Source organism: Arvicanthis niloticus, chromosome 11 (genome assembly GCF_011762505.2).
Source record: "Arvicanthis niloticus isolate mArvNil1 chromosome 11, mArvNil1.pat.X, whole genome shotgun sequence".
NCBI lineage: Eukaryota > Metazoa > Chordata > Mammalia > Rodentia > Muridae > Arvicanthis > Arvicanthis niloticus.
Window position 1 is genome coordinate 33,464,554 of NC_047668.1, and position 124,162 is coordinate 33,588,715.

Below are 124,162 nucleotides of genomic sequence, written 5' to 3' on the forward strand. Positions count from 1 at the left end.
GCCACACTGACATCTTTGCTCTTCCTGATTTTAGGGTGTGTCAGTTGAGTTAAGCTGAATTACACCTCCCAGAATTCCTGCTGGCTCTCGATCTTGGTTATCTTTAGGGAACAGGGTAGGGAGAGTTGGAATGCAGCAATGAAACAGTTGTTAGGGGGCTGTGCAAGTCGCTGTAGGAAGCCAGGCTCTGCAGCAGCTCACATGGGTTGCTGCTGATCTGCCAGTTTCTCTGTTGCTGTGGACAGCTGCTGCCAGATTGCCTTTACCCTCCCTGCATCCTGAATCCAGGATGTGGAGCTCTGCAAAGAAGGGAAGCTGCAGTCCTCCAGTGTGATTGAGGGGAAGCACAGAGACTGAGCCAGTTCTAAGGTGTCCATCTAGGTTCTCACGGGCTCCAATTTGACTTCACAGAGTCCCCCCCCCCTTTTTTTTTTCTCTAGTTTTTAGTTCCCCTGCTGCAGATTCGGCTTTGCTTCCAGACTGCTGGGCCTGCTGGTCTACCAGGACTTTGGATCTGTTGTTCAAAGCAGAGGCACTCTTCCGTTGGTTTCCCACTGTCTTAGTTTGGGTTTCATTGCTGTGAAGAGACACCATGACTAAGGCAGCTCTTATAAAAGCAAACATTTAATTGGGGCTGCCTTACAGTTTCAGAGGTCCAGTCCACTATCGTCATGGTGGGCAGCATGACAGCTTGCAGGCAGATATGGTACTGGAAAAGGAACTGGGTGTTTTATATGTTGATCCAAAGGCAACTAGGAAACTGTCTTACGCAGGCATCCAGGAGGATGGTGTGGATCAGACTGGTCAGACTTGAGCATATATATGAGACCTCAAACTCTTGCAAACTCCACAGTGACACACTTTCTCAAACAAGCCTACACCTCCAATAAGGCCATCCCTCCTAATAGTGTCACACTTCCCACGGGGCAAGCATATTCAAGCCATTACACCCACCATGGCTTCAGATCTAATCTTCTAAATAAATGCCATTTTCCATAACACTCACATGTCGCTTCCCCTGGAATGATCTCTGATGCACATGTTCTCACCTCTGCGCCTTTGCCTCTCCTTCCCCTCTGACGAGATGCTTCCCCTTTATAAATGCCTGACCAAACACCCCGGTTTTGTCTTCAAGTGTTCACCTTTTCAAAGACCCCCTAACCAAAATATATAAACTCCAAACCACGTGGTCCCAGACATTTTGGATAAGGGATGCTCAGCCTCCTCTGTGGGTCCTGTGCAGGCATCTGTGCACGGCATACACAGCAGCGATGAGTTCATGATGGTAGTGGCTCTGTCATGTTCAGAAGATACTGTTTCTCTCTGGTCCTCCCTGACTTCTGCCTCTTAAAATCTTTCCGCCCTTCTCCAGAGATGGTCCCTGAGCTGTGGGAGAGGGGATGCAGACGTCCCATCTGTGGCTGAGCACTGTGCTGACATCTATTCTCTGTGCTTTGATCAGTTACGAGTTTCTGCATTATCCATTGTCCACTACACAAAGAAACTTCTGTGATGAGGCCTGAGCAGTGAACTAATCCATGAGAAGAGAGATACAAATTTAGAGCGAAGTATTGATATTATATTTAGTAAAAGTAAGAGTAGTAGGTTCATCCCGGGGTCTTTGGACTCCCCAGCCCTGCACCTCTGAAGGCACGAGTTTCCTCCTGTGGACTGGTGCATAAATCCAACCAGAAAACAGTTGCTTAGCATGCTGTCGTCATGCCTGTCGTTGTAGTTCACAGGGCTCACAGCTGGGTGAGACTGTGGGTGGCATTTTCTCTCACGGCAGCTTACATAATGTTGTCTGGTACTATAAAATTTTGGTAGCAGGGAGGACGCTTCCAGATCAGCACCAACTTTGATTTTTCCATATTCTATAGCCAAAGTATGTGGTGTCTTCAGCAACAGGGGTTTACCATCATCTTCTGGAGAGCAATCAAGAGCATTGGAAATAGTCTGCATTGTTTTGGGGTCTCCAGGATACCCCTGACCAACAAGTCAAGGAGAGGTGTCCCATGCCTAGCACTAGGCTTTTTAATTGGCAATCTAGGGCTTCATGAAGGAGCATTAATTCCTGTGTGGGAGAACTTCAGTTTAACCCTTTATCTGAACAACCCTTTCCCCCCCCCCATCTTTTTGCCCACGGCATCCATGTTGATTTCCATAGTACCTGCAGCTGTGAACGGTCCCATCAGAAGTATACAGGGGTCCTTCTCTCTACTTCCGCACCGACATCTGCTGCCATTGGCTGTCTTAACCACATCGGTTCTGACTAGAGTGAGATGTAAGGTCAAAGCAGTTTTAGACTTGCATTTCAACAGTGGCTAAAGGTGCCAGATATTCTTCCAAATATTTATTTGGCCATTTGTATTTCTTCCTTTGAGATCTGTTTGTTCAGTTTGTTAGCTCATCCAGTTTGGATGATTTGCCTTGTGGGGCAATATTTATTATTATTAACTTTTTTGAGTTTTATAAGATGTAGAAATTAATCTCACCAGATATTCGGTTGGTACAGATTTCTTCCTCTCTGTAAATGGTCTCATTGCTCTTGTGATTGTTTTCGGTGCCGTGCAGAAGGTCTTAACTTCATACAGTCTTGTTTGTTAGGTCTGGGGATTATTTCATAGGTTGCTGCTACCGGGTAAAACGTCCTTCCCTCTGCATAGATCCTGGATTGCTTTACCTGTGTAATTTCAGCATTTCTAGTCTTATAATAAGGTCTATGATCCATTTTAAACTGATTTTGGTGCAAGGTAGAAGATGTGGATTTAATTCCATCCAATTTTCCCAATACGATGTTAGAGGCTTTTCTCCAAATTATGTTTTTACAAGTTTTACATGTTTGTACAATATTAGTGGTTGTTGCTGTGTGGGTTTATGTCTAGGGCCTCCATTTGATTGCATTGGTGTACATGTTTGTTTTTATGCCACTGCCATACTGGTTTGTTACTATGACTCTGCAGTATAATTTAAGATCAGGTATTGTGATGATTACAGGATTTGTCTATTGAGAATCTTTTGCGTTTCCATACAAAGGGTGGGGTTCCCCTCATTTTTGTGAAGTGCTTCATTCATTGGAATTCATTGGAATTTTTAGGGGAATTGCATTAAATCTGCAGATTGCATTAGATAATATAGCCATTTTCACAGGATTAATTCTGCCTGGCCATGAACATGGAAGGTCATTTCATCTTCCACTGTTTCAAGATTCTTCAGTGTCTTAACATTCTCATTGTAGAGGTGTTTTACTTCCTTGGTTAGACTTATTGTTAGATTTTTTTTTTTTTTAAAGAAGCTAGTATGAATGGTTTTTTTCTTGATCTATTTCCAGCAAGTTCATTGTTGGCATATAGGAAAGCTACTGGTTCTTGTACATTGATGTTTATGTCTTGCTACTTCCTTGAAGGTGTTTAACATTTCTAAGAGTTTTCTTATGGAGCGTTTAAGAGCTTTAAAGTATAGGATCATGTTGTCTGCAAATAGAGATGACTTGATTTCTTCATTGTTTATATTCCTTTTATTTCTTTCTTGAGATAACACTTCAAATACTACACTGAATAAGTGTGCCTCGCTCCTGCACAGAGGAAATACTTTCGGTTTCCTCCCATTTAGCATAATGTCAGCTCTAGCTTTGTCTATACATGCTTATAATTTTGAGATATAATCTTTCTATCCCTTCCTGGTTTGTCCAGGCTTTTCTTAAATGTAAGATCTTTCCTGAAACCACTGAGATGATCGTGTGATTTCTGTCCTGTCTATTTCTGTGCTGTACTACACTTATCAATTTACATATTCTGAACCATCTGTGCCTCTCTGGAATGAAAACTACTTGGCTGTGGCGTGGTTTTCTTAATGCCTTCTTGAATTCAGTTTTTAAGAGCCTTATCAAGAATTTTTATATCTGTGTTTATCAAGGAAATTGATCAATAGTTTTATCTGTTGTGTCCTTTCTCAGGTTTTGGTATCAAGGGACTACTGGCTGTGTAGAGTGAGTGGCCATGTCCTTCCCTTTCTACTTTGACCGTCTGTGGAGCTTATTTTAAAGGTTGAATAGCATTTGACAAGTGATCTGCCGAGTCCTGGGTTATTCTTTGTTGAGTTTTTGTTCCTGTTTCAATCTTGTTGCCGAAGCTGTAAATGTCCTGATTTAATTTTGGTAGGTTATATGTATCTAGACATTTATCCATTTCTTCTAAATTTTCTATGTTTTTGAAATATGTTTTCAAAACTACTCCCTAGTGATCCTCTGGATTTTATTGGAATTTTCTGAAATCTATCTCTCTTTTTTTTCTTATGCAATTTTATTAGTGTGGACTTCTATTTCTTTTCATTAGGGGTTTATTGGTCTTATTTCTTTTTTTTAAATGACTTTTTGGTTGATTTTATGTGTTATTTTCTTAGTGTTCATTTAATACATTTCTGTCCCATTTTAAATTTTGTAAAATGTTTTATTATTTTATGTGTATAGATATTTTTGCCTAAATCTGTATCTGTGCACCAAGTGTGTGCCTGATGCCCACAGAGACTAGAAGAGGACATTAGATCCCTTGGGCCAGAGTTAGACTACCGTATGGCTGCTACGACTTACACTTGGGTCCCCAGGAAGAGCAACGAGCACTCAACCTCTGGGCCATCTGTCCAGGCTCTCTGCTCTGGACGCTGCTGCTTGTTTTTGTTTGAGACCTTGAGGTATATCATTAGGGTACTCAAACCATCTGTTACCACTGTATCAGGACCTGCGTGATCTTTTATGCAGTTAATGTTTGTTTTATGAAATCAGGAGCGCCAATATTTAGTGCATATATTGCATCACTAGTGTATATAGTAGTATCACTATTGTTACATTTTCCTGACAGATTGCTATAACACATCTGCTACGTGTCTTTCCTGGGGTTGAGACTATCTGGCATAGGTGCTCAATGTCTGACAGAACTGTCAGTAGTAGCTGCTTCTTCTTGTGTATCAGAGTACCTTCTGGCCACACCTAGCTTTGTGGTCTGTGGGTTAAGCAGGTTATCCTACAGTGGTGGTTTGAATAGGAATGACCCCCATAGCCTCACATTTTTGAATGTTAGTCATCAAGGAGTGACAAGGATTAGGAGGTGTGGCCTTGTTGAAGTAGGTTTACCTGATTGGATGAAGTATGTCATTCAGGGTGAGCTTTGAGGTTTCTTAAGCCCAAGCCAGGCCCAGTGGCTCTCTCTTCCTGCTGCCTGTGGGTCAGGGTGTAGTTCTCAGCTACTTCTCCAGCACCATGTCGCCTGCGTGCCACCATGCTCCCTGCTATGGCAATGATAGGCCAAACCTCTGAAACTGTAAGCAAGCTGCCAATTAAATGCTTTCTTTTATCAGAGTTGCCAAGGTCGTAGTGTCTCTTCACAGCAATTGAACAGTGATTAAGACACTCACTCACCCTCCTGAGACTCCCCAGGACCATACATTTGTGGTTAATGTGACATATAGAGGTTAGTGTCTTCCTAATGCACTGTACAGGGGGAAGCAGCTGCAGCACTAGAATTTATGTAGGTGGAAGCCCTGTCTCTGTGATTCCCAAAGCCTCCTGAGTGTTGAACCCCTGCTATAAGAGATGCAGTTCTGGCTGTGGGTGCCTCATTCCATTGCAATCTCAGAGCTTAGACTTCATAGCAGTGAATTGATAGTCCGTTTATTCCACCCACTGACCTCAGGCTTGGGACTGTCAGACTCCGGTTATTCCCTGCTGAGGAGTCTGCTGCCTTTCTTTCCCTGTGCACGTCACTGCCTAGACAGAGCTTCCCACTGCCTACATTTTCCCGCATCTCAGCACCTGTGACCCCCACCCCGGCCCACTCTGCATAGCTGTCCCATGCCTCTCAGCCAAGGGCTCTGGTATACTGAGTTCAGCTTCCCTGACGTGCGGTTGTTCCAAAGGTCTGATCTCCAGGGGGAGTTCACTTTTACACATTTCTCTTTTAAAATGGTGCCTGGCCACTGTTCTCCGAGTCATGTGGAAGGGTTAATGGGATCCCTCCTCACTCATGGCTGAGGGAATTACAATCTCACCAAACCCTGCAACTTCTGGAGGCTTTGCTTCCTCTCCCCCTGCCAGGGAGCTGGACGGTTGGGCTGGGTTAGCTTGGCTTACTTTATTCATGTCTAGTCTAGTTTTCCACCTCAGCTCTTGTATTAGTGACTTTCAATTTCTAAAGCTCGTCCTTTCTTTCTCCCTTGGGGTACTCGATTTTTTCCCCCTCATTCTGACTTCTTTGCTGGCTAATACTTGGCAGCTTCTGGTCCACAGCCTTAATTGGGAGTCTTGGAATCTCTTATAATTGTGTAGTTTTGGTGTATTTCTCTTCCATCCCACTATCTCTCTAAGCTACCTCTGATGGTTGAAGCTCATCTTGGGTCTCTTGGACCTGGGCACTTATTATCTACTAACAGTATTAGCTTAGTTTCTTTTTCTTTTTTTTTTTTTTCTTTCTTTCTTTCTTTTTGGATAGTTTTTTTTCCCCCTTGTCCTGTTGCATTGGCTACAATCCCTAGTACAATCAAAACATTTTCAGCACCATGGATCTAAGCAAGCTCCAGCCCCAGTCATTAGTTGTTTTGAGATGGGCTCTCTCTCTCTCTCTCTCTCTCTCTCTCTCTCTCTCTCTCTCTCTCTCTCTCTCCTACTAGCTTTGGACTTGAGATGGATGGTCTCACCTCCTCTTCCCACACGTTGGGATTACAAGTGTTCACCATGCCTAGCAATGCCTTTTAATGTAAATATCCTGATTTTCTTGCCCTCTTGCTCCCGAGACTGTATATTGCCTTTCTCAGGTGATGGTTTTGCTTATTTTCAGAACATAGACATAAGTAAAGAGAATGTTCTTTGTCCACTAAATCTAAGCAAGTTCTTGAAAAAGTCTGTTTTAGGCAGGGCTGGGAGATGGCTTACCGGGCATGAGGATCTTGGTTCAATCCCCAATATGCATGTGAAAACTAGGCACAGTAGAATACGGTTGCCATGCCAGCAGAGGGAAGCAGAGCTGGGTCTTTGGGGCTGTCTGCCTAAACAATCAGTGAACTTCAGATTCAGTGTGGTGACTGAGGAAGACACAGGAGGCATCAACCATCTGGCCTCTAAAGACATTCACACACATGCACTTGCTCACACACACCAGCACACACATGTGCACAGACACACAGTTCTCTCCTAATGCAATCGACTGTGTGTGCTTTCACCAAGACAGCCTTTCCCTCAGGTACTGAATCCCTGCCTTTCCTCCTGTCTCTGGCCCTGCAATCATCTGTCCTTTCTTCTTCGTATCAGCAAGCTTTTTCAGTTCTAAAGGGAATCAATGTTTTTTTTTGTTTTTTTGTTTTTTGTTTTTTTTTCAGCTTAAAAAAATAAAACCCTCTATTCTATTCCATTTCCCTTCACAGCAAGGGATTTCAAAAGAATTTGTTCCCTTTCATCCTCTCACCTGGTATGCTGTTGTATGACACTAATTAGGCCAGTCCTAAAATTCCATTGAAATTGCCCTTGCCAAGGATAATAACCAACACATTGTCAAACAAATGCAAAGGTTCTCACCCCTAACCCTATTAATACTGTCTCAGCAGGAGAGGACAGAGTTGCCCTTTGGTCCCATGTGTAGAGGGTGTAAATGTCTGGGTAGACTTCTTCATTTATGTATTTCAAAACAGTAAGGCATTTGGCTAATATGATACAAGAAAGTGCTAAGTCACCTGAGGATCTTTCTGTTAAAAAAAAGGCACTTCTTTTTTTTTCTGGCCAAAAAAAAAAAGTGCCTCCCTTGCTAATGTAAAACTTTAGTGTGTTAGAAGGTATATGGTGTGGGGACTGGGAGTGTTATATATAACAGTGGAAGAAGCAGCTGTTGGTTTGCAAAGGAGGCCAATGCAGTTCCCTTCGTTAGTATAAAGAGTTCAAGGCCTAGAGGTGGGAGGGAGAGCAAAATAACAGGGAGATCAAAACTCAGTGTGGCCTTAAAGGTGCGGAGAGATGATTCATTCGGAGGATGAGAGACAAAGAGCTTAAGAGGATGGGATAGGAGTGGGGCGGGGCAAGGAGCCTCTTCAAAGCCCCTCCCCCTGCACCCCCAGTAAGGAATCTCTGACCAACACCCCAAAGGAAAATTTTGACTTTTGGGGCAGCAGGAAGTTTCACATCCAGTATGGTTAGTTCAGCGTCGGTCGTCGGGTGTTTGACAGAGAGGATGGAGGAGCCAGGTGGTCCTGCCAGCCTTCAGCTCAGTGCAGTCAGCTTCTCGACTCTGTGCAAAGAGCCCTGCAGACTTATTGTCCTGGTCAGGATGTGGTGCCTGGCCTACGTGTGCAGGCTAAATGGGGCAGGACTGGGAGTCCAGGTGTACTTCTGCTTTGGAAATGACATGGGTGCTGCCCCCTCTCAAACTTACTGTAGATCCTGTTTACAGTGAGGGCATGGAAACCCGCTGCACTCGAATTTCTATTGCTATGTTAAAACTCCATGGCCAAAAACAATCCGGAGAGGAGAGGGTTTATAGATACATCAAAAGTAAATCCATAAGGGAAAATACAATTAAATTTAAAAAAAAATCCCTAGCACAAAACAATTAAATCTGTGCTTTGGAAGACAAAATGAAGAAAAACACAACAGGTTTATTTTTAGAATCAGAACCACAATGGCACGACTACACAGCCCAAAACAATTCCAAATTCTGACCATGCTGCCTATAAAGATGTAAAGAAACTGGAGTCTCATATACTGACGGTACATAACCACTACGGCAGCTTCTCAAGTTAAAATAGCACGACCACACGGTCCCGCTGCTCTACTAGTTTTCCTTTAAAATATTTTTTTTTTTTTTGAAAACCATCATAGGTATGTGACCACATGTATATGCAGTGTCCATGGAAGACAGCATAGGACATTGGATGCCCTGAAACAGGAGCTAGATGGCTGACACAGACACCCAAGACTAAAGTGTTCTTAAGTGCTGAGCTACCTCTCCAGCCCTACTTTTATATGATGGGGAGGCTGGCCTTTAACCCCAGATCCTCTTGCCTCTACCTCCCAATTGATGGACTGGCAGGAATGTGCCATGCCCAGTACTTTACTATGACAGTATGCCTCGGTTTTTGTTTGTTTGTTTTTGTTTTTGAAACAGGGTCACACTGTGTCCTAGTTAGGGTTTCTATTGCTGTGTTAAAATGTCATGACCACAAACAACTTGGAGAGGAGAGGATTTTTGGCTTATGCTTCCACATCACTGATCATCACTGAAGGAAATCAAGACAGTAACTCAAGTAGGGAAGGAGCCTAGAGGCAAGAGTTGATGCAGAGGTCATGAAGAATGCTGCTTACCGGCTTGTTCAACCTGCTTTCTTATAGAACCCAGGAACACCAGCCATGGGGTGGCACCACCCACAGTGGGCTGGGTCCTCTCCCATTATTAATTAAGAAAATGCCCTACAGGCCTGCCTTTAGCCCCATAGTAACTAAGCATTTTCTTAAAAATGACTCCCTCCTCTCTGATGACTCTAGCTTGTGTCAGGCTGACATAAAAGTAGCCAGCACATTATGTAACTAGCCCTGGCTGATCTTGAAGTCACTGTGTAGACCAGGCTGGACTTGGATTCAGCAAGATCTGCTTACTTCTGCCTCCTGAGTGTGGAGTCTAAAGTTATGTTCCAGGATTAACCCTTTGTCATACTGCAGGTTTTATTTCCCCTTTTGAAATAGGCTTTCATCATATAGTCTGGACTTTCTTCAAACTCACAATCCTTTGCCTCAGCCTCTCAAGTACTGAGATTCTAAGTATGCACCTAGCATTAGAACTTGTAAACGTTCATAAACTGTCATTAGCCCAAAGGTCCAAGCAGCCTATTGACCAACAAAGGAATACACATGCAAGTTGTGGGGACTCACACACACATCACTCAGAAAATTATAGTATAACATGAACTCAGGTGAGTTCCTATTGACATCTGAGAGAATACTCAGTGACAGCAGTTGTAGATGGTAATCAGAGTGGTAGGGGACACTCTGAGCAGTAACTGATACTGGTTCACTTTCTAGATGTGGTGAGCTTCATCAGATGCATGTCAATATTAAAACTGAATACCTAAGACATGTGTCATGTGCCAACTATGCCTAAACAAAACCAGCTTAAAGAATCCAGCCATATTCTTTGTAATTTAACAAGCTATCGAGGCTTTGGTTCTAAATGCCGTATTTTTCCTTTTTTTTTTTTTTTTTTTTTTTTTTTTGTTTTGTTTTGTTTTGTTTTTTTGGTTTTTGGTTTTTGGTTTTGTTTTTCAAGACAGGGTTTCTCTGTGTAGCCCTGGCTATCCTAGAACTCACTCTGTAGACCAGGCCCAGAGATCCGCCTGCCTCTGGCTCCTAAGCACTGGGATTAAAGGTGTGCGCCACCACTGCCTGGCTTTAAATACCATTCTTATCCAAGCGAAGTCAAACAAACTGCAACCCAAGAGATTCATATGACCATTTTTACTGTGATTGGTTTGATTCAACTACTATTTCCCACGGAGGAATCAACTCTACAAAGAAACAATTGATCTGACCAGTTTATGTTACTATTAACTACCAATATGCAACAGTGTAAATCTGTGGTTACAAGCGATGTACCAAAGCAGTTACCAGTCAGTAAGTCAGGTAAATAGATATTTTCTACTTTTTAAAAATAGATTTTCTTGATGATCACTTTATAATTAGAGAATAATTGCAAAGTTTAGTGTAATTTCCAAACATAATGATAAAACTATCAACATCTGTAGATGATACACACATTAAATACTAGGATAATTTATATATTAAAAATTCAAGATCTGAAAAACTGCCAACTTCTATAATTATCAGTAGGTAAAAATCCATGTGTTGTTTATATATAACAGCAATAAACAATTACAACACAATTCAAAATATAATCTACTGTAACTGTGTAAATATCAAGAAAACTCTTAAGGCTAAGTGTAATCTTAAATCTTTATGTAGACAATTACAAAACTTCATTGGAAACCATAAAATATAAATGCAGAAATATACCATGTTTTTAAATACAAAACTGTGGCATTATAAATTTGACAATTCTTCACAAATTAATTGATGTATAAATTCAATGCAATTCTTCACAAATGAAACCTCACAAAGGGTCTTTAGGAACTTGACAAGAGGATTCCAAAATGTATACAAGAATAGTGATTTCACCATCACAGAAAACTAAAACCCATGAGGAAGATAAGTTACATACCATTGACATGAACAAGTTCATATGACAAAATCCAGTGAAAATACAAGTCATAGACGGGAGAACACTGCAGCCATGTAAATGCCAACGGGTTACTGCCAAGGTGATGCAGGGAACTGTTTTCGTCCACATGAAAGTCTCACAGAAGAAAGCTCAGCTAAGGGTTTGAGAAGGGAATGCAGAAGCAGAGGAGCTAGTAACTACAGGAAAGGGAGGCCAGCCTCAACAGTGATCACAATCAGCTTTTAAAACAAAGATGACACTTCAAACTGAGCAGTGACGAACGCCCGGCAGCATCGAGTACTCATGAGAATATTCACTTCTGTACCAACCGTAGGGAAAGTTGTTCTAGCAAGATTTTATTTCTTTTAAAAATCTGGTTTATATAAAGCTCTTCTGTATGGTTTTATACATTCATCTATTTCTGGAAATAGTACATAAAAACTTATAATTACATCCCAAACATAAACTATCATGTAACGCCACCCTTACCTTTTAGATTGAAAATCTTTATCCATGTGAACTTTATTTTTTTAAAAAATTAGTAATGAGTCTGTTTCTAAATAGCTCTCTGCAGCCTATCTTCTGGGAAGTTAAAGCTCTTATGGCTTTTGTCTTAGAAATTGTCTCTGTAATGTTCCCTAAAAAGCAGGCTAACAGAAGCCCTTTCTGAGTTTACTCTCATTTCAGTGGACTACCTTTTCATTTCATTAGCCTTACCAACATCTGCACCAACAGAAAAACAAACACACCCAAACACTTAGGATTGGTTAAGGAAAACCCAATTGTAAATACTACAAAGGAAGAAACTTAGATGCTGGAAGCTCTTCCGGCTTCTCGGCCTGTGTCCTCTAGTCCCTTGGACTCCAGGCTAACAGTCTTAGACACAGCTAACATTTATGGAGAAACTATGTGCTGAAGAAGGCATTTCACAACCTCTATACCCATTTTGCTTTTCATATATTTTTTAAGTCAATTTAAGAAAAAAGATTTATGTGTTTTGCCTGCATACATACTGTCTGTGAATGTTTTTAGTACCTGTAGAAGCCAGAAGAGGAATATTAGATCCCCTTTGGAGTTATTAAGTGGTTATTAGTTGTCATGTGGGTTCTCTGGAGGAGCAGCCAGTGCTCCTAACCCCCAAGCCATCTCTCCAGCCCAAGGTCAGTATTCTTATTTCCATGTTTTCAGATACAAATGTAGGCTTTGCCTTTTTAGCCAGCTTGTGAACTGGCCAAGGACAGGTTCAAATCCTAGCACTTTAGCTCTAGGATGGGGAGGTGAGGAGGAACAAGGAAGAGGAGTAAGGAGGGAGGAAAAGATGGGGAAAGGAAAGAGAGAGAAGTAGCAGGAAAAGAGTACACCTGACTTGATATATACCAGGCTAGCCTCAAACTCCCCAAGTAGGCAGGGATGACCTTAAAAGTGGAGTGCTGAGATTGGAGGCTGGAGCTGGCTTATTTATGCAGTAGTGTAGAGGAATGAAACCAGGGCCTTGTGCATGCTAGACAAACAGTCTAACAACTGAAATACAGAAACAGGCCTGGAAGTTTTATCTTCTTGGTCAGTAATCTTTCCTGTTTGAGTGACCAATGAGAAAATATTTACGAGGAAAAGAATCTAAGAGTTATAAATATTTTTCAAACAAGAATGAAATGTCTGAAGCATTTTAGTCTGTTCTATTGGCACTTAAAAATACTACTGTAATTCTATCTCCTGCTTTGAAAAGAGGTTCCACTGTGCAATGATTATACCTTTAGGATGAAGAGTTCATTGTAATATAACAACAGGGCATTCTTTATTTTAACTTCTTTATTGTTTGCTTATTAAACACACATTCTCAAACTGACACTTTGCCATGAATAAAGCAACAAAAATAAGGCAATATTGTAAGATGTGCTTTACATACAAACATCATCTTGTAAGAATAGGAAGTCTGAATCCCTGTACAACAAAAAAAGCCAGGAACAAAAGGCACTGTATTCTGAGCATACACAAATGTGTGTGTAAAGACAACACACACACAATACAGCTTACTCAGGTTCCTTTATGAGCATAATTCCTTATCACCCCTTTGTGAAGAATGAATCTTAAGAAATAAGAAATCTGAACTGCATTTATTTTCACAATATCAATGTTAAACTCAGGAGAAGCAACTTCATTGGCTAAATGTTAAATGTTTCAAAAGTAAAAGGCAACCTTAATTTTTAATAACCCTCTAAACAGGGTCTAGAAAAAAAAAGTCGTTTTTTTTCCTCTCTTGGTATGAACAAAGACTAGTAAACAAGCATCATTGAGAATGCCTACATGTAAAAAACCATCTGGGGAACCATGTTCTTTGCAAGCCTGAGAAACCACCAAAAATAATGAATATATCCATGTAACACAAGTGCAGAATGAACTCTACACACTGGTTACAGTTTTCAAACTCTTGCTTCTAAGACAATTTTAGTAACCTAATAAGTACAGGTCATTTAGAAAAACAGAAACAAAATATATACCCAGTCTTTGCAATTCAAAAAAAATTTTTAACATGAACAATATTCAAATATAAAATTGCACTAATTTTTTTCTAAATATGATTTATGCAATCAAGATTTTTTTAAACAAGCCAAGCCTTAAGAATATGATGTGTACAAACTAACAGTAGTGTATATTCCAAAAACATTCTTCCTATATTATGATATGACATAACTGTTTTCTGAATGAAGGTTTATGTTAAAGTTTAAGGTGTAAACACTTTAGAAGCAACTTAGTTAAATTATTGTTCAGTTAAAAGTAACATCATCTCATAACAGGGTCCTGAATTTTCAAACTTACATGTAAAAATACATTTACATCTTAAATTTCTAGAAAAGGCACGTTTTATGTAGAAAAGCAGCAAATTTTTAAACCCACCAATTTACTGAAAAAGCCATTACTTTTTATTAGAAACAATAATGCTTCTCAAGATGTTGGCAACAAGGCATAGTATAGCACGCATTTCATACAGTTTATTTCTCCCTTTAATTACATTCCAGAAGTGGGTGGGACACCTCCTTGGCTGTGGGAAGCTGATGTATTTGATGGACTATGTAAGCTGGTCTCCTTGTATACAAACCAAGCATTTCCTCCCCAAAGTATCATATTCAGAAAGCCGAAGATCTATGAAAGAGGAAAACATATATAAAAATCTAATGTTTGCTTTAAAACACATACAAAATAGAATAAAAAATGAAGACTACATACAGTCCACTGTACAAATTACAGATGTATAATGACTTAAACCTCTGTATCTAACATAAAACAAGAAAAACAAAAACCTTTTATTTCTGCATGCAGAGCTTCTGATTATAACTGAGAAAAGTGACATCTTCCTTTATTACTCTGAATTTAGACTTTGGTGTCCAGGGTGAAGAGGGTCAACGGGAAGCTAAGTTTGCATCTTTTTTGTTTTCACTTTTCTTCCATTTGAAATACTTTGAATCTCTTATTTTCTCCCCTCTTCTGACTGCTTGCTGCTATCCCAACAGCCTGAGCCAGAATTTTACTTTACATCCTGCACTGATCAACACACAAGAATTTTCTTTCCACATACTCATAGGACTAGATGAAATTTCAGAGGGGAACAAACTGAACCTACCTATGTTATTTAACAAAGTCCTTCCATCAATCCGTGGTGTGACTTATGAAGTAAGAAGCTTGTGGTACTATGTAACTAAAGAGCGAATGCTTTACATGTCTTTGTGTAAGTGCACACAAAATTCTTCTGAACTTGTTCTACTCGAAGCACTCTGTTAACACAAGTGGCAAGTACTGACTTTTCATTACAAAGTTATAAACACAAATGTGGGTAAACTGCTTTATAAGGCAGTACTGGTTTCAACTTATATAAAAGTATTTTCTTGAAAAAGCCTTCCAAAATAGAATATGCTCAACATTATTGATAATAAACTTCAGTTTGATGAAATAGAAAAATATTCAATGAATTACATATATTAAATTTTACAGATTTAACAAACTCTAAAACTATTAGAGTTTTATGTATTCCTTCTTAGTAAACCAGACTCAGGAGAACAGGGTCAAAGTCAGATCTGGTTCAAAAGTTGTGTCTCCTAAGAGGAATATAATGCATGAGCTACATACATTTTCTCAGCTGTACAATGAAGCTAACAATACTGCCTTTCATATTCTTCTCAGAATGGCTGAATAACTTAAGATACTATACCACAATGGGTGGCATGCCATTATTAGTATCTTCTAGTCTTTATATCTTGGATACAGGTTATACTTTCCATAAGTGTGTGTGTGTGTGTGTGTGTGTGTGTGTATCCTAATTAAAACCCAAATAGCTGAATAAAATAAGAATCAACTTATTTAGATTATTGAAAGTTACTGCTTTCTTAAATGTTCTAATAAATGTAGTAAATGAAACAAACTGTGCAAGTTTAAGACACTTACCACAGACACATTCAGGGATCCCATACTAGTCACAGAGACAAAGTGACATGACACTTCTGACTTACAAGGATCAAGTTCCTCAACAATTCTGGATCCAGTAGCTATTTTAATATCTGTCAGAGCTTTAGCCCAGGCCGAGGAACTCACCAACCACAGAAAAGTAGCCACAAGAGTAACAATAAAGTCCTAGAGAAAAATAACCAGTTAGTGCACAATCAACTTAACAGTAGCATATTTCATATCAGCAATAAAGAAATCAGGATTCTGTTTAATTCCATGATACCACGAAATGGTTGGTCTTCATGACTACTCTCTACAAAAGGTCACATTCAGTCTAATCACCATTGGGATTTGCTGTTTCTACCACTAAGCCAGAGAAACAATAAGACTTGATCATTTTCTTAGAAGTCTGTAACTTAAATTTTTATTTATATTTGAGGCAGGGTTTTGTTAGCTCTGAATTCAGAGCAATCTTCTCGCCTCCTTGCAAGAACGGCTGGGTATTCCTTTTTCTTTACTTTTTCTTTTCTATTTTTATTTTTAATTTTGGTGAGTGTGCACTCCTACATGTGTACACATGGAGAACAGAGGAGTAAGTCAGTGTCTTCTGCTGTTGTTCTCAACCTTATCTGTTTGAGATGGGGTCTCTTACTGAACCTGACAGTCCTTATTTTGAATTAGGTTCTCTAGCCAGCAAGACCTCAGGATCCACCTATCTCTGCACTCCACATTGAAACAGGGGCCCACATGGCATGTGTGCTGGAGATTTAAACTCAGAAATGCTCTTCATCCACTGAACCATCTCTTTAGCCATTAAGTCCATTTTTTTATGGAAACTTAGAAATAAGTTGTCACTAGAATCTTGGCCATCTACTCCTAGAGTCACACTTTATTTAACTGTTAACAATTAAGTGCATTTCTCTGTATCTTTTTTGTTTTGCTTTTTTGAGATACAGTTTTACAATGTAGCATTGGCTGGCCTGGAACTGAATATATAGACTAGGCTGACCACCAGCTCACAGAAATTCGCCTGCCTCTGCTTCCAAGGAATTAAAGGCATGCACCACCAGACTATGTGTTTTTTCATTCCATAATCTTTGTTGATCGTCATTATTGCAAGTTGCTGACACTGCTAAGACCTATAAACCGACACTACTATTTTTTTCTTTTTAAACTGTCACTCAACTTTACTTGCATCATTACTTCCTTTAATTATATTATAACCCTTTGCATATACAAATAAACTCCCTCATCCTCCTATATTTTATTCAGATAAAATTCTCAGTCTTGTCAAAAATAATTCTCCAAGAAATCAATTAATGGAGTAGTTAAAAAAAAATACAACCAAGTTTTTTAAGTTTCATGACTATGAGTTTTAAAAATGTTTATTGTATTAGGAGCTAGGAGCTAGAAAAATGTCTCAATGGTTAAAAGCAATGCCTATACTTCCAGAGGACCCAACTTCAATTCCCAGCACTCATAGGTATTTTGCCCACATGTATGTCTGTACACCGTCTTCTGATCTTTGTGGACCCAGCAAGGCATGTGGTGCACAGACATACATGTGGGCAAAATACCTATACATATAACATTTTCAAAAATTATGGGGTTTTAATTAGGGAGGAAGAGGAAGCTAAATATAGAAGCAGGATAAAAATGATAGGATGTCTGAAGTCATAAGAAATCATATTATTATCTAATTGCCTAAAGTTACATAAGTCTGTGTACACATATGGTTTAAATGAAAATTTCTACATTTAGACCAGCAATGGTCCCCTTAAGAGCCAGGAGCTGTAATAGACTTGCTAACAGAAACTCCAACACCAGGCATAAGATTTGTGACCAGGGTTGTCCAAGAGACTTCCCGAACGTTACATTGCTGTTGCCTTTGGTTGTCCCCCAGAGACACAAGGTAAATTTCTATTGCTGAAGACACTATGCATTTCTGATACAGAACCCAGAGGACCTGAGCTGGATCTGATCTGAAAACCTACTTGGACTAGTTTTTATGGTACCAGAAGGCACCATGTGAAACTCTACAGGAGGGAGGCAACCAATAGTCCTATTCAGCTATAATACCTATGAATCACAGTGGCTAACATGGCATGTATACCTTGGTCAAAACCAACAGTTATTTAATTGAATGCAAGGTCTCCTCAAATAAGGAGGAAATCAAGCCTGACTGGAAACCTAGCCAACTACCCAGCTAGAGAAACCATGAATCTGGGAGGAAAACCTTTAACTGCCACTTTACTAAATAAACCAGCATAAGCCTAACTACATTCTAAATATCTACCTCTATATCCACAGAGAAGTGTAGTTCTTGCTTCTCATCAAAGAAACCTTCTTTGAAATAGGCAGAGACCATCACAGAAAACTATGACCAGTCAAATGTAGGGAATAAGAGGAGGCAGAAAGACTGTAAGGGACAGAGAGACAGGAGGTTTGCTGTAGGATTGTGTCTTCTAGAACTGTCCGAGAAACTACACCTACAAAGTCTATCAACATGCCTGCCTAGAGATCTGAACAAGGATGACACTAATACACATGCTAGTATGGAAGGAGGGAAAGCTCGGGTGGTTTCAACTCTAGACAAAGAACTAGAGGCAACCAAGGAATGGCCAGAGTAGGAGAAATAGTTTTCTCTAGTGAAGAGGCCCCTGATTGGTTATCTAATACCAATCGGCCAGTTGAAATCATCTACATACAACCAACAATATATGAACTGAGCAGGTTCTACTTATATATTTAGGAAAAAATATACAGCAACAATGAAAGAAAAGAATGCCATGAATTTGAGAGAAAAGGGGGGAATATATGGGAAAGGCTGGTGGAGGCAGAAAAGGGGAAATAATGTAATTATAATTTCAAAAAATAAAAAAATCACTATAAAAAGTTAAGAATGTTCACTATAGTAACAAAAAGATGAAATAGTTTCTTTTGAATTTCAATTGATTTCTGAATCCTGTTATTTATTACATTCCCAAAAATATAAAAACATTAATATTTAATACTAGATTAGTTTTTATAGAATAACAAGATAAAGAAAAAAAAATCAACAAAACATCCAACTTTTCTTTATCCAATCTTTTTTGCTGGGGAACTGAAATACTGTTCACTAGACTGGTTGCAAAGACCTACAGTACTTGGAGTAAAACTCTGTGCCATGACGTTGAAGCCCACCTTGTTTGGATGTCCTGTGAAATAACAGAAATGATACAAAGTTTATAGCTTTGATTATTCCTCTAAGCATATGGGGCACATCCAAGTATGAGCTCCTGTTTGTTAACAGCCAAGTTAACTCAAAACCAGTTAGTTCAAACCCAGAAATGAGTTCTAGGGATTATCACCAAAGACTTCTTTAAAAAAAAAAAAAACAGTGGAATGAAATTTTAATTATCTTGGACCAGGGAGATACCTAAACAGATAAAGGCACTTGTCACCAGGGCTGACAACCTGAGTTAGATCCCTGAAACCCACAAGGTGGAAGGAGAGAAGTTGTTCTCTGACCTCCACATGTACATGATTGCATGTGCATGCACGCACATGTGCACACACACTGAAATAAATGTTAAAAAAAATTAAAAGGATTTGAACTATCTTATCAGCCACCTTTTAGTTGCACAGTGAATAAAATACTCGAGCTTAGAGGACAAAACCTAATTAGACAAACATCTGCATTAATCTTTCCTAATTCTAATCTGCATTAAGCTTTCCTAATTCTATTTAATTTTATTTAAAATGCATAGCTCACAGAAAGCAAGTATCATAGCCGGCATGGCATTCTCCCCACTGCACTCCTGCAGTTTGTTCCCTTTCATTCCAAACAGACATTTTCCAAGTACTTTTTTTCTTTTGGAAACCCAATAAAATATAGTAGACAAATTTCCTCAATGCTAAAATAAGTCAAATTCCTTAATTTTTAGGTATTTACTTCTTTTTGAATTCTTGGCTAAAACATGTTTTTTTCTGTTTATGCTTATTTTTGTGTATGTGTATATAAACCTTGTGTATAACCTTGTGTGTGGAGGTCGGAATTGAATGTCAGGTGTCTTCCCCAGCTGTTCTCTATTTGTAGAAACAGGGTTTCTCACTGAGGCTGGAGCTCATGGATTTGGCTAACCTGGCTGTTAGTGAGCGCCATCGAGCCACCTGTCTGTACATCCTCTGCAGTGCTGGGGTGATAATGTGTACTTCCCTGTGAACTCAGATCCCCAGCGCTTGCAGAGCAAGAGCTCTGCCCACTGCAGCGTCTTCCCAGCCTGCCAGGTCCCCTCTTTAGCTCTACTTTGCTGGTAACTACACTAAGGCATCCACATATTTCGAAAGTAGGAACTTTTCTAGGCACAGTGCACAAAATAAACCTCTGATGGATAAAAAGTGAGAGATTACTAAAAATTATGTCCTCCTAGACTCTAGTCACACAGCAGCAGTCGACTGAATGGTTCTACCTAGAGCCCTGAGATGCAGCTACCTAGAGTTTCTGGGCTCCAACCAACAAGCTAAAACATGATTTGTAAAAGATTTTAGAACTTGAAAATCCCTTTTACTTAATACAAAGAAGTCCTATATTAAAAAAGAAAACCTAGACTAAAAACTAAAAAAATCTGAAACTAAAATACTTAAAATACCTTAGTACAGAATTGAGAATGCTAAAAACCAACAATTTACACTTATTAATCAATAGTACCTAAAAGTCAATATTACATTTAAAATACATAATTCCTTTTTATAATTATGATTAAATTTAAATAATTCAAATTTTCATTTAACTTTAAAAATTTACTTTAATATTATAAATTTTGTGTGCATGTGTGTGTCTAGGGAGTAGAGGGGAACCCATTAAAGGGTACAGGATCCCCTTGGAGCTGGGGTTACAGACAGTTGTGAGCCTCCTAACATGGGTGTAGGAATTGAAGTCAGTCCTCTAGAAGGACAATGTGTGCTCTCAGCTGCTGCACCATCTCACCAGCTCCTGGACGTTACTTTTATAAATAAGAAGTACCCATTTTGCTGGGCATGGTAGTGTGCACCTGCATTCCTAGCACTTAAGAGCAGAAGCAGAAAGATCAGGAGGTTCAAGGTCATCCTTTACTTAGCAGGTCAGCTTGTAGTATATGAGGCCCTGTATCACGAAAACAAAAAAAAATAAATACTTCTCCTATATTATATTAGCAAAAACCATTGATGAGACCAACTTTGGAATATCTATATGATCAATAACATCACTCTAATATAGAAACTTATTTCTGACTCCTTCAATGACATACAACTAGTTGTTTTGATCGTATAGAAAACTTTCTACAAACTACTTCTTAATATTGACTTAAGTATGATGGTTTTTAAATTATTAAATAAAATGTGAGAGGTTGTTGGGAGCCGACTTTAGCAGAAAGCGGCTAGATCAACTTTGCAGCCATCTGGAACCATATACCCTGATTAGAGACTTGTTTTTCAAAAGCCTACAACAGCTGAAGCACACTCTGATAAATATATTGTTTATCCCACATAGCTTGTTTTGCTGTTTAGTAACCCCAGCTGCATGGTGCACGTGGTAAAATGTTTTCACCTGTGTTCCCCTGCTTGTGCTTATAAATACCCCAGATTTCCTTTCAATAAACGAGACGGGACGAGACTTAAGACCTGACCACACACCCATCTTGTCTCCATTCTTCGAGTCTCTTGCTCTTCTGGCCCCACTCTCTCTCTTGACCAGAGCACTTAGCCCCAAAGCATTGAGGCAGAGTGTGGTCCTCAACAAGAGGTTTAATTTCTTATTTAGTAAAAAAGAAATTTTTTGGTCCAATGACGACAAAACACAAAAAATCTTTTATTAGTATAGAATTAAAAAAAATCTGCGCTCAATCTAGTCATTTTTAAGGCAAGGCCTAAAATGTTCAAAGCTACAGATTCCTAGTTTGTAATGAATAAATATTTTAAAAGGGTAATTAATAGCCAAGAAGTATTTTATGAAACCATCTGGTTTTCTTATACTTATCCAAACATAAATAGAAAATCTGCATGATTAAAAATGTTTTTTTCTTTACTTACCATTTACCTTCTTATGATCCAAGCAGCAAAAATTAAAAATAAGTTGGTAAATATAACTTAATAATTCCTTCATATTAAAACAGCCTTCTATTTAAGGTCAATTCACAACTTCTTTAAAGACTTCGGTGTTTTTTTCCATAGATACAAATGCCTAGTATCGCCAAACCCTCCACACCACCACTGACCTTAGAGCCATTCCCTTATAGTGGAGGTCTAAATAAAAACCATGGTTCATCACTAGACTTGTCATCGATAATCTAGGACAGTCTAGTCCCTTAATCTCAAAGATTAGTTTTATTTCTAGTTCAGTAGACTCTGAAGCCCTCAGAAAGGTATCAAAATCCAAAGGACTTAAAACCCAAATCCTTTGCTAACATTCAAACGTAACTTACTGATACCAGTGATAATGAATATCAGAATAATCTGCCAGTATTTAGCATAAAAGTAGCCATACATAATGTAAACATAAAGGGGCAGGTAGAGCCACATTCTAATAAACATTCTATCCTAAAAGGTCATGTTTGACCTTTGGGCCCCAGTTCACTGATAAAGATCATGAAGCTCCCTGAGAAATGGAAGTGGCATACAGGGACTTTGGAGCAAAGGACAAAAGGGTGGGAAGTAGAAATGGGACTCATGTGTCCTGCAAATCTTCAAATTAAAGACACTAAGTTCTTAAATGTTTGCTACTTAAAACTTAGTAAGTTATCAAATATTTGAGGGTTTTCTAGGCTTAAAAAAAAAAAATCCCTGAAGTATAAACTGACTGACTAAAGTTTTCCTTATGTCAAACACTTATGTTAATTTGTATTTCTAGTAGGAAAAACATCTGTAGTTACCTTGAACTGTAATTTACTTATATGTGCACATACTATTTTTATATAGAGACAAAAAATGGCAACTTACAATCATGGGCAGTTTGCGACTATCCCGGTAGAGGTTTGTGTAGCCAACATAGAGCAGAAGGGCAGCAATGCAGTACAGGAACACAAAGACTGCAAAAGTAACGTAGAACTGTGCAGAAGAGGAGTAATCACCTATGAGGACATGCTTTTCCCAGTTCACCTCACACACATTGACTTTTGGAGGTGTATGAAATGATGCCTGATTCAACCTATTAAAAAAAGACTCAAATAAATACATGAATGACTGGACTTTCCTAACACAGAAATACTTGAGAATATTGACATTTCAAAATATAATCCTCAAATACACTAAAAACATTTTCTTTTTGAAAAATCAAGATTTAAATATTTAACTAAACCAAAAATCTCATACTACATATACCCAAAAGTTTATTCAGTCATAGGTTTATGACAGATGGAATATAAATGGAATTAGACATTTAGATACTATCTTCCTGTAATAAAAATTTATCATATTAGAAAGAATTAAAAAATACTTTATAACTCACATTTCTATTCTAAGAGGCAGAGGTCTGTGTCACTAATTCTAGGAGACCAATTGTGATGGTCGTCTTCTTTTTGTTTTTTAAAAGGTATTTTCAACCAACCCGGAGACTCAATTTTAATTTTTACTGAATGTGTGTGGATATATGTATGTCTTTATGTGTGCCTGCATGTATGTCTGTATACCACCTGTGTGCCCATGATGGCAGAGGCCAGAGGAGTGCATCAGATTCACTGGAACTAGAATTCACATAATTGTGAGCCATATGTGGGTGCTGAGAATTGAACCTAGGTCCTCTGAGAGAGTGACCTTAACTGCTGAGCCATCTCTTCAGCCCCATGGTTCATATTTTAACCCTTGATTAACTAACTGAATGAAAATCCACACTGCCTTCTAGTTTTTCCATTTATATATTATAAAGCCAACGTCATTAAAGATGGTTAATATAACAAAATGAATGGATAAGAGATGGGAAATCTTTGATGATTAGTAAGCTCTCAGGATACACAGATCTCTAATGCAGTATTTTATTTGCAGAGAGTGCAGGAGTACAGGCCTTTAGTATAACACTCAAGAAGCAGAGGACGGCAGATCTCTATGAATTCCTGGGTCAGCTGATCTACAGAGCAAGTTCTTGACCAACTAGGGCTACACAGTGAAATCCTGAAACTATATTTAATTCTCTAAACATTCTTAAAAATTATATTTCCAATTTATTGGACAGAAACTTGAGTCTTTGAGAGGTCAAGTAAAGCAAGCTAAGCAAAAGATTCATATCCTAGACTCAATATTTACAATGAACTTTTCAGTAAAATACTGAAGTCATGGAGATACTTGTTACTGTTTTCCTTTTAAAGTAAAATAAACATGGTTTTATTCTTGAGAAACTTATGTATTCTTTATGTATGTCTTGAAATAACATAATAATGACTATTAGTTCGGTAACTGCACAAATATGAGAAATGTGTATCTTCATAAACTATGTTTGCGTCTTGGTAACAGACAGGCTCACTAATTGTTTTTGGAGACAGGGTCTCTCTATGTAGCCCTCAGTATCCTGGAACTTCTTATGTAGAACCAGGCAGTCCTCAAACTCATTGACATCCCCCTGCTTCTGCCTCCTGAGTGCTGGGATTAAAGATATGACATGATGGCTGGCCTATATGAAATTTCTCCATAGGTTCATATAAAGAATGTCTGGTTCTCTAGTGACATTATGGTAGGTTCTGGAACTTCAGCAAGGGGCTTTCCTAGAGAAAGCAGGATGTTTATGGGCATTCTTGCTTTACCGTTGAGATGAAGAGCCACCTTCGCTACACATACTCACTACTATGATTTTCTGCCCAAGTGCATGAAGCCAACTTAGTATGGTACAGCCTCTGAAACTGTGGGCCAAAAAAATTCTTTCTTCTTCCTTTTGTCAGATATATGGTCTCAGCAACTAGAAAGAAATGAGTATACTCCCCTTTGTACAGTTCCTTCTGGAGACTAGGAAAAATCTGCAGACAGGCAGATTATGCAGTCTGTACCACTGTCTGCATAAAGACCACAAATAAACATGCACATCTGAAACAGTCTAGCACCTTCAGGAAATACAAGTTGGAAAACATTCCTAAGTCCATGCATCTGAGGCAGGGTCTTGCCATACCAGATCGTCTTGAAACTCTCCTACCTTAGCTTCCCAAGAGCGGGGACTGATGAGATTACAGGCCTCTGCCTGCATCCAGAATTGTTAAAGATCCTAATGACTGAGTATGAAGTCAGAACAGCTCTTAAACAAGTAAAAGATAACTCACCTGAATGGATAACCAAAAGTAGCTGTAACCGTCTTATTGTCACCAGTTTTATTAGGACAGTTCACTTGAAATTCTGTTTTGCCCTTAAACCCACCACAGGTGGCAAACGCAAAGATGGAAGCAAACTACATAAAATGAGACCAAAAAATAGGAAAAAACAAAACATTACTATAACCAAAAGAAAGGTCATTAAAACATATGTATATGATCATTAAAAACAAGTTCATAAAGTATTCTAGAAATTACTAACCATACACTACAAACTTTATAAAAATGTGCAAATGTCAACAAATGAGATTCTATTTTCCCAAGTATAATATACAAGCCCATACAAAATGAAATTCAGAGAAGACTTGTTGGGCATGGTGGCAGAGGCAGGTGGATTACTTTGAGTTCAAAGCCAGCTTGGTGTACATATAGTCAGAGTTCCAAGTCAGCAAGAAATACGAGAGGCCCTGTCTCAAAACAAGCAAACAAAAAACAAAACAAAACAAAAAGAAATTAAAATAAGACCCATTTTCCCTATCAAAATTTTAAATGCAAATAAACTGAAGTAAATGTCAACGGTTCTTGTTTTCAAAATACACATGGAATCTACTTATCACTACTTCCTAATCTAAATGACCATCATATCAACCTCTTGGCTGGATTCTGCACTAATAGCCTCAATAGTAGTGTTCCTGGTTCCCCCTTTGCCACAATTTCAGTACACTACTAATAAAACAGCCTCTGCAGTTTAAACACACATATAAGGCAGAAAGAATAGGTACTCTCTTCTAAAAGCCCTCAAACAGCTCCTGAGTTCTTAAATGTCTTTTAGTTCCCTAATATCTTTAAGTCAAATACTATGTTCACCTTTTCCTTTACATTGTAATTCCATACATTACATGTCTGCTGGCTGGTCAGTAAGTAAACAACTCCTTCACGGTCTCCACTGGCTATTCCTCTGCCGTAATACATGCTCACATTCTCACTTTCTCAGCTTACTGTGCCGATGTATCTCAGCAGAGAGGGTTTTCCCTTACTAACCTTCTCTAATATTCTATGTACACTGTTTTATTTCTTCTTCATCACCTTTAAGATTGCCTACCTAACTATACTTACTGTTTGTCCTTCCCAGAATAGAAAACTAAAGAGATTTGGGGTCTCTTTGCTAAAAGTTATACAAACGATTGCCTACCTAACATACTTACTGTTTGTCCTTCCCAGAATAGAAAACTAAAGAGATTTGGGGTCTCTTTGCTAAAAGTTATACAAACGAACAGTAGAAACATTTTTATGTATAGTTCCTATTAAAGCCTATAGTGTTAAATATGTGATACTATAGTTTGGATGAGCATTCCCTAGATGCCAGTACATACTGCAAACCTTTAGGAAGTGGAGCCTTACTAAAAGAAAGGTCATTATTTTCAAAGAAATATTGGAAACCTGACCGTATCTGTCTCTTTCTGCTTCTGGGTTGTCTTGAAGCTGAGCTGCTAAAGCAAGCACTACTCACCACAGGCCCAACAGTGACTGAGCCTGCCAACGATGGACCAAAACCACTCAAACTGAGAATCTAAAACCTGTTCTCGTTTTAGGTAGACTACCCTCAATTATTTGGTAATAATGGAAAAATACCCTCAAAATTAATGGAAATCTAGATATGGTTTCTTGTGAATCATTCCAGGCTATTAAATCTTACCAGGGTATTAAATTTAATTCCAGGGTATTAAATATTATACTCAGTATTGAAATAATAATCAGAGGTTCTTCCAAAGAAGAAATACACAAAAAAGAATTTGGTAACACATCTAAAGAGCCTGAGGTAATGTCTATGCACAGTTTGAGATATTCTGCTAAGATTTCATATGTACTGATAGATATGGATATTCTCTCAAAATAAATACACATTAATATATAGAGTAGGGGAAAAACAAGAACTCAGTATTAGGAATAAACCACATTTAAGGTTATTAAAAATAAAAATAATATAAACAAATGGAACCAATAGATCAAATTAAAGAGGCCAGAAGCAGATTGGAATCTTGGACATTTTTTACCTGAGAGAGTTTGCCTCTGCACATGCACAAGGGCTGTGCTGACTATAAGGTATGTCTTCATACTTTGCCATAATTCCATCAACAGGAAAAGCTTAATTTCCCTTAAGTTTTACCTACACAGGGTACCAAATAGAGCAGAAGGAACAAGTCTAATATTACATTATAATAAGACTGCTCTTTCTGGCCTTCGAATATAGCTCAATTGATAGCTTGTTTGCCTACCATGCAAGAAATCCTGGGACTGATCCCAAGACTGAATAAAACAAGCATATCTGTGATCCCTGTAGTTAGGAGGTGGAGGCAAAGAGGACCATCAATTCAAGGGCACCTTTGGCTACACAGTGAGTTCTTCACAAGCTGAGATATACATGACTGCCTAAAACAAGCAAACCACCTTCCTGCTGCCAATTTATGTCTCTTGTCTTCTCTTGAACTTTCTCATTATTTCACAAATCTCACTGCCATGTTGGGAGGAGATTCAGACTATTCAGATGTTTGTGATTTTTGTTTTTGAGAAAGGGTCTCACTACTCTAGCCCAAGTTAGCCTGGAGCTCATAGTGATCTCCTTATGTGTTAGGCGCACAGGTAGGAACCACTATATCCAGCATGTAGGTCTCTCCTGTGCTCCATGCCACATGCTAGGGACTAAACCTAAGGACTGGCGTAAGCATGCTACGCCAAGTGCGCTACCCCTACACCCTCAACCCCCTCAGGCAAATTTTAGAGGCTTAAAGAGCATGCGACTGCCTATAACTAACTATATGACTGAGTTTGAGGCTAGGAGAGTAGTACAACCCTGACCAATAGCTGATAATAACCTCAAGAGAAGCCCAAACCCAAACTCCCAGACCCCTTCCACATAGAACTATGAGACAATAAATATCTGTTGTTTTACGTTGTTAAGCTGGGACAATTTATTATACAGTAATAGATAATTAGTAAGGGGCTATTCAATAAATGGCTCAAGTGAGTTGCAAACTTAAATGAGAAAGCTTTAAAAACAGAAAATCTCCAACTATATAGGGGAATTAAGATTCTTTTTAAAAGTACTACCATAAAAGATAGTTAATTCCAACTACAGATAAAAGAATTAAAATCAAAAGTCAACTTTTGAATATAAAGCAAGTTACAAAGTAGGTGAAATACTTGTAAGAAAAATGTCACAAAGGACTCACTAGTCCAAAGGTCTAAGGAGACCCTTTCTCATTCACTGAGACTTACATATGAATGTTCACAGCAACACTGTTTATATCAAAGGAGGAGGAAGGGAAAAGCAATAAGAAAACTGATGGTGGTGGTATATTCTTACAACTCAAAGTTATATATTAAAAAAGATACAGGTGTAGTCTAGTTACTACTTTGGCTCCCTGTCTTCTTGCACTATACTCAAACCATATTCTAAAAAAGATGTATGTGCATTAGTCAAAGTTTTCCTTGCATGTGCCTGAACCACCTGAATGCCTGGTGTCCTTAGAGGGCAGAAGAGGGCAACGGAGCACCAGGAACTGGAATTATGGATGGTTGTGAGCTGCCACATGGGTGTTGGGAATAAAACCCAGGTCCTTTGCAAGAACAAGTGCTCTTAATATCTAAGTTATCTCTCTAGCCCTTCACTCTTAGAAGAGGAGGAAGAGGAGGAGGAAGAAGAGGAGGAGGAGAAAGAGAAGGAAGAAGGAAAAAGGTACAGGAACTATAGCTTGTCACATTAATATAGATGAATTGTAGAAACCTGATGCTGAGTTAAAAAAAAATCATGTTGCATAAGATTATACAGAATATGAAAACATTTAAACAGGCTTTTGTTTTAAAGATTAAGCCTTACTTTGTAGATAAGGCTGGCCTTCAACTCAGATAACTGTGTACCTTGCTGTCTCCACTTCTGTGTTTTGGCTTGCACCAGCATCCCCAGTCTAGAACTATTGTTTAAAACCGGCTCGTATCACATGCACAACTCTTTGTTTGGGCATAACCAGTTTTCACTGTGACAAACTTTTCCTGTTTCTAATCTCATTCCAATCATCTCGCATCTTGTATTGTGTAGGCTCTAAAGAATCAAATCCAATAAAATAGCCATCAGCTACTGCTGGCTGCTGAACAGTGAGTGTTGCCTTAAACTGTGACACGCTGTTAGTGTAAAGTATGCCATGGATTGAAAAGATTTAAAATAAAAACACACAATCTGGGGCTGGGCGTGTAGTCAGTTGTTAAGGGAGTTGCCCAGCATGTACTAAGTTCTGTGTTTATTCCCGGGTACTGCATAAACTGGAAGTAATGGCACATGTTGGTAATTCTAGCATTCTGGAGGCAAAGGGGATCAAAAGGTCAAGGTCAGCCTTAGCTACACAGAAACCTTTGTTAACACAACATTAAATTACTCTGTGACTTGTATATTTTTGTTTGCTTTTATTTTTTGAACAAAGTTATTTTAGAATGATGTCACACTAACCTGGAATAGCAATCTGATCATGTAACCCTAGTTTAAAGAGACTCTGCCAATACTTTTCAGGTCTACGTTTAAGAAACAAAACAAATATTTTCCAAATATAGCATCAATGGCAGCTGCAACTTTTTCTTTCTAGATATGGCTGAACTATGTTCTCTGCCAGGTACTATAATTATGCACATTGTACTTCTACTGTTTCTGAAACATACCAGTATTTATGTCTTAGTTGTATACATATTCCTCTGAGAATGGCCCCATTCCTGAATTTTTTTTAAAGCTTCTACCTAATTCACAGTGGTAAAACTGACAGTTCTCCTGGACTGCTACAAACATTAACCCATTCTGTATTATCTCTACCAGCAGTATTTTTCTTGTGTTCTTGTCATACAAAAAAGCAAAAACAAAAAGCTACCTTAGCTTCTTAATGTAGGAATCAGAGAGTATTGTACTGTCCTGTCAAGTGTTACATTCACACTAGCAATTCTTGTATTCACCTTACCCAGAAAAAAGGCACAAGACACACATTTATAATACCAAAACACCCAAGATAATTTTAGAGGAACTATACAACCATCTCTCTAATTTTTTTATTCTACAAAATGTCTGATTAAGATTAGAAGTTATATACTAGCTGGAAGTGTTGGCATATACCTTTAATTCTAGCACTTGGGATGCAAAGGCAGGCAGATTTCTGAGTCTGAGACCACTCTGATCTGTATATCAAGTTCCTAACCAACTGGGGCTATGTAATAAGACTCTGCTTCAAGTAACCACAAACAAAACAAAAACCCCTACCCAAACCAGTAACTTTTATACTGCATGCTCATCAGTAAAACCTAACCTATATCTAAGATTTGTCTAATTCTTTCAGTATTTACTTTTAAAATGTTAAATCCCAGAGCACTACACATAAAAGCTGGGTTTCCTGATAATGCAACATCAGAATCACATTCTCATAGAAAAGCAATCAGATGGAACAGAAGTGACATTAAAAACAGGGCAGAAACTTTCCAGATTGGTTCCCTCTCTATTGCAGGATGCATTTTAAAGCTGGGAATCACGTTATTTTTTTCTCTCAGTTTGCTCCATTCACTCACTTTACCTGAGTAGCTCTATGAACCTGTTAATCATACTATTAACACTACATTAATAAATAACTGACACTAGTTAGTTCCTTGCCCGTTCTATAATTCATTTTTCCCAGCCCCAGCTACCCAAGAATAGTGACACCACACACATGAAATTCAATCTTCAGTGAGCATCAGCTTAAACATTTAAACTTCTATTTATATAGTTTTAGACAAATTCAAACCTTACTGCAGGCCTGGATCATTAAGAAGGTCATATGTGAATGTAGTAAACTAGCTATTCTGAATCCCATACTTGGAAAACCAGAATAACTTCAGTTACTTTCTCACGTTTTGTGTTCATATATTCTAATGTGAGAGTCACTGTCTAGACAAGTTTATGGAATAAAATAGCTGTAAGCAAACTAATCTTTATATAATGTGGTTTGAAAATGTCAGCTAAATGTATAGAGAGATAATACATTCATGTCAAAAGAGAACTGGAGGCCACATTGTAAGATAGAAACAGATTCTACTTAATTAAATTAGAAGTTGGGGGAAAGACATTTATTGCAATACCATTCAAATGCAGACTGAAAAATATAAGCTGGGTGTGTGGCACGTATGTATAATTCCAGTACTCAGGAGTTAGAAGCAAGAAGATCAGGAATTTAAGGCCAGCTTCAGCTATAAAGTAAGCTTGAGGCCAGCCTGGGCTATATGAGACCTTATCTCAAAAATCAAACTAAAGAAAAGAAAATATATAAATGTAAATTTGTTCTAAATGTTCATTATGTCTTAAGGTACTAATATCAAAATGTACACCCAAATTATAGATGCACAGAGGAGCTTTGTGCAAAAAATTTACACTGGTGAAAGTCATGCAGAAAAAAATTAAGGACACCTGGTGTTTTCAGTAAATTATTCTATAGCCAGAGTCACAGTACTATTTCCTCTTTATAGACCTTACTTCTCAAAATCCTACTGGAAAATACTGAAATTCACCTAATTTATAAGTGCTGAGACAAAGCACTTCTAATTGTAGGATCTTCACTAGTTTTAAGATCAGTGTCACTATTAAACCAAAGTTATCTATATAAATTTCTTTATGTTTAATATTTCATTTTGAAAGTAAGCAATTAAAATATTTAGAAATAGACCTGAAAATATACTGCATGTGAATGTTCCTATAAAAATACATTTATTGTTTTTACTAAATTAAACACTGAGAACACTGACACTTCAAGTTACTCTCATGCAATGAGCAATGAAATCGGAATCAAAATGCTTATTTAAACTCTGCACGCCTACAGTACAACCACACGAACTTTTGCTGACAGGCCCTTGCCCCTCAGGATCTAGACTCCTGAGACATAGCTGAAAGAGCTAGAAGTCTTTTCTGATTAAGATTAATGAAGAAATCATTATGCTGAAAGCGTCTATGTCATCTTTACTCTTAAAACATGTCTGGTTGAATACAGAGCTATATATTCCAAGGAATATAAATATATTTACTTTAAATCATTTTCCGGGCCAGTGGCTCAGCTGCTGGCCACTAAGCCTCGTGACCCAAATTGGATCACTAGGTTTCACATGGCAGAAGGAGAACCAACTCCAGCAAGTTATCCTCTGACCACATGTGATAAATAATAATGAAAAAAACTCACAGACTTTTCAATTATGTTCATGATCTCTCGAGTAAATTAGCACCATTGTTGCTGATTTGGCTGGCGTGACATAAATAAGTTGTAATATGGAATACTAGTAAAATTGTTGCCATTGATAAAATTTGTGTTTTTAAATTTAAAAAAAAAAATGGGTTTTCTCCATGTGTTTCAGGGTATTTGATGAAAGTTTGTTTCTTCCCCAGAAGGGAGACTGGTCCAGGTCTTCCTTGTTAGGTGGCTCTACCTTAAGTGTGAGTGCACATATACACATAAGATTTCGCTAATCTGTGCACACCCATAATGGAGCCAGAGGCCAATCCAATGTGAGATGTCTTCCTGTACTGCTCTCTGTCTTATTTTCTGAGGCAGGGTTTCTGACTGAACCTGAAGCTTATTATTTCTGCTTGACTGGCAGGCCAGGAGCCCCAGGGACCCACCTATCTCTATCTGACAGCACTGAGGTTACAGATGTGTACCTCTGGGGATCCAAACTCAGGTCCTCAGGTTTCTGCAGCAAGCACTTTGCCCACTGAGCCATTTCCCCAGTCTCTCTTTTTACCTTTTGAAGTACTCATATCTAACTAACGCATGTACCCAGAGGTTTTGTTGAAGCTTCTACTCTATTCTGTTTTTCATTGCCAACAATGTTTTTCTTATAGTAAAACATTAATCTCAGCCTGAAGACCCCTGAGAGTTCCCAAAACCTTCCCAGACACCTACAAAGGTAAAAAACAAAACAAAACAAAAAAAACTTTTTGTAAAAACACGAAGACATTATTTATTTGAGTATATTGACACTTGCACTGATTAAGCAAATGGATTAAAGCCTAAAACTGCTGGGCTTTGGTAAAACTCTGCAGTATTACCAAAGTATATTCATTACCGCACACACAGCAGCTTGGAAATTAAAAGATTCACTTAAGAATATGTTTGACAGCTGGGCAATGGTGGTGCACACCTTTGATCCCAGCACTTGGGAGACAAGGGCAGGTGAGTCTCTTAAGTTGGCGGCCAGCCTAATTCACAGAGTGAGCTCCAGGATAGCCAGTACTACACAGAGAAACCCTGTCTCAAAACACACAATTAAAAAAAAGAGTGTTTGATGAAGCAGTAAAAATTAGTTTAACAGAAGTGGGAAACATAAAGGGTTTTGTTGCATATCAAATTATAATGGCTGGCTCTAGACAAAGTATTTAAACAAATGAGCTGTAAACTGAAACTAGTTTTCATTTTTCTTTGTAATACCACCAGCTTTCTCTGATGGTCAACCTTCACTGAATGTGTTACATTACTGGACATCTACCCACTAAGCCTACATTAATAAGGTTTCTGATTTTACCGAGACTGTTTTTGCTAATGTCATCAACAGTCTCCTGAATACTAAAAACAAGAGGCATGCTTTGGCTCTTAGTTTTAAGTAAGTTCTCCATGGCACCTGGAATTATTGACCATTCTTCACTTGAAATTCTAACACTGATGTCAAGATGTTTCTATCTTCCTAACTTTTCTTTTTTTCTTTGCTGGCAGGACAAATCTCTAGTCTGTACTAGTATTTTTAAAGTGTTAGGTTCATATATACCAGGGCCTACAGGAGACTGACAGACACACTATGTGAAGGAATCATCAACGACATTTCTTTAACAACAATTTAAATACTTTTCTATTCTTCTTAATGATTTCTACCACAGACTCATCACCAACCCAAGTCAGAAATATGATTGTCATCATAAAAGTGCTACTTCTATACATAGTTTAATTTCTCGTCATCTCCGTCCTCACTACAATTAATTTTAGGTACAAATAGCTTCTAAAGCAGCAGGTATCTCTCCAGGTTTGGCCATTTTTATACTGTTAACTAAAATTTTCTAAAAGGCAAATTCACTTGGAATCTGAGCTTAACTGGACACTACTCAAATACGACCTAATATTCTATAACTTGTACACAAAGGACCAGTTTTTCAAGATTAACCTCAGAAGGAACAAGGGCTTCACACTTGTTATAATCATTTAGAGCCATACTTTTGCCCAATATGTTCATCCAACCAAATACCTACTTACATAGCCAATGCTGCCTTGATTTTTCCTCCCACTAACAGGATTCTTTTTGCCTAGAAAGCCAATCCCTACCTACCACCCAAGTGAGCTAGTATTCATTCTTCAAGTGTTCTTCTATCTATAAAGTCTTCCCCAATGATGCCTTCCTGTTTACTACACTTTACAAATTATCTTTAATACAGAATTCACCATATGGCATTTTTATAGTCTCCATTACATCCTTGAATGGTCATGAGAAAAAGATGGTTTTATTCACATCTGTAAGCTGGCGTTTAGCACAGTGCTGGTATATGATACCTACTCAAATATTTGTTGGGTAAATATTCACTACACCATTAACACTCTATAGTCTTACTACAAAATTACTGCCTGTGTAATAAAAAGTTTTCAAACTGAAAGAACTATTTTCTTAAGAAACAAAAATAATTTCAACATACAACAAATTACTACTACTTTAAAATATTCAAGAAAAGATATAAACTGCCTTTTATTTAAGTGAAAACCTAAATTATTAAACTGAATTGTAACAATGAGACTAAAATGTAAGGTTCTTTTTTTTGACCTTTACATTTCTTTGATTTCTCCCCTATGACTTTTGGAATTAAAATATCAACCTTCTTCTAAACTTAGGTTTGCACAGAAAGTCACGTGTCTTTTGCCAGTTGCAAGACACCTGCAGCATTTCAGTTTTCATAAAATTGGAGGCGTACAGTGTAAATACAAAAATCAGAACAGTCATTGGAGAACTTGAAGTTCTATGTTAAAACACATGCACTAAACTGGGGAGTTCTTGTTTCCACCATCAAAATGAATTGTGAAGGAATTAAACGTTATCGGCTACGAAAACACAACCTGACTGCACACTGGGCAAATAAACGCCAAGTGCTTACATTAAGTCTTAAAAACAGCACCGAACTATACTGAGCCTCTAAGTTTGAAGGAAAATCGCAGTGCTTGATAAACTAGCCGCATGTGACAAGGTCTAACTAGTAAGTCTTTTTTTGATGTTAATGATTGTTTGACAGGAAAGGGCTGAAAGCTGACTTTTCAAGCAGGATGTTGCTAAAAACTAACTATAAACAATCTCGACGTCCACTCCAGGTCAGGTATTAAATGCGCCGAGCATTTAATGCGTCGGGGCAGGGGTTTTGCCTCCGCTTCCTTGACACACACTATTTTTAACACGAGCCAGTACCAGCCGCCAGCGAAGGACACAACCCAGGTCTAGCCTCGCCTGCAGAAGGCGCGGGCCTCCGGGCGGTCGGTATCGGTTGGACCGCAGCAGGAAGTCCTGTCTTCCTTTGCGGATGGCGGTGGAGCTTGAAAAAAAAAAAAAAACCACAGCGAGCTTCCACGCCTCCGCGACTAAGGGCGGCTGGGTGAAGCCGCCGCGTACCGGCGACTCGACGCCGGCCGCCATCTCCGCCCCGCGGCCTTCGAGCGCGGGGGCTCCCTCACTACCAGGTCCCCGCCTCCCCGCAAGGCGTCCCGCGCTGGATCGGGCGAGGTCGGCGTCGCAGGCTGCACTCACCCACTCGAGGATCTTGATGAAGCCGAGCGGCTCCTTGAGCGGGTTGAGGTTGATCTGGAAGGTGGACATCCTCTGAGGGAAAGGAGGGAAAAAGAATCAGGACGCGGGGCGGAGGAGGGGAGCGGCGATACCGGAGCAACTCGAAGGCGGCGAGAGCGGGAAGGCGGGGCCGGCGGGCCTAGGGGCGGGGCTGAGGGCGGGGCCGGCGGGGTGGGGATGAAGGGCCTCTGGGGCGGGGCGGCCTGGCCTTGTGGGCAGGGCCGGGCGGCGGTTGAGTCCGCGCTGAGGAGATGGAGAAGGAGCGCTGAGCCCTGGCTGAGACGGGGCTGGGAAGAGCTGGCTCCTCCCCCGGCCGCACCTGACTCAGCCGGCTGAACCGCTGGCGAACCGAGTAGACTTTGGAAGCCATGTGTGTGCCGCGCCCCCTTCCCCAAAGCCTATCGCTTTCTCTACAGCGCACGCGCGCTCCCTAGGTTCCAGACTCGCTTCCGGCCTTCGCGAGCGCGCGGGGGGTGGGGTGGGGTCCAGGGACACGTGCGCCTGCGCAGCGGGGACCTCCACCTTGGAGGCGTTCTGGTTGCTATGCCCTTTTGTGGCTCTTACAACCCGCCCCCACAACGCCCTTCGGTCTCCTTTTTCTTCACAGTGCTCTGAACTTTTGGATGAATTTATGAAGTATGAACACAGTCAAAGCCCCACTTCAAAGCTCGTGTTAAGGGCCCTTAAAGTAATAGTTATTGCAAAACGACAGCCGACTGGCGAACCTGCCTTATGTAAGGGTACTTGAAAGTATGATTCACCAAACGTTTCCGCGGACATTTCAAAGTTGTCGGAGTCAGAGTAGGAGAAAGACCACCCGTTTTCATGGCTTGACAGGTCTCACAGGGCAACTCATCTCTCCAACTCTGTCGTCGTCTGGCGAGTTCTGTGTTTCAGGCAGTTTTGGGGGGGGGGGGTTGTTCAAGTTAACTCATCTTTTACTATTTGTCTTAGGAAACACTCTCTCCTTCCACCAGAATGAGGGGCTAATCTAGACATATCTTCTCTGGCTTCCTTGTTATCTTGCATTTTTTGGAGGGCTGGGATAGTGGCCTATCTTCATGCGTGGTGCGATGATCAACACCAACAGCGAAGGAAGGAGAATCTTTGCCGCAGAGGATCACAGTTCCAGCTTCCAGGTATTTATTTGTATTTACTAAATGTCACTGGATTATTCCATCAGAACTGGCAACTACCAGTGGGCATTTGCTACCAAGCTAACACTTCCTCCTCCTTCACTCTTATTTCCGTGTATTCCACTCAGCATTTCTCTTTAAGATTTTTTTTTTAAGTTCTTTTCTGCTGAGGCTTGTTGGATAAGAACCCACAAATAGATTACTTAGCTTTTGCTTCAAGTAAAAAATATTCAAAGTAAAATAGTCAAAATATTCAAATATATATAATATATATTCAAAGTAATTTCAGAATGAGTTAGATGCTAACAGAATGGGATAATGTTCATCTTGCAACTTTATAGAGCTGAGAGGTCCGAAATAATTTGTACCCCCGTGGTTCATTCCTTTAGTCCTGACACCAGTAAGCTGGCTGAGGTTTGCTTGACTATATATGCAATTGGATAAGAATTGTGGGTAGGCAGGGTAAGCAGGTAAGGAGCTGGTTTCTTGCAGCCTTCATTTCTGTTAGGCAGCAGTGAGTGGTGGCTGAATCCAGACAGAAGCAGCAGCAAGTGGCACCCTCTAGTGTTGCAACCCCCATACCTTAACCCTACAAGTGTTCCGGTTTGTAAATCTAGAACCCTGGAGTTCCTAGACCCTTGGCAGCTCTTGGCCCGGGATGAGACCTTTGACCCTGAAGGCTAACCAGCTCTCTGGAACTCTTGTGGTGACAGGGCCTGCCCTTGTTCTTTTCTGGCTGATTATAAGGTTTTATCCATTAGACTTGACTCTACACCTGGACTGCTAGGACTGCTCACCTTTGCCTCCTTAGACACAGGGTACCTGCTACTGCTGTGGGGGCCATTTTGTCACCACTGCTTTCCTGCCTCTGTGGCTTTCCTTTCTGTGTCACCATCTTATCCTGCACTAGTAAAAGTAGGCAAGACCTCTTAAGAGCAGTTGTGTGGGAGCCGAAGGCTGCAATACCAGAGGAGTTAACAACACCAGAGCATCTCTGACTCAGCACACTGAGTATACCTGGACATCCTCTTATATAGCCTGAGGACTATGTCCACCAACACTGAACAAGCACAACTGTTGGTTTTAAATAAATCATACCCAACACTTTGAGCCAATCACAGATTTGTTTCTTAACACCCACCACCCGTCAAGTAGCCTCTTCAGTAAACTCCCAAGGGAGGGGTTACCTATCTGGTCACTGTTGAAATGACTCCAGGACTATCTAGAGTGGGGCTTAAAGTAGCAAAAAATCTTATATAAACTTTTTCAAACAGCACTGTGCCTTCAAGAAGCAGAGCAATCAGCTACAACCTTTGCATAATTGTCTTAAGGTGTCCATGGGATGTTGAAGATGGCCAGTGCGGCCATGAGACTGGTCCTGTTCATCATTGAATACATAGTTATTTTGCTCAAGGTAGCCAAATTGCTCCATTCTCAATGTCCATGCCAATTTGTAGGAAATTCATTTCACATCAGAAGGAACATTTAAAATATAAGCTTAATAATACACTTATTAGTACAGGCAGTGCCCCAGGGACAGGCAGGTTCCTAGATCTGCCTCAGTCACAGCTATTCAGGATGCTGAGGCAGAAGGCTCTTTTGAGTCCAGGAACTGAAATGCCTTCAGCCTGGGTGATATAATCTGAACCTATTTCTTAATGTTTTTTTTCTTTTGAGACTCTGTAGCCTTGGTTGGCCTTGAATTCACAGATGTCCACCTGCCTCTGCCTCCTGAGTGCTGGACTAAAGCTGTGTACTGTCCTCAGGATGATTGTGGTGGTGGTGGTTGTTTTCTCTGTCTCTTATTTTAGTCTCAGGAATTAAGATAGGCTGGACTCTTAACCTATAAGTTGCATGTTATATTATCTCTCTCCTACTTTTTATCTCTTTTCTCTCGTGCTTGTTCAAACCCACCAGTGGAACTTCCCAGGAAATCTGCTAGACTATAATCCTTGAACTTTAAGAGGGTCCCTTCATTGGCCCTGAGCCATTGGTTTTTAAATATAGAGACCACTTAGGGTGGTCTGAGCCACATAGGGTCACTTGTCAGGATGTGAACAGAACCACAGGAAGCACGAGCCTTCAGTCACATATGGCATGGCACTGCTGCCTTTTACGGTCACTATGCCCCAGAAAGAGTAGCTGCATCAATCTTTAAATTAGATAGCCAAAAAGAAACAAAGACTTAGTGTTAGAACAACAACAACAAAAAACTATTTAAGGAGATCACACTTTGTTGGACAGAGAGAGTTGTAAGGAAGACTCTTCTAGTGATAAAGAAATATAAAACTTGAGACTGGGATTTTAGAAAGCAAAGAAAATAATTTTTTTATAATGGAACATCACACAGAGCAAAATTATTCTAATCTTTTCTGTATGGATCTAGTTTTATTTAACCTGTTTGTATTGAAATTGAGCATAGTTCTTAGCACCTTTCAAGCCTGAATTATATTGAAGCAATAAGTAAATAGGAGAAATGTTCTAATTTGAGATGTTTGTCAGGAGCCTTCTAGGATAACCAGGTGGCCTTCCTGGAGGCGGCCCGCCATTTTTGCATGGTCTGTGATGGGTGAGCTCTATAAGGTAACATCCCAGAGAGACTTCATTTCAGGATTGCATCTTGCAGCTGATATGCCTTTTCTGTCATTATTAAATTAATATAATAATCCCTGGGCATTAGCCCACCCTATTGAGCAGATTTCCTGAAGATCAACATAAAGATGAACTTTCATGAATTAATGCTGTTTAGATCAATTAATGATTTTACAGAATCCCTGATTTAATTCAAATAATCCTAGGAAGAAAATTTTAAGAGATGGTTTTAGTAGTTTTCTAGAAAGATGTAACAAACTTAGAACCAAGAATAGAATGTGCCCACTCCTCATAATAGTAAATAAAGGCTACATAATAAGAAATGCAATGAGCTTTCATATTTACACTAAAAAGAGAAATAGGCTTGGGACAAATTTGTGTTCAAGGAAACAATTCTGGTCCAAGGATGAAGCCACAGGATGTACTATGATAAGACAAGGCCATGAGAAACTGTTGCTTTGAACTTAGAACAAGTTTATATAACGAAACACTGCTTTGAACTTGTTATTGATAGCTTTCTGTTACTCCCCTTTTATGTAACATTTTATCTATGAGGTGATTCATTCTTACATAGAGAACTGTTTGTATTGAGGATATAAAAGGCAATAAAGAAAGGTGGTGTGGCCATTTTCCTCTTCGCCTGGTGTGTATGTGTCTGTGTGAATAACATCTTTCCTTTCCTTTTTCTCTGTGGTTCAAAAAGAGTTAATGAGCTCCATGGCCAGTGAGAAGCTTCTGGCTGACAGGCCAGAAAAAAAGGAGCACTAGCAATAGATCCTCTACTGAATTTTCTGCTGCTACACAGCATATGCTGATTGCCAGGGAATTCTGTAGCAAGTTTATAAAGTAAATAAGAGTTAAGTTTTTCGACAGGCAGTGGTGGCGCACGCCTTTGATCCCAGCACTTGGGAGGCAGAAGCAGGCGGATTTCTGAGTTCGAGGCCAGCCTGATCTACAGAGTGAGTTCCAGGACAGCCAGGGCTACACAGAGAAACCCTGTCTTGAAAACAAAACAAAACAAACAAACAAACAAAAAGAGTTAAGTTTTTCAGCACTTAATGAAGCACAGAACAGAGAATTAAAAGGCCAGAGGTCATCGATCTTCTGACCCACATGTACAGGTTGTGCCCCACTTCATCCCTTTCCAGCCGGGCAGGCTCTCAGCAGATATTATTATTACCATCAAAATACTAAAGTTTCTAAAGAGAAAGAGTTTATTATATAAATAACTTTTGCAATGATATAAGTTGGCTTTTGTTGGTATTTTATACTTTTTGGAGAACTTCAGTCATATTTCAGGTGACCTTTGAGTTTAGAAAAAGATAAGAATTATGATCCATATCTTTAATGATCTGGAAATCAGGTCTTAAAGGAAGAAAGCATTTCAGAAAGGGATTCACAGAGGAAGTGATGTAGCACTATGTCGCAGCCCGTACTGCCCGTTCCGGTCCGAGGGTCAGGGTCTAGCGAGAGAGAGAGAGTGGGGATAAAGGGGAAGAGACGCGAAGAATGGAGACAAGACAGAGATTCTGATCAAGTCTCGTTTATTGAAGGGAATTCTGAGCTATTTATAGGCTTTTGCCACGTGCCTTGTAGGTGCGTGGATACCACGTGCCTTGCAGGTGTTGATATGACGTAAGCCTTACAGGCGTCTATAGCGTGGACAGCACGTGCACCGCAATGCCTTGCAGGCTTGGATAGCACGTGCGCCTTATAAGCATGTATGGTGTAGATAGCACGTGGATAGCACGTGAACTGCAATGCCTTGCAGGCGTGACTACCACGTGCACCTTGCAGCTGGGGCCAGTAAACAGCAACACAAAATATGTGGGATATCAGAGTGTGCTTCAGCTGTTGTAGGCTATTGAAAACCAACTCTTTCGTCAGGGTATATGGTTCCAGATGGCTGCAAAGTTGATCTAGCCGCTTTCTGCTAAAGTCGGCTCCCAACAGCACTAAAGTTTGAACAGAGGTGTGTCCGGCTTCCTTAGGTAGGCGGCTAGGACAGAGCACAGTGGTTGAATGTCCTATTGGACATTCTATGGTCAGCTCTTCCATGTGTGGCAGGTAGGGGAGGGAGCATTTGTAGAGAACTAGCCATACCTACCTCCCTTCAAGTGTGGACTGTAGGCTTGACAGAAGGTTAGTTTCTGGCAAAACTGAGTGACATGGGGAGAGGAGATCTTAGTTTGAAAGAGACACTGTGGCAGGAGTATAGAATACGAACAGGGAAGATCCCTAGCTGGTATTGCACAATAGCTGGTGTGTTCTAACCCGTTGGTAAGGAGCTCTCAGGCCCCAGTGTGGTAACAGTGACTGAGGACAGGCAGCCAAGGTAGCAACACTAGCACAGCATTGCATGCAACAGAAACATGAGGTTGGAAAGCAGGAAAGCACTGGGTCCTGACTGGATCTGTCATGTGTGCACGCTTTCCCAGAACATTACTAGTTCACTTTTTGTTTACTCTGCGTCAATTTTGCATATGTCAATTAACAGTGACTGATTATTTGTGGTACTAAACCAGGATTTGAGAATGAAGACAAATCATCCCCAGGGGTGGTGAGTTTAGCAGGCTACCTTCCCTGGTAAGCAGCGTCAGTATGAACATTGTACAAACCAGTTTTGAACAATCTGTCTCAGAAGTCATTATTCAGAGGACTTCCATGTTTTATTTCCTCTAGAAAGCAGAGCCCCTGGAGGCCTCTACAGGGTTTTCAACTTTAATATTGTATTATATAGAAGGCTTTCTCTTGATATTAGGTGAGAAAAGCAGCATGAACCAGTTCTATAAGAATAATTTGCATCTCCTGTTTACTATCTCACAGAGAACTGGGTTCCTGCCAAGAAGAACATGGAGTGTGATAGATTTTCCAGGACAGTGACCAGGGTGGTCAAAGTGCTTTGTTTTAAGCCTACCAGACAGGAAGGCCTGAGGATCTGAACTTCCTAGGTCTACAGAGAGGAGACTGTGGAAATCCTGATTAGTTCTCCCTCCTGATCCTGGGTTTCTAGAATCATCATGATCTTCTGAGTGGTTCACAGCATTTACTAGGAACAGACCACCAAAAGTGATCACTTTCCATGAGGGCCTCTTTAGAGACAGAAATCTATAATCTCAGCAGCAGCAACAACAACAGACTCATCTTGGGATGTGTGAAGAGGGAAATACAGAAATGACATAGTGGAAATAAGCTGGAAAATACAAATACCAACAACACAGAATACACTGGAAGTTTGTATATAATTGCTTTAGGCTAAAGAAAGTACTTCACATAGCAGCTGGGTTTCTAGAAAGTTAATTGTAAATGCAATTTAGTCTAATTACTAATGTGCTTTAGGAGATGGTCATTTAAAGGATCCCTCAGGGTAACCTGCTCTGATCGTTTGTTTTATTTCATAGCTTTTTGTGTCTTTTACACTTTGACTTTTTGCTTTGTTTTGTGGTGTTAAATGAATAGCCCAGGGCTGCCTCCATGGTAGGCAAGTGCTCTATACCTGCAGATCACAGTTTTGAGACAGGGTCTCTGCATAGCCCTGGCTGTCCTAGAGCTCTCTCTATAGACCAGGCTGTCCTCAAACTCAGAGCCTTCCAAGTGCACCACCATCACCTGGCCTTTGCAACATTTATTAATCAAGCATTCCTATACACCAGGAACCTTGATAAGCCCTGATTATAGAAGAAGAAGCACAGAATTGTACTTGTTCTACAAGAGTTTACATCCTCTAGGATGTAGGAGTAGGCCAATGATAACAATAAAACAGTGAGAATCATTGTCAAGTAGTGGTAGACGTAAGGGAGAACAGAGAACACACTATTTTCTGCTTTCTGATCTATAATTTAGTTGCCCTTAAAAATCTGTGGTGAAACAGATGAATTAACAAGGGCTGCAGTCTTCACAACATACACGATCTAATTCCATTGACTGGGGAGATTCTCGGAATAACCCTGTGACTCTCTTAGGCCTTTGAAATTCTACAGATTCTGTATCCTCCACCCGGAACCGCTGCCTGTGGAGTTTGACCTTGAGACCTAGCTTCTGTCTGCCATTCTCACCCCAACACCATGCCTGTGCTTCTGCTACACTTCCCCACATTTCAGTATCAAGAACTCTGGGTCAGAGGAAGAAAAGAAAGAGAAAAGGAGTTGGTTTAGGAGTAGCTAGTGACTAAGAAAGAGAAGAAGAAGGGATATGACCAGACCTTGGCAAAAAATTAACCAGAAAACTGTTCACAAAGCTTCAGCAGCTGGTGTTCAATAACTCAAAGGAGAATAGTCTAGAATGTCTCCTGAACTAAGAGTGAAGAGTTGTTATCTGAGATTTTAGGGTCAACACCTATGCTATGGAGACTCAGTCACCACTTGTCTTCAATATGCTAATTAAAAAGACAAGTCATTTGGAAGAGCGTAGAAAGGAGGTTATTTGGTGTGGCCACACTGAAAATGAGGTCCACTGACACACATTCCTCACACACTTGATCTTCAGTGTCTTGATCTAAGGTTTACATTTAAATAAGGGCAAGAGCTATGCTAATGAAGTGGTCCCAGTCACACTGTGGCTCCTCCCACTACCCATTCCCCTTTGATTGCTTTTGTCCTGGTGGCATCTGATATGTTACCAGAACTATCTAAATCTTTTGTGGAGAGACAAGTTTGTCCTCTGGTACAAGGGCTTCAGTCTACTATAAGTTTCCCGGGAAATTTTCTAATTCTTTGAAATCTTGATAGCATCATTCTCTCTTGCCAGGATAGGTACATTGTGGGAACTGTGAGGACAAAACTGCAACCTGTGTCCTGAAGGTGTGATTCTACTTGGTGTTAAGGACCAGTGAAATGTCTATGATAGGCTAAAAACACAGTCCCAGACATTTCTTTATGAAAGCATATAATTAACTAAACCTTACAAGAAAATGTCAGGTAGATAACTTGCCATCTCTTTGCTTATTTTACTGGATTTTGGGTCCAATTATCAGGTATTTATCTCCCTATACAACCCAGGATGATGGCCTTGAACTCAGAATCTTGTCTTTGATTCCTTGTATTAGAAATACAGGCAAATAACACCACACTTGGTTTGACTTTTTTTTTTTTAATATTACAAGAATAATTATAGCATTTAATAGAATACTGAGGATCAATACAAAATAGGTTTTGGATTATTCTCACCTACCTACTAGTGAAAATAGGACATAAAAGAAGATACAACTGTATTCTCCTGTCTTTTAGTAGCTCGGTTTTTATGTCTGTCCAGCATCTCTTTGAGGGCAACATATTCCCTTCTCCACACATCCCAAAGTATTCCTATTCATGTGATCTGGCTTAGGCCTGAGTATGTGTCTAGGCTCAGGTAATCTGACAATTTTATCCCACTTAGCAGCAGTGACTGGTTTATGGAAAACATGGAATGAGAGTTGAACCAGCCGAAATATTTGGGTATTTTATCAGCTGTTCAGAAACGTACCCTTTTCTGTGGGTTCATAGTCTAAATTTCTAGAGGTCTGAAGCAGTTAGAAACCATCTTGCTGCTTGTAAGAGAGAGCCAGCCATCTTAGTGGGAAATACTGAGCCTGAAGAGGCTACCTCCTGTAGCCAGGCAGAACTTCCAGTGGAGGGAAAGAGATACCAACCCACCCACAAAACCTTCAACCCCAAATTTGTCCTGCCTTCAAAAAATTCAGGAATAAAGATGGAACAGAGACTGAGGGGATGGCCAGCCAATAACTGGCCCAACTTGAGACCCATCCCATACTAGAGAGCCAACCCCTGACACTATTAATGGTACTCTGCTATGCTTGCAGACAGAAGTCTAGTATAGTTGTCTTCTGAGAGGCTTCATGTAGCAGCTGATGGAAACAGATGTGGAAACCCACAGCCAAACAGTGGTAGAGCTCGGGGAGTCTTGTGGAGGAACGGGAGGAAGAAATGAGGGAGCCAGAGGCATCAAGCCACCACAACAAGACCTACAGAGTCAACTAACTTATGTCCATGGGGGCTCTCAAAGACTCAGCCACCAACCAAAGAGCATGCATGGGCTGTACCTAGACCCCTTACACATATGTAGAAGATGGGCACCTTGTTCTTCATGTGGGGCTCCTAACAATTGGAGGGAGAGCTGTCTCCCACTTTGTTGTGGGCCTTTGAATCTCTTTCCCATGACTGGGCTGCCTTGTCTGGTCTTAGTAGTAGAGGGTGTATTTAGTCCTGTTGCAACTTGATGTACTAGGATGGGTGGTGGGTACCCATTGGTGGCCTCCCCTAAGGAGGAGAGGAGAGGGAAGTGGGGGGACAGGGTGTAAGGGTGGGACTGGGAGCAGAGGAGGAAGGGGGACCTTGATCAGGATGTAAAGTGAATAAATAAATTAATGGAGAAAAAAAAAAAAAAGAGATACCCAACTGGGAGATGAAGCCAAGTCGAGGCAAGCAATACTGGAAAGGATGGGGTAAGTAAGGAAAGGCTCCCTACAGACACTTCTACCCATTGTAAGAGGGCTCTGTGTGGATGAAACCAGGTAGAAGGACAGGGTACCAGCCTTTGAAGGAGTGACTATGCCTGTTCCTCACCAAAGAATGAGTTGCCCTATCAGGAGAGGCTGAGCTTTCTCAGGATATTTGCAGTGATGGGGTGATGCTAGCAAAGACTGCCCTGGGACCCGAAGTTCAGTTCCCTGAATAAGCTCAGGATTGGTGTATGCCTGTCCATCTCTCTGCTTGTGTTGTCTGATGTTAGCTAGCCCGAGTTGACTAGTTCACCTGGAGGAAGATACATATTTTTAAAAATTAGGAATCAGGACCGGAGAGATGGCTCAGTGGTTGAGTCTTTCTTGTTCTTGCAGAGGATCTGGGTTCAATTCCCAGCATCCACATGGTGACTCAACCATCTCTAACCCCATGTATGTGGTACATATACATGATATGCAGGTAAAACACTGACACAGGTCTCCAGGCCTCAGCACAGCTAACACATTAGAGGCACCATTCTGACCTTAAAGACCAGGCCCCAACACCTGTAAAAACAGGATCAGAGACCTAATCCATCAAAGATCTAGTCTCCTAAAGCTGAGCATTCATTTACATGTAACCCAAGGGTGGGAGAGGTGGTCGTCCTAAGGGAAAGTTACAGGTGTGAAAATGGAGAGGGGTAAAATAATGGCTACAGCTATACCAAGCATGACACAAAAGCCCAAAGACAGAGAATGCCTGTGAATGGGAGAAAGGATACATTGTGACACATTTTTACACCTGGCAGTAAAAATAAATGACTTGCACTAATTCACAAGAGTGTGGCTGAGCGCAATTAAGCAATAAACAGTAAATGGAAAAATAAATATCCTAAATTTATACATAGATTTTATAGATTTAAGACAATGAATATAAAATACATTATAGAAATTCATATGAATACAATACTATAGATTTTTTTAAAGTAAAGGAATTCTGAATGGTTTTCTTGGGTGGAGAATAAGATGTAGGGTCAGATGGCTAAATGGAGGGTATGTCAAGAATATAGCTTTTGTTCTTGGGGTTTGCACTCAGAAAATATTAAGAATAATTATGTAAAATCCTAGATCCAAGCATAAACAGCCTGGATTCTGGGGGGAAACTGAGGCCGGTGCCTCATTGGGACTGAAAACACAGAGCAGAGACAGTGAAGGACAAGGAGGGTGAGGTGGGAGGCAGAAAGCCGTGTCCAGGGCTACTTACCTCGCAGAGATCGCGGAAGAGATAGGGCTGCTAAGTGGGCAGTGTCAGCCTGGCCAGGTGACACTTTTCAGGCCACTTGAGACAGCCCTGGAGGGTCCTTGGGTGAGGAGGGAAATTGTCAGGCTGTATCTCTAACAAGAAGGTGAAGTGTAGCCATAGGAGCCACTTCTGGGTGGTTGTCGGCTTGCTCTGAGTGGCAGTCGAGGAACTAAGGCTTGCATTGTGTTTCTACTGAGTCTGGACCTGGTGGAAGACGTTAGGACTGCGTACCCTGCGTCTTGCCCGATTACCCAGCTATAGCAGGGGAAAGTCCTAGCTTTCTCAGCAAGACTTTGGGGATTCCAGGTGGGCTCAGTTCATACTGTGGTGGCAACTGAGCCAGCACTGAGGAGAACATCCAGGCCAGAAAAGCATCAGGGACAAGACACACCATTTATGAGCAGGAGCCTGGGCAGCAGAGCCAGGTTTAAATTCCTGTGTGAACTCAGAAAATTTCCTTAATTTCTCTCAAGATTCATATAGTTTGTGGAACTAGCAATAACTCCATTGAAAAGGTTGTTTGGGGAACTAGGAGAGAATCACATAACATAACCAGCAAATCTTTGGTACCTGCTAAGTGCTGGAAGAAAACCCTTTACTCCCCTCCGTCTTCCTCCCTGCCATGGTGAACACTTTGAGACACAGTTGGAGAGTGGGGTGAGCAAGGCCTCACCCCACCCTTTTTCCATCTCTTCACCCTCTTTTCCTCATCCAGTGTCCCCCAGGAAACTGACCTCATACTACAGGACAAAGGAGAGAAAGATACATTTTCTCCCTTCTTAACAGCAGGCTATTGTCTCTGCTGTTGGCATGAATGGCATTCCAAATGAAGCCAGGTACTTCAAGCCAGCAGGTGATTTAGCTCTACAAATACCTATCAAATATTTATTCTGCTAGGGCAGAGCTCACCCAGCAGGATAAAGGTACCTTTGCCCTTATGTTAAACGTAAGGCTGTGATGGCAGGCATCCAATTGGTTTCAAAGATGTGTTTGCTCCCTTAAGGCTTGCTATCAGGGCCACCAGTTCGAATGGCCATTCCTTTATGTGTCTAGAGAGCTACAGAGGTAGCCCAGGTCAGCCAGACACCTTGGTAGCCTTGTGGATTTCCTTTAATTTAGAATAGCTTTTCTTTGTTGGTTGGTTAGGAATATCCATTTCAAGGACTAATGAATGGCCCCTTAGGTAAAAGATTTGAGAAAAAAGCCAGGCAAGATGATGTGCGTCTGTAACTCCAGCACTGCTGGGCACGGGTGAAGGATTCAGGAAGCATACCAGATGGCCAGGCTAGCTGACATGGTAAGTCTTGAGCCTCTGTCTCAAAAAGTCAGGTGGGGACTGATACAGAAAAGGTAACCTGATGTCAAACTCTGGCCTCTACATGTGTGCCCATGATGAGTTCTGGGGTTAGTCCCTCCATCCTAGAACCATTGCTTGTGTCCATTTCCTGGATTGCCTGTCTTATCTGGCTGTGTGCCATATCTTTACAATGTCAGCATTGGGTCTTAAGCTTGGATACTTACTGGGGATGAAATATTCTCACACTGCTATGGTGCTGAGACGTGTGGTAGAGTGTACTAGAGTCTCACATTTTATAGACTTTGATGAGTATTTGCAATTTTCTTTTTTTGTTCTTACTTTGGCTTTTTAATGTAGGGGTCAAGTGAAGTTAGGTGCTGGCCACTGCCAGAGCCAAGCCCTTAGAAGGGGCTCTTATGTTAAATGCCTTTTTAGACTCACATGGAGGTTGGAGCAGCCCCAATGCTAGCTTACCTCTCCTCCTTTGAGCTAATCTCATGACCTTAAGATGCAGAAAATTCTGGAAGGGTGGCACAATCCTTACATTCTGTTCTCCTGCTCCTGGCTTACTTTCCATGTCCAAAGATACTAGAAGCCTTGATTATTTTCCAGGTGAGCAGAAGTCAAAAGAGCAAGAAGTGATTTAAAGATTTTTGTACCACTGTGAAAGATTAATGCTCTTAAAATTACCTTTGCCTGTTTCCCCCAAACACATGTGTGCACGCATGTGCGTGCACACACACACACATGCATGCACACATGCATACCAACATACATGCATGCACACATGCACACTAACACACATGCAAGAACACACACACATTCTTGCTCCTGTCCTCTCTCCCTTTCCCCATCTCCCTCCCTCCTCTCCCTCACTCACTTTTTGTTAGGCAGATCACTCTGTGTACCCCAAGCCTCAGACTTTAGAGTACTAGCTCTAAATTATAGGCGTGTGTCACCATGCAAGATACCTCTTGAATAAAGTCTGGAATTCTGCTAACAGAATTTCTATTATTTAGCTAAATTCGAGTTGTTTTTCAAAGATCAATACACTGGAGAGCCATTGTGGGTTTATATATCTGTGGATGTGAGTGTATGCATGTACATGCATGTGTGTGCATGTGGAGGCCAGAGGGCAATGTCTGTTTTGTTTGCCTCTACCACTCTCTACCTGGTCTTTTAAGATGGTGTCTCACTGAATCAGGGACTCACCAGATTTGTTGGACTGAATGGTTGGCAGGCTCCAGGGGTCTGCCCTGGACGGCTGCAATAGGGTTACAGACAAGCATGAGTAAACTGCCTGGCTTCATTTCATGAGTGCTTGGGGTCCAAACTCAGGTCCTTATGTTTGAACACTTAACAGCCTGAGCCATCTCCCAGACCTGAGGGACAATGACCAGTGCTTTAAACTGTCCTAAGTCATGCAGGATTTCTGTCTTGGTTAGAGTTTATTAGTTATTTAAATTTCTTAGGATATGAGTGTTTTCCTCCATGTGTCCCTAGAAGCAAAGGAAGGTGTTGAATCTTCTGGAATGGGAGTTACAGATGGTTGTGTACCTCCATGTGGGTGCTGGGAACTGAACCTGGGTCCTTTGCTAGGGCACCAGGTGCTCTTCCCCACTAAGCCATCTCTCCAGCCCCATCGTGGATGTTTTAAATATAATTGTTCAGCAGCTTGAAACAGCAGTGTTAGTGAAGACAACTGAGAGACTGTGGTCTCTGGCCCAGGACCCAGAGAGAGTGCTCACTAGGTAGGAGTTATCCTGGGCCTGCCACAAGTGATTAGTGACACTTTTGGTATTGAATCCCACACTACTTTCTTGTAGAAGTAGTTGCTGATTTCCATTCAAATTAGCAACGTCCGTTTGTGTAGGATAGCGAATAAGCAGAGGTCGGAGGCCAGCAAAAAAGAAAATACCGGAAAAGTATCCCACAAAAGGTGATATTTCAGTTAAGTACTAAAATCCTGAGAGCCCAGAATCAGGGCTCCCCGAGAGAAGAAATCCCTACGAAGTGTTCTGCTCTTCTTCCTCCTCCTTTTCTTCCCTTTGGCGCTGGTCTACCTCCACGAAGGTCATCATTTATGAAAGTCAGTACCTTTCAAGTTAAGATGTACAGCTGCTCCAGATGTAGACCTCGGCTCCTTCTCCAGCACCTCGTCTGCCTGCACAGCCTGATGCTTCCCACAGTGACGACAATGGACCTAAGCCTCTGAAACTGTAAGCCAGCCCCAAGGAAATGCTTTCCTTTATGAGCCTTGCCATGATCACCGTGTCTCTTCACAGCAGAGACAAAGTACTAACTAAGACAAAGTACAGACATGCACATTGTGTACGTGTACATAGTCCTGCTTAGGGTTTTGCCTCCATAAAAAGCAGTAAAAATAAGCCGGGCAGTGGTGGCGCACGCCTTTAATCCCAGCACGTGGGAGGCAGAGGCAGATGTATCTCTGAGTTTGAGGCCAGCCTGGTCTACAGAGTGAGTTCCAGAACAGCCAGAGCTACACAGAGAAACCCTGTCTCGAAAAACAAACAAAAACCAAAAAAAAAAAAAAAAAAAAAAACAAAAAAAAGCAATTAAAAAAAAAAGTCTTTGAAACATAATTATAACTACAAGTCCTAGCAGGCACTGCTCTGCCAGGCTGTCTTCTTCTCTGCCCCTCCCCCTCTCAGCGCCTCCCCCCCACTCCCCCAAGTCTTAACGCCTAACTGAGCAGCTAGCAGTAGGTAACACTAGTCAAAGGCATCTGCTGAAAGAGTAGGAGAAGATGGCAGCTCTGAACCGTACCAACTATAATACAGAGCCGTCAGCAGCCCCAGAGGCGGCAAAGACCTTTGCGGTCTGTGGAGCTCCCAGACAGCACCCAGGCCTCACGACTTTGGTGGCTCCTTGTTTCCGCCAAACAAGGATTGGTTACCTCACCCGATGGTGGCTTGGTTTATAACAATAGAGGTTTTCAGGCCCAGAGGCCAGGAGGTCTGTCTGTGGAGATGATGCTGGCCCTTAGGCAGCCATCGAAGCACAAGTGGCCCTGCTGGCCCTGCTTGGAGCTGAGCCTGCTTAGAAGCAGCAACGACATGAAGGGCCGAGCTGGAGAGGAGGAGATGTTTGCTAAAGGCCAGCCCCTGTCACTCCACAACATGCACTCAGTTCCTCATAAATGACTGGGAGCTGGAAGAGCCTGACTTGTTTGTGCTCCATGGACTCTCTCACCCAGTGGAGAGATGGAGCAGGGGACGGACGGTGATGGGTAGGGGAGTCTCAGTAAAGGGACTTCTCTGTAGCATATGAGCGATTACCATATTGAGAGTCTTCAAGGCCACAGTAAGCAGGGGCTGGTGCACTGTCACAGGACACTGCATCAGGCTACCCTGTCAACTGATGGAGGAGCAGGCTGCTGAGGCGGAGAGGCTCCAGACTGGAAACCAGTGGCTACTGCAAGGAAACTCGGCGTCAAACCAAGAGAGCAGCTGTGACCAGAAAAGGCCACAGAAGGGACCCCAGGCCCAGGCCCAGGCCCAGGCTTTTTTTTTTTTTTTTTTTTTTTTTAGAAAATATATACGTTAATTTAAAAAAAAATTTTTTTTTTTACCTTTTTTTAAAAAAAAAAAAAAAACAGTAGTTTTCATTAGTTGCAGCTAAGGCCTATGAAAACATCACAGGTATTTTGGAAGCTTCTGGGCAAACAACAGAATTTGGAATGACTTGAGTTATTTCTCTAGAAACTCATGACACTGATTAACGCAGCCTGGCTAAGGTGGACAAAGTCTGCAAAGTTAATGTAACTTTTGTTTTTTTAAAAATAATTATTGCCCACATCCCACAATCTATGACGCCACCTCCAGCACCTGTGTTTGTCTCCAGTCTTGAAAGGAACATAAGGCGGCTGGTAAGTACTTTAAAGCTGCCCTTGCTCCCCAACCTGCAGGTCAAGGTCCACCTGCAGGCCTTTGAGAACTAGCTAAGAGGCACAGCGTTATTTCCTTCAACACACACAGTGAGCTTTCATGGAGAAGGGTATAAGTTGTGGTTAGGCTACTTCTGGATGCCAAACCCTTTGTATTTCTAGAGTAGCTGGAGGTCTGTAGATTATCTTCGAAAGATAACATTTTTTTTTTTTTTAAATTTAACCTGAAACCATATTGTTTTATTTTTAACAAGAGGACTTGATTTTCACATTAAGACCTTAGGTAAATGTGCTTCAAATTACTTCCAGTGCTTATCCCTACAGCACATTTAATTGTTTGTCCAGTCGGCTGTGCCGGCACATGCCCATGCCCCCAGCACGGTGACATGGTACTGTTCTCCTTCAAATGTGCCGAAGTTTGTGGCCTCAGTTCCTCAAATACTGACAGAGGCTGCAGGCTGGTGGCATGGGCCAAGCCTACAGCTGTAACTAGGAAGGTTTGTGCTATTTCTAACCCCATTAGGTTCCAGCCAAGGATATCCTGAACCACCGGAAATGGTATAAAATGGAAATTAAGGTCTTATGTTTTTTTTGTTGTAGAAAAGAAATGTCCATAGGAAACAAAAACAAGACAAATAGTTCTCAAGCTTACTTCGTGAAGCTTCACATTGGCACATTGGGCTGATCCAGCAGCAGCCGATAATGAAGACAAGCTGGGGTCTGAGAAGCAATCAACAGTCCTGAAACAGTTTGTTTCTGAAACAGACGATGTCTCCTGGTCTAGTGCTCTGAGAAGAATGAGGCCATTTAGCAGCCCAGGGCTGCTCCTGTGGCCCACGAGGGCCACTGTCGGGTAGGTGGCAAAGTGAGTTTTCATTTCATCCTGTTCAGCCACGTGGACAGCCACCTCTGTGAATTGGTAGGTGAATTCTGAACCAAGGACTCTGCTGAGGATGCCACCAAGGTCTGCAGAGATCTACCAGATGGGAGCAGGGAGAGGGCCCTTCTCCGTAGTGGCCCTCTGCAAAGGAGCCCCAGTGCTGGGGAGAAAGCCGGCTGCTGCCTTTCCTGCACAGGCCCACACAGCCGCCTTTAGTCTGAAACTTAGCACTTAGAACCACAGCTCTCATTTGTGTCCCAAGGCTTCTACCCAGCCCAGGCCACCAGGGAGCTCAAAGTCACAGTCACACCAGTGTGAGCTTCCTAGGTACAGTATTTCCCTACTTGTCATGAATTATTTATGGCCTCTTTGGCTTATGTCTGTAAGTTAAGGCTTTGGGTGTGGTTTGTTTGTCCTAAAAAGGAATAATGAAACTTTTTTTTTCTCTGCTCTGTGTGTGAGACAAAGGGAGAGACAGACAGACAGGCAGACACAAAAGGGAATCCTCTAAAGATAGGTATGTTGATACATTGAGGCCACGGATCATGAACTTCAAACCTGGGAGGCAGAGGCAAAAGTCGAAAGTTCAAGGCCAGTCTGTGCTACAGTCAAAGATCTAGTTCCAAACTACAACAGAACAGAAGGAACCCCTTGTCCATGTCTTATCATCGCCACCTGACAAAGCAGTGGTGGATTTTCTCCCTTTCATGGCTCATAATTTCTAATCCCAGGACACATTAGGATCAGGTGTGAGGGCCTTTCACATCTACCCACTGTGGGCCATGCCCTAGATTCAGTACAGGTGCTGCTTGGGCCTTTTTTTTTTTTTTTTTTTTTTAAACCTTATTTTATGTGTATGGTTGTTTTGTCTGTGCATGTGTGTGCAGTGCTCATGGCGGCCAGAAGAGGGCATTGTATTCTCTGGGAATGGAGTTGCAAACAGTTATTGAGCTGCCTTTGAGTTCTGGGAATCAAATCAGGTCCTGTGGAAGAGCAGCCGGTGTTTTTAAATGCTGAGCCATCGCTTCAGCCCTGGCAGTGCAACTTTTTAAAACATAGGCAGGTGGCTGTCAAACATGGAGAAGATTACTACTGTAGAGTTTCGGAATCAGAAGCAAATAACTGACAGGAGAATCCAGCAAGTGTTCGAACGACTCCGTTTGGATGAGATGGAGATGGCACTGTCAATGGAAACAGAGATGAGTCACACAGAAGCGAAGCAATCTGCTAGTCAGGTGTTGGTGAATGACACCATGGGAGAGGAAGCAACTTCCTTTTCTCGTTAGTTTCCTGTGTTCTTGTGGAAGCATATTTACAATATTGTCTTGGCAGCTTAGATTTTTATATACCCAGACAGCAAATATCTATTTCTTTACTGGCACAAAATAGATTATACTACCTGTCAAAATTATTTTCTAGTATGGAAACGCAAAATATTTCTTTTTTGATTCTTAGCACTTTGCAAGTCTGTGCAGTGGGTCATCGTGACTCCCTACAGCTTAGAAGCAGCTGAGAACTGCATTTTCTGTCTCGCATACTGAACATAACAGGTGCATGCCCAGTGAAAACACAGGAGTGTGGACTCCCGTGCAGTCAGCCTCGGCTTCCCATCAGCTGTATGTCCAGCTTGTTTGACGTGGGAGCCAAGGCAGTCTAGACTGGTCTAACACAAAGCTAACTCCCCAAGGGGCCTGGACTAGAGAGGCTACCGGAACTGTGGCCTGCTTAAAGGTGTGTTCATGTTTCCTGACTTAACTGGGTCAGTTTGGTTTATTTTTGCCATTTGGTCTCAGGGCAGGGCCTGCTTCAGTGTGCTGTTCGTGTGCTGGCAGTCCCCAGCGACTGGAGGATTTGAGCAACAGGGGCAGGTGTCCACGAACCCCCAGGGACTTATTATTTAATTTTGTTCCTCCCCCCAGCCTCATGGTTTATAGATGCACAGTGCTGCGCCCGTGTTCTATTTTTAACCAAACATGCTCTGTTCTGCTGGAATCATGTTCTTTAGACACTGCATTATGCAAACTGGCTCCAAAGTCTGCCAGGAGTGCTAACCTAAACTGTGACAATTCCCAGCCATCGTCATTGAAACCCCCCAAAGTGAAGCCAATAGCATGCTTGCTTACTGCAAGATAGTTCCGGCTGTGTTAACCATGCTGCCTGGTGGTGTGTTAGCCAACTGTGCTGCCTGGCGAGAAAGCATGGCTGGCCATTTCAGAGGCGCCTTAACACTCCACTCCTGACTAACCCCAGAATAAATCCTCTGGGCTATGGAAAGACATTTAAAAGGCTCCAGTGAAGGCTATTAAACACAAAACAAGCCACAGTGAGGTACAAATGATGCACTGTTCAGACTGGGGGTACCCCGTGGAGCAACGTTTCTGAATTGTAGAGCCATTCACCAACTAAAAAAAAGTACTTTGCACAGGCCCTCATGGGGGTCCCAGGGTTTTCCCTTGGTGTGGTCATGGAGCAGTGACTGTCAAGAATTCCCAGAGATATGATTTTCCTCCTGTGCCTCCTGGAGATTAGCATCTGGGTTGTTTAAAAAAAAAAAATCCATGGGAGGGCTGCAGGGAGAGCAAGTATCTGGCTGGTTCTCTGGTGGTAAAGAGAAAGGAGCTTTAGGTCAGAGTTACGGTTTGAAGCTGGATATGGTGGCATGTGCCTGTAATCTCAGCTCTCAGGAAGTTGAAGGTTGGGGATTTGAGGCTAGCCCAGGCTACATAGTAAATCTGAAACTAGCCTGAGCTATATATTATAAAGCCTTATCTGAAGAAAAAAAAGTTAATCTACTTGAGTGGGAATGACATTTTAAGAGGTTAAGTTCCCTGTGAGTCAGGACTACTTCCTTTACTTTGTTTCCTGCTGTTTCTCCAAACAGAGCAGTACCACAGTGATAGGAGGCACCCGAGAGTCTTAACCCATTCAGGTGCTGCAAGAAAGTCCTCTTCACTTGGCAATTTATAAACAAATGTACTCCTCAGAGTTTCAGAGGAAGGAGGTCTAAGATGTAGGTGTCAGCAGATCAGTATCCTAGAAGAGCCTCTTCTCACAGTGCCTTTAGTGTGTCCTCACATGACAGAATGGGTAAACAGGTCCTCTGGTGCCTTTTCTAAAGGTATCAGCCCCAACACATCCTAGCTTGCGGATCAAGTTCCTGTGGAGGAAGCTCACACAGCGGTAAGAAAATGTGGACTGACAGAGGATACAGGGCCATTCAAGAAGCTGTTAGAAGCTGAGAATCACCTCAGAACAGGCCGAGAAGAAGAGAGCTAAGGAGACAAGATGAGGTCTGGGTTGTGTGAGGTTGGTCAAAACCACGATGGCATGGTTTACAGTCTCTGATAAATTATTTTTTGTTTGGGACAGGAGCATTCTCTCTTTTCTATTTCAGCTGCAATTAAATGGATTAAGAGGACCCACATCATAGAGGGAAGTTTGTTTCACTGATTCAGATTTTTTAAATAAAAAAAAAATCATCTTTAATTTACTTGTATGTGTGTATGGGTATGTACACCAGAATGTGGGTGCCTAACAGTCTAGAGTTAACTGATTCCCTAGAACTGGATTTACAAGTGATTGTGAGCTACCTGGTGTGGGTGCTGGGGATCAAACTGGGGGCCTCTGGAGGAGCAGTACAAGCTCTTACAGTTTTTAAAAAATTATTTTGTATGTGTTTGTGTGTGCATGTATGTGTTGTGCAGGTATGTGTGTGTATCACAAGCCCCGCAGAGGTCACAAAAGGGTGTTGGGCCCCTATAAATGGAGTGGTGGATGGTTGTAGCCATCATGTGGATACCAGGAACTGAACCCAGGTCCTCTGCAAGAGCAAAAAAGGTTAAGAATGTCCATAACCATTGAGCCATCTCTCCAGGCCCTGATTAAAATGTAAGTGACATCCAAAAACAACCTAGAAAAACACCTCATCTCTGGGGTCAAGTTGACATAGGCAGTTAATCATCCTTGGAAGAGAGAGGGAGAGTGTGTGTCTCTGAGTCACGAGTCACATGTCCACCTCTTTGCTCGGTGGAGGGTGGGGTGCCTTGCCTAGAAGTTCCCTAGATGGCACAGGTGATTGGGGAAGTTATTACCTAAAGAAGAGGGAGCTCCTCCCAGAGGAGGAGCCTTTGTTCCTGTGAATGTCAAGACACAGCTCTCTGCCTTGCCTTACCACCCAAGCCTCATTTCCTCTCCAGGAAAGGCAGTAGGCCGGAGTGAAAAGATACTTTCTGTTATTTCTTCTGTTCATCTCAGTTCCTGAGGTCACACTGCCAACTCCAAGCCCTTTCTCTGAGAGGCCTATGATAATCATTCAGCGTGATTCATTTATGGTGGCTCTGAAAAATTCCCCCCAAACCCCCTTCCCTCCCATCTCCTGTCCCACCACCTCTGCAAAGTACACCGCCCTCACAAGACATGCCTGCCCCAGAAGAGTTTGCATTGGTTATACTACTATCCTCTGCATCCCTTTGTGGAAATAAAAGGCACTCCTTCAAGACACTGAACCTATCAGTCATATTCTTGTTTGTACAAGATGCTGCCATATATATATATATATATATATATATATATATATATATATATACCATAAAACTGTCATAGTCAGCCACGCTGACAATTTGAGTGTTGCTTGTCCACTGACACTGCAGGCTTGAACTGAGAAGCAGGTAAAAGGAACACAGCCTGTGCAGTATACGTGTGAGTGTGTGTGTGTGTGTGTGTGTGTGTGTGTGTGTGTGTGTGTACATGTACATGTTCATCCTTTCTTGGCTGGTTTCTGACCAGTAGCTAAAACTATTGGTCATACTCAAAACAGAATGATGAGTCCAGGACTCCTCTAGAGACAAGCCTATAAGATACCTTTAAGGAGGTGGGGCCCCTGCTTTGCTTCTGGGAGAATTCCTGGTAGACATGCACAGCTCAGACCAACCTGGGGTGGCAGTGGGCATATACTGCAACACCAAGAACACAAGTGCTATCAAGTCCTCTTCAGAAGTTTAGAAGACTGATTTCTGAGTAGCATGTGTCTTCCTTAGGATTTTATTGCTGCGAAGAAATACCATGATCGAGGTAACTCTTACAAAGGCAAACATTAATTGGTGCTGGCTTACAGTTTCAGATATTCAGTCCACTATCATCATGGTGGGAAGCGTGACAGCATGCACTGGTGTTGGAGGAGCCAAGAGTCATGAGTCTACATCTTGCATCTTGATCCAAAGGTATCCAGAAGGAGACTGTCTTCTGCAGGTAGCTAGCAGGAGGCTGTGTTTCACACTGGGTAGAGCTTGAGTACTAGGAGACTCAAAGCCTGCCTACATGGCAAACCTTTTCCTCCAACAAAGCCACACCTACTCCAAGAAGGCCACGCCTCCTCATAGTGCTACTTCCTGTGGGCCAAGCATGTTCAAACCACGACAGCATGTTAGAGATAATTCATTTCAAATTCCCAAGATCACAAGTTTATAGACAAGATCAACCATCTAGAATGAAAATAGATGAGACATACATAGCAATTCTATCCCCACTCATACCTCATTGACTTACATGTGTGCACCCTGGAGTAGACATGAGTCACACCATAGACCACTGGCTGATCCAGAGCCTGCTGCTCGGCTTACAATATATATCTAGACCAGATGCATCGATTAGCACACTTCCTCTACCCTGGAGGCATCCTCACTCGATTACAACATCTGCCACTCTGAATGTTGGCAAATGATGGCCTCCATGGGGGGCTGTCTGCTTTGGTAAATAGATTTTATTGGGAGCCAGCCACACTCACTTGGTAGTACACTGTGCCTGCTTCCCCAATACACTAGCAGAGCTGAGCAACTGCCAGAGACCCTCTAATCCATAAAACCTAAATGCCTCTTATCTGGCCCCTTTGCTGCAGCGGTATTCACGGCTGTGACAGAATGAATGGTATACGAAACTTAAAAGAAGAGTCGCTTGTGTTGGCTCACAGTTTTGGAAACCTCAGCCCACAGGCTTTGGCTCTGATGCCTCTGGGCTCATGGAGAAGCATAATGCCATGGCGTTGGGAGTTGGGAGCACTTGAAATAGGCTAGCTGTTCTCCCATGGCAGTCAGGAGGCTGAGGAGGGGAATACAGTTAGAGGACAGGGCAATATGAAACCCAAGGGCATGCTATCAGTGACCTGTTTCCTTTAATTTACTCAGATCCACTTCTAAAGTTTCTAAACTAGCACCACACCAGCTGGGATCTAAGTCTTTCATACACGTGCTTGGAAGGAACCAACTCTCCATTTGTTTCTAGATGCAGTCTTGCTATGTAGCCCTGGCTGGCCCCAGACTCCCAGAAGATGGGCCTGCCTTAGCTCAGGTGGCACTACAGCCACAGGCTCGCTATTGCAGGGCTGCAGAGACACTGCATACCACTAAGGCTTTATTTTTCCTATTGCTGGGATAAGATACAACCAATTTAAGAGAGAAATGGTTTATTTTAATTCCCAGTTTTGGATACAGTCCCTTATGACAGGAAGTCAAAGTATCAGGAGCTTGAAGCAGTTGGTCACAGTACATCCACAGTCAGGAAGCAGGGGAATGGTGCCACCCAGAGTGGACAGTCCTGATCCTCCCTAATCAGGACATCCCCCCCCCACACACACACACATTTGCAAGCATGTAGAGGCCCATCTGCCAGGTGACTTTGGATTCTGTTAAGTGTCCAAACCTGACAGCACTAACCACCTAAGGGTTAGCCTGGTGTGCACTTAAAAGTGTATTTCTCAAAAAGACTTTTTAAAAGTCAAGATTTGAAGTATATCTTAGTTGATTTTCTTTTGCTATAAAAATTATGTCTGAGCTAAAGAAATGGCTCAGTAGTTAAGAGCACTGGCTGCTTTCCCAGTGGACAGAAGTTCAATTCCCAGCACCCACATGGTGGCCCTCAAATAAATTTCAACCTTTGCAGCAGTTTTTCTATAGTCTGATAGTCAAGTGGCAACCACATTTAGAATACTTACTCTCGTGGCCTGGTTACGGCATTAGAAGCAGGCGTGCACAACTGTATTCTTCTTTAAAGTGCATTTCCTATTCTCAACCACTCTTCCTTTATACTGCCTTTAGATCCGAGAAGTCATTATATTCATCTCAGTGTTCATCCTTATCTGTGCCCGTCATCTGTGGCACCCTACCAACAGGTGCTCCAACAGGGCCTGTGAGTACACAGGCCCGGCTGCCTTTGGTCAGCGGAAGACTTTCCCACAGAGTTGAATCCGGGTCTAGAACTAATGGAACTGATTCAGCTGCTCCAAGCAGAAGCCGAGCTTCTTCACACAAGGCAGAGTAAAGGCTGGACTCTCCTCTCCCATTTTAACCTCAACACGCAGACTCTGCCACTCAAGGTCCATATACATCTGCCAGTCCTCCTTACATGTGCAAAATGTTCCAGTCATCTGGAAGCACCCACACTCAGTGCACACACACACACACACACACACACTCACAATGCACACACACACACAGTGCATATGCACCCACACTCAGTGCACATGCACCCACACTCAGTGCACACGCATGTACACTTATAGTGCTCATGCACACACACTCAGTACACATACGCCCACACAGTGCACACTCACACACACAGTGTACATGCACCCACACTAAATGCACATGCACACATACTGACAGTGCACACACACCCACACTCACAGTGTACACACACTCACAAACCCACAATGCACATGCACCCACACTCAGTGCACATGCACACACACAATGCAGGCATACCCATACTCACAGTACATGTGCACACACCGACAGTGCAATGCACCCACACTCACGGTGCACACACACCCATACACAGTGCACATGCACAAACAGCGCATATATACTCACACAGTGCACATGTACTCACATTCACAGTGCACAGGCACCCACACTCAGTGCATACATACCCACACTCACAGTGCACGTGCACGTGCACATGCACACACAGTGCACATGCATGCACACATGGTACACATGCACCCACACTCAGTGCACACCCACACTCACAGCACATACACACAGTGCACATGTACCCACAAATCCAGTGCACAGGTACCCACACTCACAAAGCACATGAACTCACACTCAGTGCACACACAAACACAGTGCACACGCACACACAGTACACACGAACACACTCACTGTGCACACGTACCCACACTCACAGGTGGCAGACTTTCAGCAGCTCCTTTCTTTTACTTCCCTTTCCCTCCTTTTCCTCTTTTCTTCTCTTCCCTTATGCCTTCCCCTGCCTTCTCTCCCTCTCCTTTCTCTTCCCCCTTCCTTGTCCACTACTAAATTGGAAGAAGACTGGACATTGGGCAGGTGACAAGTGCTATCACATGAGCTAGGTGCTCCACCTTTTACACAAACTTTCCTAATTTTTAAGTGCTACAGAGCTTTCCAAATCAAGATGGACTTTTGGAAACTCAAGAGACCAAAGGCACCAGAGAGTCCCAGGGGAGCAGTTTATTTAGGAGGTTGGCTGCTTTGCTAGTCAAAGGGCCAGGATAGGTTTTTGTGGTCACCCTAGGGCCTACATAGGATGATCTGCCTCCAGGCTTGTACTTATCCCCATGTGCATGGTTGTCTCGGTACAAATGATCCATGGTAATCTCCAACAAAAGTGTCCAGCTCTTGTTTGGCATGTTCTGTATTTCCTCCTCTGACCACATGGTTGGCCTCCTGGCATTCTTTGGACAATCACTAAGGCCACAGACTGACTTCAAGATGAATTTTTAGCACCTCCAGTGGTGGTGGGGAGAATGTGGAGCAGGGACACCTAGAGACCCCAAAGGCCAGATGGAGGCCTCTTGTAAGACGTTCTTCATGCTTAGAGCACCAATGTGGCAAGGTTTCTGTTTTAAACAGGTACTCTGAAGTCTGACATCCATTCCTCTGGTTCTGGGCTCCAAGGGTCGGATCCGAAGCCTGGCCTCTTTCAAAAGCAAGTGAGGTGCTTTCCCCACAAAGGACTTACTGGTTGGACTGAGGTGAGGCAAGCGCTCCCAAGTAGGAACAATCAACTAGTGCCTTCCTACTGAACAGAAGGGATGACGCCCTGAAGATGAATTCTGGGAAGTCGGTATTTGGAAGAAAGGTCACTTTCCAGAAGGAAGTTCTGAGTCAGGAGAAACATTGCTTCATATCACACAAAAAAACCACCCCCACTACCCCCCACTACCACCCTCCACATGAGTGAGCTTGGAACACGTGCAGGCCCTGTTGGAGCATGCTCATTCTGAGATCCACGGCCTCATGAGAGGTTGCTCAGTCTCTAATTCTGGAAATTCTACATTTTGAAATTGGAGACTTCCTGCTTTTCTAGCTCCAGACTCAATTCTTAAGTCAGCAGAGCAAATGCCTCAGGAGGGTTGCTGCCCTGCCTCTTGGCTCTCTACTGCCCTCTGCTGGAACATTGCTGCCAGCCCAACCAATGTTAATCCTCAATTCTTGGGCCAGTTCTTCAAGGCAACTATCTATGTTTCTGTCTGTAGCAGACAGAAGCTGCCAGACCAGTTACAGACTTCGAGACTTAGAACTGAATACTAAGTAAAATCATTTTTCTTTGTATTAACAGAATGAGCAACAATGTTGTTAAAAGCAGCCATTGATGATGGTGGCCTTTTAACTTAATTATCAGCTGAGAAAGAAAAGACAGCAAGTACTTTACACTGCAAAACAAGAGCTTGTTGATAACTATTTTGTGCAATGCGTTGTGCCACCTGCATCCAGTTAGACATGCTCAGTTCTCACTGACCCAGAAAGAGGGAACATGATTATAAAATCAAACAACCCAAATATCTTGGGATAGGTAGAGCTCGGGGGAGGAAGGTAGAGCTCGGTGGCAAGGAAGGTCACTTATGCCAAGATGAAGTGTAAATATTGTATCCAGGGGACAGCAGGGGTGAGGTGGGCACAGGTGAGAATGGCGTGTATTCACCGCTCCACACATACCTACTTCCATCCTCGCCTGTATGTTGGCATAAATGTTATCAGGTTTTCTCGAATTTCTTAGAGTCTAATTTTAAAGCCTCTACTGACACCTTCATGTTGGGCAGGATAAGAAAGAGTGGGCAGTGAGACAGTATTTTGAGAACAAGCCTTTCCGCACCCCTTTGGGAGTTTAAGAAGCACCTTTGGCTGTGAAAGAAAGCCAAAGACAGAAAACCACAGAGAAGCATAGCTTAATGAAGGATGCAGGATCACAGCGGCCCCCTTCCCACTTCAGGAACTACTACTGTGGCAGAAAAGCAGTTGCCTCCTTGCATTCCCTCTAGGTTGCCATCTAAATGTGTGGCCCTCGACACTGCAGGCTAACATTGTCCCTTCTCTTAGGAATTGTTTGATATCCTATCAAGTAATTTTTAATATCGATTCCTGCCCCTTGCCTTATTTGTCGGCTGAGTCCCTTGACCTGTAGTCTGGATCTTGGTACTTTGAGTGCTTGGCTTCACTGTGCTCCTCTGCCCTCTGTGCCCACTGCTAATTGGCAATTGAACCCATGGGTTGCTTCACACCCAGGATCACGTCCTTTGGCAGACACTGAAGGGTAATGCTTCTTTCTTCTCATAATATCTGTCCACTAAAGGGAGAGAGAGAGAGAGAGAGAGAGAGAGAGAGAGAGAGAGAGAGAGAGAGAAAATATATGTGTGTGCTTGGGCACATATGTGTCACAGCAGGCATGAGAGGTCAGAGGACAACTTGCAGGGCCAGTAGGACTGCTCTTCCAGTTGTAAGAACAAAATTTAAAATGTTGGGCAAACTACAAGCTTTTTTAAAAGGTGTATCAATAAGACCCCCCCCAAAAGTGTATCTACAGGGGTCAAGAAATGAGAGGGGAGTGCCCAGTGAACTCTAAGGTCGGAGAGAAGGCTGTGCACTTTGAAGGTGTCATCGTTGGTAGTAGGGAGCATGGTGTCCTAGAACAAGGGCCAGCTAGGTCTTCCCAGAGGTGAGGAGAGTGTATGCTTAGGTATGAGGGTGAGAATCCAGCAGGCCACAATTTGAGGGTAGGCGTGGGCACAGATAAACCTAGCATACTGAAGGATGGAAAGGAGACTCTCTCCTCTTGTTCTTCTCTTCCCTCTCTGTCCCTTCTCTCCCCGTTCCCCTCCCTTCTCTCTTTCCATGTGTTCATGGCTGGCCGCTACTCCTCTACAACCCCCCTCTGCCTTTCTCTGTCTCTACTACCCCTTCAACTCTCCTCCTCATGCCCTAAATAAACTCTATTCTATATTATATCGTTGGGTGGCTGGTCCCTCAGGGGAAAGGGATGCTTCAGCATGGGCTGGCAGAGGTACCCCTTTCCCCCACAAAAGGAAGGAAGGAAGGAAGGAAGGAAGGAAGGAAGGAAGAAAGAAAGGCTCCCTATTTCTACCTTAACACTAGATAGAAAACTGTTCAAAATATCCTATCAATTTATAATGAAAAAACTGTCTTTCTTAGAATTCAGGTCTAAGTTTATAGACCTTGTGTGATTGAAACGACAACAACCCTGAAACATTGTTAAATTTAGACCTGCTCCGGGCTGATCGGGTCCCAAGGGAACAGCAGCACACCTGAAAGTTTCCAGGAGGAGGAGACTCAAGAGCAGCTTAAGTGATTTCCTCTTGGGAACTCCTCACTGCTAGGCAAGTGAGCAGAGCAAGGTCGGAATCAAGAGGGAAAGGAAGGGAGCCGGAAAGAGGCTTGCACCTGGAGACCTCCTGGAAAAACAGGAAATAGGAAGCCAGGCATGTTGAGACACACTGTCAAAGGGTGGTTGTGGTGGTGCATGTGTTTTATCCCAGAATGTGGGCGAAAGAGACAGGAGGACCTGTGGGTTTGAGTCCAGCCTCAGTTCCAGGACAGGCAGAGCTATACAGAGAAAACAAAAAGGTGGAGGCAGGAAGAGGAAGATTGCATCCATGTCCAGGCCAGCCTGGTTTACATAGTGAGTTTCAGGCCAGTTAGGGATACGTAGTGTTCCTGTTTTAATAACAAACACATAACAAAATATCAGGAAAAGTAAGGAAAAAGTCAGGAGTAGACGTAAAGACTTTATATCATCAGTTGCAAATTATAAAACAGCCATGTTTAATGTGCTCAGACAATTACAAAAATGTTAAAGTGTGAATGGAAAAGAGACTCTAGGGAGCCACCGAGCAAATCTTAGAAAGACTTAGAATCTCCAGTAGTACAAAAGTTAGAACTGACAATAACCATTCCAGCGACAGAGCAAACACATTCTAGATCGTGCTAAAGAAGAACCGGAGAGCTCGAACGTTAATGGAAGAAGTTATCCACTCTGCAGATCAGAAGGATATGGGTCCAAAGATTAGAGAGAAATGACATTTGGAGGGTGAGAAAAGAATCTGACAGCTCCAGGAGAAGCCAGCCAAAATGAGGAGCTTGTGAAGAGATGAAGGCTGAGAATGGTCTTGAACTGTCAAAAGCAGCCCATCCCAGGATTTAGGAAGACCACATTTATGTTACAAGAAACTCAACCAGGACACGTTATAAGCAAAGTATAGGCAATGGGACAAAAAGGGTGCCTTTAAGACAGGCATACTAGCAGGGAGTAGCAATCAGGGCAGACTGATTCTTACAGCCAAAGAAAAGCCAGAAAACAGTGGAAAAATGACATTAAGAAAACATTTTTTTCTCAAAAGAAAATTACACTTATAGACTATTTCTCAAGCATAAGGAAGCAAGTTCTTTTCAGAAAAATCAAATTTGAATATACTAAGAAATCATCAGCAGAAAAATATCAAAGTTGAGGAGAGAGAGGATACGGAGGCTGATGTTCGCTTGTCTGTAGCAGTCAAAGTTGCTATATCTAGGTTGGGTATTGGGTTACATCTCTGATTGTAAGTGTATCTTGTTATTGATCATTACTAAGTATATAAGCCTTTGAATAATCTAAGCACTAGCGTCTCATCTGTACTGAGCATGCATGGTTGGTGGGATGGTCTGAGCAATGCCCAGCCTTGCAGAGACAGCATGGAAGATTAGCAGAGCCATCTTCCACACTGGCGTCTTGTGGGTGGCAGGGCTGGTGTTTCTGGCTGGCCTTTTCACTGCGGTGCCCATGTGGCCTCCAGCCACTGAACGTGGCATTTGATCTAGCCAGAGCCGCCGCAGTTTAGATAGTCAGCTTGACCAGCAGCCGCTTTTTAAAAATAATTAATACAACAAAGTGGGGTACCAACTTCTGGCACGAATTCACTAGAAATTTAAGTCTATTCACCTGAGAGTAAAAGTTGTATTTTTTTTTTTTTAAAGAAAGTGAGTGAGTGATTGGTGCTGATAGGAGTCACGTGACTCCAGCGCAGGCACCATGAACAAAGAAGACAAGGCAGAGAGGTCCTCTGCTGAGAGAAATTCTAGGCTGCTGCAGCCAGAGCTAAATAAATAAGCCTCCGTTGTGGAGCAGTTACCGATTTAAGTATAAAGTTAAAATATAAGGATTATTTGCTTTTAGGAAAGATTTATAAACAAATTTGTCCGAATCACGTGGGGATTATCGCCCGCGGCTTGGAACTTAGATAGGGAAAATTGTGTACAAGTGTACAAGTGGAAGCTGCTCTGGAGTACAGAGCCAAACACATAGATGGTATAAATAAAAAACTGTTCTAGGCAGGGGCTGAACATAAGGAGAGTGTAAATCTGATGTGTTTAAATGATATAAAGTTATACTGCCTCACAGAGACTCGGGTTCGGTCTAACGTGGGCCCCACAGGAATTCTGAGTTCATTTCCTGCTTGGCAAAACAGGGAAGGAAGATGGGTGTGATTTTCAGTTTTGTGGTTATATTTTTCCTCTGGGAAAGAGGTCAAGATAAAGGTTTTTCTGGTTACTGGCTCAAGGAAATTCTGTTTAGGGAAACAGATTTTGTCTGTGTATTTCCAGAAGAGACGATTAAGATATTTCTGCCTTCCAGAATTATATGGATTAGACATGTCAGAGGCAGGCGGCCAGAAGACTAGATTCCAGAATTCAAACAAAAAATTTTCTTGATACTAAAATTTGTTTTCAGAATTGTATATTGCAGAATACACAGCCTTTGTGAATCTACTCATTAAACAAGCTGAGCAGACCTGCTCAAACCTCTGATGTCCTGGAATTCCAGCCGGATGCAGTGAAGACACAGACATCAGAGGCTTATCAATTTACCCTTCCCCCTGCCCCTCTTTTAATATCTCAGTGCCCATAATCAGCTTGAAGAAGTTAATGAAGAGTCAGTGCCCCTATTCCCTGGGCTTGGGGACTGAGGTGGTTAATATTGGGCTGTCTTTCTAGGGAAAAGTAGTGGTTTTGTTGGAACAGAGAGGATTAGCTAGGATTTATTGCATAGCCATAACCTACTGGTAGAAATCTGTATAATTGTTATTAAGCTGAAGTTACAATTTCTTAAATGGTACAAAATTTACTTTGATTTCAAATTTAAGGTTTTCATTGGTATGAGTTTCTTATTGATATAAAAATGAGATTAATATTGTTACTCTCATAGGCATTGTGCCTGTATACCACATTTAGGAATACAAGGCTTAGACCCAGTCCTGCTTTAACTTTTTTAACTGATTTGAGATGGTTAGCCTGTGAGTTAAGGGCCTATAGCAAATTCATGGCTTTGGGTTTATTGTTAGAGTGTTTTCTAGATTTTAATTAGAAATAGCTGAGAGGAGTTAACAGACAACAGTCCAGATTGCCTTATATAGATAGTTGGTTTTCCAAATGTCAGAAGTCCACAGAATTGGCATTACAAACATTTCTGTATTAATGTTCATTTTGATTAGAGACCTGTCTGCTCCTGACAGCTTTCCTGTCTTGGATTCTAAGAAGAAATTGAGCATCTTTGGAGTTATTCCAGTTGTGGTGAGACAGCCACTAGGCAAGAATTGCCTCTTTTCATCTACAGACAAATTACTGTCCAGAAAAGGACACACTTGTGGAATAGTCGACTGATTATATCTGCCAAGACTGAGTGATCAGCCCTTAAAATTTCTGCAATACTAGGTCTGTCAGATGATCCTGGGCCAGAAGGCTGATGACCAGATGCTCCAACGTTTTGAAGTAAGGGACTGTCCAGGTATTCGGCAGTCTCTATAAATTGGCTAAGTTTTAGAAGCCACACTTTGTGCTTCCCATAATTTCAGTTAATTCAGTCATTCTGGATTTCTGATGGAGTTGAACATTTATAGTCTCATAGCCAAACCAGGCTCTTTACTTTTGAGAGGATGGTTTTCAGATGAAATTCATTCTAAAGCCAAGAAAAAAGTCAGGTTCAGAACTAAGTCTTTTAGTTAGGAGAGATGACAGAGGTTCTGTTTAGTCAACAAAATAGTGGACTGGGTATTAGGACTATCTTGTACCTTACCGATACAAATTGGTATAGTTATGCTCTAACTGTATTTTGAGAGAAAGGTTTTTTTTTTTTAAATTTTAACAGGAAGGGTGATATGTAGGAGGAGCTAAGGTGGGAGGAGTAAAGAGAGGAAGAGGAGGAGGAAGGAGAAGAAGAGAAGAAGAAAGAGGAGGAGCTAGGAGAGAGATGAGAGAGAGGTTGGGTATTGGGTTATACCTCTGATTGTAAGCGTATCTTGTTATTGATCATTACTAAATATATAAGCCTTTGGATAATAAAAAAAATCAAAGTTGAATTGCAAGAAAAGAAGTTTCCAAGAGAGAAGAAATGTGAATACACTGATAATGTGTGTCATTATATATCTATATCTTGGTAGTCTTTAAACTAAGGATGCAGGGCTGAGGAGATGCTCAGCGGTTAAGGGCACCTGCTTCTCTTGCACAGGATTGGAGTATGATTCTCAGCACATAAACTCTAGGTCCAGGAAATCTGATAGCTCTTCTGGCCTGTGTGTGTGTGTGTGTGTGTGTGTGTGTGTGTGTGTGTGTGTGTGTATGTACACAAGGCATAGGGTCATACAAACATAGACACACATACATTTTAAATACATTTTTAAAACAATGATACAAACAGGTCTATAGTTACTGCAGTTATACAAAGTAGTACCAAAATAATTACAGTTATCAGTGTGTGATACTAAGTTAGTTTATGTACTTTACAGAGAATTTCAATGTAGTCACATTTGATTTGTACTTAGCTTATTTTGTCCCTCGGAGAGATTTAGGTATGCTTTGTTGTACACGTGGGATTGAGATAATCCTCACAAGAATAATTTTCACCAGATTGTGCTGTGCTTAAATACGCCTAAAATAAACCACATGGGGTCAGACTCCCGAAGTCAGACAGCACTGGCTATTGAGTTGCGTTGTCCCAAACTGACTTTCTGCTTCCCACAATGTATCATGTTGATGCCTGTGAAGATTTCAGTGACCTCCACACTGCACCTAACAACACAAAATTATAATATTTAAAACGAAATGTCAAATTACTTTGGATAAATCTATCATGCCAGTATAAATTTAATTTTTAAAAAATTTTTGTTTTATGTGTGTGAGTGTTTTGCCTGCATGTATGTATGTGCACCATGTGCATGCTTGGTCTCCTCAGAGGCCAGAAAGTATGTCAAATTCCCTAGAACCAGAGTTAGAGGCACTTCTGAGCCTCCATGTGGGTGTTGGTAACCAATCCCAGGGCTTTTCAAGAGAAGCAGGTACTCTTCATCGCTAAGCTATCTCCCCAAACCAAATAGTACAACATTTAATACACCACTTTAAGTTTTGGATCATGCAAACAAAAATTAGGGGGGATGAGTCTAGGAAGATGGCTCAGTGGGTGAAGTGCTTGCAGCACAAATGAAAGGACCAGAATTTGGATCCCCAGAACCCATGTAATAGCCATAAAATCTAGGCAGGCCTAGTAGTTGCCTGTAATCCCATCTTTTGGGAGTCAGAGACATGGTATCCCTGGGGGCAAGCCATCTAGATAGACTGGCTGAGTAGTAAGCTCTAGGTTCATCAGAGAGATCCTGCTTCAATGAATAAAGTGGAGAGTGGTCAAAGAAGATACCCAACGTCAACTTTGGGCTCCCATGTGGAAAAGAGAAAGGGAGAAAGGGAAGGAGGGAGAAGGAGGGGAGAAAGAGGGAAGGGGAGGGGGTAGGAGAAAGAGAGACAATATAAATGTGAATGCTGCTGAAGTAAAATAAACATACAATGATCTTGCTTCAGCAGAAAGGTGGTGTTAACTTCCTACCTTTAAAATAATGTAAAAATATATCTGGTAGAAGAACCTAATTCACAGAAGCTTAGCTGCAAGGGAGTCTGACAGACGAGGCTTTTTAACATTCCAGACTCTTAAATACTTTCTTAGCATACAGAGAGATTTGGAATGGACAATGAATGCTAACTTACCAAATCCACCACAACTTAAAATAGTTTAAAATTGATTAGTAAATCTCTATATTTGAGAACCTGTGAGGTGCAGCTAAGAGAGCACTTGGAAACCAATGAGGTCACCTGTCACATCAGAAAATATCAGGGAACTAAAATTCAGACCTCAAAACTTTATATGTAAATCCACCATATCACATACAAAGGAAGCAATCTATAAATAATAAAAGCAAATGATCAACACAGGAAGTAACAATAGCAAAAAAATAACCGAGAGTTGGTACACAGAGAACAATACGATAGGTTTCCAGCAACGTTAAAGATAAAGATAACGAGATAAAGATAAAGATAATGAGAAAGATAAAAGATTATGACATTGATGAAAAGAACCATAGACACTGAAAACATAACAATAAAAGGGAATTATGACTGACTTTTGCCAATAAAATCTAAGGCTCACATTATTCCCTCCTTAGAAAATATAATTTCCTAAAGTTGGCAGAAGAGTAAGAAGAAAAATGAAGTCTTATGACCTTAAATAAAAGGCCAGCTATTGGTACCACCCTTTGAGAAGACACCGAGTGCAGATTTGACATGTGACATCTAACAAACTTTCACTGAATAGTTAATTCTGAGCAAAGAAAGCCCTTTCAGTGTTACAGAACAGTTGGAGTTTTAATAGAGCACTCTCTATTTTTAAATGTTGGCAACTTTTAAAGCATTTTTTTTTTGTCAGTGCAGGCAAAATACAATATGTCTGCAGGCTGGTTCCAGCCCACAGTCTGCTGGTTTGCAAGCCCTGCTCTCAGCCTCAGAGAGGAATACCCTGTAAGTCATGGTGCAGTGAAGTCGGCTGACTTAGGTCTAACAGTAACGAAACTTGATGGTAGGATGATGAGCCGCTGATGTGCGTTTTCAGAGGTGGTTGTAGAAATGGTCGGGGACACTACAGCTAAGCGCATGCTCCTAAATTAGCCTGGGGTGCAGGACTGCGGGAGGCAGAGGAGGGGCCACATTCTTTCCAGGTTGTCTCGCGAGCTCTTCCAGTCCGGTCATTTCCCACGCTTTGTGGCTCATCTTCTTTGCTTTTCCTTCTCACCTTTCCTTCCATCTTTCTTCCTTTTCGTTTTCTGTGTCTCTGAGAATCCAATGGGATCTAAGGCCTCATGGATGCTCAGCAAGCGCTCTGCCGCTAAGCTGTATCCGCAGCCCTTTAGAAATGTGTTTTGGGAGGCTGAAGGAATGGCTCGGTGGTTAAGAGCACTGCCTCTTCTTCCAGCGGTTCTGAGTTCAGTTCTCAGCACCCACCTGGTGGATCACAACCATCTATAAAGGGCATACATGCAGATAGAGCAGTCATGTACATAAGATAAATCTTTTAAGAAGTATATTTATTTTATTTTGAGGCAGTCTCACTGTGCTGACGAGACACAGTTGTGCTTGAGATCCTCCTGCCTCAGTCCCTTGAATAGTTAGGATTATAGGTTGTGCCAGTAAGCCTGGCTTAGTCTTTCTCATGAGTAGTGTTTTTTTAAAAAGTATTTTCCAGCTCTAGTAAAGAACAACTGACAAAAATGTACATATTTAATATATACAACAACATATTGATTTCATAAATGTAAGCATTACAAAATAATTCCCACAATCAAGCTAACAAACACATCGAAAACTTCAGTCACCCTTTATATACAATGTATATAATATATAATGTTACATATAACATGTAATGTACTATATACTACATACTAAGTAACATATTTTATATACTATGTAATGTCTAAATTAGGGTAAACATACTTACCTCCTTAATTATTATTTACTTATGCTAAAACATTGCAAATTCTACTAACTTTAAAAAACATATGTGACATGTGATCTTCACCTGTCAACAATCCTCCTGGACTCATCTCTCCCTCTGTACTGTGACTCAGTCCTACTGACTGACATCTCTTCCCCATCTGTCCCTTCTCTTGCTCCAGCAGCCTCCACTAGGCACCATGCTGCTCTCGGCTTCCCTGAGTCTACACCGTGGATCACACAGTGAGTGAGCTCATCTCATGGCGTCTGGCTTATTTGAGTAAATACGATGACCTCCATCTATGTACACCTTATCAAAAATGATAGGGTTTCATTTGTTTTGTGAGGTCAGATAGCATTCCATTGTGCCTATGGATCATAGGTTGCTTCCATTTCTTGGACATTGTGAATATTGCTAAAATAAACATGGACATGCAGGTTTCTCTTTCATATCCTGATTTAACTTCCTCCATAAGTGTGAGATTACTGGATAGTTCCCTCCCCCGCCCCTCTCGACTTTTTAATTCCCAGGTACTTCCATACTGTTTTCCAGAGCTGCTGTATTATTTATATTTCCGCAAGCAGTGTGCAGAAGTTCCCTTTTCTCCTCCTGGTCAACAGCCTTTGCTGTCTTTTCTATGTCATGGCCATTCTTGCATCATCTTACTGTGGTTTTGACTTGTGTTTCTTGGGTGACTGTTAGCAATACCCTTTCATGTTCTTCTTGGCCATTTGCCTGTCTTCCTTCAGAAATGCCTATTTAGATCTGCTGACAATGTTTTACTTGAGGTTTATTACCATTGAATTGCTTGAGCTTATTGTCAGAGAAATAGATTGCAAATATTCCTCTTATCCTCTAGGTTGTTCACTCTGCTGTTTCACTCACTAGGGCCACATTTTGCTTCTGTTTCTGCCCCTACTCCCTTTTCCTCTTCCTCTCCTCTCCTCTTCCTCTCTTCTTCCTCTTCTTTTCCTCCCTTCTTCCTCTCCTTTCCTCTCCCCTCTTCCTTTTCCTTTCTTCTCCTTTCTCCTCTCCTCTTCTCTTCCTCTTTTTCTCCTCTCCTCTCTTCTTCCTCCCCTCTTCCTTTTTTCCTCTACTGAGGGTAGAGTCCAGAGCCTCACCTGTGCCAGGCAGGCACTTTTATCAGTGAAGTATATTTGAAAACTTTTAAGACAGGATCCTGCTAAGTTTCCCAGGCTGGACCCTTGCCCTTAAATGCACTTTTCTTAATGCATCCTTTCTGTGTCACCACCCAATCCAATAATAAACACAGCAATTTGATGCTTCCACCAGAAACTCTGACTCCAGGAAAAAATGCATTATGATACTTAGGCCCCACTTAGGGCCCTATAATATAGGGTTTTGCACAGCCTATAATTACTTACCCATCTTTTATTAAGAGATGTAATAGAACATAGTAACTCAGATCATGATCTCTGGAACCAGCTAGTCCTGTTTAGATCTTACCTCCCCTGCCCTATATGACCCTGTGACCTCTCCATCCTCTCCTTTCCCAGTGGTAAGCAACATGAACAAGACAGACAGTCAGACAGACAGACAGTCCCTGATCAAAGGCATTCATACTGTGGTTGTGGGAAACCCACAATAAAAAGACACAATGTGAGTCACACAGCAGACTCTACTTTCCTAGCCTTGGATGAGGGCTTGGCCATATAACAGCAGAGGCCGTGCCGATCCAGTTCTCAGCATGAGCCTTTGGGGCTATCTTTCCATGTGCTTGTTGTACTTCCCTGCTGCCCCGAGCGGGTGACTGATCTCAGGAGGATGAAAAGGTGGGAGGTAAGCTGAACGTAGCTGGGGTGAGCCAATCTCTAGCAGGCTCCAGATGTGTGAGTGGTAGTTGGTTAAGCTACTGAGCTGAGGTGATTGACATGGACTGCTGTCTGTGGTGTGCCTTAAGCCCACACAGGGCACGTTTCATCCTTGCAGCAGTCTGAGGGGGTGGGGGTATCGGGAACACATAATGATTAGAAATCATCTGATGTGCAATACAAAGATTAAAGTCTTGCTTGTGTGCCAAACTTGAAATAAAGCAAATGTCAATCTCCTCTCTACCTCTACAACCCAAATCTTGTCAAGAATTAAGAAGTTTCAAAGTGACATGACTGGTCAGAGTCTGGCATCTGGTCAAGTGCATCATTAAATGTCAATCTGATGACAGAAATGCTTCGAGCTTTTAATTTGGATTTTATTTTCTTCTTCTTCTTCTTCTTCTTCTTCTTCTTCTTCTTCTTCTTCTTCTTCTTCTTCTTTCTTCTTCTTCTTTCTTCTTCTTCTTCTTCTTCTTCTTCTTCTTCTTCTTTTTTTTTTTTTTTTTTTTTTTTTTTTTTTTTTTTTTTAAGGTAGGGTTTCCCTATGTAGCCCTGGTTGTTCTAGAACTCACTCTGTAAACCAGGCTGGCCTTGAACTCAGAGATCCACCTGCCTTTGCCTACAGAGTGCTGGGATCAACAGGTTATTTTAAATAACCAAGTTTGTAAGATATCAAAGCTTCATTAAATCCCTCATATTAAAAACTGCTTTGGGCTGGAGTGATGAATTCACCAGTTAAGGGCACCTACTACTCTTGCAGAAGCCCTGGGTGTAGTTCCCACACCAATGCCAAGCAGCTCACAGATATTTGCAACTCCAGCCTCAGAGGATCCAGCGCCCTCTTCTGGCCTCTGAGGGCTCTTGCACTCACACGAACACACCACCACCCCACATGAACATTAATTAAAAATCTTTTTAAAGAAGTTCTGCTTGCACCATCATTATCACACCCAACTCACAGGAAAGGAAAAGGAGTGCTTGATCACACAGTTGGTCATCGAGAGCAGGATGTCAAAGCAACACCGAATGCCTGAAATGGTTTCCCCACCAACACAGTTCAGGAAAAGTCACCACGGGCGAGTCCCGTCATTTCTTTGCTTAGGCTGAGTGGGTTAGTGTATGGTTAGGACTCAGTGCTCTCCGTTCTCAGCCAGATGCTTGAATTTGTATTGAATTGAGATGTGAAGCCTTGGTTTGGCGCAGTCTCTCTGGCCCTTGGCGTTTGCCTTACCGCGCTCAGGCGCCTTAGCATAGACCCTCTTGGAACCTCCACACCCAGGCCTCCTGGTTTCTGCCTTGAATAGTTTCTTTGTCTTAAAATGGAGTGATTTATTTTCCTTAAAGGTTTAATTAATTAGTGTGTGTTTGTCGTATATAAAATAACTTGCAGGATTCCATTCTCTGCTGCAGGGATTGAATTCAGGTCCCCCAGGTTTGGCAGCGAGTGCCTTTACCCACGGAGCCGTCTCATAGACTCCTTGCCTCGTTTCTTTTCAGTGTTTGATTGATCACTCCATTCACCACCGCAGCTGTGTCTCATCCTTCTGGCGTCTGCTCCTTGGCTCAGAGAACTGAGGCTTAGAGAATTTGGTCATCCCCAGCTTCAACAAATGCGTAGCTCTGCAGTCAATTCTTGGCCCTCTGTTGCCCTCTAGAGGACTTTTGATTTATAGCTTCGTGTACACGATACCTTTTAACCCACTGTGCTGGAAGCCACTATTGTTTCTAATAGTTCAAAGGATGTAGCTAGTAATTAAATTTAATCTCTGACTCATCTCCGCCTGCTTCATAATATTAAGGCATGTGTTTGAAAATTCCTCATTATTTAATGGAATGGTGTGAGGCAAATTAGCGACAACTGTTTCAGAGGACCAGGGGAAAATTCAGCTCTCGCTTCCCCCAGAGTCTTCTTAGTGTAAATAAGTCATTCAGCAAACATCAACTGAGCATGGCTGTGTGTCACACACTGTCCAAATAATGGTATCTGGGTGGAAGGCAATGTCCACCTCTTGCACTGTGTATCAATAGGTGACAGAACTATTTTTATTGTTAAAGAATAAACAGTCCCATTTCTCTCACTTACGGGAAGAGGAAAATCTCTGCAGTCCTTCCTAACCACGAGCCAGCCCATTATCTCTGGGCTTGGTTATGATGCCATCAGGACAGAGAAGTAGCCAGTGAGTAAGAGAATGTAAGATTTCTGGTGACTCCAAGTTCTGGGTAAGCGTACAACAATGAGCAAACTCCTTTTCTACAGCAAAATCTCAAACAAGTACCATGGTCTGGAGGTTAAGAATTAGGTGCCAGTAAATGATTGGGGTTGAAATAGACTCTCCCAGGGGGATTGCTGCAAAGGGTCTGTTTTAGGCCTTAACACTCTACACTGTGGGAGACTTGTGCCTGTTGGTGTCTTTGAGATAGAGGCTTTGGAATCCACAGAGCATTTGTGGTAACAGTGTTTCTGCTTTCCTCAATGTTCCTTAGCTAGTTGTAGAATATGTAGCCTCTGATTTCAAGTAAAAACATAACCAACATTAAAATTCTAAAGTTTGAAGCTGTTTTTATTTATTTGTGATTTGTTTGTTTTTGAGACAAGGTCTCACTGTGTATTTTAAGCAGGCCTCAAACTCATAATCCTCCTGCCTCAGCCAGCCATAGGCTGAAGTCACCAAAAGTTATCTGCTTTTACACAGCAGTTTTATCCATAGTCAGAGCTGACAGCCTGAAGGAGCTTACCATCTTTGTTTTGAGACGGGTACTCATGTAATCCAGTCTGGACTAGAATGTGGAGCACTACTCAGATCAAAATCAGCCCTGCACTAATGCTTTTATGTGGCTGAACTAGTTTTTTTTCCTGCCATTTCCTAGACCCGGCGATTTCTAAGGATTTCAAACCACCGTGGGACCATCCGAACACAACTGGTACATCCAAGGTCCCTAGGGGCCTGGCTGGTTTTAGCTAGTCATGATTCTGGAAGGGACTGGGAACAGAACCAGAGTGGGTGGGCAGCTCCTACTGCCATGCCTAGGAGCTCAGAGCTCTTTCTGTCAAGGTATTTCTTTACCTGATTGGGAGGAGAAGGAGTATGGCCCCAGGACAATCTGGCCTCTACCTTCTCTTTCCATAACGCTCTTTCATTGAGACTAATGGGATGGGACCCAGCAAAGCTTTGTTGGCCCAGTCAGGTAAGGATGTTGACAGAGATGTCATCCCGTTGATTCCTGTAGGCTTTAGGCTACAAGCAAAGCTTTACTCTCTTGCTACTTTTTAACACCTCCAGTCTTCTAATTCCTATTGGGAGCCAGTTAAGCGCGTACTCAGAGTGCAACCACAGGCATGCTTAAAATACTCTTCTTAGTTCTACGCGTGCTTGCCTGCATGTATTTCGGTATACCACTTGAATACAATGCCTGTGGAGTCCAGAAGAGGGCGTCAGATCCCCTGGGTCCAGGAGTTACAAACAATTGTGTGCCACTGTATGGGTGCTGAGAATCAAACCTGGGCTGTCTGTAAGAGTAGCCATTACTCTAACTACCAATCAATCCATTTCGGTAGCCCTAGAAACACACTTTTAAAAGTAAAACAACCCAGCACTTGGGAGGCAGAGGCAGGTGGATTTCTGAGTTCGAGGCCAGCCTGATCTACAGAGTGAGTTCCAGGACAGCCAGGGCTACACAGAGAAACCCTGTCTCAAAACAAACAAACAAACAAACAAACAAACAAACAAACAAACAAACAAAAAGTAAAACAAAAACTCCTTCCAACAGATGCTGGGAAACGCAGAATGCCCTGAGGAGCTTGCAGACTGCTTTTCCCTAGACAAACATCAGAAGCACAGCTAAGCTTGACATGCCCCCTCCCCCCCTCGAGCTAGAGGTCTGATACTATGTGCCTGTTCTCTTAGAAACATAATTGCTGATGCTGGTAAGATGGCTCTGTGAGTAAAGGTGTCTACTGCCAACCATGACAGCATGAGTTCTATCACTGGGACTCATGGTGGGTGGAGAGAACTGACTCCTGTAAATTGTCCTCTGACCTTCACATTCAGGCACAAGTGTGCATGAGCGTGCGGCACACACACACACACACACACACACACACACACCCCGAATGTAATTAAAATAATCATTACTGAGAATGTTCTCTCAGTTGGTATATTTTAGGCCAGATACACACAGACTATGTATCCACAAAGCACACAGGGTGTGCATTACTAGGGCCTGCCATGGTGGGATTTGCAAAGGACATGTTTCCAGGACACTGGAGAAGGGAACACACAAACTTTAGTATCTTCCACAATATAATGTACTAGTCCAACACACAGTAGGCTGTCTTTCTCCTGGACATATATATGGCCAATATATATATAATTTTATATAACCACTATGTCCATTTCCTTGGTAACACAAACAAACCCCACAAAATGAAGTTGTGGCAGAAATGTGCTGTTTTTATTCCAGAGCTCAGCTTACTTTCAAGTTCCCATTGTTCCAGTGTCGTCCTGCATTTGTAATTGGGTCTAAACTGAGTGCACTGCTGAGGGGCCAACTCTAGTCATTGTCATTTTTTGGCAGTAAAACTCCAAGTTTGGAGTCTTTTCATAGAGACACAGCCATGCTAAATTAGCTGAGAAGAATCTCAGAATGTTGTATTTTTTTTATAACTGGCAGAAAAAAAAAATCCAAAAATACCATCAAAGATCACATGGGACCTCCACCTGCATCTGCTCCAGGGAAAGCTTGTTCGGGTGGTCTTGCCTGCACTACTCTGGGTTTTTGGGTAGTGTGCTTTCTCTTCATGATAGTGGTGATGTATGGACCAATGCATCAGCAGAGGTCTCTTGGGATACCTAAACATGACAGACAGAAACGCCACCGGAAGAGACTTCAGCAAAGAGGCAGTCAATCGGCTCTTAGAGAAGACCAGGAGGTTTCTGTCTTTAGGTACAGCTGCCTCTAGGGGTTTAGTGGTTATGCTAGGTGGTCTCTCAAGTACTGCTTGACCTTTGTCTCCTGTTCACAGCTCGTGTGATCACATTACTCGAGCATTGCCGCCACATAGTGGCCACTGACAATCTCAGCACTTCAGTGCTCACTGGCTAAGAGTTGATGCTGCATTTTCATCCTTCATGACCTAGTCTTGTGTTGCTATCTGCTGCTGACATCATGACAGACAGATGTGCACCAAGTGTTGGTAGATGCCACCAAGAAGCTCCCATTGGTCCTCAAATTTGGACAATTTCTCTGCTGCTTGGCCTTTCCCTGGCCACTCTTGTAGCTGATGAAAGGCCAGAGCCAAGAGCAGGGCAATAGAGTTAGAGTCTTGGCTTGGCCGTTTACCAGCCAGCCTGACCTGGTCTCTCTGAGCCATAGATTCTTATTAAATTTGATGAGAATTTTAGAGCCTGAAGCACTGGAATTTAGAGCCACAAAACAGCTACACATATTATTTCCAGAAGCATAGCCATTCTTTTTTATAAATTGTAGTTAGAGGTAATATTTTACTATCCTTCATCAAATGGGTAGAGACCAGATGCGAACACAGTGGTGGGTTAATTAGTTTGCCCTCTCCTAAATTAGATGGGAGGTAGCCATATCACAGTGCTGACAGGTATTGATCTTAGGAAGAACATAGCTGCTCTTGAGTGCGTGTGTCTGTGTGTCTGTGTAGTATATATTATATGTAATATAATATAAATTATATATTAAATACACACACACACACACACACACACACACACACACACACATATATATGACAAGTATTGGGAGCTGGTTCTATCCTTTCACCATAGCTTCTGAGGATCAAATCCAGATCATCAGGCCAGTGTGGCAAGTGCTTTTACCCAGTGAACCATCTCACTGGACCTCTGTCAAGTCTTTCAGTTATTTTCTTTGTCCAGTAAATCGGCTGAATGGGTACCATGTTGCATGAAGAATTTGCCCAGAGAAGCAGGCCATGCATTCATATGTCAGGACACTCAAAGAACCTAGTCTAGAGATTGGTGGCCGCTGGTAGATACCTGCTTCGGATGATTAATTGGTCTGTGCTGATTATTTATTTAGTCAACTATAATGCTTTTAAATTGTTCCAATCTTCAACCGGTATAACTTCACATTCTCCAGTGAGTGCTGAGAAAGCCTTCTTTGTTTAAGAGCGTTGCTACAATTTGTAGTTTATATTTGTTCTAGGTTATTATGACAATCAAAAAAAGAAAACGAAAGCTCTTGCCATTTCTGCGTTATCAACTATCTCGAGTTTGGGCAGCAGTGCTGGGTGTCAAGCCCTTAACAATTGCCAGTGTGTGAGTCCCTGGTGTCTCATGCTTGTGCCAACAGCCAGGCTTGTTAGAAGTATTTTTTGTAAATTTTCTGAGGGTGAAATTGTATCTTGTTGTTACAGTGAGAGCCCCCTGTTGCAATAGTAGAAAATATCTTCATACTTACTGACAATTGGTACACTCCTTTCTGACTTGCCTATGTGTGCTCTTAGCTCATTTTTTCCTGAGCTTTGATTTTGTAAGTAGCGTGCCTTGAAGATATTTTTATATCTGTGTATAAGCTGAATACTTGTATTTTAAATATAATTGCATAATATTTCACTTAATGGGCATACTTTGTAGTGGTCTGAATGAGAAATGTTCCTCACAGGCTCATGAATTTGAGCATGAGGTACCAGTAGGTCCTGCTGTTTAGTATGGTTGTGGATCCCTTAGGAGGTGGAGACTTGTTGGGGGACATACTTTACTGGGGGCAGGGCTTTGAAGGTGTACAGCCTTGTTCCACTTCATGTTTCCTGTCCTATTTCCTGTTTCCTGTCCCACTTCCTGTTTCCTCTTTCTGCTTATTGTGTGTGGATAAAAGGTTCAGCCAGCTTCCTGCCCTGCCTGTCTTCCCCATCTGTGGCTATGCCTTCCTGGCAGGATGGACTCTATCTCTCAGGAACTGTAAACCAAAATAAATCCTTTCTGCCCTACACTGCTGCTGTTTGTTGAGGTATTTTATCCCAACAACAGAAATGTAACTACAAATATGGTTTGTTTAATTAGGTATTTGTTCCAGGGTTTCTCCTTCTTCTCCCCTTCTCCTCTTCCTCTTCTTTTTGTACAAATATTGCTTAACTTGATATAATTTGGTGAGTATATTCACAGACAAATTTCTTTGTAAGAGAGAAATTATAGATGAAAAGTACTAAGTTTCATGTGTCAAGAGACACCGTTAAACGTTTCTGAAACATTGTGCCACTGTATGCTCTCCCACTGACAAATATCACATCTGTTGTAATTCTGTGTCAGGAAAGAGCTATTTGTACTTTCCAAGTGACACTTGTGTAACTGTCCCTAGTGTTCCTATTTTCTGTTGGTGTAACAAAATACCTGAAGGTGGAAATTTCACAGAGAAAACATGTTTATTTAGCTTTCAGTTTTGGAGGCTGAGAAGTCAGGATTCTTTGTCCTTTGATAGGGACCTCATAGCTAGCATTGCCACGGCAAGAACACCTGCAGCAGAAATCACTTAAGAGACCAGAAGCCTGAACGAACTGAGGACATCTTGCTCTTTTTATAACCAGAGACCCCAGAACAGCATCCATCCCTCCCGAGGGCAGCATCTCCACCTGACTTGTTACCTTCCAGTATGCCTAAGTTCTAAAAGCTTCCACAGCCTCAAGCCCAGCACACTGGAGTCCCAGCTCCAGCTGTCAGACACTATCCAACCACAACATGTCACCACCCAAGTGCTGCTCCGCATTCCCTCTGGCTCTCACGAGTTCCCTCCGCCGCTACCTAACTTCTCACTGACCTTTGGGAAAAGTTTTCTTGTGTTGTTGTTGTTGTTGTTGTTTGTCTGTGTTTTTTTTTTCCAAAAATATTTGCTCTGCCTTTATTTCCCCACTCACATATTCCTCACAGGAATCTGTTTCCTTATCCTACAGTGTTGGGTTAGACATGGGACTCCTTGGGGACGGGATCTAAATTCGGTCACATGGCTTAGCTCGAGCACCCCATTCCCCTTGAGATGAATGTGCCCTAGCTGGTTCGGGTTTCACACAGTGCTCACAGTGCCTTATAAGAACCAGATCTACAGCTCATTTCAACCACCCTGGCTGATCCCGGGATCTGAGAGTGAGAAAAACATGCCCCTAGGGTACATAATTAAGAGGTGAGGTTTGGTTTGTTATACAGTATGGTCAAAAGATTAACGTATGAAAGCTACTTGTGAATTTTGGTGGTTCTGGCAATTGTACGTGTGCCCCGTAGGCAAGTATCTTATCACTGAACTATACTGAGAGATCTTTGCACTTTGATTTTGAGACAGGAGATCACTGAATTGCTCCTACCTAGCCTTGTGTCTGTTCTAAGACGGACCTTGAACTTGTGATCCTCCTCTCTTAGCCTTGTGAGTAGCTGGAATTTCAGGACTGTGCCACCAGATTCAACATCACTGCGGTATTTTAAAACACTGTGTATGTGTAAACACACACATATATAATTTTATAGATATACCTAGACTTTATAATTGTTATAAAGGTTTTCATGGTTTTTCTTTTTCCTTTTTAATCATTATTCTCATATCCACAGAGGCCCTCTTTCCTTTCCAAGTAATGCATGCTGTCAACCTACTGTGTGCCCATTTTTACGCTCTTGGCTGGCTTTTTGTTTATGTGACACAAACTGGAGTCATCTAAAAGGAAAATCTCAAGTGAGAAAGATCTGGCTGTAGGCAAGCCTATAGAACATTTTCTTAGTTAGTGATTGATGGGGGAGGGCTCAAGCTATTGTGGGCTGTTTCGTCCTGGGCTGGTGGCTCTGGGTGCTATAAGAGCAAGCCATGAGAAGCCAACCAGTAAACAGCACACCTCCCCATAGCCTCTGCAGAGCTCCTGACCCCAAGTTCCCACCCAACTTTGATTCCTGCCCCGACTTCCTTCTATGAGGAACAGTGATGTGGAACTGTAAGAAAAATAAGCTCTTTTTGTTGGTCATGGTGTTTCATCATAGTAATAGAAATCCTAGATACCTCTACTTATATTTCTATATACTCATTTAAAATAGCAAACACAGCAGGACGATAGTGGAGGTATGGAGCAGCTGACTAGCTAAATCATCCAACATTACTGCATCAGTGTATGCCACACACATGCAATCCTGTCATTTTGTACTTTCCAAAATGGCACAATATTATGAACATTGTGGTTTTCTTGTTATTATTACACAGAAACACCTCAGGCCTTAAGTTCCAGTTGTGACATGGCTTTCTCATTTATCACCACTTCTGTATGGAGCCATAATCAAACCAGTCTGATATATCAACAGTCAGTCCACAGTACTGTGTTAATAAATAGCCTTCTCTCTACCAGCGCTTCTGTAGTCAGGTATTCTGAGAGTAACAATTGCATGTTACGCCAGCCTCTCCTGATGCTGTGTCCCTAAGGTATCTGGTTCCCGGGAAGGTGGGCTGATGATGTGTGGTATATTTTGCTATATGGTGCCAGCTTCTCTGTGTTCAAATGTGACAATTCACATTTGTAATTGCCAACAGCATTTAAGAATATATTCCCCTCTACCGCTCTCCCAGGAATAAGTAAGTGGCTTTCTGGGTTATGCCAACCATACAGGCAAAAGTAATCCTCTGAAAGTGTGTACCGGGCCACCTTCCTGCATGTTGGATGTTGGAATCTCGATATCTTTGCTTATTCCTAGTGTGCCATCTCATCTCTGCTAATACCTGGGAGCTTGCCCCCCCTTTTTTCCCCACATTGCAGATATTGAACTTAACTATACATTAAACTTTTTTTTCTTACTTTAACTTTTGTCCACTGATTTTGTTTAGGTTGCTGCTTGCCATCGGAAGACTCTGGCCCAGCTCTCGTTTCTCCACACCTCTCCCCTAATCTTGCCTCCTCTCTCTTTTCCACTCGCTTTTCGTCCCCTTTGTTTATCTCAGTCAGCTCCTGCTTCTCTCCATCCTTACCTCTTCTTGCCTCTAGCTCCTTGTGTTGATTTTAAGTGCAGAGAGCACTGTCATCTATACAGCCGTGAAAGACCGAAGGTGGCTGGAACACAGCAAAGAAGCACCAGCGGTGTGTTCTCAGAACTGGGTTGAGACTTTGAGAGGTTTACTTTTTCATGCATGACACCTCTAGACCCCCTGCAGAGCCTACTCCCATAGGTCTGGTGTGGGATGCAGATGGTGTGTGTGTGTGTAGGAGCTTCCAGTACACAAGGCCAGCAACTTGTAAATGAGGATTGGAACAGGGGAACTGTACTCTTGATCCCCAAAGTTTGTACCTGTACCTTGATTAGGAGACTGGAAAACAGGTTGTTGAAGTCCCAGGTAACCTGCTCCAACAACCGTACAGCTCAACACAGCGCAGCCTGAGTCTGCAGTGGAGCAGAAGCAGCCCCATCTGAGCAGAACCTGCCTCAAATAGCAGCACAGCTGAAGTACTCTACGTGGCCAGAAGGTGGCGGTGTGGTCATGCGATGCTCAGGCAACCGGTGGGCACAGAGGATGCCAAATCCAGACTGTAGCAAGCTGTGAGGTGGGAGGGATTCTCCTGCACCAGCCACTCCTGACTCACAGAACCTGGCCCTCTGACGGCTAAGTTCACCCAACATTTATTGAAATGAGCTATCTCATGTCAAATACTGTCCTGGGTTCTTTCATTTAATCTTCACAGAAGCCCCAAGTAAGGCAAATTGTTTCTCATCTACCAAACAGGGAAGGCAATTTCTTTACATTCAGCTACAGTTAGTGTATGCCTGCACCACTTACCCCATTCTCAGCATATTACTACAAGAGACACTCTCTTCATTAGTTTATTCATGCCGATTATTTCTTCCCTGTCCTGTCCTCCACTCCTTCCAGGGTCGATGAAAACCACCAAGCCAAGAAAACACAACGCCCATAGTTATTTGCATTTTAACAGGTCACTGAGGAAGCAAATAATGATTGGATGATGATGACATAAAAGCCCTGAGGTGGCCTCTGACACACCGCTAAGACAAAGGTCACACTGAATGTCTGCAGACCCAGTGCAGGGTCTTACTGGGCTAAGGTGACATTACTGAATGATCTCCCACAGCAGTTTTCTGAGGGACATTGCTCTGCAGATTCTCACTGGCTCTATGGCTCCATTTCCTTGCATCTTCATGCTTCCCTTGGCCATACACCCAGTTGGCATCTGTCCAAGGGCTGTACCAGGCTGGTGGCCACTGACAGAGGAGAGCTTCTCAATTCACCTCCTTTCTCTGGCTCTGCTCTCTAGGTGTCTGCATCATCATCACACTGACAGCAGTAGCCCAGGCTCTCACACCTGTGCTAAGTCCATTTGTCTGTCCATCCATCCCACCTGTCTGTCTGTCCATCTGTTTGTCTGTCCATTCATCCCACTTATATGTCTGTCTGTCCATCTGTCTGTCCATCTGTCTGTCTGTCCATTCATTCCACCTATCTGTCTGTTTGTCCATCTGTCTGTCCACCCGTCTGTCTGTCCATCCCACCTATCTGTCTGTCTGTCCATCCATCTGTTCATGCCTCCATCCTTCATCCATGCATTCATCCACCCTCCATCCATCCACTCAGATGCTTCCAGCATCCAGCCAAGGCCTGAGTTTGCCAAGGCTAAATTTAACCTGCAGCTGCTTCATCAGATGCTGGATATTTTCAGTGAGGAGTCTAGGGCCACTGAGCTGGAAGCCTCTGAGGGCTGCTGGCCAGGGCTTACACCCATGCTTTGCGTTGAGCTCAGCATCCAGGCTGTTTTGAGAACGTTTTTTCTTCCACTCCCTTCCTTTTAATTTTTTAAAATTGTAATGTTGTCATTTCCCACTTCCCTTTCCTCCCTCTCATGAATCTCCCCCAAAGATGGAAAGAGCAACAGCTGAGAGCCAAGGAGTCAAGTGAATTAGAGAGAAGAATTCTACCCCACCCCCACAGCACCAGGCAAGCATCTGTTGATGGTACTGGCACCCCTCACAGACCTAAGAGCTAGAAGCTTCAGGCAAGCCTCTGCTGGTTGTGATGACGCAAGGACTAAGGTTTGTAAACCTGTCTCAAATCATCCCGTTGCTGGGACCAAGTACTAGCTGGGTTTAGGCACTTTATAGAGAGCCCTTTGTTTAAGACATCCAAGACTGGACTCATCCCTCGGCTCCCTCACTTTCACCCTGGTGGAAACTGAGGCAAGATGTGAGCAAGTGACAGAAGGACAGCTCCACACTGTCACCTGTGGCATCCTGAGTTCTCTTCAAAGACCACCACGGGGGGTGGGTGGGGCGGGGAATCCTGATCCTGGGCTTCCACCGGGGAAGGAATTCAGGATGAGCCAATAGGAGACAGAGTTGGAATTTATTAAAAGCAGAAAGGAGAACACCTGGGGAGGAATAAAGCACACCTGGGAACAGAGGCGCGCTGTTCAAAGAGGAGCCATATTTCAAGAGTCCTCGTGGTGGTGACTATGTATTGGGTTCCAGAAGCTTCCGGGATTCGCTGCTCAGCAGGTTCCTAAGGGGCACTCCCTACCCCTACCTCTGCAGCTGGCTCTGAAGGTGCCTTTGGTGGGATTGCAATCCAGTAAGACACCAGCAGGAGCCCCTTGGTTGCACAAAGAGTTTGGGACCCATCTTTCCCTCTAAGTGTGGTTTCTGGTGAGAGCGTAGGAAACCACGGGTTTGCAGGTGAGATACTGCAAGGCCTTAAGTGGATGTCACTGGCTGGGTTGTAATTCTCGATTCTCAGCTGGTTGAGAGGCTTCACCCAGATTCTGAACTGAAGGGCACCTTTCACATCCACGTTTCCTATCCCTCTGTCCTGCCTCGGCAACGCAGAAGCAAGCCTAACACTTCAGTGGCCAGAAATCCTACCGCTGTATAGGAAATAGGGCAGGAGGCGTGACTCATATGCAAGGTTTGTTGCATCTCATGGCCCCCAATCATGGAGATAATGACATTAAACTAGTACAGTCCGAGTTTTCCAAAGTATAATTTGCTAATGTAGCAGATGGCTCCATCACAAGCTCTAATTTGTCCCCAAAGACTCCCAATACATGTGGCTTCCTAGAGTCAGTAATTAGCCTTGGCAATTAAAGATTAAAATCAGCATAATGTTGTTTGACTATGCCCCCTAAGCAAGTCACAGCATTTGAAGAATTTCTAGGTATGGCAATATACATTTGAAAAACCGTTAATTAGATAGATTGATAATTTTTAAGTCAACTCAAGACCCACTTTGTGGATCAGTGTTTGTATACTCTCATTACTATCTCAGCTAATTTTTGCACGTGTATGTGTGAGTGTGTATGTGTTTCCTATTGTGGATGCATGCACATGCGTGTGTGCTGGTGAGTGTGCACTTGGGGAAGGGTACACGTGGAGGCCAGAGACTGACGAAAGGTGTCTTCAGTCGATCCTCACGTTATCTTTTGAGACATAGTTCCTCACTTAAACCCAGAGGTCATCAATCCAGCTAGTGAAGCCAGCCAGTTTGCTCTGGGGATCTGGTCCTCACTGCGTGAGTGATGGCTTTACAAGGGTCGCCATGCCTACCTGGTGCTAATAGGGACACTGTGGATCTGGAAGCCGGTCCCTGAGAGTATGGGACAAGTGTCTTACTCACTGGCCCTCTCTTTAGCCCATGCATCCCAAGTTTTAACCCTTATCTAATTTTATTAAATTTTAAGATTTAATTTTTTTAAAAAAATTTAATTTGTAGGAAACGGGTAGCGTTTGTCATCTTTACCGCCTGCTACTCTTTATGCTCAACTTCATCGTTGGTTCATGTCTTTGTCACTCTTGTTGTCTGTGTACAGAACATGTCTCAATTCTGTCTTATAATTAATTAATCACTTACTTATATTTAATGGTAGTTGGTAGTTATTACTTCTTTTTTAAAAAATTAATTATTTTATTTATTATTTATATCCCAAATGTTGCCTTCCCTCCTGGTCCACCTTCCAGAGTTCTTCACCCCATCCCTCTCCCCTTGGCCTCTGAGAGGGTGCTGCCCCTCTCCCTCACCCGGCCTTCCCCTTCTCTGCTTCTTTTTCTAAACTTTATTTTTGCGTCTGTATATTAGTAGGACAAAATAGTGGGCTTCATGATATCATCTGATACTTTCATGTCTTCTTTTTTGTTGTTGTTGTTTTGTTTTTTGCTTGTCTTTTGAGACAGGGTCTCTCTACATAGCCCCGGCTTTCCTGGAACTCACTTTGTAGACCAGGTTGGCCTTGAACTCACAGAGATCTGCCTGGCTCTACTTAATAGAGATCTACCTAAGTGCTAGGATTAAAGGCGTGCGCTGCTACCCCTAGTGTGTATACATTTCTAAAGTGTGCTTTTTTGTTGATTTTACTTTGCTTATACCTCTGTTTCCATTTATTACTTTATGTGGCTCGATCAAGTAGCCATTTACTCCTTTTCTCACATTAATTTCCATCGTTTCAGTAGAGTATAAATCTGTAACAGCAGCCTAAAGTCTGTATATAGGGCCAGTGAGATGGCTCGGTGAGTAAACACGCAGGCCACACGAGCCGGGAAGCATGGGTTTGATCCCAGGAAGTGATGGAGAGAACCAGCTTTGGAGATGTGCCTTCTGACCACGCGCATAGCGGTGTCCACATAGCCACACCGGCAGGTCCTGCTAGGAAGCAGCGTCTTATTCTGTGTAGCTCAGGCTGCACTTGACCTTGCCCCTCTGGGGCCCTGCCTCTGCCTCCGGCGAGCTGGGAGGGCTGGGATTGCATATGCAGACCCTCATGTCCAGCTTTACTTTCATTGTTGACATATTTTCCCAGGGTGTAAACAATATTTTTTCCTTCAATACTTCAAATATTGTTTCATATGTTTTCTTATTTGCACTATCTCCGATAATAACAACAAAATGGTCAAAATATTTACAATTGCACCCTTAAATGTAAAGATCTTTATTTCGTCTTGTGGCTGATTTTAAGACATTTTATCTTATCTATGTATTTCTAGAAGATTGGCTGTGCCGTGTCTTGGTGTAATTTTTCCCTGTGAATTGTGCTAGATGAACGTCTTGGATTCCTTTAGCTACATTGTATATGTACTTTTGGGTCCCTCCCCCACCTTTTGGAAACTCCAATTGCACCCATACCGGGGCACAGCTGCTTTCCCACGGTTCAGCTGCTCTAGGACTTAGCTACTTTGTTTGAGTCGGTGTTTGGCTCTGCAGGCTGATGTGGAAACTCTTCTGTAGGGCAGAAGTGTCTAACTGTTCTTCCCGCCTCAGCCTCCTGAACACAAGTATCCTGTGATTTACTTTGGAGTGAGTTTCCCCCCTGCACTTTTTTCTTTTCCTTGCCTTTTCTTTTTTTAAATTCTTTGCTTTTGTCTTGGAATTTACTACTGTTGTCTACATTATGTAATCTGCGTTTTAGCTGAGCCAGGATACTTTTTATTTCAATATTATAACTCTCATTTCAGAAAGTACATCGCCTCACTTAAATGTATCAACAACATTCTACGTAACATGTTCAACACTTCCTGTAGCTTTCTGAGTGGATGGGGCTTAGTTAGAGCCACTCTACTAGTCTTTTGTACTTTGTCTAGCATACCTTAGGGCGGATGCAAAATATGTATGTAGAGATGTTACACACACACACACACACACACACACACAATGTATGACAATATTTTTCTTTCAGTACTTTAAATATTGCCTCATTGTGTGTGTGTGTATATGTGTGTGTGTGTGTGTGTGTGTGTGTGTGTGTATGTGTGTGTATTTCATATTGGGTGCTGACTTATGCTGTAGTCAAGGCTGGCCTAGTGTTCACTATGTATCCTATGGTATCCTCTAACTCATAGCTGTCTTCCTGGGTCAGTTTCCCCAGTGTGGGAATTGCAGGCACGAGCCACCATGCTAGGCTTGTCCCACAGTAGTGAGCTTTTCACAGATTTTCTGTTTTCATAGTTACACGGAACCTAGCCCTCCAGGGTTGAGTTTTGTTTTATTTTGGTCTGTTTGGTGTGTGTGTGTGTGTGTGTGTGTGTGTGTGTGTGTGACACATGTGTGAGGGTACCTACAGAGACCAGAAGAAGACACTCCATTCTCTAGAGCTTAGTTACAGGTAGTTGTAAGCCACCTCATTGCCAGCCCCTTAAGCCCGCCTTCCAACTATTTGCACATGTACTGCAAGGACAGTGCAGTGCCTGCACCGCTGCCCATGCCAGGGTTCTTTACAGCAAGGATTTCCCTCTCCACTCCCCAGCTGCTTTTCTGGGGCAGCAGAGTGTGCCAGTGTCCCTTGTATAGCATAGTGTCCAGTACTGAAGACAATCAGGTCAATTCCAATAAACACATGACCTTGAGGATCTATGACCCTGAGGATCCCTTGATACCCAACCTGACGGTGAAGTTAAGCAGCCCTCCACAGAAATGATGCTTGCTGGGACCAAGGGGACTTTGTGAATATGGAGTAGTTTAGACAACCAACATCATGACTCTCATCTTTAAAATCTTATGCAAACATTTGGGAACCTGTTGTGTGTTTTAGGTGGGCATTCGCTTTTCATTCAAAGATCACTGGGCATAGAGGAAGTGTCAACAGAAAACAATCACAATACAACATCACTCAGTGCCAGGGCATGCATATTGACTAGAGCCACAGGGACCACAGGAAGGCCAGATGCTGGCTTGTTTTGTGCTCCCTGTGGACCCTCAGGTGTGCACTGGGGCTGACAGAGGCAGCCTTGAAGAGAATGGCGGTCCCCTGTCTGGGAAGTGAGGTTCTAGTCACAGAATAGCTTCCCCTCAGAGATACTGGGTAAAATTAGAAGTGTATTCTGGAAGAATGTACTACTTACTCTAAGTCAAAAAATGATGGCCTGAACTGGAGTCAACTTCTGCAGAAGTCAGATGCTTAAATACCAAAATAGAAAGGAAAATATTTTGTAGGACACAGAGTATTATTCAGAATAAATTGCGACATACACATACTTCTCGAGGCAGCTCTGGCACTTGGGGTTGGGCAATGTGTTTGTTGCAGATATGAACACGGAAATTGCTCTCTGTTTTCCTTCCTTCCTTGTTTCATTCCTTCTCCCCCATTCCTCTGTCTCTCAGTCCCTCCATCCTTCTGTTTTTGTTTTTCCCTTACCCTCCTTTATTTCCTCCTTCCTCCCCTCCTTCCTGCCCTGCCCTCTCTTTATCCCCTCTTCCTTTTATAGGGGTATTTAATCATGCTAACCTTGTAGGTTCACCATGAGTGTTAGTGAGTTTTTGTATGTAAAACTTAGAACATAGTTTCCCAGTCTTCCGTGCTCACACACACTAACAGTTACAGTTTAAAACGAGAATCATTGTCCACTATCTTTCCCAGCTTCAGGAGGTCTGGCATTCAGAAGCACTGTGGCTGAGTGACTCTGCCTTGAGCCTTCTCATAAAGCTGCAGTCATGTGTCTGCCTGGGCTTAGGTCCCTGAAGGTGTCACCTGGACTGGAGGACTGCTGTCCAGGGCATGTCACATTGCTGACTAGCTGGAACCTGTTGTTGGTGAGCTCCAGTGGAGCTTTGGTGCCTTTTGTGACCCCCGCTTGGGCAATCACACATTGTCACGTCTCCTTTATTCTGCTCTATGTAGTGTATAGGGTACTCCACCAAGGTGCAGTTACAGGGGTTGTATGTGTTCATGGTGTGCATACTTCTTAGTGTGGGTGTGTGCACATGTGCATGAGGGAATGCATGCATGTGTGTGCTCCTGCACATAGAAGCCTGGTAGTGATGTTGGGGTGTTTGTACTTGATTGTTCTTCATTTTTACTTTTATGACAAGAGGTCTTTCCCTGAACCTAAAACTCACTAATTCTGGTAGTCTGGCTGGCTGGTCAGTGAGTTTCACAAATCTGCCTATCTCCTCCCACCTACCCACATACCCAATGCTAGGCTACAGCAGTGTACTGCCACCTCTGGTTCTTTATATGGGTTCTGGGGAAGTCTAACTTGGGTCCTTGTGGTTTTGTGGCTGACACTTTAGCGGCTGCGCCATCTCTCCAGCCCTCAGTCAGCATGATCCTGGAACCTGGCTTCTATGCTCTTCAGGAGACACTACTCATATAGCAAGCACTCAGAGCCACCTGCCATGGGTAGCCCCCATCCCAGAACTAGGTCCTCCCACATCAGTTATTAATCGAGAAAATACACCACAGGCTAGCCTACATGGCTATCCACAGGCTAGCCTACATGGCTATCCACAGGCTAGCCTACATGGCTATCCACAGGCTAGCCTACATGGCTATCCAGACTGTATATTTTCTCAACTGAGCCCCCCCCCCCCTTCTAAAACAACTCTAATTTGTGTCAAGTTGACATAAAAGTAGCCCCCACAATAGCTAACAAGAGACTCTCGTTTAGTTAAGCCCACTATGGGGTTAGCACTGTCTACCAACTGCGATGGGAGCCTACTATTATTCTTATTTTACAAGTGGGGAAGCTGAGGAGCACACAAGCTATAAAACTTGCCTAACAGCATCTGTGATGGTTCATCTCAGTGGTCAGTTTGTCTAAGTCTGTGTGGGAAGGATCCTTTCCCAGTGTGGGCAGCAGCCTTGGGGTAAAATGGTTCAAGCAGAAAAACAGTGGTTTTTGCCTGCCAGTCCCGACTTCTTACTAGTGAGTGTGCCTGTCTCTGCTGCTGCCAGGCTTGCTGATATCACTCCTCAGCTTCTTCAGGCTTTTAGCATGGACTGAAGACCAGAGGCTTTGCAGGACACCCCCAGCCCTTCAGTGCTGGACTGGGCCCACCAAAGCATCTTGGTCTCTTCACTATGTTGGTGGCCACTGTTGAACTATCCAGTCCCTATCATGCAAGACAATCTAATGAATCCTCTAGTGATATATGTTAATTCTGTCTGCTCTATTCCTGCAGAGAACACCGACTAATACAAAAAAACCAACTGCTAAATGACAGAGGGAGATTTTGAGCTATAGCAGGAGGTTCAGAGCACTGCGCTTAGGCAAGAGAGATGGCCTTTTTTTTTTTTACACCTACAACCATAAGATTCTTTTACAGCCATAAAGCCACAAATTCAAGTAGAAAAGATATACTGTTTAAAAAGAAAAGTATACTGTTTAATGAGCAAGAGAAAAGAAAGCAAGGAAAATAGCCCATTAACAATTTTGAGGAGCCGAACAATTACGACTTTTGTGGGCCTAGCAACAATTTGTTTTAGTGGCAATTTGAACACTAGCATGCTATGTTCTGTTCATATGTTCATTGTTTATTTTCAGAGGACAAAACAGGAAGGCAGCAAATGAGAGAGCCTGCCTCAGATCTGATCTTTTTGTTTGTGGGGGAGAGTTTATTAGGAAGAGAATTAGCCAATTCCACCAAGTATCAAAGGGTGATCTTCAACTTCTGCCCCCTCCACCTCAAACATCATCATCATCATCATCATCATCATCATCATCATCAACAACAACAACAACAACAACAACAACAACAATACTTGGCCTGGAACTTAGAAGTAAAGTTTAGCTAAAAGTTAGTCTAGACTCCTGTTGAGTTATTATAGACACATAAAATTTAGTCCTTCTGTATAAATTTTGTTGTTTTTTGTTTTGTTAAAAGATTTTTTTTTTCTTTATTTTATGTACATGAGTACTCTATCTGCGTGCACAACTTTGTGCCAGGATAGGGAATAGCATTCCACTATAGATGGTTGTGGGAATTCCCAGGTATTTCCTGAGGTCCTGAGTTCAATTTCCATGTGGAACTCAGGACCTTGCATAGGACTTGAACTCAGGACCTCAGGAAGAGCAGCCAGTGCTCTTAACCACTGAGCCATCTCTCCAGCCCCTTTGTTTTGTTTTAAAAGCAAGCTCTTGTCTTCTGTGTATCCCAGGCTGGCCTTCAGTTCAAGCTCTTCTGTCTCAGTCTCCAGAGAGCTAGGATTTCTTGTGCATGCACCGCCACACCTAACTCTAAGGCAGGGTATTAATTATTTTTAAATGTTTCCAGATTATTTGAAAATCTCTATTTTTATTTGCTTGACTGAGTCCTTGTTTTTTTCTTTGAGGAGATGATGGCGTTACATTTTTGTACTGTTTTACACTCTACGAGGCACCATTAGTCTGTTGCCCTTGGCAGTCTTATTAAACTCTGAGGAAGATATTTTTATTCCATTTCACTTTAGAAACTTGAGCTCTGGTTACTCCCCTTGGCTAGCACCTGGCCGAGTCGTGTCCAGTGTCTTTATATAGTCCCTCTTAGGCCAGGGTCTCCTCCAAAAAGTACAGCAACTAAAACACTGAAACAAACCTAAAAATCAACTACTCCTTAATAAAAAAGAATGGAAATGGAAAAGAAAAAAGAGTTAAGTATCAAAGTTAACACCAGCTGGTAAAAAAAAAAAAAAAAAAAAAAAAAGTGCATCAGAATCCAAGTCAGTCAGATGCTAGTTAGATGGTATGCACTCTTTTGACTGTTTAAGAAAGGCTTTTCACATGGTATAGCATACTAATGCTGTTGATTTAGGACTTACTGAGTGCAGACATGGTGCTATATATTTTGCACACAATGTTTCATTCTCTTCTTGCAACAAACCTATGAAGGATAGAACCTATCATTCCCATTTTACAGGTGGTATAACTGAGGCACAGAGTGATGGATCCTGCCCACCTGCAGAGCTACCTAAGAACCCAAACCTAAATCCACCTAAAGCTCCAACATGCTCCTCCCTGGTTTCGTTTCAGTCTGAGAAAGTGTGGACCATTCCAGGAACATGGCCTTAAGTCAGAGAGCAGGGTCAAACTTTCTTGGATGACCTGGTAATCAGCAAAGGTTCTCCTTGGGAAAACTTGAACAGGGACTTTGCACAAGAGAGAGAGTCTGAAATATCACATTATTAGAGCTTGGACAATGAATACATGTCAAAAATTGTGGCTCCCTGAGGGGGTTTAGATGTGTCCAAAGTTTGTTTCCCTGAGAAGGAAGAAAGAACAAGGTTGGGTTAAATAGTAATTTATACTGTTGGGGGCAGGAGAGGAGGACAGCCTGTGGCACTGAAGCTGGTCAGGTTGGCAGTTGCTACTTGCTGATGATGTGTTATTATCCCTGTGGCTCATCTCAGTCGCACAGACTGGGTCAAGCACTCCCTTGGCACACGCTGGCCACACAGACTCTTGGACCTTGTTTACGCTGGTCATTCTCCTTGCCCCGCTATAAAGTGTGACTGAGAACACACTCTAATACATTCTCCTGGAGATGCTGGTCCCAGGGCTAGACCCCAGGCCCATGCACTGTTGCAGACTCTCTACACGAATTCTATATAAAGCCTGGTAGGAATGGCTTTGGGGAGACAGCCTCTACATCCAGAACATGGCTGCTTTTGACAGAAGTACTCTTTCCTTTCCACCATGGGTTAAGGCTTCAGGCACAGCCAGTCATGGGCTGTGTGAGAACACAGCCTTCGTGACATCCTCTCCACATCCCAAGGAAAGAAAAGAAGCCAAGGATAAATTCCCAGGAAAACAGAGGCCGGATTTCCAAGGCTCAGGGTCATGGCCTTCTCCTTCTCTGGCAGCTACAGCCACAACTCACAGTCCCCTGCCTTGATTGGCAGGGTGAGGGACAGCCACACAGCTGCCTCTGAGGAGACCCTGCAGGGCCTGTGTTTTGTCCACAACCCAGGGAAAAGTCCCTGTCCCCTCACAGGGAGGAGCTGAAATGGCCTTGTAAGGATATCTCTCCTGTCCGCCCCTTTCTTATCATGACCTGGTTTTTTGTTTGTTTGGTTGGTTTTTTCTCCCTGTTTCTATGGGAAACATTTGGTCTCATTTTCCTCTGCCTTGTCAAAGTAAGTTTAAATTCAAAACCAAAGCAAGACTGGGTATTTTATATTTTTAGTGGTAAAGATCATTGTAACTACCATCAGTCTAACAAGGACATTCAGAGCAGATTTAAAAAAAAAAAAGAAAAGAAAAAAAAGAAAAGAACTCATGTGTACGAACACACACACACACACACACACCACCACCACCACCACCACCACCACCACCACCACCACCACCATCACCACCACCACCACCACCACCACCACCACCACCACCACCACCACTTAACTTGGTGATATGTCAAGCTGGGTGATAGCACATGGAGATTCTGTCCTGTTTACACTGTGCTTGCTTTTCCCCAGTGTGTTTGAGCATTTTTTTTAAAGTTGTGATATTACACAAGGCAAATCAAGATTGCAGTCCTTAGTGGTGCTGGGCAAGAAGGGGCGTTTCATGTTTAGTTGACATGAAGGTGAACCTAAAAGGCGTAGGGCTCGTGCTGGGGTGTTGAGTAATAATGCAGTTAGGGATCTGGCCAGGATCCAGAGCAGCCTGCCAGGACTGTGCTGGCCCCTGGGTCCCAATCATAAAGGACAGTTTGTTATTCCAATGTTTTTGTGGCTCATAGCCTGCCTCTCAGTTCTGTAGGATCCCATGGAGAAGCAGGCTTCTGTTCTTGGGGAGAGTCCAGTCTTCAACCCTCTGCCAGCAGATGGGACAGTGGTGGTGGTGTTGTTAGAAGGGCTCTTGTTTCAAAACATACTGGTGTATCTCTCCTGTTACAAATCTTCTTTTCAGTCATCTTCATGGACTTAGGCAAATCTTTCAATTTCACTTCCTTCTCGAAAGGGAAAAGACAAAAAGGACCCTTCATGCCTGTTAGCCATATTAACTCTTAAATACAGTGTCCATATTTCTGTTTCCCCTCCATACCAAATACTGTAGTCAACAGATCTTTCCAAACACTGCTCAAACCACAGCTTGGTGGAAGCCCAAGGCAAACTGACCTTCTGTTTGTGAACATGAAAGCACAGAGCTAACGGGGTGCTTAGCCAAAACCATCAGTTCAAAAATGAGTTGAACCTTGCTCAGCTAAGCCACCCATCTCTAGGAGAAAGTGAGCTAATGCTAGGGAGAGGGCACTTTAGAAAGACTCTCACTGGAACCCTTGGGGAGAGTTAAGAGGATAACATATCCATAAATCAAAACCAAATTCCTGTCAAAAGAAACAATCCCAAATTAAAATTCCTAGATATGCAATCACGACAGTTTGATTACCGAAATTAATTTAAAAATTCCTAGAAAGCCAACACAATTAGGTAGGTCCATCTGAGAACTGAACCTGTTATGCAGAAGCTAAAGATGGCAGCAGCGATCTCTCCAAAGGCTGAGCCATGGTGTAAAAACAAAAAGAAGTTATGGAGAAGACCGAGACACTACCTGGGCAGTTCTCCACGAGACAGAAAGAACGTGGAAAGAGGACACTGAAAAGCGGAGAAGTGACCACCTTTCAGTTTGCAAGGATAAAGGGAACATTTTCAGAGGGCTGGCAGGACCCCTCAGCAGGTAAGAGTGTTAGATACCAGGCTTAGCTGCCTGAGTCCACTCCCATGCTGGAAGGATCAGATTGACTCGATCAAGTTGTCTTTAGACTCCAATATGAACACTGCTGTACTGTCCTTCCCAATTGATGACTAAATGTAATTTTCCAGAAAGAAAGCATTGTGAAGGGACTAGAGCGAAAACTTATATTTGGCAACACTGAACGTTAAGATGTAACAGATGGAGGGCGTGGTTCAGAGGTATAATTCTTAAAGTGTGCATGTGCACACACAGAGAGAGACAGAGAGGAATAAGAAGAAAAAAGAAGAGAGGGGAGGGAAGGAGGGGAGGGAAGGGAGAGGAGAGGAGAAGAGGAGGAGAGGAGAGAAGGGGGAGGGGAGGGGAAAAGGGAAGGGAAGGGGAGGGAAGGGAAGGGAAAAGAGAAGAGAAGAAGAGAAGAGAAGAGAAGAGAAGAGAAGAGAAGAGAAGAGAAGAGAAGAAGAAGAGAAGAAGAGAAGAAGAGAAGAAGAGAAGAAGAGAAGAAGAGAAAATTCAGGTTTATTGTTTGGGTTTTAGAGACAACATCTCCTATAGGTCAAGCTGGCCTTGAAATCACTATGTAGCAGAAGCAGGCCTTGCACTCCTGATCTCCCTGCTCTGACCTCATGAGTGCTGGACTGTAGGGGCCACCACTCCTGGTGAATTCTAGATTTGGAGAGAAATGATTTGAACACATGCCCGCAGGCTTAAAGGTGAAAACACTTTAGACACAGGCAATGAGTTATAGAGTCTTCTATCTAGTTTTGCTTAGGTATGAACCAGAGACAGACACAGGGATCCCAGCAAGAGCTCACCTGGGAGGACAATAATGAGAAGTCTAAAAATGATCAGTGTTTTTTCTGGGTACCTTAACAGCCCCAATTCTGGATGAGAAGTCCGACACCAGGAGTTGTGGAAGCAATCTTCAGGAGGAAGGTGGTAACATCACATAAATTGTGGGACGAGGCTCTAGATGTACTGTTACAGTCCACAGCCAGTAAGACAGTAGCAAAAGCCACCTTCTTTTTTTTAATATAGGAAAATAAATGCCATTTGATATTCTGGGAAATAAAGAATTTTATCAGAAAGTTGATGTCTCAATATGAAGCAATCTAGATTCTGAAACATTTATGGTGTCTACCAAACAGCAATGGATCTTCCGAATAAATAAGGTCTGTTGGAATTTTTACAGGCCCTTGTTAAACACAGCTGTGCCTTTTGACTTCCCGAAAAAAGTTTTCCATGTTTATGAAATTCTCAAAGAATCAATAAAATGTTAAAAAAGAAAAAAAGGCCAGGCGGTGGTGGCGTACGCCTTTAATCCCAGCACTTGGGAGGCAGAGGCAGGCAGATTTCTGAGTTCGAGGCCAGCCTGGTCTACAGAGTGAGTTCCAGGACAGCCAGGACTACACAGAGAAACCCTGTCTCGGAAAAAAAAAAAAAAGAAAGAAAGAAAGAAAGAAAGAAAGAAAGAAAGAAAGAAAGAAAGAAAGAAAGACAGAAAAAAAGAAAGACCCTACATCAGTTTTCTTCTACCCCAAGGGGCTTGAAAAAGAGCAAAATATAGGCAATGCATATCTATCTATCTATCTATCTATCTATCTATCTATCTATCATCCATCCATCTCTTCATGTAATTTAATAAGAAAAAAATATTCTACCAAACTACCTCATCAGGGAGTCCTTTTAAAACATATTCCTTCCACTAATCACTCACTTCAAACTTGCAGACATTCTTTTTATTCTTATTATCTTTGGGACTGGGTCTTTTTCTGTAGCCTAGGTGGTCTCATGCTCTTCTTCCTGCCTCTGTCTCGCAGTGCTGGGGTTCCTGGTGTGAGCCCCCATGCCCTGCTAGAAACTCGTTAAAGCCCTCCCCTTTTCTGAGCCCATGCAGCCGTGCCTGTTGAGTGCTCAGTAGTGGCTTGGACATCTTCCCTGTTTTTCTTCTCCAGACCAGGTTCGGTCCTGCCTCCAGTCACCCCATAAGGAGCAGAAAGGTGTCCTGGACTCTGCTCACAGGCACACAGTGTAGGCAAAGGACAAAAGAAATTAGTAGGCGGTGCAGTCTCGGTAAAGCACAGCCTCTATCCCAAGCAGATGTTTGAAATTGTTTTAATTAACTCTAAAAGGCTAAGTACTTCCTGTTGAATTAGGCCACTTGATAAACCAATCACAAGGCACGAAAAGGATTGACTCAGCCTTTTCTCATGAGTAGTATTTGTGGGGCAGTGTCTTTTTTGAGAAATAGATCAAATAAATTGTAGAGCTCGGGCATCGTCATGAAGGGACGGAAAAGAGAGGCTAAGGAGCAAGGAACCATTCTAATGCAGGATAATCTGGGGGACAGCCTTGCACTGAGGGAGATTTGTTGTAGTTTGATTCCTCCCCTGTGAAGCACAGACCCTGCTTCCTGCTTCCTGCAAGCAGGAAGAAGAGAGTGAGGCTAGAGCTGTGCTTTGCGGGTTGACTGTCTTCCTGAGTTTGTGTTTTACATGCTTGGTTCTCATGGTGGCGCTGTTGAGAAAGTGAAACCTTTAGGGGGTCTCAACAAGAAAAGTGGTAGAGGAAAGGAAGAAACAAAGAAGGATCTGGTAGTTTTCAGTAAGGATGAAACCCATGTGACAGGAAGGAATTTGAGATCCACGGGGGTTCTGTAGAAAGAATTCGATCAGTACACAGTCTTTCTTTACCCTATTTTGGCTTGTCTCCGGGTCTCCAGGGGGCTGCTCAGGAGATCTGAGTGGGTGAATACTTGTGAAGAAGGTGGAATTCAATGGCACAGGAAGCTCTAGGCTTAGTGTGTCCCAACTGCTGCGGTTCTGTAGGAGCTCAGTGCTAAGATGGCCCTTCTTGTTCTCATTGGATACAGGCTGCCATGGAAGAGGATGTCATAGCTGTGTGTAGGTGTGGGCAGTTTTGGAGAGGCTGCACAGCAGATGATTGATAACACTGGAAGCAGCTGGGGACGATGTCGCGCTGTCCTGCGTGTTCCTCAGAGGTTTCTAGTCGTTTCCCAGCACTGGGTCTGGGGACGTAAGGGACTAGCTGTTGATGCCAGTGAGGAAGACTTGGCTTCAAACAGCTTCGAGGGGGAACTGGAGAGTGTTGGGAGGAGCTTGTCAGTAGGAACCAAAAGAGCAGTGCACAGGAGTGGGAAGTAGGCCTGGTCTTGACCTCCTACCTGTGACCAGGTCTACAACACTGACCTGACCTCATGGTCTTACTTATGAACTCAGGGATGGGTGGGACCTGGTAACTGCCATTGTTTTTTCCAGCCCTAGTGCTCCCTCAGTGGCCTTCCAAGGCTCCCTCAACAATGTTTCCAATTTGGAACAAATCCGAGTCATCAGCTCACCAGTGGGAGGACTACTAACAGGCTTGAAAGCGACTGCCATTTCAGTTAGGCAGCCTGAGGATTTGCCCGCGTTGCTGGCTCCTGGGAGTTATTAGAGAGGAGTACAGGGAGCACAGCCAACGGGCACTGTCGATAGAAGCGTGCCTGTGTCTGCTTCTCTTTCTCCACTACTTAGAGCTGGCTCCATTTCACTACTGTACTGCATGTACCAGGGCACAGAGGGAAGAAAGAAAAGGGCCAGAGGAACCAAGACTTAGAAAAAGCAGTGCCACGCATGGGGCCCCAAAGCTGCCTTTGTAGCACAATGAAGTTGGGACTGGACTTGGAACTAGCATGGCTCTGTGCAAGGCAGATGCACCAATTCCAGACATGGTCATAGTTTTTCAGGGCTATTGAGAAGTTCTAGAGATGGGTAGTGATGCTGACTGCACAATGTGATTGTATTTGATGCCTTTCACACCGGAAAAACAGGTTACCTGGGTAAACATGTTACATGCATGCTACCTCTGGTTTTGCTATAAAACTATGAAACTCGGGCCCCAAAGGACAGCCTTTTAGAAAAGGAACAGCCAGCTATGAAATGAAAGTCACACACAATTAATGAAATCAATTATAGCCAGAAAGGAAACAAATCTCAAAGCTGGAGCACGGGTCCTTAGTCCCGTGCATACATCAGTGAACATTCAGAGCACAAGGAAAAACAGTCTTGGGTTTTTGCTAGGTTCAAAGTCCAGCCTTTCTCAAGCTTTGCGACTGTGGACAAGCTACACAGCCAGCCAGAGCTTGTCTGCTTCTGTACTAAGCAAAAGTCGTGATGTCACACTCAGGTCTATTGGAAAAATGCAGACAGCACAGGCACAGTGCTTAGCAGTGTCACCCTTTTGTCACCCTCCCCTGACAGCATTCAGCTCCTGGGTTCCTCCCTCTGTCTGTGAGTGAAAGTTTTCAAATACTGTCTGTTATGAGATGAAGGCACTAAGTTGGGACAGAGTAAGGACAGCATGAACAATCACAGAATACAGTTTGGGGTAGTAATTTCTGGCAGCCACTAACCAGGGAGAGCAAATGTACCCTCCATCGTTGGAGGAGGCTGAAAAAACACTTACTAGTTTAGTTAGGTACTGGCCTAACTACTGTAATTAGCAAATCTCAAATTCCATGGCTGGGACAAGATAGAAGCTGGCCTAGGTAACATTTTTGAAAAGTAAACGGCTACCATAAACTCAAGGTTCTTGGCTTTGATGTCACTTAAGGATCAGGAAAACAATGAGACTGGAGAGATGCACTCAGGTCTCTCTCAGACAAAACCCAGAAAGGACACACCCCATCTCCACCCATAGTGCACTGGGCAGATCCATGCTGTTAAGGAGCCTTGGAAAAATAAAGTGCAACTCTGGTCAGGCACCACAAGGGGCTCGGTTGTTAAAGACGGGGTGGTGGGTGCTGTAGAAAGACTAGCCGTCTCCCACACAGCTCACACTATATGTCCTGTGGTCTATAACCCCAGGCTGACACAAAGAACAGAGCTAATGTAATCCCCCCAAATGGAAGCTCAGTTTCTCATTGATTCATTCAATAAAAACACACAGCTACTTGCTCTGTGCTGTGAACCAGTGAAGACACCATAAATCCATCAGGCTGTGAAGCGGACAAAGTTTCCTAACACTGTGAAACTATACTTAGCAAAGAGAGAAAGTAGAAAAGCACAGATCGGGGAAGACACTGGAGATCAGTAGGTGCAAAGGTAAAAGTTAGCGTGATGGAGGAACGAGTGGCCAGGTAGCTCCTTTGACAGGGTGGTTGCAGGTAGACCCCTGGATGAGTGGTACAGATGCCAAGACCACGGATAGCAATAAGCCATTTGAAACACAAGAAGTTGGAAGTGCCAGGCATGGGCACTCCAGTGTCAACCCTTATGTTGGGGAAAGATCTCTCAAGACTTGTTCTATAAAAGTCCAGAGGAGCTGGGTTTGGAGGAAGAGAGAGGGAAGATACAGAACACAGTTGGCAGCTGGAGCAAGCTTTGGAGGGCTTTGGAGGGCAAGGCAGTTTGCTTTCCAGAATTATTTAGCACCGAGCAAACTCCCAAACTTGTGTTGGATCAGTGAGCAAATAGAAATAAACACCTGTGCTTACTGATGCTTGCAGGTCTCTGGTGATGATTAAAGCTGAACTAGAGATAGTGCTTTCCATAAAGCAGGGTAGCAGGAAGGACCGCTGGACTTCCCTGTGCTCTGTGTGCTGGCCTGAAGTTCAGGAGGCATGAGGAAGGAGTCTGGTGTCACAGACTCAACCCATCATCCTAGATGGGGTGGTAAAATGTGACTCCAGAAAGCCAGTCAAGTGCATTGGCAAGGCCTCCAGGGAGCCCTGCTGGGGTAGGCTGCTTCAACACCCATTGTGCAGACAGTTTTCTTTATTAGTTTGCTTTTAGTTAGCACTTGCACTGGACAGTTTTTGTCCACTTATAAGCTTGAATCCTCTGCAAAGAGGAACCTCAGTTGAGAAAAAAAATAAAAACACCGTAAGATTGGCCTATAGCAAGTGTGGGGGATATCTTTTCTCTTCTCTTTTCTCTTCTCTTCTCTTCTCTTCTCTTCTCTTCTCTTCTCTTCTCTTCTCTTCTCTTCTCCTCTCCTCTCCTCTCCTCTCCTCTCCTCTCCTCTCCTCTCCTCTCTTCTTTTTTCTTTTCTTTTCTTTCTTTTCTTTTTTCCCCCACTGTAACAACATGAGGTTTGCTTTGCTGGGCAGTGGTGGTGCACGCCTTTAATCCCAGCACTTGGGAGGCAGAGGCAGGTGGATTTCTGAGTTTGAGGCCAGCCTCGAACAGAGTGAGTTCCAGGACAGCCAGGGCTAAACAGAGAAACCCTGTCTCGAAAAACCAAAAAAAAAAAAAAAACAAAAAAAAAAAACAAAAAAAAAAAACAAACCATGAGGTTTAATGATACTGGTACATTAGGGCTCCCTTGCATTGAAGGCAAGATAAGGGCAGTTTTTATACAGTTTAAGGTGTATAAGGTGTGTACTACAGAAGCAGTGACTAGGCACAATATGATTGTGACTTTTAAACTGATTGGTCTTTGGGGAATGAGGTGGCAAGGACCTCCCTTGTCAGTGTCAAGGGTTGGTCCACAGGCAGGTGGGTTCTCTTCTCATTGGTCTGAGAAATGTTAATCCCTTCTTCTTCTGAATGTTAATCTAGCAGGGTAATCTAGTAGGTGTCTTTGAACTAAGGAATGCTCCTCCCAGGATGTGTCCTGGGGCAGTTAAAAATTAACTCTAACTAAAAATGAAGTTTAACTGAATTCCTACATTCCCCAATTTTCTTTGTGGCTGATTCCAGTCTTGGAATCACAAGCTGTCATCTTAGTGTACAGCCTGATTCTGTTGTCTCAGCATAAGCACTTGTATGGTATTAACATGATCTTTGACAAATTTAACCAGGCGATTAAAATGTAGGGGCCACCAGGTATATGGGGCTGCTGTCTTTGAAATGGACTAAACAACTTCTCCAGTTTGAGAAAGGACCTCTCATGTTAGCTTTTGGGGAACATGAGGGTTACCCTCAAGGGTTAGTCCAGGCCTTCTCGCCAGGGGCAAGATCACGGTCTAGACCAGGAGTACCTCAGGTGGAATCATGTTGGTCAGCTACAGTCTGTCTCTGGATTTTGAGTGTGCCAAACTATCTAATTGGGCCATAGTCCCTCTGGAGCTGGTTTCACAGGAGAGGCATGGATCTAGGCCGATATTCTATCAACCTTCACAGCAGTGGGAGTGGTTAGCAACACCAGGAATGGTCCTTTTCAGTCGGACATAGGCCGCTCATCTCCAGCCTGGAAACTATGGGATGTCTCCGGGGTCCATGGTTCATAGGTGTGGGCTGACAGGGTCCACACTTCTTTCTGCACCACCTGAAGTCCTTTTAACTTTAGCCAAATTAGGGGGTGCCGTGCAGCTTCCCGGAGACGTGCCATTAGAGTCTAGCGGTAGACCTTCAGGTGCTCCCTACCATCAGGTGTGTTGAAGTCTTGATCGGGTCTGGTCAATGGGAACTCAGCATCTATCTCAATGGTGAGTTTAGAAGCAGTGGGGGAGGGTCCTGCCCCTGCCATGCGGTGGCTGGGTGTTTCAGCAGAGAGGTCCCCTGTATTCCCTGTTTTCTTCCTTCCTTCCTTTTTTTTTTTTTTTTTTTTTTTTTTTTTTTTTTTTTTTAAACTGGCAAATCTTAAATGTAGAGAAGGAGAGGAAAGGCCAACTTTGAAGGAAAGCTTAGAGGAAGAAACATAGAGGCTTGATAGGAGAGTCAGAGTCAGAAGGAGTGAGATTTTGGGTTATGAGAGAGAGACACGTGGAGGTTGGCTTGGAGCCAGCAGCTCTTGGGAGCAGTTTCTCCAGGTCCAGCTTGGAGTTCTCAGCCTCGAGAAAGAAAACTGTCTCAAAATGAAAAAGAAAATTTTCACCCAAGGGGGAGAAGGAACACAGGGGCGATGGTAGCAAGCAGGGTCCCAGACCCTCTGCTTCAGGTAAGCCAGCTGGGCTGTAGCCGGCTGCAAATGACCAGGGAGACGAGGAAGAAGCCTACAATAGCAGGCAACACTCGAAAGACTGACCCCTGGGGGAGATACGCTAGAACACAGTAGATTCAGTCCAAAATAACGTCAAAAGAACACAAAGAACAACAACCAACACACAGACAGTTTTCCAAGAAAACAGAGAAAAACAACACAGACAACTCACCCCTGTCACGGGCAACGCATAAACCTGGCGATACAGAAAGTTCTCATCCCTGTCACAGGCGCCAAGACCAGGTTGCACAATCAGGACATAGAAAGATTGCCGGTAAAAGGCTCCAATTACCACGACATGGCCAGTCTACACTGGACCTAATTTAACAGATTCAGACGACTTGGTCAGCCTACGCTGGACTAAATCTAACAGATTCAGACGATTTGGCCAGCCCATGCTGGACCAAATCTAACAGATTTCTAACACCACAAACAAAATTAGACATGGACACACTGCCACGAGAGTGCAACAAACACCACCCCAGGCAGGGATGGTCAAAGACCACCTTCAAATGGAGAAGGGTCGTTCCTGACCCTATCTCCCATACAAATGAACTCCCATACAATCAGGGCATCCCCCAGAGAACTGTGGCCTGCAGAGTGCCGACACGTCTGTCCCACTGCTTCCACTACCCACGAATTCCCTCTCAGAACTTGTAACCTGACCTTTATCCCAGGGCCCTGACCCTATCCCTGGGTCCTGCCCTCTGTGGCTTGCCCAGTTTTTGCCCCTGCTATGAGCACAGAAACCAGGCTACATAAGACAGTCGCCCCTGCCATGGAAACACGGATACTTCACAGACACAGCACACACACAGTTGCCTCTGCCATAGGCACAGACATTTTATAGACACAAAACACGAAACAGAAGACATACCTGCTCGAGCGAAAACCTCTGATCCCTGAGTTGTGGTGTTCTGAAAGAGCGTATCTCAGTGGAACCTCCAAAATGTTGGACTGTAAAATCCAAAACCAGGAGATGTGCTCCCCCAGAAACTCACATGGACAGGATTCGCTGTAACAACATGAGGTTTAATGATACTGGTGCACCAGGGCTCCCTTACATTGTAGGCAAGAGATCCGGGGGATATTTTCTTGATTATTGATTAATGTGAGAGAGCCCAGCCCACTGTGAGCGGTACCACCCCCGGGGCAGGTGGTTCTGGTTGTATAAAAACAGAGGCTGGTGGCGCCATAAGGAACAAGCAAAATTCCCTCACCGTCTCTGTTTCAGTTGATACCTTGAGTTCCTACTTTGGCTCCCCTTTGGAAATGAATTGGTCTGCCCTGCTGCTGCTGCTGCTGCTGCTGCTGCTGCTGCTGCTGCTGCTGCTGCTGCTGCTGCTGCTGCTGCTGCTGCTGTTGCTATCAGTACTAGCCTTTCCAAACTTTGAGCATGGGGCCAGCAGCTCTCCAGGAACCCTCTGGGCTTCAGGATCAGACTGGGACTGCTGAGGAACCCAGTCTTGTGAACTGAGTAACAGCCAGTTGTCATCTCTCCCCAGCGAGAGACAGCATGGGGGAACTAACTCTGACTGCTGAGGCACCTGGTCTCAAGGACTGAGCGAATACCAGGCTCTCGACTCTCAGGTGTGTGCTGCTGTTGTTACTATTTGAACATTTTAAATTATCGGCATTTTAGGATTTCTTTTTTTTATTTTATGCATATGAGTGCTTTATCTGCATATATGCCTGCGTGCCAGAAGAAGGCATCAGTTCCCATTACAGATGGTTGTGAGCCACCCTGTGGTTGCTGGGAATTGAGCTCAGGTTCTCTGGAAGAACAGCTAGTGCTCTTTACTGCTGAGCCATCTCTCCAGCCCAAAATTATTACTATTTTAAAGTTGATTTAATTCTTTACTATGTACATCATGAACTCAAACCAACTGGGTCTCAAGAAAGCAAGCTCAAGAAGCAGTCGAGCCTTAGGGACATTCTTAGACCAGCGTGATAAAAACATCATACAAATATCAACACATGCTCTCTTCTCTTTTTGCACTCAATGCAAATCCATTTATCACCCACATGGCACAGAACACCTTTCTCTATTTTCTAATTCACTTCCTGGAAAGCGACTCCTGTCAAAAGCCCAAGTCCTGTCTCCTGCAGAGTTGAGCACAGCCTGATTGGACTTGAACTTCTGAGTCCAGAGCTAATTTCACAGAATAGGGACACTGGCCAGTCTAACGGGCTGAGGGGACCCTGCCTAACATGCCTGACACTCAGCAACCTTGAGGATGGTAAAGGGAAGAGAGGCTGAGAGAATGTTGTGGGAGAATAGAAGAAAACAATTGTGTCCACACGGCTGTGTGTTTGTGTATTGCACGTGTACTCGTGTGTATGTTAATCTACTTTAAAAACCACAGGAATAGTTACTGGTGTGGCTTAGGTGTTGAATACTTCTCAAGATCCCATATGTTAAAAACCGGGTCTCCCATGTGGGCTACTACTGCAGGATGGTGTACTGTCTGGGAGGTGAGGCCTACCAGATGCCTTTGGTTCTCACAGGTGGCCTCAGGAAGTGGTTCCTTATGAGGGCTGTTAGAAGATCCTGACTTTGGCCCCACCAGTCTCTCTCTTCTCTGTTGGTTTGGGGCCACCTTTTGCTTCCCACCACTACTCTTATCAGCCCCCCCCCCGTGCCATATTCCCCTTTCCTAAATGGGGGTCCTTACGGAGCCAGCCTTATGCCATCTGGGCATTGAAGTCCCCAATGTTAGCTAAACAGCCCCCACTTTCTTCATAACTAATATGTCTCAAGTACGCTCTAGTGACAGAAAGCTGAAGTTACCAACATCTGGATTCACAGCAGCCCTCTTTGGAGTCAGAAATACCCCAGAACGATTGGGCAGTAAGACTGGGCTATATGAAGTGGTGTCTCTGACTGCATTCTCTGAAGGCAAATGGAGCACACCCTCGCTGTCTCTGCCATGTCTGCTGGCACCGGACTGAAAATGTGGTTTAAGTGAATGCTAGCCACTCATCACTACAGGCAGGTTTTGTCTGGCTATTTTGTGTGGCAGAATCTGGGGAACTTATAAAGACAGATCTGACAGATATGACAGCAGCCCTAGAGAAAGACAGTACTGGTCCTCCAGTGTGTTTGGAGCTTGGCTTCTTGCTTCTCCAGAGCTGTGTGGGAGCACCTGAAATAAGGATTCTAGCATCCTTCATACTCCAGGTGACTCGAGACTCTTCATGGTTCAGCAGCAACCTGGGCTACTTTCTCCTTCGCTCTGCCTTCCTCATGCTCAGAGATGCACAATCATGGAAAGCTCAGACCCCAGGAGGCTGTGGGAGGGCACTCAGGAAGGACATTTCCTTCTTCACTTTGATCTTGGCAGGCCAAGCCAAGCCTTACCAGGCTTTCACTCAGCTGCTGCCTCTCCTCAGACTAGGCGAGTCTGCTGAGTGGGACAGAGAAGAGGGTCTGCTGGAGGCTCGTCTGGGAAGTTCCTTACACTGTCTGGAAAGGAGCCGCTTGGGCCCACAGTGCGTTGCTAAAGAGAAGTAGCCCAGCAATATCGTGTATGCGGCTATAGTAGAATAATGGGAGCACCTTTTGAGCATTTAGGAGGATTAGAAAGCCTATTCAAACTGAGACCCAGAAGACTCTCTGGGACTATGTGACAAGGTCTCTGCTTCTTTCCTGGTGTTTGAGCTCATCAGAGGGTTCTTTCCTCTGCAGCTTTCCTAGTTCCACGGGTTGGGAAAGGTTACAGAGGAGTAAAGAGGAAAGGACCTACATTGTGGTGGACTGACAGAGAGGAGGAGCACCTAGTGCCTCACTTGTTTCCTTTGTTAGATTTCCTAGGGAGAAAAATCACATTACCCTGTTAAACTCTGCCCCATGCACCTGCCAATTATCAAGCCTGGAGGCGTCAAGTAATTCTAGCTGCAAGTTCCACACTTAAGAAGCCAGCACTGAGCATGGAATAACTGAAAGTTGCCTTTGTGGGTTCTGTAAGGCTAGGCCCTGATGGAAGGAGCTATGGGCTGGAGGTCAAGATAGCTGTGTTTGAATTGTGGCTTTGCCTCTGTGAAAACCTGGGCGGGTCTCTCCCTTCTCCTGAACTTTCGTTTCCTTATCGGTAAAAGTAAGAGGTAGATACAATGGTAGCTATCATCGGTTCTTGTTCCAGCTTGCTGAGATTCCTGTCTTCTTAGCTTCACCCTTTCAGAGACTTCCAGTCTGTCACCAGAGAATGTGTGGCTAAGAGTGGCCAGGTCATTTGTTTGCTTGGGCTTCTGCTGTAATAGAGTAGTCTGGGTGTCGCAAAAGAGACTCTTCTCTCACAGTTCTGAATGCTAGGCGCCCAAGATTAAGGCTTTCCTGGGGGCCTCAAGGAAATTAGTCACATGTCTATCTTCTCTGCCTTCAGTCAGTTGCTGGCAATTATTGACACTCTGTGAGTTTATGGATGTATCATCCATTCACATAAAACAACAACAACCCCCGGCACAAACAAGGACACCAGTAATATTAGATTATGATAGCTCACAGCCTCTTCCACCTTTATTATCTCTAAAGGATCCCTTCTCTAAATAAGATCACATTCTGAGCCCTCATTCAGGAGTGAGAACCTATGCTTATTTTCCCCGGGGCATCATTTCAAGCTGCACCACCAGGACCATGCTTGACCGAGTCTATTTATACGTAGGAAATGTGGAAGGGAAGGACCAAGTGGGTCCCTGATTTTTTCCAATTAGGTGGTGACATTCTCTTATTTCTATGCAGTACTTGGTTGGGGTCATCAGGTATCTACAGGTTTGAAACATGGTGTCTCCTCAGGCGATCCTCTCTAAGGAAACATAATAGGCGCCTTGTTCTCTGTCATCTTTGGTTTCTGCAGCACCAGTTTGTATGAACAATTACCCCAGTCCTTTATAGCCCCCCTACTTGGTTTTGGACCCTAAACATTTTTGGTCTTTACTCTTTCACTCACTGTTGCTGAGTCCCGCCTCTGGAAGGTGGCAGGGTGTTGTTTAATCCCCAGTGGCTCGCCGCTCGCCTCTCAGGATGACCATCTCTTCACTCCATTCATATTTTTTGTTTCATTTTCCTGGTTTGTTACTGTGAATTTTTTTGTGTGTGAATTTTTTAATCCTTTAAAGCCCAAATGCATAGTTACCTTGGAAACAGATTTCTCTGGTTTCACTAGCTAACTAGACAGTCAATTCCCAGGTCTGTAACTACCTAGTTAAGGTAACCTCTGTGTGTGTGTGTGTGTTTTGTATCAATTTAACACAAGCTAAATCATCTGAGAGGAGTGATCCTCAATTAAGAAAATGCCTCCATTAGATTGGCTGTTGACAAACCTGCAGGGCATTGTCTTAGTGATTGATGTAGGAAGGCCCCACCCATTGTGGGTGGGGCCATCCCTGGGCTGATAGTCCTGGGTTTTATAAGAAAGCAAATTAAGCAAGCCATGGGAAGCAATCTAATAAGCAGGTCTCTGCTTACTAGTAACTATGGTTTCTGCATCAGCTCCTGCCTCCAAATTCCTGCCCTGTTTGAGTTCCTGTCCTGACTTCTTCCTTCAGTGATGGACTACAATTTGAAAGTGAAAACAAATTAAACCCTTTCCTCCCCAACTTTTTTTTTTTTTTTTTTTTTTTTTTTTGGATCATGGTGTTTCATCACAGCAACAGAAACCATAACTAAGACAGGAAGGTAGTGTAACCCTTTAATATCAGGGTCCATATCCTTGGATTAAGTTATAGCTAAATTAAATTTCAAGTGCCTGTCCCTTGGTTACTAGCTTGATTGCTTTGAATTTCAGCCTGTTCATGATCTACACAACAGGGATTACATTACTCCATTGCTCATAGGGTTGCTAGCACAAGTGTAACAGTGTTTGCAGAAAGTCGCTTGTCACCTTTTAGTGCTGCTCATATTAAAGGTTCTGGTAGTGGGTACTCTTTCTAGACCAGATCAAGTCAGGAAGTGAACAAAGACAGTGTTTACTACAAGTCACCCAGAGTGTCCAGCAAGAGGTTGGGGTCCAATGTGTGGGAGGCCTGGAAGGATCATTCAGTTATTGTCTTAATCTGTGGCCCATGTCCTGATTTTCAGCTAGCATTTAGTGTGGCCCGGGAATCAGCCAAGCTCGGCCCTTTCCTAAGGACTGATCTTCTGATCAGCTGGGGGACAGAGTATGTGCTGTTCTGGAGTAAATGAAGCACAACATGTAGCTGTCTTTTTTATTTCATTCCTTATCCAAATGGAGGGGTAGCTTCATTTTAATTTAGTGTTCAAGAAAAAATAAGGAAGTATTCCATTTGTAAAATAGCATAAGGAAAAAGATGCAAGGACCTGTTCCTCCCTGGCTGGCTCCCTCCCTCTCCGGGGTCTACTAGGGAGTCAGTGGTAGACCTGGGATGACTGTGAGGCCTGAGATTCCTTCTCAGCATTAACTGTCAGTCCCCAGGGTGTGTAAGGTGAGTTTCTGGCCTTCCTGGGTGTCTTTCTCTGCTCTGCTCTGAGTTTGGTGGACCCTTCAGCTGCTTTTGAGCTCCCGCTTTCAGGAGCCTGGGCTGGCATGCGTGGGACACGTGTATGTAAGCAACTTTGGTGCCCTGAGAATTCCATAAGGAACTAACCCTAAATTATTTATCTGGGTCACAGCTCTATTCAACTCGAGTTCAAGATAAAGTTATGGTTTCTGTGATAGGATCTTAAACTTCTATGCAAAGGGCATGCCTTGGCACTGAACCCTTTCCGAATACCAGTCATTGTTACTTACTCTTTGTTATGTCTCTTATCTTGGTAGAAAGGGTGACAAGATTTCTCCAGGTCTTTGCTATCACTAGGTATAGTCATGAAAAAATGATGCATAGAACTGGTCAAGCCATCTAGTGATGGCTGAAGTGCATTTAGCCATAACAGCAGAAGGATATTGGAGGGACTCTAAGATGCTCAGAAGTAAGCAAGCATGTATGTTGTATGTATGTATGTATGTATGTATGTATGTATGTATGTATGTATGTATGATGTATGTATGTATGTTGTATGTATGTATGTTGTATGTATGTATGTATGCATGTATGATGTATGTATGTATGTTGTATGTATGTTATTTTGAGACATAGTCTCATTCTGTAGCTCAGACTGCCCTCAACTCGCTCCCCTCAGCCTTCTGAGGGCGAGGAGTACAGGTGTGTATTACAGACAGATAGCATGTTTAAAAGGCCGAGTTTCTCTGCTGAGGACTGTCTTTGTAGCCATTCAAACTCCAGATTTGCAAAGATCCACTGGTGATTCCAATAAGTTACTACTTCTTTGGTAGTAACATGACTCTATCCTAGTGCTAGTCCATCAACAAGGGATGGGCTTTGCTGGCATTAACAATAGTGATTCTCTGCCTTTCCCTTATATACCAAACGCAGGACTTTCTTAGACGAATTAAAACATTGAAATTAAAGTAGTTTCTTGCTTATAGGCTAAGTCTTTGCCTACAAGTCTTCAAGAGGCCCCAAGCTACACTCACCCCTGGTCACCCCTACTTCTTTCAGATTGCTATTTGCTTAGGATGTCATTTCTATCCTTTCACTTTAAGTCTGTTTGTGTCCTTACTGTTGAAGTGAGATTTGTTTCTTTGTTTGATATTTTTATTATTTATTTATTTGTTTACTTTACATTCCGATCAAAGCTCCCCTTCCTCTTCTCCTCCCTGTCCTTCCCTGCTCCATCCCTCTACCCCCACTCCTTTCTTTCTCTTCAGAAAAGGAGAGGCCACCCATGGATATTAACTGGCCTTGGCATATCAAGTTTCAGTAAGACTGGTTGCATCTTCTCCTGTTGAGGCTAGACATGGCAGCCCCGTTAGGGCTGAGGGTCCCAAAGGCAGGCAACAGAGTTAGAGACGTCCCCCACTCCCAGTGTTAGGAGTCCCACATGAAGACCAAACAACAGAACTGTTACATATGAACAGAGGGCATTGATAAGTCTAAGTCTCATGCATGCTCTCTGGTTGGTGTTTTGGTCTCTCTGAGCCCCTATGGGCCCAGGTTAGTTGATTCTGTCTTGCAGTGTCCTTGACCTGTCTGGCTCCTACTATCCTTCCTCAACTTTCCATGGGATTCCCCAAGCTCCTAATATTTGACTGTGGGCCTCTGCATCTGTTCCCATCAGTTGTGGGATGAAGCTATAACTCTATAACTCTAGTGAGTTATGTTAGGCTGCTGCCCATGCATATCTTGTAGTCAGGACAAACTGTAGGTTGGTTTTGTGTCTGGGTTGGTATCCCAATCCTTCCTTTGGTAATCTTCCCTATGACTGGGATCTTTTTTGGTCACATCTATTTCGGGTTATATAATTACCCAGATGCCCATTGTCTTCTTCAAGATTAGTAAAGTTTTCTGTTATTGTTTCACTGAATAGATTTTCATTCTCCTAACTTCTCCCAAGCACCACCACCACCACCACACACTTTAGTGTATTGGGCTGGGTAGATGTGTTTTGTTTTGTTTTTGTCTGTCAGCTTGATACAAACTAGAGTCTTCTGGGAAGAAGAAATTTTAATTGAAAGATTGCCTCCATCAGACTAACCTATAGGTAATCCTGTAGAGCATTTTCTTGATTAATGATGTGGGAGGGCCCAGCCCACTGTGAGTAGTGCCACCCCTGGGTGGGTGGTTCTTGATGGACTAAGATGGCAAGTTGAGCAAGTCTGTATTCTTCATGATCTCTGCTTCAGTTTCTGCCTTTTGGCTGTAGCTTTAAGACCCCAACTTCCCTGGATGATGGACTGCAAGCTGTGTGATGCAATGGACCCTTCCTCCCTAGTTGCTTTTGGTCATGATATTTATCCCAGCAATAGAAAGCAAACCAAGAAAGGTATGATTTTCATTGATGACCTAGACATTTGAATGCACGTCTTTTTGTTCATTTGCTTGCTTGTTTTTGAGTCTCACTGTATAGCATCGAGTGGGCTAAAACTCACAGAGACCCACCACCTGTCTTCTATCTCCATAGTGCTAGTATTAAAGTCATGAGTCACCACCACACCTGGCTTTGATATACAGGTGTCCCAAGACCCTGTATGCTTTCTTCAGTTTTTCTTCCTTTATTTATGTTGTAATGTGTTGTTTCTAAAGACCTGTCTGGGGATGGAGAGATGCCTCAGTGCCTAAGAGCACTTATTACTCTTTCAGCTAACGACTGTCTGTTCCAGGGAAATCTGTTGCCCTCTTCAGACCTCCATGGGCAATGCATGCATGTGGCACATAGATATGCATAACACCACACACACCACACACATTAGAAAGCCCAGCTGTTTCAAGTCCTGCCTTCAGGATCCACTGTTCTCCTGCTTGAGCCAGTCTGTTGTTGAGGCTTTCAACTATTTTTTAAAGTCTGACTTATAGAATTCTTCACTTCCAAAACTTCCAACTGGTTCAAAGAGATCTCTTTCTCTTTCTTAATTTCTCACTCATACTGTGAATTGTCTTCCAGTTTCATCTAACTGGTTGCATCATGCTCTTGATCACTGATGGTTTTTTAAAGTCATTTTTGTGAGTGAGTCCTCAGGCATTTTATATACTTTAATATACATGGACCGGCCACTAGCAAGTTATCTTAGGAGGCACCATATTACTTTATGTTCACATTTTTTTATGTTCTTATAATGATAACTGTACATCCGGTGAAAAGAATATCTCTGGCACATTTATAGGATGCTTCATTAGTAAACAGCTGTCTCCCAAAGAGATGTTGTGGGCTGTCAGCTTTTATGCAATTTTGAGTTTAATTTTAGCTGAGTATCATCACATAATCTCCCTATGGCCTCAACATGATTTTTGAGTTTGGGCCATATTGGAGTTGGAGAGACCTCTGTTTCTGTGACTCAAGCATAAGTAGGAATATTATCAGTACAGGCAGGTATGGTATATAGCTGAGCATGTAGGGTGTACCCTGTGTAGTTATTCCTACCATGTCTGTTGTAACCCTTGTCAGGTAATTTAGACTTTTGGGGGCATTGGTAGTAGTTTCAGCAGTAGTGAGGAGCCAGAAACACCTGACTTCTGATTAGGCACAGATGTACGTTCAGGTGTTTCACAGAAAGGTAGGGATAGGATCACAGCATTCTACAGTGGCAGTCCCACATGAGAGCCAGGGACAGGATCACAGCACTCTACAGTGGCAACACCACCTAGTCTTATCTGCAGAGAAGGATCAGTCAAGGTGCTGGGGACAACTGAAGCAGGCATCACATGGATGCAGGAAAAGTTGTGTTATTCTCTGATGCTAACGTGGGCGTGCCTGCTGGGAGCAGGACTCTGATCCTTCCAGCTGTGATGCAGGAATGGAGTGGGCACAGGTAACGGTTAAAGCCAGGTGAACTTCCTTTTGGCTGTATCTCACAGGAGAGAGGAGGAAGAGAACATATTGGTGCTAGCAGTTTAGCTACAGACATCTGCATTAGTTATTTTCTGTTGCTGTGATAAGGCCACTTACAGAAGAAAGTTTACTTGGGCTTATGGTTCTAGAGAATTACACTCCAGTGTGACAGCAAGCAGTAGGCATTACAGTGGGATCAGAAAGCCAGTGGCTCACATCTTGAGCTACAAGTACCATGGGGGGGGAGAGAAAGAGGGAGAGAGGGAGAGAGGTTAAGAGAGAGGGGGAGAGAGGGAGAGAGGGAGGAGAGGGGAAGGGGGGAGAGAGGGAGGAGAGAGAGGGAAGGAGAGAGAGGGAAGGAGAGAGAGGGGGAGGAGAGAGGGGGAGGGGGGAAAGAGGGAGGAGAGAGAGGGAAGGAGAAAGAGGGGGAGGAGAGAGGGGGAGGGGGGAAAGAGGGAGGAGAGAGAGGGGGAGGAGAGAGGGGGAGAAGAGAGGGGGAGAGAGGGAGGGAGGGAGAGGGGAGAGAGAGAGAGAGAGAGAGAGAGAGAGAGAGAGAGAGAGAGAGAGAACTGGAAATGACATAGACTCTCTTTAAACTCTCAAAGCCTGCCTCCAGAGACATATGTCCTCTAAAAGGACCACACCTTTCAAAGCTCCCCACACAGTACCCCAAATGGGGAATAAAAATTTAAGTATCTTAGCCTATGGGGGATGCTTTCATTAAATCCTCTACAGTGTTCTTAGAATGTGTGCCTGGTGGACTTTTTCTCCTTGTCTATAGTTTGTAGTTCTCTAAGGATGGAATGGGTCACAGATAAGCTGTGTAAAACTCTTCAGGTATCTTCAGGAGCAAGGAAGAACAGAACATAGTCATCCCTGAACCAAAATTCTCTCTGAAGCTGGGCTCATCACAAGGGTCACAATGGCATTGCTCACTTTATTCTCTTCTTTGGCGGTGAGCATTGCCTGTGGATGGCACTGAGAGAGAGGCGGTAGACAGTGTGCATATTACCCATGAAAAGCCTTGTGTGGCTTAGCCACTTCACCAGGCCAGGGAAGGCTCCCTCAGCCCTGCTTCTCTGCTCTGTCCCATGCAGTCCTGTCAGTGGTTTTGCAGCAGTCACTCCATCCAGTGTAGTCTGTGGGGACTCAGAAATGGCACTATGCTGTCTGAATTCTCAGGATGGCTCTTTAAGATGACTCCTGGCTACGGTACCCGGAGTGTTGCTAGGATAAGTGAATTTCTTCTCCAAAGCCAGACTACTGGTCAGATTTCTGGCGTCTTAGGGATTTAGACTGTAGATGTATAAAAAACCATAAGCTTCTCCACGATTAGGAGTGCCAGTATCTGGGCTGACAGTTTCCGATTCTCTCCTCTCCATATCCCTTCACACTCAGTGTGGAGCTGCAGTGGCAGCAGCTAGAATCTTGTTTCTCTTGCTTAGCTGATGTCCCAGGTCTCTGGATTTTTAAAAACATTTCTGTTTCTGTACTGTAGAAGCCAAGCTCCCTGTGGCTACTGAACTGACGGTAGCCATATCCTAGTTCCTTGGTTCTCTTTGTAAAGGAGCAGAGGAATGATGGTTATGTCTTTGCAGACATCTTGCCTCCTCTAATATGGCACGTAGATAGTGTCAAGTCCAAAGCAATATGAGAGACTGTTAAATAAAGCCGGTGAGTTTCATATCAGCAAGATTAAGTAAAAATCAAATATTTCCAACATTAGTGTAAAAGTCATGGTACATTAAAACCTCTGGGGTCTCAACATCTGGATTGGTAGCCAACAGTGACACTAGTCTCAAGCCAAAACTATTATTATGTGAAGCTATTTCCTCTTTTGTCTATAGAACCTTGTAAATAATGATAATTGTTTACATTCTCTTTATCTCCTTCACTTGTCTTACTGCTCTAGCTAAGATTTCAAGCGTTTATTGTAGAGGAAAGGAGAGTGAATATCCATATGTTGTTCCTCGTTCTAGTGGAGAGGCTTTGTTTTTCTGGTTTAGCATGATGTTGATTGTGAGCCTGTGGTGTGCTGCTTTTGTTATGTTGAGATGTGTCTCCTGTATCCCTAGACTTGCCAGGAGTTTGTTGACATAGTGGATTATACATTTATTCATGCATGAACACTGAGCCATCAGTGCTTCTCTGGTGTGAAGCTGATTTGATCATGGAGAATTAGCTTCTTGATATGTTTTGGGATTCAGTTTTCAAGTATTATTTGAGAGTATTTGTATCTACATTCATCAGAGATATTGACCTATAATTTTCTTTCTTTGTTTTTTTTTTTTTTTTTTTTTTGTTTTTTGTTTTTTTGGTTTTTGTCTTTGTCTGGTTTTGATGTCAGGATAATATTGGCTTTATAAAGGAGCTTGGGGATGTTCCAAGACAGTTGCAGACTTTCTGTAAAGTTAGAAGATTCTCACAGCCTCGGGCATCTAGAGAGGTACTTGGGATTTCCCAGGCAGCAAGAACTCGTAGAGTGTAGAGTGGGTGATGGGAGTCTCGGATCTCAGCCTGTTGAGGGGATGGGTGCGCTGCAGGGATGGGTAGGGTTTGTGGTGGTTGGATCTCTGCCTGATAAAGTGGAACTGGGGAGGGAGGCTGATGGAAGGCGTGAGATAGCTAGTCTTCAGTCAGGCCTTGGGGCTGGGTGGAGTTGATGGTATGAGTCCAGTGTCCCTACCTAGCAGGGGTTGAGGGAGTGCCAGAAGGCAGGTGGGAGGGGTGTGACCCACAGGCGTGTTGAAAAAGTACATAAAGATTCATTTTTGATCAAGTTTCTTGAGTTACCATCATTTACAGAGCGTGTATAAGGACATGGGTCATTTAAACACCCTTGGGAAGCAGTCTACATGCTCAAGACTGTGAGAGTATTCCCAAGAAAAGGGGCAGTTCACTCACCACCATGAATGCAGTGGCTGAGGAGCAAAAGAGATGGGTACCTTAGGGAACCCATATGCTAGAACAGACATAAGAGGCATGTAATCCTGCTGCAGTTTATGGTCCCATTGAACACTGATTCTAAGAGACCCCCCTCAAATAAACAAGGAAAAAGGGAAAGAAAATATATCAGTTGCTTTTCTGTTGCTGCTCTAAAACACCATGACCAAGGTGATTCATAAACAACAACATTTAATTGGGGCTCAGAGTTCCAGAGGCAGGGCAGAGCAAAGGCATAGGGCAGGAACAGCTGAGAACTCACACCCCAGTCCAGAAGAAGGAAGCAGCTAACTTTTTAAAGCAGCAAGAGCTGACTTTCAATGATGCAAGTCTCTTAAAACTTCAAAACCTACCCCTGTGATATACTTCCTCCAACAAGGTCACACCTCCTAAATCATCTAAACAGCCACCAACTTGGGACCAATATTTAAATATCAGACCCTTGTGGAGGGCATCTCATCCCAACCACTACAGAAAGTAAGGGAAATGGGTGTACAAATTAGATATTTAATATTAAAATTGTAACCTTTGGTGTGTGTCTTAGTTAGTATTTCCATTGCTGTGAATAGACACCATGACCAAGGCAACTCTTATAAAGGAGAACATTTAATTGAGGCTGGCTTACAGGTTCAGTGGTTCAGTCCATTATCAGCAAGGCAGAGAAGAGCATGGCAGCATCCAGATGTGGTGCAGGAGAAGGAGCTGAGGGTTGTACATCTTGATCCGAAGGCTGTCAAGAGAAAACTGACTCTGGCAAGACTTGAGCGTATATGTGAGACCTCAAAGCCCACCCCTACATTTCCTCTTATCTCCTCCAATAAGGCCACACCTCCTAATAGTGCCACTTCTCATGGGCCAAGCATATGCAAACCACAATATGACAATAAAATTTGAGGTTTCATTTAGAATAGGATTTTCTTACCACAAGAATCAATTAATACTTAAAAACAAAAACCTCACCAGTCATGGTGGCACATGATTTTAATTCCAGCAAGAAGCAGAGACAGACAGATCTCTGAATTTGAGGCTAGCCTAGTCTGGGACAGTAAGGGCTATACAGCGAAACCCTGTGTCAGAAAAAACAAACAGACACAAAACAAACAACAAAAAACCTTAAAATAGTTCTCACTAACCTTCCTGAAGAAATGTGCTACTAGTTGGATGAGTGACTTATGTTTTTGATCTATAAAAAGCCAAGGAAATAAAACTATAGCACAACAGAGTGAAAAAGTCTATTCAGGAGATACCTGGAAAACTACATATTGCTTGAATTGTTTTAGTTTTCTTACACAGATACAAAAGTACCGGTTCAAATGATTAAGTCATCCGTTTTTCCTGGCTAGCATGCCTTTGAGCAAATGTGTGAACTCATACAAATGGAACCGAAGGCAGCTTTTCTCTGAAGAACTTAGCAGCATATACATCTCTCTTAGACAGAAACTCTCAAGCATAACCTCTCTAGTTCTCTCCAGACATATTTCTGTTGGAACCTAGGTAAAATATTAGTGCCTAAGTAAAAGGGTAAGGCCTAGGTAACAGTTACCTGGCTAGCCTGCCATTATAAGGAAACAGTTTCTGCTGTTACCAGGAAACTTTCTAGTGCTAAGACTGATTACATATTCTGTTATGTTCTGTGCACTTGGGAACCAATCATGATAGAAGTCAGTAGCTTTGTATAGTTACCCACACTAAGCTTGGACCCGAACCAGCCATACAACAGTACTCCCTGCACCTATGGATAAGCTTTTATGGTATTTACCTTTATAAGCTATCCCCTGGGATGGACCCCAACATAAGAGAGATACCTGCACCAATATAAGAAACTATTTAATATAAGACTTGCATTTTGAGTAGGGGTCTAGTAAAGTTTAAGTTCCTAAGATCTCCCTGGGAACTGACATCCTACTTGGCAGAAAGAGACATGTATGTGGGTAACTGACATCCTTGTTGGCAAGTTAAGACATGAATGTTAGACAAGTCCCATCCTGGTAGACAAGTTAAGATGTGAATATTAGACAAGGCAAGTCCCCTGCCACAGTTAAATACCCCAACCAATGGGGGCAAGAAAAATGTACAACAAAGACGTTTCCAAAGAAATCCCCCATCCCTAAATCCTGATTGATGAAATAACTTGGCACAGATATTTGCGGATTTTGAGCTTAACGACCCTGGGTCTTAACTCAGGGTCATGGTTCAGTTTCTGGATCGATCATGGCCCTGGTCTACCAGTCTTGTGGTGTATGCTTGATAAACTATCCCTATCTGACTGAGATTGGAGTTCTCGTGGTTTCTGAGGTAATTCTTGGACCCCAACAGTTCTGTCTATCTCTCTATTTTACAATCTTTAAGACACTCCTTTGAGTAAAGCTGGATCAGATGTGATGCTGACTGGATAGCTCAGCAATAGTCACATGACTATTCCATCTCAGAGGACACAGTCCAATGGAGGGAGTTAGCTTGTGTGAGGCTGTCAGCATCACCAGAGAGTGAGTATGGCAACTTCCCCAAGTTCAGGGCCTGACTGAATCTTCTCAGTGACTTGTAGTTCTCAGATACCAGAAAGTCCCCCAAGGGAAGGAAGCTTAAGAGGAAGCCACTGACTGGTTCTTCTTCTGTAGGTAGATGGCTTTGCTCTGGAGTCCAGGCAGACTTGCGAAGATGCACTTTCGTCCCTTGCTAGGTTCTTTGCTGCCCGGTTCCCCACAAGCTCAGATGAACCAGAGACGGTCTGGTCCACTGTGTGCTCTTTGCCCGTTTGGCAAGTTAATCCTATGGTTGTATTTTCTGCCCTTGCTCAATGCTGTGGCCATCAACTGCCTGCAACATGGTTTGAGAGAGACCAATCAAGCCATCAATTGCCTCCTTCCAAACCATCCAAGTCAGCAGCCAAAGGAACTAAAAATAACTGGAAAAGCTTCGGCTCGTCTGGCTCAAGGGTGTGGCTCCAGAAAAAGGAAATATGGAGCCTGGCAATCAAGAAATGCAGTTGTCTGTTCCCTAAAAGCTGTGTGTGACTTCAGCAGAAGAGCAATAGACATGAACCCACTTAAACACTCACAACTGTGTGGTAATACGCAGACACGGCACACGGTGGCCAGGAATCTCATAGTAGGGCAGAGCCTGAGTGACATCTGTCTATAGGTTCACAAACGTGTTTCCTGGAAGGACCTTCTGGAGGAAGTGACAAGAAAACCCTATCTGGAGTGAGAAGCTATATGTGGACAGACAGTGAGGAGGAACTGTCTGCTCTGACCTGGTTGATGAATACGGTCAGGGCCACGAGAGGCAGGCTAGGAGTCAAGGGCCCTTCCTGACAAACCCTTTTCTAGGACAACAGGAGGAAATGTCAGTCTGGAATTTCCCACAGTATGCAGATGAGTGTCTGACCAGGTGCTATTATTATTGTTACAGTTCTTGTTGTTGCTGTCGTCTTAAAAAGCACCAGTTTTGGGCTTGATGAAATGAGGACGTGGGGTGTACCGAGCAGAAATAGAGACCGAATCATGGCTTGACAGTGCTAGGTGGGGAGGGGGTGGCGTGAGGCAGAGCTCTGGGACAATGAGTCTCCTCTGTCCAATATGTGACAGCTGAGTGGCTCTGGACGTCAAGCCCTAGTGTAGACCCCAGGGCACACGCTCTAACCTAGCGGGCAGAACCAGGCAAGGGCTTGCCAAAGAAATAGTTCCAGCCAATGAGTTAAAAGTCTCACTCATCAAGTTAGTGTCTCTTGGCTTAACCGCTCCGAAATAATCAACTAGTCACAATGTCTGTTATGTGTACATATATAGTTTTCTAAAAAATTTTAATAATTTTTCTGTCCTTTGTTTCAAAACCACCTGAGAGGAATGAGGTAAAACCACTCCTCCCATCCCTGTCCCCGCTCCTGCAGTCTCATACGCACAAAATACGAAATTCAGTTGTTGTTTAGTTTGTTGCGTGTCCCCGCCCCACTCCCAAGGTGGGCAAGTAGCCCCAGACAACAGAAAGCCCAGCTCACCCACCACCAGCAATCAGAGACACCCCTCCTTCCCTGGGCATGCCACCGTCCGACTCAGCACTTGTGATTGCGTAATACTGTTTTCCTTGCTTGATACTAAAAGCAATACTTTTAAAAGATATTATAGAGAATAAAAGTAACTCAGAAAAATCCATTTTTTAAATGCATGTAAATTTTTATGATACAACTGCTTTAGAGTCATTGCGAGCAAAAGGCAGGAAAGGATGTGTTTGGCCCGGCCAGCTTTGCAGTCTGGAAATCATGCGAGCCGTCTTTCTCAGTTATCCTCTTGCTTCCTGTAGGAAAAACACAGTGGCCTTTCCATCCACAGGCGGGCTAGGGTGATGACAAGTTTTATGAGCCTCAGAGGACCATTCTTGGCCATCTCCTGCTGAGCCTTGTTCCCTAAGCAGGCTAGATAACATTGCTAACACAGGGAAAGATAGCATTGGTCCCAGGGGTAAAGCCCTGCATTAGTGCTCGGGAAGAGGGAATCTGAGCATCCCTTTCCATCTCCCACCTATCAGTCAAAGACTAACATCCCCCACACAAGTGTGGAAAACGAATGGAGACTCAGACTTCAGAAGCATGAGAACCTAGAAAAATGGTGGAGATCAGGTGCTGTTTCTCAGAACACATTGTTTCCTGCATTAACTACCCTCTGACATTTCCAAATACAGCTCATCAGAGAAGAGAGGGCATTGTCTGTCTAAGCTCTATTTTCCCCAAGGCTTGGTAAATAAGCCACAGCCTGGTGTTGGAATGCTCTGTTCCTTTTGGGTGCCACACTTTGCTGGCACACTGTTCTGGGGATGAGTGACGTCAGCAACCCTGGACACATGAGCCATCTGACCACAGGAAAAGTACAGCTACGACTGCAGCCAAGTGCTCCTTTAAGGATGTTTCCAGCTCTGCTTCGGATGTGGCTTTCATAAGTGGCAATTAGAGTTTTAGGACTTTATCTTGTAATGTGTTTAGAGTAACATGGTTCACATTATGTACATTAAATCCATGACTAATCGTGCTTATTTGGCTAATTGTCCCACCTGCTTTTTCTCATTTATTTAAAAAAAAAAAAAGCATGCAGAACTTCAGCTTTTGGTGTTGTGATAGAACCCAGTTTATCCTTCTTCTTGAGACGGTTTTAGTGGGCACAAGGCTGTCTTAAGAGTGACTTCCCTTTCAGACAATGGCACCTGCTGCATCTGCTGAAGCAGTCACGAGCGCTTTCCTTAGAACAGGTTATGTTTTGGCTCTCCCCAATATTTTTATTAGCAAGCATATGAAATAATGAGTTTCTCCATCTC

At 42.9% G+C, this 124,162-nt stretch overlaps 1 protein-coding gene and 2 long non-coding RNA genes across 3 annotated transcripts; 1 reads left to right on the forward strand and 2 right to left on the reverse strand.

Moving 5' to 3' along the window:
• Nucleotides 1–10,468: 10,468 nt before the first annotated feature.
• Sypl1 (synaptophysin like 1) lies at nucleotides 10,469–35,916 on the reverse strand. The gene is made up of 5 exons (XM_034514115.2): nucleotides 35,744–35,916; nucleotides 24,938–25,062; nucleotides 22,638–22,845; nucleotides 15,681–15,866; nucleotides 10,469–14,384 (listed from the first exon to the last, which is right to left on the reverse strand). The coding sequence occupies exons 1-5, from the start codon at nucleotides 35,810–35,812 to the stop codon at nucleotides 14,250–14,252; spliced, it is 723 nt and encodes a 240-aa protein (XP_034370006.1). The 5' UTR covers nucleotides 35,813–35,916; the 3' UTR covers nucleotides 10,469–14,249.
• A 46-nt stretch (nucleotides 35,917–35,962) lies between these two features.
• On the forward strand, nucleotides 35,963–56,823 carry LOC143443865 (uncharacterized). The gene is made up of 3 exons (XR_013113187.1): nucleotides 35,963–36,921; nucleotides 50,620–50,765; nucleotides 53,054–56,823. It is a non-coding gene; the product is annotated as an uncharacterized LOC143443865 (long non-coding RNA).
• Nucleotides 54,260–106,713, reverse strand: LOC143443866 (uncharacterized). Its single transcript, XR_013113188.1, has 2 exons — nucleotides 106,451–106,713; nucleotides 54,260–54,514 (listed from the first exon to the last, which is right to left on the reverse strand). It is a non-coding gene; the product is annotated as an uncharacterized LOC143443866 (long non-coding RNA).
• Between the last annotated feature and the right edge of the window lie 17,449 nt (nucleotides 106,714–124,162).

Excerpts from the sequence above, each read along its gene's own strand:
- Sypl1 (XM_034514115.2), bottom strand. The coding sequence starts at position 35,812 with ATGTCCACCTTCCAGATCAACCTCAACCCGCTCAAGGAGCCGCTCGGC. Across the intron at positions 22,846-24,937 it reads ACTTTTGGTTATCCATTCAG|GTTGAATCAGGCATCATTTC; the intron begins GTGAGTTATCTT and ends TTTTTTTAATAG. Across the intron at positions 14,385-15,680 it reads GATCCCTGAATGTGTCTGTG|ATCTTCGGCTTTCTGAATAT; the intron begins GTAAGTGTCTTA and ends CCTCTTTCATAG.